General features: G+C 44.5%; 4 protein-coding genes and 1 pseudogene across 8 annotated transcripts; 2 read left to right on the top strand and 3 right to left on the bottom strand.

The window, feature by feature from the left end:
* The first annotated feature begins 31,416 nt into the window (after window positions 1-31,416).
* LOC112227622 (tissue factor) lies at window positions 31,417-40,443 on the top strand. The gene is made up of 6 exons (XM_024392414.2): window positions 31,417-31,744; window positions 35,326-35,434; window positions 36,824-37,017; window positions 37,229-37,413; window positions 38,173-38,347; window positions 39,983-40,443. The coding sequence occupies exons 1-6, from the start codon at window positions 31,672-31,674 to the stop codon at window positions 40,126-40,128; spliced, it is 882 nt and encodes a 293-aa protein (XP_024248182.2). The 5' UTR covers window positions 31,417-31,671; the 3' UTR covers window positions 40,129-40,443.
* Window positions 40,444-42,546: 2,103 nt separating this feature from the next.
* LOC112227623 (tartrate-resistant acid phosphatase type 5) lies at window positions 42,547-46,760 on the bottom strand. Its single transcript, XM_024392416.2, has 6 exons — window positions 46,464-46,760; window positions 45,803-45,993; window positions 44,585-44,712; window positions 44,145-44,336; window positions 43,338-43,485; window positions 42,547-43,189 (listed from the first exon to the last, which is right to left on the bottom strand). The coding sequence occupies exons 1-6, from the start codon at window positions 46,531-46,533 to the stop codon at window positions 42,950-42,952; spliced, it is 969 nt and encodes a 322-aa protein (XP_024248184.1). The 5' UTR covers window positions 46,534-46,760; the 3' UTR covers window positions 42,547-42,949.
* A 4,353-nt stretch (window positions 46,761-51,113) lies between these two features.
* abcd3a (ATP-binding cassette, sub-family D (ALD), member 3a) lies at window positions 51,114-72,092 on the bottom strand. Its single transcript, XM_024392417.2, has 20 exons — window positions 71,931-72,092; window positions 70,180-70,216; window positions 69,983-70,084; window positions 68,470-68,558; window positions 67,707-67,776; window positions 67,065-67,162; window positions 58,109-58,232; window positions 57,678-57,734; window positions 57,439-57,581; window positions 57,228-57,297; window positions 57,022-57,091; window positions 56,606-56,795; window positions 56,213-56,377; window positions 56,008-56,071; window positions 55,605-55,682; window positions 55,403-55,468; window positions 53,339-53,548; window positions 51,663-51,767; window positions 51,425-51,481; window positions 51,114-51,192 (listed from the first exon to the last, which is right to left on the bottom strand). Exons 1-20 carry the CDS (start codon window positions 72,041-72,043, stop codon window positions 51,115-51,117), a joined length of 1,986 nt encoding a protein of 661 aa, XP_024248185.1. The 5' UTR covers window positions 72,044-72,092; the 3' UTR covers window position 51,114.
* Window positions 72,093-75,034: 2,942 nt separating this feature from the next.
* On the top strand, window positions 75,035-93,857 carry LOC112227458 (annotated as a pseudogene).
* Window positions 93,858-116,657: 22,800 nt separating this feature from the next.
* LOC112227459 (very-long-chain enoyl-CoA reductase-like) lies at window positions 116,658-131,620 on the bottom strand. 5 transcript variants are annotated; one of them, XM_042308876.1, is made up of 14 exons: window positions 131,513-131,620; window positions 127,990-128,007; window positions 127,528-127,548; window positions 124,767-124,817; window positions 124,589-124,640; window positions 124,146-124,190; window positions 121,334-121,437; window positions 121,036-121,151; window positions 119,979-120,084; window positions 118,561-118,633; window positions 118,390-118,406; window positions 118,107-118,256; window positions 117,933-117,978; window positions 116,658-117,752 (listed from the first exon to the last, which is right to left on the bottom strand). In XM_042308876.1, exons 1-14 carry the CDS (start codon window positions 131,534-131,536, stop codon window positions 117,625-117,627), a joined length of 951 nt encoding a protein of 316 aa, XP_042164810.1. In that variant the 5' UTR covers window positions 131,537-131,620; the 3' UTR covers window positions 116,658-117,624. The 5 variants fall into 5 exon arrangements, with proteins under 5 accessions (XP_042164810.1, XP_042164806.1, XP_042164809.1 ...); XM_042308872.1 differs by having other exon boundaries at window positions 118,363-118,406; window positions 131,513-131,617; XM_042308875.1 differs by lacking the exons at window positions 127,528-127,548; window positions 127,990-128,007; window positions 131,513-131,620 and adding exons at window positions 125,134-125,237; window positions 125,695-125,831 and having other exon boundaries at window positions 116,659-117,752; window positions 118,363-118,406.
* Between the last annotated feature and the right edge of the window lie 12,160 nt (window positions 131,621-143,780).

The following is a 143,780-nucleotide window of genomic DNA, read 5'->3' as shown; positions in this document are numbered from 1 at the left end:
TATATAGCCTAGTTGTCATTACTCAGTACTGGTACCCCCGTGTATATAGCCTAGTTATCATTACTCAGTACTGGTACCCTGTGTATATAGCCTAGTTGTCATTACTCAGTACTGGTACCCTGTGTATATAGCCTAGTTGTCATTAACTCAGTACTGGTACCCTGTGTATATAGCCTAGTTGTCATTACTCAGTACTGGTACCCTGTGTATATAGCCTAGTTGTCATTAACTCAGTACTGGTACCCTGTGTATACATGCAAAACATTTGAGTAATATTCCTATTTAAGGCTAAAGAGGATTTTTGTGCACAACTGGTGAAATGCCTTGGCTGAGATTTAATCAGATCGTGGATTATGGGCATTGCGGTTTTTAAAGGCAATGTTTGTGGAGATCCCATTTACGGTAAATGCTCCATAGTCCATGTCCATCCATGTTATTACCTCATACCCCTGCACATTGATTCACTACTGGAACCCTGGTTATATAGCCTAGTTATCATTGACTCAGTGCTGGTACCCTGGTTATATAGCCTAGTTGTCATTGACTCAGTACTGGTACCCTGGTTATATAGCCTAGTTATCATTGACTCAGTACTGGTACCCTGTGTATATAGCCTAGTTATCATTGATTCACTACTGGAACCCTGGTTATATAGCCTAGTTATCATTGACTCAGTGCTGGTACCCTGGTTATATAGCCTAGTTGTCATTGACTCAGTACTGGTACCCTGGTTATATAGCCTAGTTATCATTGACTCAGTACTAGTACCCTGTGTATATAGCCTAGTTATCATTACTCAGTACTGGTACCCTGTGTATATAGTCTAGTTATCATTACTCAGTACTGGTACCCTGTGTACATAGCCTAGTTATCATTACTCAGTACTGGTACCCTGTGTATATAGCCTAGTTATCATTACTCAGTACTGGTACCCTGTGTATATAGCCTAGTTATCATTACTCAGTACTGGTACCCTGTGTACATAGCCTAGTTATCATTACTCAGTACTGGTACCCTGTGTATATAGCCTAGTTATCATTACTCAGTACTGGTACCCTGTGTATATAGCCTAGTTATCATTACTCAGTACTGGTACCCTGTGTATATAGCCTAGTTATCATTACTCAGTACTGGTACCCTGTGTACATAGCCTAGTTATCATTACTCAGTACTGGTACCCTGTGTATATAGCCTAGTTATCATTACTCAGTACTGGTACCCTGTGTACATAGCCTAGTTATCATTACTCAGTACTGGTACCCTGTGTATATAGCCTAGTTGTCATTGACTCAGTACTGGTACCCTGTGTATATAGCCTAGTTATCATTACTCAGTACTGGTACCCTGTGTATATAGCCTAGTTATCATTACTCAGTACTGGTACCCTGTGTATATAGCCTAGTTATCATTACTCAGTACTGGTACCCTGTGTATATAACCTAGTTGTCATTGACTCAGTACTGGTACACTGTGTATATAACCTAGTTATCATTACTCAGTACTGGTACCCTGTGTATATAGCCTAGTTATCATTACTCAGTACTGGTACACTGTGTATATAACCTAGTTATCATTACTCAGTACTGGTACCCTGTGTATATAGCCTAGTTATCATTACTCAGTACTGGTACCCCGTGTATATAACCTAGTTGTCATTGACTCAGTACTGGTACACTGTGTATATAACCTAGTTATCATTACTCAGTACTGGTACACTGTGTATATAGCCTAGTTATCATTACTCAGTACTGGTACCCTGTGTATATAGCCTAGTTATCATTACTCAGTACTGGTACCCTGTGTATATAGCCTAGTTATCATTACTCAGTACTGGTACCCTGTGTATACAGCCAAGGCATTGTTACTCATTCTGTATTTATTGTTACTTTTATTATTACAGTTTCACACTTTGTGACCAAAGACATTGGGAATGTGGGAAACTCTGATTTGTTTATACATTTATTTCTTCTGTGTTGGGGGATGGGTGGCATTACTATGGTCACCATTAATGGCTTGTTTCCTGTTTAAAAATGACGTCCTGATTGGACTGATTGCGTAGTTTAAATTACCCACAAATCCTGTCCATGGAAAGATGGGTCCAATTAACAGCCTGTCTGTTTGTCTCCTACTTCCTCTTCCACATCCACCCTCTTGAAAATAGCACACACACACTTATGATGCTGCTCTCTGTTCAGACCCCAGTCTTACCTAGCTACCTACTGGTAGGGAGGGGGCATTATATTCTGGTAGGGAGGGGGCATTATATTATAGTATGGAGGGGCCATTATAGTTGTCACTCAGTACTGGTATCTGGTATGGAGGGGGCCTATTATATTCTGGTATGGAGGGGGCATTACATTATAGTATGGAGGGGGCATTATATTATAGTATGGAGGGGGCATTATATTATAGTATGGAGGGGGCATTATATTATAGTATGGAGGGGGCATTATATTATAGTATGGAGGGGGCATTATATTATAGTATGGAGGGGGCATTATATTATATTATGGAGGGGGCATTATATTATAGTATGGAGGGGTTATTATATTATAGTATGGAGGGGGCATTATATTATAGTATGGAGGGGGCATTATATTATAGTATGGAGGGGGCATTACATTATAGTATGGAGGGGGCATTATATTATAGTATGGAGGGGGCATTATATTATAGTATGGAGGGGGCATTATATTATAGTATGGAGGGGGCATTATATTATAGTATGGAGGGGGCATTATATTATAGTATGGAGGGGGCATTATATTATATTATGGAGGGGGCATTATATTATAGTATGGAGGGGTTATTATATTATAGTATGGAGGGGGCATTATATTATAGTATGGAGGGGGCATTATATTATAGTATGGAGGGGGCATTATATTATAGTATGGAGGGGGGGGCATTATATTATAGTATGGAGGGGGCATTATATTATAGTATGGAGGGGGCATTATATTATAGTATGGAGGGGGCATTATATTATAGTATGGAGGGGGCATTATATTATAGTATGGAGGGGGCATTATATTATAGTATGGAGGGGGCATTATATTATAGTATGGAGGGGGCATTATTATATTCTGGTATGTAGGGGGCATTATATTATAGAATGGAGGGGGCATTATATTATAGAATGGAGGGGGCATTATATTATAGTATGGAGGGGGCATTATATTATAGTATGGAGGGGGCATTATATTATAGTATGGAGGGGGCATTATATTATAGTATGGAGGGGGCATTATATTCTGGTATGGAGGGGGCATTATATTCTGGTATGGAGGGGGCATTATATTATAGTATGGAGGGGGCATTATATTCTAGTATGGAGGGGGCATTATATTATAGTATGGAGGGGGCATTATATTCTGGTATGGAGGGGGCATTATATTATAGTATGGAGGGGGCATTATATTATAGTATGGAGGAGGCATTATATTATAGTATGGAGGGGGCATTATATTCTGGTATGGAGGGGGCATTATATTATAGTATGGAGGGGGCATTATATTCTGGTATGGAGGGGGCATTATATTCTGGTATGGAGGGGGCATTATATTCTGGCATGGAGGGGGCATTATATTATAGTATGGAGGGGGCATTATATTATAGTATGGAGGGGAATATGGAGGGGGCATTATATTATAGTATGGAGGGGGCATTATGTTATAGTATGGAGGGGGCATTATATTCTGGTATGGAGGGGGCATTATATTCTGGTATGGAGGGGGCATTATATTATAGTATGGAGGGGGCATTATATTCTGGTATGGAGGGGGCATTATATTCTGGTATGGAGGGGGCATTATATTATAGTATGGAGGGGGCATTATATTATAGTATGGAGGGAACATTATATTCTGGTATGGAGGGGCCATTATATTATAGTATGGAGGGGGCATTATATTCTGGTATGGAGGGGGCATTATATTCTGGTATGGATGGGGGCATTATATTTTGGTATGGAAGGGGCATTATATTATGGTATGGAGGGGGCATTATATTCTGGTATGGAGGGGGCATTATATTCTGGTATGAGGGGGGCATTATATTCTGGTATGAGGGGGCATTATATTCTGGTATGGAGGGGGCATTATATTATAGTATGGAGGGGGCATTATATTATAGTATGGAGGGGGCATTATATTCTGGTATGGAGGGGGCATTATATTCTGGTATGGAGGGGGCATTATATTATAGTATGGAGGGGGCATTATATTATAGTATGGAGGGGACATTATATTATGGTATGGAGGGGGCATTATATTTTATGTATGGAGGGGGCATTATTCTGGTATGGAGGGGGAATTATTATAGTATGGAGGAGACATTATATTATGGTATGGAGGGGGCATTATATTATAGTATGGAGGGGGCATTATATTCTGGTATGGAGGGGGCATTATATTCTGGTATGGAGGGGGCATTATATTATAGTATGGAGGGGGCATTATATTATAGTATGGAGGGGGCATTATATTATAGTATGGGGGCATTATATTCTGGTATGGAGGGGCATTATATTCTGGTATGAGGGGGCATTATATTTTGGTAGGGAGGGGCATTATATTATAGTATGGAGGGGGAATTATATTATAGTATGGAGGGGGCATTATATTCTGGTATGGAGGGGGCATTATATTATGGTATGGAGGGGCCATTATATTATAGTATGGAGGGGCATTATATTCTGGTATGGAGGGGGCATTATAATCTAGTATGGAGGGGGAATTATAATCTAGTATGGGGGGCATTATATTCTGGTATGGAGGGGGCATTATATTCTGGTATGGAGGGGCATTATATTATAGTATGGAGGGGGCATTATATTATAGTATGGAGGGGGCATTATATTATAGTATGGAGGGGCCATTAAATTATAGTATGGAGGGGGCATTATATTCTGGTATGGAGGGGGCATTATATTCTGGTATGGAGGGGGCATTATATTATAGTATGGAGGGGGCATTATATTCTGGTATGGAGGGGGCATTATATTATAGTATGGAGGGGGCATTATATTCTGGTATGGAGGGGGTATTATATTCTGGTATGGAGGGGGAATTATATTATAGTATAGAGGGGGCATTATATTATAGCATGGAGGGGGCATTATATTATGGTATGGAGGGGGCATTATAATATGGTATGGAGGGGGCATTATATTATAGTATGGAGGGGGCATTATATTATAGTATGGAGGGGGAAATTATATTCTAGTATGGAGGGGGCATTATATTATAGTATGGAGGGGGCATTATATTATAGATGGAGGGGGCATTATATTACAGTATGGAGGGGGCATTATATTCTGGTATGGAGGGCCATTATATTATAGTATGGAGGGGGCATTATATTCTGGTATGGAGGGAGAATTATATTATAGTATGGAGGGGGCATTATATTATGGTATGGAGGGGGCATTATAATCTAGTATGGAGGGGGCATTATAATCTAGTATGGAGGGGGCATTATATTCTGGTATGGAGGGGGCATTATATTCTGGTATGGAGGGGGCATTATATTCTGGTATGGAGGGGGCATTATATTCTGGTATGGAGGGGGCATTATATTATAGTATGGAGGGGGCATTATATTCTGGAATGGAGGGGGCATTATATTCTGGTATGGAGAGGGGCATTATATTCTGGTATGGAGGGGCATTATATTCTGGTATGGAGGGGGCATTATATTATAGTATTGAGGGGGCATTATATTCTGGAATGGAGGGGGCATTATATTCTGGTATGGAGGGGGCATTATATTCTGGTATGGAGGGGGCATTATATTCTGGTATGGAGGGGACATTATATTCTGGTAGGGAGGGGGCATTATATTATAGTATGGAGGGGGCATTATTCTGGTATGAAGGGGGCATTATATTATGGAGGGGGCATTATATTCTGGTATGGAGGGCGCATTATATTCTGGTATGGAGGGGGCATTATATTCTGGTATGGAGGGGGCATTATATTATAGTATGGAGGGGGCATTATATTATGGTATGGAGGGGGCATTATATTATAGTATGGAGGGGGCATTATATTCTGGTATGGGGGGGCATTATATTATAGTATGGAGGGGGCATTATATTCTGGTATGGAGGGGCATTATATTATAGTATGGAGGGGGCATTATATTCTGGTATGGAGGGGGCATTATATTATAGTATGGAGGGGGCATTATTCTGGTATGGAGGGGGCATTATATTCTGGTATGGAGGGGGCATTATATTCTGGTATGGAGGGGCCATTATATTATAGTATGGAGGGGGCATTATATTATAGTATGGAGTGGGCATTATATTCTGGAATGGAGGGGGCATTATATTCTGGTATGGAGGGGGCATTATATTCTGGTATGGAGGGGCATTATTTCCTGGTAGGGAGGGGGCATTATATTCTGGTATGGAGGGAGAATTATATTATAGTATGGAGGGGGCATTATATTATGGTATGGAGGGGGCATTATAATCTAGTATGGAGGGGGCATTATAATCTAGTATGTAGGGGGCATTGTATTCTGGTATGGAGGGGGCATTATAATCTAGTATGGAGGGGGCATTATATTATAGTATGGAGGGGCATTATTCTGGTATGAAGGGGGCATTATATAATGGAGGGGGCATTATATTCTGGTATGGAGGGGCATTATATTATAGTATGGAGGGGCATTATATTATAGTATGGAGGGGGCATTATATTCTGGTATGGAGGGGCATTATATTATAGTATGGAGGGGCATTATATTCTGGTATGGAGGGGGCATTATATTATAGTATGGAGGGGGCATTATTCTGGTATGGAGGGGCATTATATTCTGGTATGGAGGGGGCATTATATTCTGGTATGGAGGCGGCATTATATTATAGTATGGAGGGGGCATTATATTCTGGTATGGAGGGGGCATTATATTCTGGGATGGAGGGGCATTATATTATAGTATGGAGGGACATTATACTCTGGTATGGAGGGGGCATTATTTCCAGGTAGGGAGGGGGCATTATTTCCTGGTAGGGAGGGGGCATTATTTCCTGGTAGGGAGGGGGCATTATTTCCTGGTAGGGAGGGGGCATTATTTTCTGGTAGGGTGGGGGCATTATATTCTGCTAGGGAGGGGTGTTATTTAACACAGTTCTTTTTGTTAATCCATAGTTTCTGCCAAATATCTGACAGCCAGCAGATTGTGTAACCACATCAGTTTCAGTTATCACACTAAGGATCACATTGATTTACTGTTTGATATCTGACGGCCGTGAGAAAAACTAAAAACTGCTGTGACAGAACTGACTCATCTCAAATGGATTCTTCATCATAGTGTCCCTCCCATTACAATTTTTTTCAGTTCCATTAATCAGACATGTTTGGACAGAGATGTGTTTAATAGGTGTTTATTTTATTGTGCTCTATTGCATCATGGGTTTTAGACTGGCTCTGTGGTTTATATCATGGGTTTCAGACTGGCTCTGTGGTGTATATTATGGGTTTTAGACTGGCTCTGTGGTTTATATCATGGGTTTTAGACTGGCTCTGTGGTTTATATCATGGGTTTTAGACTGGCTCTGTGGTTTATATCATGGGTTTTGGACTGGCTCTGTGGTTTATATCATGGGTTTTGGACTGGCTCTGTGGTTTATATCATGGGTTTTAGACTGGCTTTGTGGTTTATATCATGGGTTTTGGACTTAGACTGGCTTTGTGGTTTATATCATGGGTTTTAGACTGGCTCTGTGGTGTATATCATGGGTTTTAGACTGGCTCTGTGGTGTATATCATGGGTTTTAGACTGGCTTTGTGGTTTATATCATGGGTTTTAGACTGGCTCTGTGGTGTATATCATGGGTTTTAGACTGGCTCTGTGGTTTATATCATGGGTAAAGACTCCAGTTAACTGGGTCCTCATCAAGTGGACATGTGAAGTTCTTGTCCTGGAAGTCCAGCAGCGTTCATGTGACAAGAAGATCCAAGCTGTTCCCAAGCCGGCCACAAGGGGGCAGATGACTGGTGTTTCAATGTAGGAGACAAGGGTGGAAATTGAGAAAGAAAACAATTGAATGTCCTCGGATGACTTCAGTTTGTTATATCCTCTGATCTCATCATCGAAGTTTCACTTGTCAGCTTCGGGGGATTGTCTTATTCTGGCTGTCATTCCAATTTTTTTTTTTTTTAACCTTTATTTAACTAGGCAAGTCAGTTAAGAACAATTTCTTATTTTCAGTGACGGCCTGTGAAGAGTGGGTTAACTGCCTTGTTCAGGGGGCAGAAGAGATTTTTATCTTGTCAGCTCAGGGATTCGAGCTTGCAACCTCTCAGTTACTGGCCCAACGCTCTAACAACTAGGCTACCTGCCTCCCCAAAGCTACTGTCCAGTGTTTCCAGATTTCTATGAAATATTACCTATAATGAATTACTTAATAACCATTTCACTTTTATTGTATGTTAAAAAGCAGATTTTATGTGTTGGAATATTGTGGGCGTATACCAGTCATGAAAAATATTCATGAGAGTAGACAGCTGATTGGCCAGATCATCCTCCTCTAGACCCGGGTCTCCCAGGGTGTTTCTGGTCACCTGATCAAGTTTTATTATCAGCGGTGTGACAACTGCTCATCAATATCTGCCCCTACATTCTTAATAACCCTTTCCTGGTCAACAAGCACATCTGCGTGCTCGTCTTCCTCACCAGGGTCTTGACCTGACTGCCGTTCGGCGTCGTAAACCGACTTCGGTAGGAAAATGTTTACCTACGATGGCCACTGGCACGACGGAGAAGTGTGTTCTTCACGGATGAATCCCAGTTTCAACTGTACCGGGCGGATAGCAGACAGTGTCTGAATGAACTCAGTCCCTCTCCTTTCTACAGTGTCTAAATGAACTCAGTCCCTCTCCTTTCTCCAGTGTGTTGTGAATGAACTCAGTCCCTCTGCTTTCTACAGTGTGTTGTGAATGAACTCAGTCCCTCTGCTTTCTACAGGTTTTCAAATGTGACTATGTGACTGGTGATTGTTACCAAAACCAACTTTGAATTTTAAACAATAACCCTGTGTTCGGGGCAGTCGTATCAAGTTGCTTAAAACACAATTCAACTGCATGTTAATGACAGGAACGTGTTCCTGTTGAGAGTGAACATTTACAATAGCTTGCTCCCCGATCTGTTTGTGCTGTTTTGTCAACTCCCGTGGTCGTTGTATAGGAGCTGGGCAAGACAGCACAAACAGATCTGAGACCAGGCTAGAAGCACCAGGTTGGCTACTTCCTGGGAAGGTGGTGACCACAGGAACAAAGCCCCGTATTGTTCTACAGTCTTGGCAAAGCAGACACAGCCGTGTGGCATGCCAGGTACCCAATCTCATTGGGACAAACTAAAACCTTGTCCCAGATCTGTTTGTGTTGTAAAGACAAATCCTATGACTACGACCGTAAGAACTTGCCTAACAGATCTGGGACCAGATTAAAATAAAATAAACAATTGGAATCATAAATGTGGTGAAATATTGGAATTTACATACCAGCAGGTTAATCATCTGTTAGATTATTACATCTGTTACTGACTGAGTGACAGTATGAGTGATATTATAGGTTGGAGCCAGGGCCCTGACAGCATGGAGCCCTGGCAGCATGGAGCCCTGACAGGATGGGGCCCTGACAGCATGGGGCCCTGACAGCATGGAGCCCTGGCAGCATGGAGCCCTGACAGGATGGGGCCCTGACAGCATGGGGCCCTGACAGCATGGGGCCCTGACAGCATGGAGCCCTGACAGCATGGAGCCCTGACAGCATGGGGCCCTGACAGCATGGGGCCCTGACAGCATGGGGCCCTGACAGCATGGAGCCCTGACAGCATGGAGCCCTGACAGCATGGGGCCCTGACAGCATGGGGCCCTGACAGCATGGGGCCCTGACAGCATGGAGCCCTGACAGCATGGGGCCCTGACAGCATGGGGCCCTGACAGCATGGAGCCCTGACAGCATGGAGCCCTGGCTGTTACTGACTGAGTGACAGTATGAGTGATATTATAGGTTGGAGCCAGGGCCCTGACAGCATGGAGCCCTGGCAGCATGGAGCCCTGACAGGATGGGGCCCTGACAGCATGGGGCCCTGACAGCATGGGGCCCTGACAGCATGGGGCCCTGACAGCATGGAGCCCTGACAGCATGGAGCCCTGGCTGTTACTGACTGAGTGACAGTATGAGTGATATTATAGGTTGGAGCCAGAGCCCTGACAGCATGGAGCCCTGGCAGCATGGGGCCCTGACAGGATGGAGCCCTGGCAGCATGGGGCCCTGACAGCATGGGGCCCTGACAGGATGGAGCCCTGACAGCATGGAGCCCTGACAGCATGGGGCCCTGACAGCATGGAGCCCTGACAGCATGGAGCCCTGGCTGTTACTGACTGAGTGACAGTATGAGTGATATTATAGGTTGGAGCCAGAGCCCTGACAGCATGGAGCCCTGGCAGCATGGAGCCCTGACAGGATGTGGCCCTGACAGCATGGGGCCCTGGCAGCATGGGGCCCTGACAGGATGGGGCCCTGGCAGGATGGGGCCCTGGCAGCATGGGGCCCTGACAGCATGGGGCCCTGACAGCATGGGGCCCTGGCAGAATGGGGCCCTGGCAGAATGGGGCCCTGACAGCATGGAGTCCTGACAGCATGGAGCCCTGGCTGTTACTGACTGAGTGACAGTATGAGTGATATTATAGGTTGGAGTATCTGTCATGACCTTACCTTTAAAAGAAATGTCCCTGTCACAATGCAGGCAGACTTAACGCACTTTAACATTTACAAAATATTTACAAATAATAAAATACACCTGTCCCAGCGGGAAAGAAGCCTGTCCGTCCTGCATTCAGTGAAACCTGCCTGACACACCCAGGGCCCTGGCAGCATGGAGCCCTGGCGGGATGGGGCCTTGGCAGGATGGAGCCCTGGCAGCATGGGGCCCCGGCAGGATGGGGCCCTGGCACCATGGAGCCCTGGCAGAATGGGGCCCTGGCAGGATGGAGCCCTGGCAGGATGGGGCCCTGGCAGCATGGGGCCCTGGCAGGATGGGGCCCTGGCAGAATGGGGCCCTGGCAGGATGGGGCCCTGGCAGGATGGGGCCCTGGCAGGATGGGGCCCTGGCAGGGGGCATTGTTTCCTGGGTGTATCATCGAGGTAAGGAGGGGGCTCACCTTCACCTCCCTCAGAGATTCACATATGCATAAAAGGAAGTCACACTGCAGTGACGATGAAAAGAAAAGGAGGGGTGTCTCCCCACGGCGTGTCCCATTCAGAGAATCAGAGAATCAATGTAGAGATAAGAAGGTTTAACTTACAGTTGAAGTCGGAAGTTTACATACACCTTAGCCAAATACATTTAAACTCAGTTTGTAACAATTCCTGACATTTAATCCTGTAAAAATTCCCTGCCTTATGTCAGTTAGGATCACCACTTGATTTTAACAATGTGAAATGTCAGAATAATAGTAGAGAGAATGATTTATTTCAGCTTTTATTTCTTTTATCACATTCCCAGTGGGTCAGAAGTTTACATACACTCAATTAGTATTTGGTAGCATTGCCTTTAAATTGTTTAACTTGAGTCAAACGTGTCGGGTAGCCTTCCACAAGCTTCCCACAATAAATTGGGTGAATGTTGGCCCATTCCTCATGACAGAGCTGGTGTAACTGAGTCAGGTTTATAGGCCTCCTTGCTCTCACACGCTTTTTCAGTTCTGCCCACATATTTTCTATAGGATTGAGGTCAGGGCTTTGTGATGGCGACTCCAATACCTTGACTTTGTTGTCCTTAAGCCATTTTGCCACAATTTTGGAAGTATGCTTGGGGTCATTGTCCATTTGGAAGATCCATTTGCGACCAAGCTTTAACTTCCTGACTGAGATGTTGCTTCAAGATGTCCTAACCGACTTGGCAAAACGATTTTTGTGGAGTGGTTGAAAAACAAGTTTTAATGACTCCAACCTAAGTGTATGTAAACTTCCAACTTAAACTGTATATGGTTTCAGTCACAACACAGAGGGTACAGAGCAGTCAACACAGAGGATACACAGCAGTCACACAGAGGGTCTACAGCAGTCAACACAGAGGGTACACAGCAGTCAACACAGAGGATACACAGCAGTCACAACACAGAGGGTCTACAGCAGTCAACACAGAGGGTACACAGCAGTCAACACAGAGGATACACAGCAGTCACAACACAGAGGGTACAGAGCAGTCAACACAGAGGGTACAGAGCAGTCAACACACAGTCAACACAGAGGGTACACAGCAGTCAACACAGAGGGTACACAGCAGTCAACACAGAGGATACACAGCAGTCAACACAGAGGGCACACAGCAGTCAACACAGAGGATACACAGCAGTCACAACACAGAGGGTACACAGCAGTCACAACACAGAGGATACACAGCAGTCACAACACAGAGGGTCTACAGCAGTCAACACAGAGGGTACACAGCAGTCAACACAGAGGATACACAGCAGTCACACAGAGGGTCTACAAAGCAGTCAACACAGAGGGTACACAGCAGTCAACACAGAGGATACAAAGCAGTCAACACAGAGGGCACACAGCAGTCAGCACAGAGGATACACAGCAGTCACAACACAGAGGGTACACAGCAGTCACAACACAGAGGGTACACAGCAGTCTCAACACAGAGGGTACACAGCAGTCACAACACAGAGGGTACACAGTAGTCTCAACACAGAGGATACACAGCAGTCACAACACAGAGGGTACACAGCAGTCATAACACAGAGGATACACAGCATTCACAACACAGAGGGTATACAGAAGTCACAACACAGAGTGTCTTGACTGAACTATTTGAGCATAATGTGTGTGTACCAACAAAACCAATTGAGCAAATCCCATAACATTTTCATGTGGAAATAGCTTTTGGTTTCTACGATAGAGCCTACAGTAGCCTATACAGTTTGTGGTGTTGAAAACGGGCAGTATTCGGAAGGATGACTGACGTGCCCAAAGTAAACTGCCTTCTACTCAGGCCCAGAAGCTAGGATATGCATATAATTGGTAGTATTGGATGGTAAACACAGTTCCTAGGGTTTCCACACAATGTCAACAGTCTTTAGAAAGGGTTTCAGGCTTGTTTTTTTGAAAAATGAGCTGGAATTTGTAGTTTCTCAAGGTGGCTCTCATTTGGATTGTAGTCTCGTGGCGGGCGTGGATGAGGGCGAACACTTCGTTATTTATCTCCGGTAATGAACATACTATTCTCCATCTTACATTTTATAGTTTATTTACATATTAGGGTATCTGAGGATTGATTAGAAACGTTGTTTGACTTGTTTGGACAAAGTTTACCAGTAACTTTTGGGATCCCATTGTCTACCTGTAGAACAAGTGGAACAGGTGGATTACTGAATCAAGTGTGCCAACTAAACTTTGTTTTTTGAGGATATAAAGAAGGACTTTATCGAACAAAACTACCATTTTTGGAAAAGGGAGGACAGACGCTCGCTGGCTTTCCTTGCCTTCAATGCTACAGGCGGCAACAATGTCATCCTCGTCTGGACCAGACAGCATCAGATAGATGTGCTACACATAGAGAGACAGACAGAGGGCGCTGTTTCTCTCACTCGGATGCTTTCTCCTGTGAGATACATTGCGAATTGAACGAGAATCATGAAACACAGAAATATGAAAGATAAATTATGTTTAATATATTTATTTTCTCTGTACATTTTTTTTGGTAAGCCTGACTTCCCTTGGCATTCACCACTGGATGCAAGATACCACTTTCCAAAATAAAAGTCATTATTATTACCATTCAGTGAATTAGACAATGTAGACGACCCCTCTGCCTATTGGCTTATTTGCATATTCAACCCTGTCTCATGGGCTACCCCCTCCAATAGAATTCACCCTGGCTCTACCTACAACAAATAATAGATTCAATCTTGCCAAATTTTGATTTGTTGCATTGGAAAGGGGCTGATATAATGTTTATTCGATCACAGAGAAAACATTGATCTATATAGTGCAAACTGTTGGTTCAATCTCTTGCATGGCAGTCCTGGTGGAGGTGTGTGGCCACACATTTTTTATTTATTTAAAACAGGCAAGTCAGTTAAGAACAAATTCTTATTTTCAGTGAGAGCATAGAATAGTGGGTTAACTGCTTTGTTCATACTACATATTTTTACCTTGACTGCTGGGGGATTCGATCTTGCAACCTTTCGGTTACTAGTCCAACACTCTAACCACTAGTCTACCTGCCACCCCATGCTCTCAGCTTAGAGGGAACACTGGTAGAGAGGCCAAGTATCATATGTATATTTACAGTGTACAATCCCGGTAGTCAAGGTTGGAGACGTATCTGTTTTGGGGAATTGCTTTATAATAGAACTAACTGCCTTACTTTGGTTTATGTGCCGTGTCTTTAAAACCCAATTTAATACAGTCATTCAGTATTTAGTATTTTTTTAATTTGACCTTTTTACCTTTATTTATACAGGTTTTTTCTCATTGAGATAACATCTCTTTTCCAAGAGAGACCTGGTCCAATAGCAGCAGGGGGAACAACGTTTCAGACAAAACAACTTACTTACGTACACTAACAAAATTAAACAAAACTATAAACACACATACAGGCCAACAAAAACATTTCATGAAAGTCTTGACTAAAAACAGTTGTCCCAAAGACAATTACACTCTTCTATGATATAAACATCTATCAAGTGTTTAAACTCCACCAACTAAACTAGATCATCACATTTTAAAATGTTCAGGAGAGAATTCCAGGGCCATGGAGCTAAGTAACTAAAACTATTTCTACCATGACCTGTTCTAATTTTTGGTACTGTTAGAAGCAAATCAGAATGGGACCGTAATTGATATTTATTTACTGACCTGACTAAAAAAGAATGGCCTTATAAATCAGTGTATACCCGTGTTTAAGCCTTCGCAAGGTCAATGACGACCAGCCAACAGCGCTGTAGAGATCACAATGATGTGTTAGACGTTTCTGATTTGTAATGAACCTGAGGGCTGCATGATACACTGAATCAAGTGCTCTCAGGGTAGTGGCTGAGGCCTGCATATATATAATATCACTCAAATCTAAAACCGACAGTAATGTACACCAGTAATGTACCAGCTCCTTCCTGGCCTCCAGAGAAAAACAAGCATTATGCCTTTAAGAAAAAAACGTATTCTCAGCTTGAGCTTCCTTATCAAGTTCTCTACATGCACAGTGAAGCTCGGCTTATCATCAACCCACACACCCAAATATTTGTACAATTTAACTTGCTCTATAGTATGTCCAGCCAATGTAGCAATGACATGATTAGTAACACTCCTGACATTTGAAAATATCATGCATTTAGTTTAACCTGAATTTAGAACCAGCTTTAAATCATACAGATTCTGTTGTATGATGTTAAATGCTCTTTGGGCATTTTCAAAAGCTAAAGATAAACTACTACCACTTGAATAAAGAACAGTATCATCTGCATAAAAATGAACATCCGCTGTTTCAATAAGATCCCCAATGTTGTTGATATGCAAAATGAACAACAGTGGGCCCAAAATAGAACCTTGCGGAACACCTGAGCACACCTCTATGGACTCAGATTTACAACCATCCGCCATTACACATTGTGTACGATTTGATAGGTAATTCATAAACCAATCTAGAGCATGACCAGTAATTCCACAACATTTTAACCTTTGCACTAACACAGCATGGTCAAAATACTTTGATAAATCAATAAAGACAGACACACAATGTAACTTCTTATCAAGAGCACAGTGGATGTCAATTAAAACCTTCAATGTTGCTGAAACAGTGCTGTGGCCTGACCTAAAACCTGATTGCATTCCGTTTAAGATGTTGTTTTCTTGGAAGTAGGTCTTTAGCTGCCCACTAACTAAGGACTCCAGTACCTTTGACAGTACAGACAATTTTGAAATGGGTCGATAGTTGTCAAGTAGCGAGGGATCTCCACCTTTCAGGAGAGTTAGTACAAAAGCAGATTTCCATAACTTGGGGATTTCCTTAACATCAAGCATGAGGTTAAAAATACATGTTAAGGGGGAGCAATGATGTCTGCAGCTACAGTAGGTGTAGGAGGAGGGGGTCTAGTTCATCAGGACCAGGGGATTTTTCTGCATCAATTTCTTTCAGGGCTTTACACACTTCTGAAACAGAGAAGGGTGAAAATGAGAACCTGGTGAACCTGCACTATCACCACAGCCACCTAATTAAAACAGCTTTCAGAGTTCCCAGAATGCTTGTGTAAAAGCCCAGTTGAAGATCCTTGTTTTAATTTAAGCCAATCTCCCTAAACTCTTTTGGCCAGAGTGGCTGTGGAATGCAGAGCAGAGCAGGGCTAAAGCCAAGTAACACTACAGCCCGATCCATCTTCATCACCCTCCAGACCAGACCCTTTCTCAGCTGGTGAAGTCAGCACGTGCATCCCACATGGTACACTACTCCCTACTCACTGCACTATATCACATCAGACCATAGGGATCTGGTCAATAGTAGTGCACTACATAGGGAATAATGTGACATTTGGGACATACACAGGATCTTGTGTACATCACGTCTTCCTGTTGCACAAAACAAACACAGGACGTTCACTCACTGGAACTTTGAATTTGATTGTAATGTAAAGATAAATGTGAACTGTAATTTAGTTGTAGCGCCTAAGTTGAATCAAATTAAGAACAAACTAATGATGATAATCACTGAACTACTACAAGGTGCAGGTCTGCGGTCTAAGTCTAGTGATAGCCTGGTTCATGTATCGTTATTGGCTGATACATTCTTTACGCGTCTATACAAAGTGCATGGAGTCAATCACTACGAGCCTCCTTACGTGTCTTTCAGTAAACTATTTAGATATAATGTGAGCGAAAACTGTGAGAAAGTCAAGACTACATTCTTAGAAAAAAAAAGGTTCCTAAAGGGTTCTTGTTCGGCTGTCCCCATAGGAGAACCCATTTTGGTTTCAGGTAGAACCCTTTTTGGTTCCAGGTAGAACTCTTTTGGGTTCCTTGTAGAACCCTCTGTGGAAAGGGAACCACAAGGGTTCTACCAGGAACCAAAAAGGATTCTTCAAATGGTCCTCCTATGGCGACAGCCGTTTAACCATTTTAGGTTCTAGATAGAACCTTTTTTTCGAACAGTGTATAATCTATGTGTCTGGAGAAGGCTTCCTCTTCAGGTTTTCTTTAAACCTCCAAAGGAGCTTTAGAATGAAATCTCTCAGAGGCAGATCCCAGTGTACTGTTGTCTTGTGGTAGAAGAACAAGTGGTCGATGAGTCCATGAGATATAAAACATTCTATGAGCCACAGACACGTTCAGAATGATTTACAGCAGGATTAGTATGTGTCTGTTGTCTTGTTGTCACAACACAAGGAGAGGATCAGGACAATGGCCGTGCTGCTGCTCCAGTTTCAACTGTTCTGCCTTATTATTATTGACCATGCTGGTCATTTATGAACATTTGAACATCTTGGCCATGTTCTGTTATGATCTCCACCCGGCACAGCCAGAAGAGGACTGGCCACCCCACATAGCCTGGTTCCTCTCTAGGTTTCTTCCTAGGTTTTGTCCTTTCTAGGGAGTTTTTCCTAGCCACCGTGCTTCTACACCTGCATTGCTTGCTGTTTGGGGTTTTAGGCTGGGTTTCTGTACAGCACTTTGAGATATCAGCTGATGTACGAAGGGCTATATAAATAATTTTGATTTGATTTGATTTGAGACATCCCTCAAGGAGTGCGTTTCTTTCACACAACATTGTTGTTCACAAACACACCCACAGTCTAACACACACACAATTCAGTCCCATTCAAAATCCTATTTTCCCTAAACCTAACCCTAACCCTAACCCTTACCGTAAGTCTAACCTAAACCCCCTAGAAATAGCATTTGACCTCTTGGGGACCAACAATATGTCCCCAGTTAGTCAAACTTTCGTTCATTTACGATTCTTTTGGGGACTTCTGGTCCCCACAAGAATAGTTAAACACGTCCACACACACACACACACGCACACGCACATACACACACGCACACCCACACACACACACACACACACACACAGACGCAGTGGTTGGGGAAACTCCTGGTCCCGATCAGACTGGATAGTGTGTCAGATTACAGACGAGCAGTCAGTGTAAGCTGGGGTGTGGATGTCTGTGTGAATTCCCAATTGGTGAACATGATAGTTGCAACAATAGTGTTGTATGTTTTACCACACCCAGTTGTTACTCTTGTGACATTATTCATCAGTCATGCTTTTTAATCATAACATGAATTTGGCTCTGGATGTTAACGGTATCCTTGAGTGGAAGGAGAGGCGGACCAAAACGCAGCGTGGTTATTATTCATGGTTCTTTAATAAAGACTATACATGAATAGACTAACAAAACAAGAAATGTGAAAAAAAAAAAAAAAAAAACAGCCCTATCTGGTGCAAACACAGAGACAGGAACAATCACCCACAAAACCCAACACCAAACAGGCTACCTAAATATGGTTCCCAATCAGAGACAATGACTAACACCTGCCTCTGATTGAGAACCATATCAGGCCAAACATAGAAATAGACAAACTAGACATGTAACATAGAATGCCCACTCAGATCACACCCTGACCAAACAAAATATAGAAACATACAAAGCAAACTATGGTCAGGGTGTGACACTGGAACAATGTTATCAAAGTTGAGATCGGTAAGATAGCCGTGTTTGCTTGATTTGGCAGGATGTACAGTTACCATGTGTCTTGTTGCTGTAACAGCATAGTGTGTACATATCAGTCAAGACCTGTAACTTTAGATATTAGTCATTGGGCCATTTAAACTATGTTCCAGGAGTCTAGTGGGCTACATCGAGATATCCGATATCATCTTCTAGACACGTTGTACAGCCACAGGATTGTAGGGGGGGAAAAAAGAACTATGTCTGTATATAAACACAATTATAAACTGGGTGGTTTGAGCCCTGAATGTTGATTGGCTGAAAGCCGTGTTATATCAGACCTTATAACACAGGTATGACAAAACAGTTATTTTTACTGCTCTAATTATCTTGGTAACCAGTTTCTAATAGCAATAAGGCACCTCAGGGGTTTGTGATATATGGCCAATATACCATGGCTAGGGGCTGTGTCCGGGCACTCCGCGTTGTGTTGTGCGTAACAACAGCCTTTAACCGTGATATACTGGCCATACAGTGCATTCGGAAAGTATTCAGATCCCTTGACTTTTTCCACATTTTGTTACGTGACAGCCTTATTCTAAAATGGATTAATTATTTGTTGTTTTTTCTCATTAGTCTACACACAATACCCCATAATGAAGAATGGCGCCGAAGGAGAAGGCTGCCGTTTAACAGGCTCCTAACCAATTGTGCTATTGTGTGTGTGTGTGTTTTTTTTGTTTGCGTTATTTGTAACTTATTTCGTACATAATGTTGCTGCTACCGTCTCTTATGACCGAAAAGAGCTTCTGGACATCAGAACAGAGATTACTCACCTCGAACTGGATGAAGGTTTTTAATTTAATGAGTCGGACGCAATGGATTTACTTCAGACATCGGACAAGGCCCAAATCCCCGTCATTCACAGTAAGAAGAGACACGAAGAAGAGACATGAAGAAGAGACACGAAGAAGAGACACGAAGAAGAGACACAAAGAAGAGACATGAAGAAGAGACATGAAGAAGAGACATGAAGAACACTGAACACACGAAGAAGAGACATGAAGAAGAGACATGAAGAAGAGACACGAAGAAGAGACACGAAGAAGAGACACGAAGAAGAGACACGAAGAAGAGACATGAAGAAGAGACACGAAGAAGAGACATGAAGAAGAGACACGAAGAAGAGACACGAAGAAGAGACACGAAGAAGAGACACGAAGAAGAGACACGAAGAAGAGACACGAAGAAGAGACATGAAGAAGAGACACGAAGAAGAGACATGAAGAACACTGAACACACGAAGAAGAGACACGAAGAACACTGAACACACGAAGAAGAGACATGAAGAAGAGACACAAAGAAGAGACATGAAGAAGAGACATGAAGAACACTGAACACACGAAGAAGAGACACGAAGAACACTGAACACACGAAGAAGAGACACGAAGAACACTGAACACACGAAGAAGAGACACGAAGAAGAGACACGAAGAAGAGACACGAAGAAGAGACATGAAGAAGAGACACGAAGAAGAGACATGATGAAGAGACACGAAGAAGAGACATGATGAAGAGACATGAAGAACACTGAACACACGAAGAAGAGACACGAAGAACACTGAACACACGAAGAAGAGACATGAAGAAGAGACACGAAGAAGAGACACGAAGAAGAGACATGAAGAAGAGACACGAAGAAGAGACACGAAGAAGAGACACGAAGAAGAGACATGAAGAAGAGACACGAAGAAGAGACATGAAGAACACTGAACACACGAAGAAGAGACACGAAGAAGAGACATGAAGAAGAGACACGAAGAACACTGAACACACGAAGAAGAGACATGAAGAACACTGAACACATGAAGAGGAGACATGAAGAACACTGAACACATGAAGAGAGACATGAAGAACACTGAACACATGAAGAGGAGACATGAAGAACACTGAACACATGAAGAAGAGACATGAAGAACACTGAACACATGAAGAGGAGACATGAAGAACACTGAACACATGAAGAAGAGACATGAAGAACACTGAACACATGAAGAAGAGACATGAAGAACACTGAACACATGAAGAGGAGACATGAAGAACACTGAACACATGAAGAAGAGACATGAAGAACACTGAACACATGAAGAAGAGACATGAAGAACACTGAACACATGAAGAAGAGACATGAAGAACACTGAACACATGAAGAAGAGACATGAAGAACACTGAACACATGAAGAAGAGACATGAAGAACACTGAACACATGAAGAAGAGACATGAAGAACACTGAACACATGAAGAGGAGACATGAAGAACACTGAACACATGAAGAAGAGACATGAAGAACACTGAACACACGAAGAAGAGACATGAAGAACACTGAACACATGAAGAAGAGACATGAAGAAGAGACACAAAGAAGAGACATGAAGAAGAGACACGAAGAAGAGACATAGGGGACGTACACTACCAGTCAACAGTTTGGACACACCTACTCATTCAAGGGGTTTTCTTTATTTTTTAAAACTATTTTCTTCATTGTAGAATAATAGTGAAGATATTAAAACGATGAAATAACACATATGGAATCATGTACTAACCAAAAAAAAGGGTTAAACAAAGCAAAATATATTTTAGATTTGAGATTCTGTCACGCCCTGGTCAAAGTATTTTGTGTTTATCTTTATGTATTTGGTCAGGCCAGGGTGTGGCATGGGGTTTTTGTAATTGTGGTGTGTTTGTCTTGGGGTTTTGGTGGTGGTATTGGGATTGTAGCTTAGTGGGTTGTCTAGCAAAGTCTATGGCTGTCTGGAATGGTTCTCAATCAGAGGCAGGTGCTTATCGTTGTCTCTGATTGGGAACCATATTTAGGCAGCCATATTCTTTGAGTTTGTCGTGGGTGATTGTCCTTAGTGTCCTATGTGTACTCTCGGTTAGTTTGCACTAGATAGGCTGTTTCGGTTTTGATTACGTTTATTGTTTTGTGTAGTGTTCGTGTTTCTTTATTTGATTAAACATGAATCTCAATCGACACGCTGCAGTTTGGTCCGACTCTCCTTCATCACCACTAGAAAACCGTAACAGAATCACCCACCACCAACGGACCAAGCAGCGTGTTAACAGGCAGCAGCAGCAGGAGCAGCAGCAGCTGCAGTGGGAGAGGCTGCACCACCTGGAGAAATGGACATGGGAGGAAGAACTGGACGGTAAAGGACCCTGGGCTCAGCCTGGAGAATATCGCCGCCCCAAGGAAGAACTGGAGGCGGCGAAAGCTGAGAGGCGCAGATATGAGGAGGCAGCACGGCGTAGCGGATGGAAGCCTGAGAATCAGCCCCAAAAATTTCTTGGGGGGGGCTCAGGGAGAGTGTGGCAGAGTCAGGAGTCAGACCTGAGCCAACTCTCCCTGTTTATCGTGAGGAGACCAGAACCAGAGCCGGTGTTGGAGGTGAGCGAAACAGAGACTGTGAAGGAGTTAATGGGGAAATTGGAGGAGAGAGAAATGAGGGAGTTGCTGTGTTGGTGCTTTTTGCATGGAATTCGCCAGACGGAACGTGTTGGGGATTTGATGGCACCTGGGTTAGCGCTCCATACTCGTCCTGAGGTGCGTGTTAGTCGGCTGATGAAGTTGGTGCCAGCCTCACGCACCAGGCCTCCTGTGCACATCCCTAGCCTTGCACGTCCTGTGCCAACACTGCTCTCAAGATCTCCAGTACGCCTTCACGGTCTAGCCCATCCTGTGCCACCTCCACACTCCAGTCCTCCGGTAGCAGCTCCCCGCACCAGGCTTCCTGTGCGTGTCCTCGATCCAGTACCACCAGTTCCAGCACCACGCACCAGGCCTTCAGTGTGCCTCGCCTGTTCAGCGCAGCCAGCGCTTTTCTCCTCTCCTGCGCTGCTGGAGTCTCCCACCTGTTTAGCGCAGCCAGAGCCTTTCTCCTCTACAGCGCTGCCGGAGCCTCCCGCCTGTTTAGCGCAGCCAGAGCCTTTCTCCTCTACAGCGCTGCCGGAGTCTCCCGCCTGTTCAGCGCAGCCAGAGCTGCCAGTCCGCATGGAGCAGCCAGAGCTGTCAGTCTGCATGGAGCAGCCAGAGCTGTCAGTCTGCATGGAGCAGCCAGAGCTGTCAGTCTGCATGGAGCAGCCAGAGCTGTCAGTCTGCATGGAGCAGCCAGTCTGCTGTCAGTCTGCATGGAGCAGCCAGAGCTGTCAGTCTGCATGGAGCAGCCAGTCTCTGCATGGAGCAGCCAGTCTGCATGGAGCAGCCAGAGCTGTCAGTCTGCATGGAGCAGCCAGAGCTGCCAGTCTGCAAGGAGCTGCCAGTCTGTAAGGAGCTGCCAGTCTGCACGGAGCCGCCAGAGCTGTCAGTCTGTAAGAAGCCGCCAGAGCTGTCAGCCTACATGGAGCAGCCAGAGCTGTCAGTCTGCATGGAGCAGCCAGAGCTGTCAGTCTGCATAGAGCAGCCAGTCTGCAAGGAGCTGTCAGTCTGCAAGGAGCTGTCAGTCTGCAAGGAGCTGTCAGTCTGCAAGGAGCTGTCAGTCTGCAAGGAGCTGCCAGGCTGCAAGGAGCAGCCAGTCAGCACGGAGCCGCCAGAGCTGTCAGTCTGTAAGAAGCCGCCAGAGCTGTCAGCCTATATGGAGCAGCCAGTGCCCCCAGTCTGCCCAGCGCCAGTGCCCCCAGTCTGCCCAGCGTCACCAGTCTGCCCAGCGCCGCCAGTCTGCCCAGCACCGCCAGTCTGCCCAGCGTCGCCAGTCTGCCCAGCGTCGCCAGTCTGCCCAGCGCCGCCAGTCTGCCCAGCGTCGCCAGTCTGCCCAGCGTCGCCAGTCTGCCCAGCGTCGCCAGGCTGCCCAGCGCCGCCAGATCTGCCAGTCAGCCAGACTCTTCCAGATCTGCCAGTCAACCAGACTCTTCCAGATCTGCCAGTCAACCAGACTCTTCCAGATCTGCCAGTCAACCAGACTCTTCCAGATCTGCCAGTCAACCAGACTCTTCCAGATCTGCCAGTCAACCAGACTCTTCCAGATCTGCCAGTCAACCAGACTCTTCCAGATCTGCCAGTCAACCAGACTCTTCCAGATCTGCCAGTCAATCAGACTCTTCCAGATCCGCCAGTCAGCCGGGATCTGCCAGAACTGCCAGTCAACCAGGATCCGCCAGTCGACCAGGATCCGCCAGTCGGCCAGGATCCGCCAGTCGGCCAGGATCCGCCAGAACTGCCAGTCGGCCAGGATCTGCCAGAACTGCCAGTCGGCCAGGATCCGCCAGTCTGCCAGGATCCGCCAGTCTGCCAGGATCCGCCAGAACTGCCAGTCGGCCAGGATCTGCCAGTCGGCCAGGATTCGCCAGTCTGCCAGGATCAGTTAGATCCGCCATTCAACCAGGATCCGCCAGTCGACCAGGATCCGCCAGTCGGCCAGGATCCGCCAGTCTGCCAGGATCCGCCAGATCTGCCAGTCGGCCAGGATCTGCCAGTCGGCCAGGATCTGCCAGTCGGCCAGGATCTGCCAGTCGGCCAGGATTCGCCAGTCTGCCAGGATCAGTTAGATCCGCCATTCAGCCAGAATCCGCCAGTCTGCCAGGATCCGCCAGTCTGCCAGGATCCGCCAGTCAGCCAGGATCCGCCAGTCTGCCAGGATCCACCAGTCAGCCAGGATCCGCCAGTGCCAGTCAGCCAGGATCCGCCAGTCAGCCAGGATCCGCCAGTCTGCCAGGATCCGCCAGTCTGCCAGGATCCACCAGTCAGCCAGGATCCGCCAGAACTGCCAGTCGGCCAGGATCCGCCAGTCTGCCAGGATCCGCCAGTCTGCCAGGATCAGTTAGATCCGCCATTCAGCCAGGATCCGCCAGTCTGCCAGGATCCGCCAGATCTGCCAGTCGGCCAGGATCTGCCAGTCAGCCAGGATCCGCCAGTCTGCCAGGATCAGTTAGATCCGCCAGTCTGCCAGGATCCGCCAGTCTGCCAGGATCCGCCAGTCTGCCAGGATCCGCCAGTCAGCCAGGATCCACCAGTCAGCCAGGATCCGCCAGTCTGCCAGGATCCACCAGTCAGCCAGGATCCGCCAGAAGTGCCAGTCAGCCAGGATCTGCCGGAACCACCAGCCAGCCAGGATCTGGTAGATCCATCAACCTGCCTGAGCTTCCTCTCACTCCTGAGCTTCCTCTCACTCCTGAGCTTCCTCTCACTCCCGAGCTTCCCCTCGGTCCCGAGCTTCCCCTCGGTCCCGAGCTTCCCCTCGGTCCCGAGCTTCCCCTCGGTCCCGAGCTACCTCAGTCCAGTGGGGCCCGTTGTTAGGTTTCCTAGGCCAAGGTTAGCGGCGAGGGTCGCCACTCAAGGGACACTAAGGAGGTGGACTAAGACAATTATGGAGTGGGGTCCACGTCCAGCACCAGAGCCGCCACCGCGGACTGATGCCCACCCAGACCCTCCCCTACAGGTTTAGGTTGTGCGTTCGGGAGTCCGCACCTTAGGGGGGGGGGGTTCTGTCACGCCCTGGTCAAAGTATTTTGTGTTTATCTTTATGTATTTGGTCAGGCCAGGGTGTGGCATGGGGTTTTTGTAATTGTGGTGTGTTTGTCTTGGGGTTTTGGTGGTGGTATTGGGATTGTAGCTTAGTGGGTTGTCTAGCAAAGTCTATGGCTGTCTGGAATGGTTCTCAATCAGAGGCAGGTGCTTATCGTTGTCTCTGATTGGGAACCATATTTAGGCAGCCATATTCTTTGAGTTTGTCGTGGGTGATTGTCCTTAGTGTCCTATGTGTACTCTCGGTTAGTTTGCACTAGATAGGCTGTTTCGGTTTGATTACGTTTATTGTTTTGTGTAGTGTTCGTGTTTCTTTATTTGATTAAACATGAATCTCAATCGACACGCTGCAGTTTGGTCCGACTCTCCTTCATCACCACTAGAAAACCGTAACAGATTCTTCAAAGTAGTAGGGTACCATCTGTCCTATTAGCCAACATGAATCCGATGGTGAATGGGTAATCTGCCTCTACCATCCGTCCTATTAGCCAACGTGGATCCGACGGGGAGTGGTTAATCTGCCTCTACCATCCGTCCTATTAGCCAACGTGAATCCGACGGGGAGTGGTTAATCTGCCTCTACCATCCGTCCTATTAGCCAACGTGAATCCGACGGGGAGTGGTTAATCTGCCTCTACCATCCGTCCTATTAGCCAACGTGGATCCGATGGGGAGTGGTTAATCTGCCTCTACCATCCATCCTATTAGCCAACGTGGATCCGACAGCGAGTGGGTAATCTGCCTCTACCATGCGTCCTATTAGCCAACGTGGATCCGACAGCAAGTGGGTAACCTGCCTCTACCATCCGTCCTATTAGCCAACGTGGATCCGACAGCGAGTGGGTAATCTGCCTCTACCATCCGTCCAATTAGCCAACGTGGATCCGACGGGGAGTGGGTAACCTGCCTCTACCATCCGTCCTATTAACCAACGTGCAATCATTGGATAATAAACTGGATGAGGTCCGATCAAGACTATCCTACCAACGGGGCATTAAAAACTGTAATATCTTATGTTTCACCGAGCCGTGGCTGAACGACGACATGGATAACATACAGATGGTGGGTTTTTAGTCCATCGGGAAGATAGAACAGCTGTCTCCGGTAAGACAAGTGGTGGAGGTCTGTGTCTATTTGTAAATAACAGCTGGTACACAAAATCTAATATTAAGGAAGTCCCGAGTTTAGGACTCTGGGTCTGAACACCTCACTCTGCATCTGGATCCTGGACTTCCTGACGTGCCGACCACAGGTGGTGAGGGTAGGCAACATCACCTCCTCTGAACTGACCCTGTATATAGTATGGTATTAACTGACCCTGTATATAGTATGGTATTAACTGACCCTGTATATAGTATGGTATTAACTGACCCTGTATATAGTATGGTATTAACTGACCCTGTATATAGTATGGTATTAACTGACCCTGTATATAGTATGGTATTAACTGACCCTGTATATAGTATGGTATTAACTGACCCTGTATATAGTATGGTATTTAACTGACCCTGTATATAGTATGGTATTATAACTGACCCTGTATATAGTATGGTATTAACTGACCCTGTATATAGTATGGTATTAACTGACCCTGTATATAGTATGGTATTAACTGACCCTGTATATAGTATGGTATTAACTGACCCTGTATATAGTATGGTATTAACTGACCCTGTATATAGTATGGTATTAACTGACCCTGTATAAAGTATGGTATTAACTGACCCTGTATATAGTATGGTATTATAACTGACCCTGTATATAGTATGGTATTAACTGACCCTGTATATAGTATGGTATTAACTGACCCTGTATATAGTATGGTATTAACTGACCCTGTATATAGTATGGTATTAACTGACCCTGTATATAGTATGGTATTAACTGACCCTGTATATAGTATGGTATTAACTGACCCTGTATATAGTATGGTATTAACTGACCCTGTATATAGTATGGTATTAACTGACCCTGTATAAAGTATGGTATTAACTGACCCTGTATATAGTATGGTATTAACTGACCCTGTATATAGTATGGTATTAACTGACCCTGTATATAGTATGGTATTAACTGACCCTGTATAAAGTATGGTATTAACTGACCCTGTATCTAGTATGGTATTAACTGACCCTGTATATAGTATGGTATTAACTGACCCTGTATATAGTATGGTATTAACTGACCCTGTATATAGTATGGTATTTAACTGACCCTGTATATAGTATGGTATTATAACTGACCCTGTATATAGTATGGTATTAACTGACCCTGTATATAGTATGGTATTATAACTGACCCTGTATATAGTATGGTATTAACTGACCCTGTATATAGTATGGTATTAACTGACCCTGTATATAGTATGGTATTAACTGACCCTGTATATAGTATGGTATTAACTGACCCTGTATATAGTATGGTATTAACTGACCCTGTATATAGTATGGTATTAACTGACCCTGTATAAAGTATGGTATTAACTGACCCTGTATATAGTATGGTATTATAACTGACCCTGTATATAGTATGGTATTAACTGACCCTGTATATAGTATGGTATTAACTGACCCTGTATATAGTATGGTATTAACTGACCCTGTATATAGTATGGTATTAACTGACCCTGTATATAGTATGGTATTAACTGACCCTGTATATAGTATGGTATTAACTGACCCTGTATATAGTATGGTATTAACTGACCCTGTATAAAGTATGGTATTAACTGACCCTGTATATAGTATGGTATTAACTGACCCTGTATATAGTATGGTATTAACTGACCCTGTATATAGTATGGTATTAACTGACCCTGTATATAGTATGGTATTTAACTGACCCTGTATATAGTATGGTATTATAACTGACCCTGTATATAGTATGGTATTAACTGACCCTGTATATAGTATGGTATTAACTGACCCTGTATATAGTATGGTATTAACTGACCCTGTATATAGTATGGTATTAACTGACCCTGTATATAGTATGGTATTAACTGACCCTGTATATAGTATGGTATTAACTGACCCTGTATAAAGTATGGTATTAACTGACCCTGTATATAGTATGGTATTATAACTGACCCTGTATATAGTATGGTATTAACTGACCCTGTATATAGTATGGTATTAACTGACCCTGTATATAGTATGGTATTAACTGACCCTGTATATAGTATGGTATTAACTGACCCTGTATATAGTATGGTATTAACTGACCCTGTATATAGTATGGTATTAACTGACCCTGTATATAGTATGGTATTAACTGACCCTGTATAAAGTATGGTATTAACTGACCCTGTATATAGTATGGTATTAACTGACCCTGTATATAGTATGGTATTAACTGACCCTGTATATAGTATGGTATTAACTGACCCTGTATAAAGTATGGTATTAACTGACCCTGTATCTAGTATGGTATTAACTGACCCTGTATATAGTATGGTATTAACTGACCCTGTATATAGTATGGTATTAACTGACCCTGTATATAGTATGGTATTAACTGACCCTGTATATAGTATGGTATTAACTGACCCTGTATATAGTATGGTATTAACTGACCCTGTATATAGTATGGTATTAACTGACCCTGTATATAGTATGGTATTAACTGACCCTGTATATAGTATGGTATTAACCGACCCTGTATATAGTATGGTATTAACCGACCCTGTATATAGTATGGTATTAACCGACCCTGTATAAAGTATGGTATTAACCGACCCTGTATATAGTATGGTATTAACTGACCCTGTATATAGTATGGTATTAACTGACCCTGTATATAGTATGGTATTAACTGACCCTGTATATAGTATGGTATTAACTGACCCTGTATATAGTATGGTATTAACTGACCCTGTATATAGTATGGTATTAACTGACCCTGTATAAAGTATGGTATTAACTGACCCTGTATATAGTATGGTATTATAACTGACCCTGTATATAGTATGGTATTAACTGACCCTGTATATAGTATGGTATTAACTGACCCTGTATATAGTATGGTATTAACTGACCCTGTATATAGTATGGTATTAACTGACCCTGTATATAGTATGGTATTAACTGACCCTGTATATAGTATGGTATTAACTGACCCTGTATATAGTATGGTATTAACTGACCCTGTATAAAGTATGGTATTAACTGACCCTGTATATAGTATGGTATTAACTGACCCTGTATATAGTATGGTATTAACTGACCCTGTATATAGTATGGTATTAACTGACCCTGTATAAAGTATGGTATTAACTGACCCTGTATCTAGTATGGTATTAACTGACCCTGTATATAGTATGGTATTAACTGACCCTGTATAAAGTATGGTATTAACTGACCCTGTATATAGTATGGTATTAACTGACCCTGTATATAGTATGGTATTAACTGACCCTGTATATAGTATGGTATTAACTGACCCTGTATATAGTATGGTATTAACTGACCCTGTATATAGTATGGTATTAACTGACCCTGTATATAGTATGGTATTAACTGACCCTGTATATAGTATGGTATTAACTGACCCTGTATATAGTATGGTATTAACTGACCCTGTATAAAGTATGGTATTAACTGACCCTGTATATAGTATGGTATTATAACTGACCCTGTATATAGTATGGTATTAACTGACCCTGTATATAGTATGGTATTAACTGACCCTGTATATAGTATGGTATTAACTGACCCTGTATATAGTATGGTATTAACTGACCCTGTATATAGTATGGTATTAACTGACCCTGTATATAGTATGGTATTAACTGACCCTGTATATAGTATGGTATTAACTGACCCTGTATATAGTATGGTAGTAACTGACCCTGTATATAGTATGGTATTAACTGACCCTGTATATAGTATGGTATTAACTGACCCTGTATATAGTATGGTATTAACTGACCCTGTATATAGTATGTTATTAACTGACCCTGTATAAAGTATGGTATTAACTGACCCTGTATATAGTATGGTATTAACTGACCCTGTATATAGTATGGTATTAACTGACCCTGTATATAGTATGGTATTAACTGACCCTGTATAAAGTATGGTATTAACTGACCCTGTATCTAGTATGGTATTAACTGACCCTGTATCTAGTATGGTATTAACCGACCCTGTATATAGTATGGTATTAACTGACCCTGTATATAGTATGGTATTAACTGACCCTGTATATAGTATGGTATTAACCGACCCTGTATAAAGTATGGTATTAACCGACCCTGTATATAGTATGGTATTAACTGACCCTGTATATAGTATGGTATTAACTGACCCTGTATATAGTATGGTATTAACTGACCCTGTATCTGTGACAGATTCATATCTGTATTCCCAGTCATGTGAAATCCATTGATTAGGCCTTAAATCATGTATTTAAATTGACTGATTTCATTGTATGAACTATAACTCAGTAATATCTTTGAAATTGTTGCATTGTTGCATTTATATTTTTGTTCAGTGGAACTAGAAACGATCAACACAATAGAATGGCCGGCCCTGTTCTTCATTCACAATGATTACATAATTATGCATCCTTCGCTTCCCCTCACTCATCAACTCACACATTCACCTCCTTTCTCCCCATCACACGTTACCTAATTTATCTCATCTGTTGTTATATGTGTGAAATTAGTTTCGGTATGAGCCAATTATCTGGGTGATTATCCGCTAGGGTCGCTGCACTTTCAACTGTCGGGAGAAGAAGAGGCGACGGGGGAAACCATTCAAAAAATGGTTATAAAATCCAGTTCTGTATGTGATATTAAGATTCTAACACTGACAGTGTGTTGTATAGACTTATTTAAGAATAGTCAAGGACGGAAGTCGGGGGGCATGATAAAACAAATGGCAGATTAATTCATTCATGAGCAGCCGAAATGTCTTCTATCGCGGTTCTAGTGTTAAAACTACATTTTCTCTACACCCCATTTGTTTTGGAATTGCAGGAAACTAACTTAAAACATAACATATACTCACCGCAGTCAACAGGGGGGCCACCAAAATGTTTGTTTTTTTCTCGCATGATGTCATATGCTTGTGCGCTAATGTAATGTATTTGCATATGTCCATAAAACGCATTTGCAATGAATGACACATTTTACGAGGCTACTTACAGGACTATACACCAGCTGTTCGTTGAACAGTAGGCTACGATGCTTTTGTCATCACAAAACAAGTTAAGCAAGTTGCATACACTAGTATCAGAAGCCCATCCCACCCGGCAATAAACCACAACGCGTCTTTTTCGTGTTTTAGACAGCGCGTTTAAACACGGACTAACAGTAGCTGGACAAGACAAGGGAGCGGATTTCAATCAGAGGTGCATCGCTGCCGACTCGTTTCAGTGGCGCCCAGAGACCCGAGTCACTTTTCACTTCTACCTCCACTGGATTGCGGTTTTCACACGGACCTGTTGGAATATAACATGTTGAAAATGGAAAGGAAAACGTTTTGTATGAGATTGTGTACTGTACTATTTTTTACAAACTGTGTTTCAGGTGAGTCAAAAACTCCACGGGCAATTAAAATATAAAACTAGCCTCTACAATCCTAAAAGCTGTACACTAGACAAATAGTCCAGACGGGTTTAGCTGACAACATCACGAAAACGATGCACACGCTTCAGTGGGGCAGAAGTCCACGTGTCGTTGTGATTCTGGATGTTCAGATAGTTAGGAACAATGAGCATGTTTACATGCGCACAGTATCCGGAATAGTAGCTCATAACCCGCTTAATAGCTAATATCCCGTTTAAGATTTTATTCGGCGTAAACTGTTTACATTGACTTTTAATATCCCGCTCACGAGTATCCCTGTACCATAAATAAAGACAATTCCTCATTTAAATTCATATAGGTTACATGGAATAGTAATCTGGACAATGACTGTAGGCCTATAATATAATATTAACTCCTAGTAAAATGGTACAATAAAGTTTAATTTTGTCTCGGGAACAGCAACGGATAAATATTTTTTGTTTGTTTACATTTGAGTCATTTAGAAAACGCTCTTTTCCAGAGCTACTTATGATTTCTTTCTTTCAGCATCTCTTGAGGAAATACGAATGTGAGTGTAACACTGTTATGCAAGGAGACATTATTTCGACCACATCAAATATGCAACTCAAGATGAACTGAAGTCTAATCAGAAACGTGTTTCATCGTTTTCTCAGCTTTTAAATGTCCTTAAAACCGGTCAAACCGATGACATTTTGGACCATGTTGCACAGGACACATTTTTTCACTGTTTTGGAGTTCTTGCATATTTTTCTCCCCGGTCCCTAAATGAAACACAACTTTAGCAGTGCTAAATAGATTACTAATGCATTCATTCTATCAATGTAAGAAATTATTCTGGTGAGAACTACTTTATTTAGTCTTCTGGGGGCAACAAGTTACGACAGAAGAGAAGCTGCATGTATCTAACTATAGTTGACACACAGTGGCCTAACAAATGTAGGAAATTATAATAGGGCCTAACAAATGTCGGAAATTATAATAGGGCCTAACAAATTTCGGAAATTATAATAGGGCCTGACACATGTAGGAAATTATAAGTAGAAACGTGTCTAAATTATGGTCAAGTAACGTTAGGCTACAATGTCCAGTACAGAGTATCAGCAAAAAAAGAAAGATTACTATGGAATTATTACGGAGGTTTGAAATGCTCAGGTAGCCTACTTTTTGAAGTAATTTGTTTGACAATCGGACAGAGTCATCACACAACACACATGACATGCGAAACTGTATCCTGAATAATAACGGGATATTGGTGTGCATGTAAACGGGTCAATGACAAGACGCTGTCTTGTGGAGAATCAGGTGTCTCAATTCAGATCGTTTAATCTTGTTGTTGTTCTTGATACCATGTCTTGTTTTGAGGCGTATTGACTGATGTCATGTCTATGCTAATATGTCAAAAACAATTGCTCGCTGGCTAACCAACAACTGTAACAAGGTATTTGAGAGACAACAAGTGCTCATTGTGAAAATGTATTTATGTTTTCAATAAACATAGGAGACTAAATATGGTTTACATGTTGTCAACAACCAAAGCCAATCCCGTCTGTTTTGCACACCTGTTGGTTTTGTTGCTAAACATCACACAATATGGATAAATCACATACTGCATTTAAAAGCCACAGTGTCCTAACTTTTTGTTGGCAACTTCTTAGATCAGGCTTATTACAGGGAATGTCCCATGTGATGCTCTTATGCAAAGGCACACGGTCCTAATTATTTCACTTTCACTCATTGTCATTGTCTAACATTACATGTAGGTAACTGATCTTGTCCTTCATGTAGGTAACTGATCTTGTTATTCATGTAGGTAACTGATCTTGTCCTTCATGTAGGTAACTGATCTTGTTATTCATGTAGGTAACTGATCTTGTTATTCATGTAGGTAACTGATCTTGTTATTCATGTAGGTAACTGATCTTGTTAATCATGTAGGCAACTGATCTTGTTCTTCTTGTAGGTAACTGATCTTGTCCTTCATGTAGGTAACTGATCTTGTTATTCATGTAGGTAACTGATCTTGTCCTTCATGTAGGTAACTGATCTTGTTATTCATGTAGGTAACTGATCTTGTTATTCATGTAGGTAACTGATCTTGTTATTCATGTAGGTAACTGATCTTGTCCTTCATGTAGGTAACTGATCTTGTTATTCATGTAGGTAACTGATCTTGTTATTCATGTAGGTAACTGATCTTGTTATTCATGTAGGTAACTGATCTTGTTCTTCGTGTAGGTAACTGATCTTGTCCTCCATGTAGGTAACTGATCTTGTTGTTCATGTAGGTAACTGATCTTGTTATTCATGTAGGTAACTGATCTTGTTATTCATGTAGGTAACTGATCTTGTTCTTCGTGTAGGTAACTGATCTTGTCCTCCATGTAGATAACTGATCTTGTTCTTCATGTAGATAACTGATCTTGTTATTCATGTAGGAAACTGATCTTGTTAATCATGTAGGTAACTGATCTTGTTATTCATGTAGGAAACTGATCTTGTTAATCATGTAGGTAACTGATCTTGTTATTCATGTAGGTAACTGATCTTGTTATTCATGTAGGTAACTGATCTTGTTATTCATGTAGGTAACTGATCTTGTCCTTCATGTAGGTAACTGATCTTGTTCTTCATGTAGGTAACTGATCTTGTTATTCATGTAGGTAACTGATCTTGTTCTTCATGTAGATAACTGATCTTGTTCTTCATGTAGGAAACTGATCTTGTTAATCATGTAGGTAACTGATCTTGTTATTCATGTAGGTAACTGATCTTGTTAATCATGTAGGCAACTGATCTTGTTCTTCTTGTAGGTAACTGATCTTGTCCTTCATGTAGGTAACTGATCTTGTTATTCATGTAGGTAACTGATCTTGTTATTCATGTAGGTACCTGATCTTGTTATTCATGTAGGTAACTGATCTTGTCCTTCATGTAGGTAACTGATCTTGTTCTTCATGTAGGTAACTGATCTTGTTTTTCATGTAGATAACTGATCTTGTTCTTCATGTAGGAAACTGATCTTGTTAATCATGTAGGTAACTGATCTTGTTCTTCATGTAGGTAACTGATCTTGTTAATCATGTAGGCAACTGATCTTGTTCTTCTTGTAGGTAACTGATCTTGTCCTTCATGTAGGTAACTGATCTTGTTATTCATGTAGGTAACTGATCTTGTTATTCATGTAGGTAACTGATCTTGTTATTCATGTAGGTAACTGATCTTGTCCTTCATGTAGGTAACTGATCTTGTTATTCATGTAGGTAACTGATCTTGTTCTTCATGTAGGTAACTGATCTTGTCCTTCATGTAGGTAACTGATCTTGTTATTCATGTAGGTAACTGATCTTGTTATTCATGTAGGTAACTGATCTTGTTATTCGTGTAGGTAACTGATCTTGTTCTTCATGTAGGTAACTGATCTTGTTCTTCATGTAGGTAACTGATCTTGTTCTTCGTGTAGGTAACTGATCTTGTTCTTCATGTAGGTAACTGATCTTGTTCTTCATGTAGGTAACTGATCTTGTCCTTCGTGTAGGTAACTGATCTTGTTCTTCGTGTAGGTAACTATCCCAAGGCACAGAACGTTTCCTGGTCGTCTATCAACTTCAAAACACTGCTTATGTGGGATCCTAAACCTTTCAACTATTCATACACTGTTGAATATTCTGTGTAAGTAAATCATTTACATGCTGATATTACAGTGTTGTGAACTTATATGAAGACCGAACAATTCCAAAAAATAGTGTATTTAACTGCCACTTCAATTATTATTAACTAAACATTGAAAAAGCTCCAGTTTCCTACATATCAGGAGCCAAATGCTTTTATTACTTCCTAATACTATTCAAGAAATGAAATGTCTCCATGAAACATAAAAAAAGATGGTGCCTATAATCCCATGACCATGGGAGGCCTGCACTAATCTATTCTTCCCAGACTCAGTCTCTGAAGGGTCAGGTCGATGTGTTGGAGACTCAGTCTCTGAAGGGTCAGGTCGATGTGTTGGAGACTCAGTCTCTGACCTTGAAGAGTCAGGTCGATGTGTTGGAGACTCAGTCTCTGAAGGGTCAGGTCGATGTGTTGGAGACTCAGTCTCTGACCTTGAAGAGTCAGGTCGATGTGTTGGAGACTCAGTCTCTGACCTTGAAGAGTCAGGTCGATGTGTTGGAGACTCAGTCTCTGACCTTGAAGAGTCAGGTCGATGTGTTGGAGACTCAGTCTCTGATCTTGAAGAGTCAGGTCGATGTGTTGGAGACTCAGTCTCTGATCTTGAAGAGTCAGGTCGATGTGTTGGAGACTCAGTCTCTGATCTTGAAGAGTCAGGTCGATGTGTTGGAGACTCAGTCTCTGATCTTGAAGAGAGGTCGATGTGTCAGGTCGATGTGTTGGAGACTCAGTCTCTGACCTTGAAGAGTCAGGTCGATGTGTTGGAGACTCAGTCTCTGATCTTGAAGAGTCAGGTCGATGTGTTGGAGACTCAGTCTCTGATCTTGAAGAGTCAGGTCGATGTGTTGGAGACTCAGTCTCTGATCTTGAAGAGTCAGGTCGATGTGTTGGAGACTCAGTCTCTGACCTTGAAGAGTCAGGTCGATGTGTTGGAGACTCAGTCTCTGATCTTGAAGAGTCAGGTCGATGTGTTGGAGACTCAGTCTCTGATCTTGAAGAGTCAGGTCGATGTGTTGGAGACTCAGTCTCTGACCTTGAAGAGTCAGGTCGATGTGTTGGAGACTCAGTCTCTGACCTTGAAGAGTCAGGTCGATGTGTTGGAGGGCAGTAGGAGGAAGAAGGAATACTAGTCTCTGTTTAATTGAAGTACATTGTGTGTGACGTGGTGCAATGAGTTCAAGATTATAACTCAAGTTCAAAGATTGCAATTTGTACTTTTCTTAGTGTTCAACCAAGCATTTAACTATTAGTTTACACCTGTTGTCTACAAAGCATGTGACAAATACAACCTGATTTGATTTGAGATGTTAATTCAGACCCAATGAATGACCTAATGCAAAAAAAAAAACATGTTTGAAGATAACGATAACCCTACCATTACATCTATTTAAGTGTTGGTCAGATAAGAGAGTGGAACCAACAATGTATTCGGACCATGGAGACTGAGTGTGACCTGTCCAACGTTCTGACTGACCTGAAGGCCACATACTCAGCTGACGTCTTCTCAGAACCCCTACACAGAGTGAACTCTGACCTCACAGAGTTCCCCCACACCAGTTCGGAAGGGTTCACCCCTTACCAAGACAGTAGGTACTCCAGCTGTAACAACCACCTGACTCCTGTCATATGGTGACATCCACATGCCAGTGTCAAAATGTTGATTATTCTTTAAAATCACTGGGAAAAGAGGGTTCTTCTATAAATCACTGGGATAGTTCAACAGCATGCTAGTGTCACCAAGTGGGCGCCAGGTGTGACAAGGAAGCATGTCAACGTCTCGTGGTATTTCCCTTCCAGCTCTTATAGGCAGACCTGAGTTCAAGATTGAGGTGAGCAAAGATAAGAGGAAGATCACCCTGTATGTGGAAGACCCTCCCATAGCCCTGTTCAACGAGCAGAACAAACTAAAGACCATGCGGGATGTCTTCGCTGATGAGCTGCAGTACAAAGTCACCTTTGGGAAAGCAACGAGCACGGGCAAGGTAAGCTCAAAAGGGAGGATAGCCCTACACTAGAGTAATATTTACAGTTCCTCAGAGTACTCTAGGGCCTGGGGCTAGAGTACTCTAGGGCCTGGGGCTAGAGTACTCTAGGGCCTACACTAGAGTAATATTTACAGTTCCTCAGAGTACTCTAGGGCCTGGGGCTAGAGTACTCTAGGGCCTACAGTAGAGTAATATTTACAGTTCCTCAGAGTACTCTAGGGCCTGGGGCTAGAGTACTCTAGGGCCTACAGTAGAGTAATATTTACAGTTCCTCAGAGTACTCTAGGGCCTGGGGCTAGAGTACTCTAGGGCCTACACTAGAGTAATATTTACAGTTCCTCAGAGTACTCTAGGGCCTGGGGCTAGAGTACTCTAGGGCCTACACTAGAGTAATATTTACAGTTCCTCAGAGTACTCTAGGGCCTGGGGCTAGAGTACTCTAGGGCCTACACTAGAGTAATATTTACAGTTCCTCAGAGTACTCTGGGGCCTGGGGCTGAACCCGGTGAGATAGAGGACATTTCTCAATGGTGTAGGAGGAGCAAGTCAAGGAATATAATTGAATAAACTGCAGTGGATGATATGAGTTTGGCCAACGTGAAACTTCTGATTATATTGCATGGGAAATCTCTCCATGTGTGTCATTAATATATACTGTTTTAATGACGTTATACAACAGTATTGAACAAGCAATAGAAATTGAACTACAGAAGGAGACGTAATTACAAGCCCTTCTTTTTGTAATCGTCCCTCTAGAAAACCAAGATGTCTGCCAGCAGTGAGATAGAGCTAGACAGGAGGGATATAGATCCTGGGGTGAGCTACTGCTTCAACGTCCAGGCCTACATCCCCTCCCGCAGCACAGACAAACAGCTGGGAGAGCTCAGTCAAACACAGTGTTCACCGGGTGCCAATAAGTCCTTCTTTGAAGGTAAGGATACTAGCAATGCCAAGGTTATCGGTTCAAGTCCCACAGGGATCACATGCTAATAATATAACGGATGCTGTCACTCACAGGTGGCTGGCGAGGGGAGGACGGCTCCTAATAATGTCTGGAACGGAGCAAATGGAATGATACCATTCCACTTAAACTGCTCCAGTCATTGGACGAGCCCGTCCTCCCCAATTAAGGTTCCACCAACCTCCTGTGCTGTCACTGTACCGTGGGCGGCTGTGCATCTGTTAAGTGGCATGTTACTGCATTCATTAAGGAAATCTGTCCCTGTTTTAATATATAACTCCATAATTCATGTTGGACATTATAATGAAGGGAGTTGATATTCATATGTTCTACTGAGAATATTGAACACTTAGCTAATGCCAAGACCTGGTATTACAAATATAGAATTACTCACTGTGAGTGATGAGGAGAAGAGGGTTTTAGGTGCTTATCATTTACTCACTGTGAGTGATGAGGAGAAGAGGGTTTTCGGTGCTTATCATTTACTCACTGTGAGTGATGAGGAGAAGAGGGTTTTAGGTGCTTATCATTTACTCACTGTGAGTGATGAGGAGAAGAGGGTTTTCGGTGCTTATTATTACTCACTGTGAGTGATGAGGAGAAGAGGGTTTTCGGTGCTTATTATTTACTCACCGTGAGTGCTGAGGAGAAGAGGGTTTTAGGTGCTTATCATTTACTCACTGTGAGTGATGAGGAGAAGAGGGTTTTCGGTGCTTATCATTTACTCACTGTGAGTGATGAGGAGAAGAGGGTTTTAGGTGCTTATCATTTACTCACTGTGAGTGATGAGGAGAAGAGGGTTTTCGGTGCTTATCATTTACTCACTGTGAGTGATGAGGAGAAGAGGGTTTTAGGTGCTTATCATTTACTCACTGTGAGTGATGAGGAGAAGAGGGTTTTCGGTGCTTATTATTACTCACCGTGAGTGCTGAGGAGAAGAGGGTTTTCGGTGCTTATCATGTGTCATAGTGGGTCGATGTGTATGGGATGCAAAGGGTGAAATAAATATTATTGACTCATGTTTAGACTCATGTGAAGTGCAACACTGCAAAAATTCCTGTGTGTGTGTGTGCGCTCGTGTGTGTGTGTGCGTGCGCTCATGTGTGTGTGTGTGTGTGTGTGTGTGTGTGTGCACTCGTGTGTGTTTGTGTGCGTGCGCTCATGTGTGTGTGTGTGTGTGCGTGCACTCGTGTGTGTTTGTGTGCGTGCACTCGTGTGTGTGTGTGTGCGTGCGCTCGTGTGTGTGTGCGTGCCTGCGCTCGTGTGTGTGTGTGTGTGTGCGTGCACTCGTGTGTGTTTGTGTGCGTGCGCTCGTGTGTGTGTGTGTGTGCGCTCGTGTGTGTATGTGCGTGCGCTCGTGTGTGTGTGTGTGTGCGCTGTGTGTGTGTGTGTGTGTGTGCGTGCGCTCGTGTGTGTTTGTGTGCGTGCGTGCGCTCGTGTGTGTATGTGCGTGCGCTGTGTGTTTGTGTGCGTGCGCTGTGTGTGTGTGTGTGTGTGCGTGCGCTCGTGTGTGTGTGTGTGCGTGCGCTCGTGTGTGTGTGTGTGTGTGTATATGTGAATCATCATGCAGCCCAATAACAGTCCACCATCCCGTTTCCTCTCCAGAGTTTGGAATCGGTGTGATCGCTGGGTTCCTCCTCCTCGTCATTACGATCATAGTAGTGGCTATCGTAGTCACAGTGGTGTGCTGCCAACGCACAAGGAAAGCCAACACAAGTGGGAAAGAAGGAGTGCCACTAAGAAGTGTGTAATTTTTTTTTATCGTCGACACACAATTGGGAACACAATGTACAGCTAAACTGGACTTTGAAATGGAGGCTGCAGGTCAACATTCTTCTGTGAAGTCGCACAGTGAATATGTTACACATAACTGTAGTGTAGATTTTGTTTCCGTGCACACGGTGCAAATATTTCCTTTTTATTTGTTGAAGTGACACTTCTACTGCTGTGAATATTAGCTTTCAGAAACACTACCACTACCACTACCACTACCACTACCACTACCACTACCACTACCATTACCATTACCATTACCATTACCACTACCATTACCACTACCACTACCACTACCACTACCACTACCACTACCACTACCACTACCACTACCACTACCACTACCACTACCACCATTACCATTACCACTACCACTACCACTACCACTACCACTACCACTACCACTACCACTACCACTACCACTACCATTACCATTACCACTACCACTACCACTACCACTACCACTACCATTACCACTACCACTACCACTACCACTACCACTACCACTACCACTACCACTACCACTACCACTACCACTACCACTACCACTACCACTACCACTACCACTACCACTACCACTACCACTACCACTACCACTACCACTACCACTACCACTACCACTACCACTACCACTACCACTACCACTACCACTACCTCTACCACTACCATTACCACTACCACTACCACTACCACTACCACTACCACTACCACCACTACCACTACCACTACCACTACCACTACCACTACCATTACCACTACCATTACCACTACCACTACCACTACCATTACCACTACCACTACCACTACCACTACCACTACCACTACCACTACCACTACCACTACCACCATTACCACTACCACTACCACTACCATTACCACTACCACTACCACTACCATTACCACTACCACTACCACTACCACTACCACTACCATTACCATTACCACTACCACTACCACTACCATTACCACTACCACTACCACTACCACTACCATTACCACTACCATTACCACTACCACTACCACTACCACTACCACTACCACTACCACTACCACTACCACTACCACTACCACTACCACTACCATTACCACTACCATTACCACTACCATTACCACTACCATTACCATTACCACTACCACTACCACTACCATTACCATTACCACTACCACTACCACTACCACTACCAACGTGTTTTATATATATATTTTTTTTAACTTGATATCGTCTTTGGGAAAATATATTTTGATTTTGGGAGACGGCTGAAAAATAAATGATCTGGGAAATGATGATTAGTAGGATATATCATTTTTTTTACGAAGATCCCTACTGTATTATGTGTAGTCATTCTGGAAGTACTATTTGTTCATTTGGTTATTTGAAGATATAATTATGTTGTAGAGCAGGGATCAACAACTACATTCAGCCGCAGGGCTGATTTTCTTCTTGAGCGGATGGTCGGGCCGGAACATCATTACAAATCATTTGTAGACTGTAAATTGACCACAAGAAGGCCAAACAGATAGTCATTTCAAATCTTCACTACATTTGTATAAGATCACGTTTGTCTCCATTATGCGTGGGAATACTTAGGAACAGACTTCTTCAAATTAAAATCACTAGGAGGCTGATTTCCTGGTGTTTTTACAGTCTATTGTGTCCACAAAATAAAAATATTTTTTATTTGTTATTTTGCTCAGAAAACACCCGCAGGCCAAATTCGGCCCGCGTGCCGCCAGTTGAGGACCCCTGGTTTAGAGGTTTGAGTGATCAGTAAATAGTATTGTCTTGAGATTTAATATATATTTATACCAAACAGTTAGGCAAATACGTAAGAGTAAAAACCATAAATCATACACTATGGTCAAATTCATAGAGTATGCAATGTAGGTCAAGTCTCCAAAATTGCAAACAGGTAGTATGCTTGGAAAAAGGGTACACCCTGATGGTCATTGTAAAACAATGCATTTTACTTCCAAATTACCTTGAATGCTCCATTTAGATAGCTCACTCGTTTACATTTGAAGTTTCCTCATCTGTCTGTGTTTTACTTCAATAAATAAACTATATAACGTGAAAGGACTGATTGCTACGTTCATTAAGATGTCAGGCTTGAAAATACGTTCAACCATTTTGGTACCCAAACCAGACGCAACTGGTTTCCAAGTGGCCAAGAGACGTTATGTGATCTCTTACTGCCATCTAGGGGATAAACTGGGTATCAGACAGGGGAATATATACATTTAAATCAATGGATAGATAGAGACTTCAGCTTGGCAAGTTGCAAAAACAGCTGCGCTTTTAAAATGGCTGTGATCCAATGGGTATTCGCAAATGTGTAGAGGGCCACCATTAGGTCAAATATCTACTAATAAAAAAACGTGTTATCCTTCTAGAACAGTAATTGGTGACGTATTTTATTTGAAACTTTAAAATCTCTTATGTACCAACATGGGGACAATTGGGGGACACCCCCCAAAAAAAAAAAAAAAAAATTAATACAAATATGAATTTCAGTTGTTTTGGCTGTACCTCAGGCTCTGTTGGTGTCACAGTTTCTGACACCTTTATCAGTTCCTACCTTTCTAACAGTACTACGCATGTGTTTATTGGACTTACAGTTCTGTAACTGAAATGTACTTTATGAACGTAGTATACAATATTATGCCTTGTTTGGTCAACAATGTCAGGGTTTAAGAGGTTAAAAACAGACAGCATATTAGACCTATAGCAGCTCATTGTTGACTATCTGATGATGCCTCTCTGTGTGTGTGTGTGTGTGTGTGTGTGTGTGTGTGTGTGTGTCAGACCTTGCGTTTTGCCACTGCTGTTTGGTAAACACATTTCCCATCAGTCTGAATGTAGCTGATGGTCATACTGTTCTCTGTGACTACAAAGTAAGCGAATCCTCCGGACGTAAGGTTGACAGCGTTGGAGAACCGTTGCCATGCCGACGGGAAGGTCTTGACGTGTTTGGTGGATAGGTCTACAAAGTTTCCGCTCCCGCTGACCACGTAGGAACTCCCATCATCCTCTCTGATAAACTGGTGAGAGTACAGAGAGTCAGGTCAACGACAGTTGTTCAAATAAGTGACTGTAAAACGGAAACATTTGTCTTTCAAAACTTATCACTTCAAACTGTCACTTTATTATTGTATGTATATGTATGGTCATAATATGTATGATAACCACCTGTATGCTGTGGTCATGGCCACTCAGGTAGACTGTGACATTATACTTCTTCAGCAGAGGCCGTAGTCTACGCACAAGACACTTTGTAGGGCCGTGATGACCAATGGACCACACAGGATAGTGACCAGCCACCACAAGGAACTCTGACCTGGGAGAGAATGACAGATAAAAGACTGTGTTAGCCCCCTGAGCTAAAACAGAGGTATTATCTTCTGGAAGCTAGCACAAGTCTTCATGTGTCAGGAAAGGTTACTCATCATGCGCGTGTGGTTCAACAAACCAACTCTTGTTACAGGAGTTTTCTATTCCACATTCAGTAACAGTTGAGGAATGTGTGTGTAGCAGTGTGAAGGTATTTCTTGATTCAAATAGTGATGAGAGTGGAGGAGTCTAAAAGAGGGGTGTGGTCAGTCAGGGATCTCTAAAAGAGGGGTGTGGTCAGTCAGGGATCTCAAAAAGAGGGGTGTGGTCAGTCAGGGATCTCTAAAAGAGGGGTGTGGCCAGTCAGGGATCTCTTCATGGTTCGAAATCTTCACATTCTTTTCTCAAGGCTCAAACAACAACTTATTAAATCAAATACTTTTATTTTCCTCCACCTTGAAAAACATTTAATCCATCCAAGCCATTATTTACTCACAGAACAAGTTGTCTGCTGTTTCACCGATGTGCTTGAACAGTGTATACTTAATGAGAGGCTGTGTTTGACCTGTTGCCTTTCAGGGCCAGTTTCTCAAACCTAGATTAAGCATAGTCCTAGACTATCTATGCTTAATCTGGTTCCAGGAAACTGGACCATATGGACCTTACTTGCTGTTTGCCAGTCTGGAGTTGATCCAGTCCAACTGCTTGGCAGAAGCCCCCAGGTCTTCCTTTCCTTTGGGCTGGGTCCCCTTATAGGTTTTCCCACATAGCACCACTGTGTCAATCATCAGGATGGTCACTGACACGTTACTCTGGGGAACCTTGAACTGGAGCTCATAGTACAACTCCGGGAACCTCCTGAGGCAACAAGAGGAGAGAACAACACAGAATGTCCTGTTTTGTGTGGCTCAGTTGGTAAGAGAGTGTCGCTAGCAAACAACAAGAAGGTTGTGGGTTGAATTCCCAACAGGGATCACATACTCTAAATGTATACACTATTTGAATGAAAGCATCTGCTAATTGGCATGTGAATGTTGTTTTCAGGATGCTTGGCGTTAACGGTTTAAAACACACAGTTTTTAAAGATCTTTACTTAAGCTGCTCACCATCTCTTCGATCTGCTCGAGTAAGCGATCTGAGCGGAGACGTTGTTAATGTGGTCATGGTTCCCTGCCACCAAGTACCAAGGGATGTCAACCAGCGAGGAATGGGAGAAGACACCCTCAAAGGTACACTGCAGGAGAAATAAAAAAGACCAAACAAATGGATAATTACCAACCCAGGAAAATGACTGAAGGATGAAAAACTAGAGTGATATGATATATAACGGATATATATATATATAACATATCAATAGTCATGTTATAATGAATAAAATTTCTGTGTGCTGCAACACTAATACAATCTGAATGCTCTGAAGACATAGTTGATGTACAATATTTTACCACAAGAGGGCATGACGCTTCACTTTATTTCAGGGGGAAAAAAAGGAGAATCAAGTGCTCTAGGAGTGAGAAAAGAAAGTGTCCTCTTCGCTATACAAGAACACGGTGATCTGAACACAGCGCCGCCTTGTCAGTTTGTGTTACGTCCTTGTGTTCTTCAACTAACAAGAGGATTCACTACAGACCCTGGTTTCGATTCCGGGCTGTATCACAACCGGCCGTGATTGGGAGTCCCATAGGGCGGCATACAATTGGCCCAGAGTCTTCTGGGTTAGGGTTTGGCCGGGGTAGGCCGTCATTGTAAATAAGAATTTGTTCTTAACTGACTTGCCTAGTTAATAAAAGGTCACATTTTTAAAAATAGTTTTTAAAACACATTCTCTCTCTCACAAAGTTGGCTAGCTGCTTAGAAACAGGGAACAACTGTGACGCAACACTTCTTATCGCAATGCATATTTCACAATCTGTTACACAGCATGGAGCATTAGATATTTCGTTTGCTCTCTTGCCATTTTCAAAGTCCTTCCGTATGTCTGTTGTATGTGTGTTCCGTGTTCACATTCTTCACAATGCCACACACGACAGATAAGTTAGATATGTTGAGATGTTAAGTTACAATCTAACTGCCTATGGTAAGATATGTTTACTAGGAGTTGTCACAACAGTTGATGAGTTTTTCATCACAATAATGTTTGCTGTCGTGTGGCGTTTCAACCCAAGCCTATGGCTGCGTTTACACAGGTCGAACATTTCTGATTTTTTTTTGTTGCCAATAATTGGTATTTTGAACAAACAGATCAGATCTGGGCTGCCTGTGTAAACGCAGCCTATGTGTTGCAGTGTGAACAGTGCTGCAGAGCGACTGTAGTGTGAAGTGACCTTGAAGCGGTGATCATTCACGTCCTCCACTCCTTTGTAGTAGAAATGATCTCCCAGACTGAGGACAAAGTCCAATCCCAGAGTCTTTGCCGTCCGGGCGAGCTCTGCAGCGATGGCCTGCTCGTGAGGGGTGTAGTAGGGAAATAACGGGATGCCTCCCCAGTCCCCCAGCCCAACAAACCGCAGCGATGCTAAAGGACAGGTGACACATACAGTGGGGAGAACAAGTATTTGATACACTGCTGATTTTGCAGGTGTTCCTACTTACAAAGCATGTAGAGGTCTGTAATATTTAGGTACACTTCAACTGTGAGAGACGGAATCTAAAACAAAAATCCAGAAAATCACATTGAATGATTTTTAAGTAATTCATTTGCATTTTATTGCATGACATAAGTATTTGATCACCTACCAACCAGTAAGAATTCCGGCTCTCACAGACCTGTTAGTTTTTCTTTTAGAAGCCCTCCTGTATACACAGCAGACCAAAATCTCATTCTTATATTATTTCCTATTTCATACCATCTCATGTGCTCGAACCAAAGACACTCTTTGGTATAATTACATTACAGTCTGAATATAAATGGATATTAGGAAACAACGACACAGTAATTTAAGTAATGAAGTTGATTTGGTAGATCTGGTAGATAGAAAAGTGTACCTTGTTCCAGTGGCTGGCAGCGTGGCCAGAATGCCAAGCACAGCATTAGCAGCAGATGAAGATGATACATTCCACCAGTATGGAGAGGTGCAGACCTACCAACAAAGACAATGATCGATTTAGCAGTTTTCCCAAAGTGTCACACGCTGGAAACAGAAAAACAAAATGCTTATGGTTCTTCTTTTAGAACTGTTTATAAAGAGGAAGAAGTATTGTGGTTTCAGAATAACTTCCTGCATTGAGCAATCTGAGAAGAAAAGACTCAGAACAACAGCTAATTGGCTAAGCAATGTCTATCTACTCTGCAAACAGGAACTTTGAGTTACCTTTAAAAAATAGATGTGATCACACTAGAAACCAATGCCGATCAGTCTAGACAATCAATTTAATTGATCAAACTAGCATACAATGGGGGTGTATAAGATTGCAATAGTATATTTGGAATGTAAATAAATGAGCTACATACAAGATATCAGCATAGGTTGGAAAAGCATTCCAGGTGTAGCTGGTTGAGAGAATGCCAAGAGTGTGCAAAGCTGTCATCAAGCAAAGGGTGGCTACTTTCAAGAATAAAAAATAGAACATATATTTCAATTTATTTAACACTATTTTTGGTTACTACATGATTCCATATGCATTATTTCATAGTTTTGATGTCTTCACTATTATTCTACAATGTAGAAAATAGTAAAAAATAAAGGAAAACCCTGGAATGAGTAGGTGTGTCCAAACTTTCGACAGGTACTGTACGGTATATGAATACAATTACATGAAAACAAGACATTTAGCACATAAATAAAAACAGAACTTTAAACACCTGACTTAATCTATAGCCTGGCTATAAAGTCACTCAGTATGTCTCTTGATCTAATGATTTTGATGGGAAAGAATGGTCAGGCCACATCATGTGTGTACTTTAGTTCTACGCCCCAAAAGCCTGTAGTTGGATATCAATGACCTTTCACCCAGTAAGACCGAGAAAGGGCGTGTTCAAGGCAAAAATATATATATATATATGACTCTGAGCCAAGGTTCAAATTTGGAATTGGAAAAGTCCTTAGCTACATTACATTATGCCCCTGTATGAAACATATCTATGAGCTACTCAAGTGTCCTCATGAAGCAAATACATACTGTGAGGTCACAGCGCTCATCAAGCTAAATCTATGAAGGATAACAGATACAGTCTATGGAGTTCATTCAGAACGATGACATGTCACAGAGGACAGAACACAGGTATTGTTTGAAGAGGTGCATTTTTAACCGTTACCCTGCAGGGATGAGTCATCCTCAATACCCAATCATTATTCAGGGAGGAGTCATCCTCAATATCTAATCATTATTCAGGGAGGAGTCATCCTCAATATCTAATCATTATTCAGGGAGGAGTCATCCTCAAGATCTAATCATTATTCAGGGAGGAGTCATCCTCAATACCCAATCATTATTCAGGGAGAAGTCATCCTCAAGATCTAATCATTATTCAGGGAGGAGTCATGCTCAGTATCCAATCATTATTCAGGGAGCTTCATGCTCAATATCCAATCATTCTTCAGGGAGGTGTGTTTCTGTCCATCATGTGTCCCAAGCTCAGGGTTCAATTACAACTACATATACTTACCACAGTGTTACCTACCTACAGTTGAAGTCAGAAGTTTACATACACCATATCCAAATACATTTAAACTCAGTTTTTCACAATTCCTGACATTTAATCCTAGTAAAAACTCAGTCTTAGGTCAGTTAGGATCACCACTTTATTTTAACAATGTGAAATGTCAGAATAATAGTAGAGAGAAGGGTTTATTTCAGCTTTTATTTCTTTCATCACATTCCCAGTGGGTCAGAAGTTTACATACCCTCAATTAGTATTTGGTAGCATTGCCTTTAAATTGTTTAACTTGGGTCAAACGTGTCGGGTAGCCTTCCACAAGCTTCCCACAATAAGTTGGGTGACTTTGTCCCATTCCTCCTGACAGAGCTGGTGTAACTGAGTCAGGTTTGTAGGCCTCCTTGCTCACACACCCTTTTTCAGTTCTGCCCACACATTTTCCTACCTCATGATGCCATCTATTTTGTAAAGTGTACCAGTACCTCCTGCACCAAAGCACCCCCACAACATGGTGCTGCCACCCCCGTGCTTCACGGTTGGGATGGTGTTCTTCAGCTTGCAAGCCTCCCCCTTTTTCCTTCAAACATAACAATGGTCATTATGGCAAAACAGTTCTATTTTTTGTTTCATCAGACCAGAGGACATTCCTCCAAAAAGTACAATCTTGTCCCCATGTGCAGTTGTAAACTGTAGTCTGGCTTGTTTATTGCAGTTTTAGAGCAGTGGCTTCCTGCTTGCTGAGTGGCCTTTCAGGTTATGTCGATATAGGACTCAAGCTGTTTAATAAAGGCACAGTCAACTTAGTGTATGTAAACTTCTGGCCCTCTGGAATTGTAATAGTGAAATAATTTGTCTGTAAACAATTGTTGGAAAAAAATGACTTGTGTCCTGCACCAAGTAGATGTCCTAACAGACTTGCCAAAACTATAAATAGTAATAATTTGTTTGTGGAGTAGTTGAAAAACAAGTTAATGACTCAAACCTAAGTGTATGTAAACTTCCGACTTCAACTGTACCCACCACAGTGTTACCTACTTACCTACCTCCCGCCCACAGTGTTACCTATCACCCACAGTGTTACCTACCTACCAGTGTTACCTACCACAGTGTTAGTGTGTTACTTTCTCCTTAATACTGAATCCTTTACAGATTTAAAAAAGGACATAAAACAGATGCCCACTAAACACTGTCAGCAGGATATAACAGTTTGGAACTTTCCAGAAATATGTCATGTACAACAAACATGCCTATCTGACAACTAGAACAAGGAATAATGTTGGCTCAATTTAAAGCAGTTCCATCTGCAACGTTCAACTACATTTGGCAACTGAAAGAGTCCCTGTTCCTGTGATAACAACACACTCCAGTCCAGTCTCTCCGTTTTAATGAAAATGCATTGTTGATACAGTTTATTGCAGGTGCATGCACTTTTTTTAAAAGAGTCAAATCACTATATTACACAGGCTCTCTCCCATATAACCATGAGTTCTACAGAGCCTGTTTCTTTACAGTTCACAAAAAAAACAATAAGACTAACACCATTGCTACAGTCAGTATATTATAGTAGTAGTTACTGTTGTGGTCGGGGAGGAAGCCTTCTGGGTTTCTGCAGATCAACTGCACCACTCTGATCCAAGGAAGAACAACACGTCACACAATTCTCATAGATCAGTCGATTTGTCATCTAGTGCCAAGTCCACATACTGCTACAAGCAGCTGGAAAGAATGACTGATTATGTACGTAATGCTTAAGACAGGAGACAGAAAACCTGGTCCAGGGGATTCAACCGAGCGCTGTGCAGAAACGTATTTGTGATAGATGATTTGTAAATGTGAGTGATTCAGAGCCTTGCTCGGTCCCTTCCTCGAACACACACCGGGCTCCTCTCGTCGGCCCTTTCCTCATCTCTTTCTCAAACTACATTGGAGACAACCCAAGGCTCCTCTCCTCAGACCTTCTCTTTCAATGCGTTTTCAGAGGGAGGTGAGAACACGCTGAAAGACAAAACTGAGAAAAAGCCACAGAGGAAGCACCTGGGGACAGGGATTCTCCAGCTTCAGGCAACACTTCCTCTTTACTCTACAGTAGGTCAGGCTTCATAACCCAAGGCCTAGGAGGACTAGCCTGGTCCTAGACAGTACAAACATATCATGGGACCAGGCTACAAAAGGCATAGTACTAGCCTGGTCCCAGACAGTACCAACATATCATGGGACCAGAATACAAAAGATGGACTAGATCCCAGACAGTACAAACATCAGGGACCACTATACGAAAAGGCATAGGGTCCCAGACAGTACAAACATCAGGGACTAGGAAAGGCACTAGCCGGGTCCTAGACAGAAAACATATCAGCACCAGGCTAGGAAAGGCCTAGATGGACTAGCCAGGTCCTAGACAGTACAAACATATCAGCGACCAGGCTAGGAAAGGCCTAGATGGACTAGCCAGGTCCTAGACAGTACAAACATATCAGCGACCAGGCTAGGAAAGGCCTAGATGGACTAGCCAGGTCCTAGACAGTACAAACATATCAGCGACCAGGCTAGGAAAGCACATGGAAGGATTTCACCCCAGCGGAGGAAACAAGCAGCTTCATTTGCATATTATACATATACCTTAAAAAAAAAAAAAGACAAGATAGCAGTTTATACTGTTACCTGCCCTCAGTGACTTGTCTAAAAGACCACTAAACAATCACCTGGGTCTCCACCTCCCTGTGTTAATTCATCAGATTAGAGTCCTCTGTAGGGGCTAACTCATCTTAATCATTATGAAGCATGATTCAGTTCACAGTTGTATAACACAAACATAATTCATCTGGATTGGATTAGCCCATTCCGTAATCTGCATGAGTTTGGACCAATTTGGACCATAAATGACAAGTTATATACAATCACGTGACTAACAAGATGCTTTTAAATACAGATTTGTCAAAAAGAAAAGAAAAACAGGGTTACTTCAAAAACTTGTTTTAAGAGCAGAATTAGTGAGCAACTTTTTCTAGGCCAAATTATGGTGTGTGTTGTGTTGTTTGTCTAGGAGCCAAACTCAATGGTCTCCTCAGTGATGGGTTTGAAGTCATAGTTCCCTCTCCCATCCATGTGAAGGTAGTACTGGAAAAAACAAAGCTCAGTCTCAGTTCACCCAAACAGGATTTGGGGTTACACCAGAGCAACTTAAATAAACCCTTTGCTTACATGACACAAATTCAACAAAATATACATATTTTAAAAACTGCCAGAAGTAGTCCCCCACAGTATTATCCCAGAGCATTCCCAACAGTATATGGACACATCAGTAGCCACAAACTCCTCCCAGTGTTTCCAGAAAAGGTTGCGATCTTACCTCGTGATGTTTCCACAAAGACTTCCTGTGAGAGACGGTGAACAGACTGATGCCAACCTATTGAAAACAGACCAGGCATAAGCAGCTAGACAACTAGATGAACCACGCTGCAGACAACTTGTACGTAACGTATATTATTAATTATTAAAAACTGGAGAATTATAAAAAGAGAGATTTAGAAGTAAAACACTTAGACATATAGCAGTACATGCTACGAGTCCGGGCTAAAAGGCCGTACCGTTCTGCAGTGGCTGTAGATGAAGTCCTCCACATCAACGCTCACAGCACTGGTGCACTCATCCAGGATTGCAAACTGGGGCTTGTGGTAGAACAACCGAGCCATCTACAGACACACGTGAAGCAGACCAAACCAAGTCAAAAATGGCTATGTCCGAAATCTGTCTTGCATACTACATTACTAAAACTACACTGAACAAAAATAAAAAGCAACAACTTCAAAGATTTTACTGAGTTACAGTTCATATGAGGAAATCGTTCAATTGAAATAAACAAATAAGGCCCTAATCTATGGATTTCACATGACTGGGAATACAGATATGCATCTGTCTGTCACAGATACATAAAAAAATATATAATAATGGGCCTCAGGATCTCATCACGGTACCTCTGTGCATTCAAATTGCTATCGATAAAATGCAATTGTGTTCGTTGTCCATAGCTTATGCCTGCCCATACCATAACCCCGCCATGGGGCTCTCTGTTCACAACAATGACATCAGCAAACCGTTCGCCCACACAATGCTACACACGTGGTCTGTGGTTGTGAGGCCGGTTGGATGTACTGCCAAATTCTCTAAAATGCCGTTGGAGGCGGCATATGGTAGAGAAATGAACATTCAATTATATGGCAACAGCTCTGATGGACATTCTTGCAGTCAGTGTGCCAATTGCATGCACCCTCAAAACTTGTGGCATCTGTGGCATTGTGCAACAAAACTGCACTTTTTTTTGTATATAAAATTTTACCCCCCTCTTCTCCCCAATTTCGTGGTATCCAATTGTTAGTAATTACTATCTTGTGTCATCGCTACAACTCCTGTATGGGCTCGGGAGAGACGAAGGTTGAAAGCCATGCGTCCTCCGAAACACAACACAACCAAGCTGCACTGCTTCTTAACACAGCGCGCCTCCAACCCGGAAGCCAGCCGCACCAATGTGTCAGAGGAAACACCGTGCACCTGGCTACCTTGGTTAGCGTGCACTGCGCCCGGCCCACCACAGGAGTCGCGATGAGACAAGGATATCCATACTGGCCAAACCCTCCCTGCCGCTAGGTCAATTGTGCGTCGTCCCACTGACCTCCCGGTCGCGGCCGGCTGCGACAGAGCCTGGGCCAAAACTGCACATTTTAAAGTGGCCTTTTATTGTCCCCCCCAGCGCAAGGTGAACCTGTGTAATGATCATGCGGTTTAATCAGCTTCTTGATATGCCACACCTGTCAGGTGGATGGATTATCTTGGCAAAGGAGAAATGCTCACTAACAGGGATGTAAACAAATTTGTGTCCACATTTTGCAAAAAATAAGCTTTTTTTGTGGAAAATTTAATGGGATATTTTATGTCAGGTCATACGTTTATATTTTTGTTTAGTGTACATACCGAGTACTAAATGGTAGTATTTAGTTTAATCTAATGCAATAAGCAACACGTTAGGCTCCGCCTACATTTTCAGTATGTCACATCCTATAAAACATTGTTCATATACCCTAAATACCTAGTTTTTAGAAGGCCAGTATGGTGTCACTCGGTGATAACCTGACGATAGGAGTGTGTGAACTAATAGATGATGAAGTATCTCCAATGAGGTATGAGAAACCATTTTGATTGTATTATAATTTTTTTTTTTCGAATAAAAACTATTCCATTCAGGAAGTATTCCTCTCATCAGTCTTACCGCCATCCTTTGCTTCTCTCCTCCACTGAGGACATCCATCCAGTCCTGTACGGTGTCCCAGGTCCCCTCCCTGTCCAGGATGTGACCCAGCTGGACATTGTCCAGGTACTCCTTCAACACCTGGTCAGAGATTCCTTTTCTCTTCTGTTCCTCATAGGTGTCAGGGTAAATCACCTGATCCCTCAGGGTGCCAAGGGTCATATACGGTCTCTATAATAGGATTCAATAAGTCAAAGGTAATGTTGGGTCTGTACAATAAGATGGAAGAGGTCAGGGGTCATGGAGGATCTCTACAATGAGATGTAAACAGACAGACTAGAGTTGGCTGTCAATTTACAATTTGCCAAAACAAGGGATAGAATACGGTAATAGGGGTGTAATGGTTCACCAAACCCATGGTTCAGCATGCATTAAGTTTTTGGGGCGACGTTTCGGTTTCAGTGCAGCGTGAAATGCCAGCGTTTCTTCCATTGTCTGTTGTGACAGGATTGTTACTTTGGGCTTCTCAAGTTTTCACTCTGATGCCGCGTTCGTAACTATGTGGGAGGTGGGAATTGACCAGTTGTGAAGTCGTAAATACTAGTTGGATGCATTCATGCGATTGAACTAGTTGAGGAACGGCGATTGGCTAAGGGCCAACAAGTTGTGTCAACCATAAACTAAAAGAACAGTTGTCAGGCTCGAAAAAACAAACGATAGAGTTCAAAATTGTATTTAATAGATTGCTTTTTAAAAAATAAATAATGTGTTGTTGCATTTAACTGCCCGAAAATGCTGTTATTATAGGGACCATTTCCTTAGTAGGTGATGTCAGAGGTCACCATGTGTGGAGAAGTGCGTGCTCAGGATGACTGACGAGTTTCCCCACTAGTAGGAGGACCATTCAAGTGGATTTTTCCCAGTAGCATGTGGTAAATTCCCACTTCCCACTTGGTTACGAACGCACCATGACACTGCCTTCTTCAGTGCCAGATTCACACTTCCCACTTGGTTACGAACGCAGCATGACACTGCCTTCTTCAGTGCCAGATTCACACTTTCCACTTGGTTACGAACGCACCATGACACTGCCTTCTTCAGTGCCAGATTCACACTTCCCACTTGGTTACGAACGCACCATGACACCGCCTTCTTCAGTGCCAGATTCCCACTTCCCACTTGGTTACGAACGCACCATGACACCGCCTTCTTCCGTGCCAGATTCACACTTGTGACTCTCATAAACGGGGGGCCGTGTCTGTAGCACGGAACATCTCCCACTCCGGGGTCATGTGACGGGCTGTCACTGGTTAAGTAAGAGTAACACAAGGTGCATTAGCCAATTCATTGAAAACTTTGGCTCGCTTATATAGAGTGGGTACTACCCGTTTACTGAAATGAGTGAGTCTCTTTCACGAGGTGCTGAACAATCCCGTATTCTCAACCACTGAGAATGGCCGCATATCCGCGGCTATAAACCCAAAGACCGTAAAAAATATAAAACATAGATGAGCTATCATTCTTGTCATTTCTTTGGCCCGGTTAGAAAGGGCTGCTTGAACGCAGAGGGAGACGTCGTAGTGTTGTTGTTTATTTGTGTTTACGTCTTGCTCTGGTATACTGGGCTGATGTCGGTGTAAAATCTGGCAACATATTGGTGTTGGCAGCTGCATTGGCTTTTCTTTTAGAGCGTTTGAGACGTACTGTTAACGTTTAACACACAACTCTCTTTCCCATCGCGGTTGTAACCTACTGGGAAGACAAAAAATGTTCCTAAAAATGTCCCACCACTCACCATAGTACAGAGGTACTTCCCGGCTGCTCCTCACAAAAAGGACAGTTTGAACTGTGCCAGCTAATATTTGATCATGGGTGCACATAGGCTCTACTTGTTTTAACGGTAAAGCTTGAAAATGTTTCTCCCGGCTCGGTTTTACTCAACAGGCATAGGCCTACAACGCAGTTGGGTTTACAGTGCGGACCAAACCCGAGGTTCCATACCAAATGGTTTGGTACGAATACGTTAATTGATTAATTAATAGCCTAATTGGTCATATAAAATACTCAAGGTGTCCATTTAGTTACCTGAGGAACATAGAAGAGCTTCCCTCTCTCAGGCTTGGTCAGCTGTCCTCCAAACAGAGGCCAGAGCTATGGAGAAACACACCGAATGTTATCTCCAGGGCTTATCACTCTTAAGTTACGTCAACACAAATAATTGATTTTGTTGCGGCACTTCCATCCCCCACAGGCATATCAATAGAACATAAAATGGAACATTCATCACCTCTCCCAGGACTCTGAAGAGTGAACTCTTGCCACAGCCATTGGGCCCACACACTAACACGTTGGTACCAGACCTCACCTGGGGGGGGTTGGTAAAGAGAGAGAGAAAGAATAACCTCATTGTAACATCCAGCGTGACCCTTCAAACTTTGAACGTCAAAAATACTTCAACATCACTCATTAAAATCAAAGTGGTTTGAACATTCGACTTTAAAATACAATTTTTTTTTATTTATTTATGTCAAACTGACTGAATGACTAAACGAGTGACACACATTCACTAGAGAGGCACTCCACTGTCCTGTTAGTTTTAACTTGATCTTGATAACACACAGGTCTTATTGTCCTAACCAGATGTTCTCAGTGAGACTTATCCAGCATAGAGAAAAGAAAGAGATGCCTACTTCAAAGGTCAGGTCCTTGATCAGGATATCTCCATTGGGTGTTGCCAGTGGTGTGTGTTCAAACCTGCAGCACCAAAACAGTCAAAGACACTGCTCCTCAGAAAACCCCTTGGCCGTGGACAACTTCAGTGAGGGTAACATATTAAAAGAGATTTTATGCAGGCAATCTCATGTACAGAAATACAGAGAGGCTTGTCACACATACTTGATGATGTGGTCAACGTTGATGATCTGTCCGCTGCCCGGGACAAGAGGGACTCTTTCTACAGCTTCTGATTCCTTGTCCTGATGAGAGACCATGGTGCGTTCGTACGTCCCCGAGTTCAGTTCCTTCAGGACCTTCATGAGCTCAGTGATACGCATGGTGAACCTGGGAGAAGGAGGGAGACCAGCCTAGCTCAGAACACCTCCTACCCAAGCACTACGAAGGGAAAGCTTGGAAAGCACCGACAGAAGAATGAAGTGGTCATGGAAAGATAAGGCAGTTTAGTGGTCTATGTCTAGAACAGGCTACTACTTTGAATTAGAAATGGAATTGAATCAAATTCAATTGAATATGTGATTGGATCATAGTGTATTGGGAAGAGAGAAGTCTCACCCAGAGAGCCTGGTCATCTCTCTACCAGCTAGTACGATCCTTCCCAGAGCCTGGGACATCCTCAGTAGCATCCTGCCACTCTGGTAATAGTCCTCCAGCAACTCAGGTTGGCTGCTGTTCATGTGGCGGGGGTCGGCGAGGTTGAGGAAGGGCCGACTCACCACCAGGTAGCCCACCACAGTGGCTATGTCTGAGGGAAGGAAGAGACCCAAGCACTGGTTTAGTATAGGAGGTGATGCAATGAACAATGTTATTTTATGTTCGCCTGGCCAAGCAACGATAACATGTGGCGGCTGGACAGCGGCAAGTCGGAGAAGTGCAGAAATCATCTGGCCGCCATTTACAGATCTCTCTCTAGCTATGTAACTGACGATATCACCATATTAATATGCAGGGTTTAAAACATCAGATCTTACACTTTGCGATCAGGCTGTCCACAAAGCCCATGGAGAAACGGAAGAAGATAAACTTGTGCAAATGGTCGACCTGAGAAGATAGAAGGCATCACAGCATTATCAAAACACTTTTAAACTCACAAATCAGCAGTTTGTCCGTTTAGACAGAAGTGATGACAGATCTTTAATGTACCTTGGACTGACACACAGGACTAACGGTAACTCACCAGTTTCTTAAATGTTGAGTGAATGGTCTGTTTCTCTCTCATGTTCCCATTGTAGAAGGCAATCTCCTCACTAAGACAAAACACGTTAAACATCATTTAGTTCTCTTTTTTAAAACACCACGACAGGGGTGATTTAACAAGTTAACAAAAAAACACAAAAAAAAGCACTCTATTGCCAACCCATGATGTACTCAGATCCAGGCCTTCACACCTGTTGGTGATGAGTCGCGAGTTGACATATCGGTACTCTCCCTCGTAGCGCTGCTCTGTCACCGTCATCTTACCGATGGGCCGTCGTAGTCTGGTCAGGAACAGGCCTGAGACCAGCAGGTAGGTCATCATACTCGCTGGGCCCTGACGGTGACATCACATACAGAATATACTTCAGTACATTCTAAAAAACCTGAATGGAATCTATTGGTTGCTTCTGGAATCTGAATTCGTATTCACCTGGGCACCGATGGCAGACGTCAGCTTGAAGATGTACAGTCCAATGTCCAAGAGAGGCTAAAGGGGATATGCAGTAGTGTTAACATGTAGACCTCCCTGGTGGAGTAGGGAGCCCGAGGGCACACAGTGTGTTGCGAAATCTGTCAATGTATTATTAAATTATATAAACTGCCTTCATTTTTGCTGGACCCCAGGAAGAGTAGCTGCTACCGTGGCAGGAACCAATGGGGGACCAATAATAAATACAAACAACAGCTTTCAGCAATATCACGATTTACACAACAAGTTAATGATAAACTAAGGTGTACTACAACAACCATAGAAATTCCTAAACATACACCATGGAACCACACACAAGAAGATATAGACAAGAATGTATACTTCGGTCTTAAACAAACAGTAGTCAGCACGATAGGTGTAGACTACAGTACCTTGCTGAGGTTGGAGTAGAGGTCCACCACGCTGTTACAGAACCTCTCTACATCCTGAGTCAGCAGCTGGTCAGCGTTAGCGATACGGTTATCCAGGTTGCCCATTTTGTAGTACGTGTATCCTCTGGGGATGGCACATTTTGAGTGAGTTCAATTACAGACAGACTGACTATGGGAATGCACAGTAGACTGACTATGGGAATGTAAGGTTATGAGAAAAGACAGTAGACAGAAGATAGTGCCATAAACAGACAGCGCGGTAGACAGTAGGGTATACAGACAGTAGACAGCGCGGTAGGCTTGTACACAGCGCGGTAGACAGTAGGGTATACAGACAGTAGACAGTAGGGTATACAGACAGTAGACAGCGCGGTAGGCTTGTACACAGCGCGGTAGACAGTAGGGTATACAGACAGCAGACAGCACAGCGCGGTAGACAGGCAGCGCGGTAGACAGCGCAGCGCGGTAGACAGCGAGGTAGACAGCGTGGTAGACAGTAGGGTATACAGACAGTAGACAGCGTGGTAGACAGTAGGGTATACAGACAGTAGACAGCGCGGTAGACAGTAGGGCAGTAGAAGCGCGGTAGACAGTAGGGTATACAGACAGTAGACAGCGCGGTAGACAGTAGGGTATACAGACAGTAGAAGCGCGGTAGACAGTAGGGTATACAGACAGTAGACAGCGCGGTAGACAGTAGGGTTTACAGACAGTAGACAGCGCGGTAGACAGTAGAGAGTGCGGTAGACAGCGCGGTAGGCTTGTACACAGCGCGGTAGACAGTAGGGTATACAGACAGCACAGCGCAGTAGACAGACAGTGCAGCGCGGCAGACAGGCAGCGCGGTGGACAGCGCAGCGCGGTAGACAGCAAGGTAGACAGTAGACAGCGTGGTAGGATTGTACACAGCGCGGTAGACAGTAGACAGCGCGGTAGGATTGTACACAGCGCGGTAGACAGTAGGGTATACAGACAGCAGACAGTAGGGTATACAGACAGCAGACAGCACAGCGCGGTAGACAGGCAGCGCGGTAGACGGTAGACAGCGCAGCGCAGTAGACAGCGAGGTAGACAGTAGACAGCGTGGTAGACAGTAGGGTATGTAGACAGTGCGGTAGACAGCGCAGCGCGGTAGACAGTAGGGTATACAGACAGACAGTGCGGTAGACAGCGCAGCGCGGTAGACAGTAGACAGCGCGGTAGGATTGTACACAGTGCGGTAGACAGTAGGGTATACAGACAGCAGACAGTAGGGTATACAGCGCAGCGCGGTAGACAGTAGACAGCGCGGTAGGATTGTACACAGCGCGGTAGACAGTAGGGTATACATACAGTAGGGTATACAGACAGTAGACAGCGAGGTAGACAGTAGGGTATACAGACAGTAGACAGCTCAGTAGACAGTAGACAGTGCGGTAGACAGTAGGGTATACACAGACAGTGCGGTAGACAGTAGACAGCGCGGTAGACAGCGCGGTAGGCTTGTACACAGCACGGTAGACAGTAGGGTATACAGACAGCAGACAGCGCGGTAGACAGCGCAGCGCAGCAGACGGTAGACAGCACAGCGCGGTAGACGGTAGACAGCGCGGTAGACAGCGCGGTATACAGACAGTAGACAGCGCGGTAGACAGTAGGGTTTACAGACAGTAGACAGCGCGGTAGACAGTAGACAGCGCGGTAGGATTGTACACAGTTCGGTAGACAGGGTATACAGACAGCAGACAGTAGGGTATACAGACAGTAGGGTATACAGACAGTAGACAGCGAGGTAGACTGTAGGGCATACAGACAACAGACAGTAGGGTATACAGACAGTAGGGTATACAGACAGTAGACAGCGCGGTACACAGTAGGGTATACAGACAGCAGACAGCGCGGTAGACAGACAACAGACGCGCGGTAGACAGACAGCAGACGCGCGGTAGACAGACAGCAGACGCGCGGTAGACAGTGCAGCGCGGTAGAGAGCGTGGTAGACAGTAGACAGCGTGGTAGACAGTAGGGTATACAGACAGACAGCGCGGTAGGATTGTACACAGAGCGGTAGACAGTAGGGTATACAGACAGCAGACAGTAGGGTATACAGAGTAGGGTATACAGACAGTAGACAGCGCGGTAGACAGTAGGGTACAGTAGGGTATACAGTAGGGTATACAGACAGACAGCGCGGTAGACAGTAGGGTATACAGACAGACAGCGCGGTAGACAGTAGGGTATACAGACAGACAGTGCGGTAGACAGTAGGCTATACAGACAGACAGTGCGGTAGACAGTAGGGTATACAGACAGACAGCGCGGTAGACAGTAGGGTATACAGACAGACAGCGCGGTAGACAGTAGGGTATACAGACAGACAGCGCGGTAGACAGTAGGGTATACAGACAGACAGCGCGGTAGACAGTAGGGTATACAGACAGACAGCGCGGTAGACAGTAGGGTATACAGACAGACAGCGCGGTAGACAGTAGGTTAGACAGACAGTGCGGTAGACAGTAGACTTGTACACAGCGCGGTAGACAGTAGGGTAGACAGACAGTAGACAGCGCGGTAGACAGACGGTGCGGTAGACCGTAGACAGACTGCGCGGTAGACCGTAGACGGCGCGGCGCGGTAGACCGTAGGCAGACGGCGCGGCGCGGTAGACCGTAGACAGACGGCGCGGTAGACCGTAGACAGACGGCGCGGTAGACCGTAGACAGACGGCGCGGTAGACCGTAGACAGACGGGGCGGCGCGGTAGACCGTAGACAGACGGGGCGGCCCGGTAGACCGTAGACAGACGGCGCGGCGCGGTAGACCGTAGACAGACGGGCGCGGCGCGGTAGACCGTAGACAGACGGCGCGGCGCGGTAGACCGTAGACGGCGCGGCGCGGTAGACCGTAGACAGACGGCGCGGCGCGGTAGACCGTAGACAGACGGCGCGGCGCGGTAGACCGTAGACAGACGGCGCGGTAGACCGTAGACAGACGGGGCGGCGCGGTAGACCGTAGACAGACGGGCGCGGCGCGGTAGACCGTAGACAGACGGCGCGGCGCGGTAGACCGTAGACAGACGGCGCGGCGCGGTAGACCGTAGACAGACGGCGCGGCGCGGTAGACCGTAGACAGACGGCGCGGCGCGGTAGACCGTAGACAGGCGGCGCGGTAGACCGTAGACAGACGGCGCGGCGCGGTAGACCGTAGACAGACGGCGCGGCGCGGTAGACCGTAGACAGACGGCGCGGCGCGGTAGACCGTAGACAGACGGCGCGGCGCGGTAGACCGTAGACAGACGGCGCGGTAGACCGTAGACAGACGGGGCGGCGTGGTAGACCGTAGACAGACGGCGCGGCGCGGTAGACCGTAGACAGACGGCGCGGTAGACCGTAGACAGACGGCGCGGCAGACCGTAGACAGACGGCGCGGCAGACCGTAGACAGACGGCGCGGCGCGGTAGACCGTAGACAGCGCGGCGCGGTAGACCGTAGACAGCGCGGCGCGGTAGACCGTAAGACAGCGCGGCGCGGTAGACCGTAGACAGCGCGGCGCGGTAGACCGTAGACAGCGTGGCGCGGTAGACAGCGCAGCGCAGCAGACGGTAGACAGCACAGCGCGGTAGACGGTAGACAGCACAGCGCGGTAGACGGTAGACAGCACAGCGCGGTAGACGGTAGACAGCACAGCGCTGTAGACAGCGCGGTATACAGACAGTAGACAGCGCGGTAGACAGTAGGGTTTACAGACAGTAGACAGCGCGGTAGACAGTAGACAGCGCGGTAGGATTGTACACAGTTCGGTAGACAGGGTATACAGACAGCAGACAGTAGGGTATACAGACAGTAGGGTATACAGACAGTAGACAGCGAAGTAGACTGTAGGGCATACAGACAGCAGACAGTAGGGTATACAGACAGTAGACAGCGCGGTACACAGTAGGGTATAGACAGCAGACGCGCGGTAGACAGACAGCAGACAGCGCGGTAGACAGACAGCAGACAGCGCGGTAGACAGACAGCAGACAGCGCGGTAGACAGACAGCAGACAGCGCGGTAGACAGACAGCAGACAGCGCGGTAGATAGCGCGGTAGACAGTGCAGCGCGGTAGAGAGCGAGGTAGGCAGTAGACAGCGTGGTAGACAGTAGGGTATACAGACAGACAGCGCGGTAGGATTGTACACAGAGCGGTAGACAGTAGGGTATACAGACAGCAGACAGTAGGGTATACAGAGTAGGGTATACAGACAGTAGACAGCGCGGTAGACAGTAGGGTATACAGACAGTAGACAGCGCGGTAGACAGTAGGGTATACAGACAGACAGCGCGGTAGACAGTAGGGTATACAGACAGACAGCGCGGTAGACAGTAGGGTATACAGACAGACAGCGCGGTAGACAGTAGGGTATACAGACAGACAGCGCGGTAGACATTAGGGTATACAGACAGACAGTGCGGTAGACAGTAGGGTATACAGACAGACAGTGCGGTAGACAGTAGACTTGTACACAGCGCGGTAGACAGTAGGGTAGACAGACAGTAGACAGCGCGGTAGACCGTAGACAGGCAGCGCAGCGCGGCAGACCGTAGACAGGCAGCGCAGCGCGGCAGACCGTAGACAGGCAGCGCAGCGCGGTAGACCGTAGACAGACGGCGCGACGCGGTAGACCCTAGACAGACGGCGCGGTAGACCGTAGACAGACGGCGCGGCGCGGTAGACCGTAGACAGACGGCGCGGCGCGGTAGACCGTAGACAGACGGCGCGGCGCGGTAGACCGTAGACAGACGGCGCGGCGCGGTAGACCGTAGACAGACGGCGCGGCGCGGTAGACCGTAGACAGACGGCGCGGCAGACCGTAGACAGACGGGGCGGCGCGGCAGACCGTAGACAGACGGCGCGGCGCGGTAGACCGTAGACAGACGGCGCGGTAGACCGTAGACAGACGGCGCGGCGCGGTAGACCGTAGACAGACGGCGCGGCGCGGTAGACCGTAGACAGACGGCGCGGCGCGGTAGACCGTAGACAGACGGCGCGGCGCGGTAGACCGTAGACAGACGGCGCGGCGCGGTAGACCGTAGACAGCGCGGCGCGGTAGACCGTAGACAGCGCGGCGCGGTAGACCGTAGACAGCGCGGCGCCGTAGACAGCGCGGCGCGGTAGACCGTAGACAGCGCGGCGCGGTAGACCGTAGACAGCGCGGCGCGGTAGACCGTAGACAGCGCGGCGCGGTAGACCGTAGACAGCGCGGCGCGGTAGACCGTAGACAGCGCGGCGCGGTAGACAGCGCAGCGCGGTAGACGGTAGACAGCACAGCGCGGTAGACGGTAGACAGCACAGCGCGGTAGACGGTAGACAGCACAGCGCGGTAGACAGCGAGGTAGACAGTAGACAGCGTGGTAGACAGTAGGGTATACAGAAAGTAGACAGTGCGGTAGACAGCGCAGCGCGGTAGACAGTAGGGTATACAGACAGTAGACAGTGCGGTAGACAGCGCAGCGCGGTAGACAGCGAGGTAGACAGTAGACAGCGCGGTAGGATTGTACACAGCGCGGTAGACAGTAGGGTATACAGACAACAGACAGCACAGCGCGGTAGACAGGCAGCGTGGTAGACAGCGCAGCGCGGTAGACAGCACGGTAGACAGTAGGGTATACAGACAGCAGACAGTAGACCGCGCGGTAGGCTTGTACACAGCGCGGTAGACAGTAGGGTATACATACAGTAGACAGCGCAGTAGACAGTAGACAGTGCGGTAGACAGTAGGGTATACAGACAGTAGACAGCGTGGTAGACAGTAGGGTATACAGACAGTAGACAGTGCGGTAGACAGCGCAGCGCGGTAGACAGCGCGGTAGACAGTAGGGTATACAGACAGTAGACAGTGCGGTAGACAGCGCAGCGCGGTAGACAGTAGACAGCGCGGTAGGCTTGTACACAGCGCGGTAGACAGTAGGGTATACAGACAGTAGGGTATACAGACAGTAGACAGCGCGGTAGGATTGTACACAGCGCGGTAGACAGTAGGGTATACAGACAGCAGACAGTAGGGTATACAGACAGTAGACAGCGCGGTAGGCTTGTACACAGCGCGGTAGACAGTAGGGTATACAGACAGTAGAAGCACGGTAGACAGTAGGGTATACAGACAGTAGACAGTGCGGTAGACAGCGCAGCGCGGTAGACAGTAGGGTATACAGACAGTAGACAGTGCGGTAGACAGCGCAGCGCGGTAGACAGCGAGGTAGACAGTAGACAGCGTGGTAGACAGTAGGGTATACAGACAGCGCAGCGCGGTAGACAGTAGACAGCGCGGTAGGATTGTACACAGCGCGGTAGACAGTAGGGTATACATACAGTAGGGTATACAGACAGTAGACAGCGAGGTAGACAGTAGGGTATACAGACAGTAGACAGCGCAGTAGACAGTAGACAGTGCGGTAGACAGTAGGGTATACAGACAGTAGACAGCGCAGTAGACAGTAGCCAGTGCGGTAGACAGTAGGGTATACACAGACAGTACGGTAGACGGTAGACAGCGCGGTAGACAGCGCGGTAGGCTTGTACACAGCGCGGTAGACAGTAGGGTATACAGACAATAGACAGCGCGGTAGGCTTGTACACAGCGCGGTAGACAGTAGGGTATACAGACAACAGACAGCGCAGCGCGGTAGACAGCGCAGCGCACAGCGCAGCGCGGTAGACGGTAGACAGCACAGCACGGTAGACAGCACAGCGCGGTAGACAGCACAGCGCGGTAGACAGCACAGCGCGGTAGACAGTAGACAGCGCGGTAGACAGTAGACAGTGCAGTAGACAGCGCGGTAGACAGACAGTAGACAGCGCGGTAGACAGTAGGGTTTACAGACAGTAGACAGCGCGGTAGACAGTAGACAGCGCGGTAGGATTGTACACAGTTCGGTAGACAGTAGGGTATACAGACAGCAGACAGTAGGGTATACAGACAGTAGGGTATACAGACAGTAGACAGCGAGGTAGACTGTAGGGCATACAGACAACAGACAGTAGGGTATACAGACAGTAGGGTATACAGACAGTAGACAGCGCGGTACACAGCGCGGTAGACAGACAGCAGACGCGCGGTAGACGGTAGACAGCGTGGTAGACAGTAGGGTATACAGACAGCAGACAGTACACCGCGCGGTAGGCTTGTACACCGCGCGGTAGGCTTGTACACCGCGCGGTAGGCTTGTACACCGCGCGGTACACCGCGGGTAGGCTTGTACACCGCGCGGTAGGCTTGTACACCGCGCGGTAGGGCTTGTACACCGCGCGGTAGGCTTGTACACCGCGCGGTAGGCTTGTACACCGCGCGGTAGGCTTGTACACCGCGCGGTAGGCTTGTACACCGCGCGGTAGGCTTGTACACCGCGCGGTAGGCTTGTACACCGCGCGGTAGGCTTGTACACCGCACCGCGCGGTAGGCGCGCGGTAGGCTTGTACACCGCGCGGTAGGCTTGTACACCGCGCGGTAGGCTTGTACACCGCGCGGTAGGCTTGTACACCGCGCGGTAGGCTTGTACACCGGCTTGTACACCGCGCGGTAGGCTTGTACACCGCGCGGTAGGCTTGTACACCGCGCGGTAGGCTTGGCGCGGTAGGCTTGTACACGCGCGCGGCGCGGTAGGCTTGTACACCGCGGTAGGCTTGTACACCGCGCGGTAGGCTTGTACACCGCGCGGTAGGCTTGTACACCGCGCGGTAGGCGGTAGTTTGTACACCGCGCGGTAGGCTTGTACACCGCGCGGTAGGCTTGTACACCGCGCGGTAGGCTTGTACACCGCGCGGTAGGCTTGTACACCGCGCGGTAGGCTTGTACACCGCGCGGTAGGCTTGTACACCGCGCGGTAGACAGTAGGGTATACAGACAGTAGACAGCGCGGTAGGCTTGTACACCGCGCGGTAGACAGTAGGGTATACAGACAGTAGACAGCGCGGTAGGCTTGTACACCGCGCGGTAGACAGTAGGGTATACAGACAGTAGACAGCGCGGTAGGCTTGTACACAGCGCGGTAGACAGTAGGGTATACAGACAGTAGGGTATACAGACAGTAGACAGCGCGGTAGACAGTAGGGTATACAGACAGACAGCGCGGTAGACAGTAGGGTATACAGACAGACAGCGCGGTAGACAGTAGGGTATACAGACAGACAGCGCGGTAGACAGTAGACTTGTAGACAGCGCGGTAGACAGTAGGGTAGACAGACCGTAGACAGACAGCGCGGCAGACCGTAGACAGACAGCGCGGCAGACCGTAGACAGACAGCGCGGCAGACCGTAGACAGACAGCGCGGCGCGGTAGACCGTAGACAGACAGCGCGGTAGACCGTAGACAGGCAGCGCGGCAGACCGTAGACAGGCAGCGCAGCGCGGTAGACCGTAGACAGGCAGCGCAGCGCGGTAGACCGTAGACAGGCAGCGCAGCGCGGTAGACCGTAGACAGGCAGCGCAGCGCGGTAGACCGTAGACAGGCAGCGCAGCGCGGTAGACCGTAGACAGGCAGCGCAGCGCGGTAGACCGTAGACAGGCAGCGCGGTAGACAGGCAGCGCGGCAGACCGTAGGGTATACAGACAGTAGACAGCACGGTAGACAGATAGCACGGCGCGGTAGACAGACAGCGCAGCGCGGTAGACCGTAGACAGACAGCGCAGCGCGGTAGACCGTAGACAGACAGCGCAGCGCGGTAGACCGTAGACAGACAGCGCAGCGCGGTAGACCGTAGACAGACAGCGCAGCGCGGTAGACCGTAGACAGCGTGGTAGACAGTAGGGTATACAGACAGTAGGGTATACAGACAGTAGACAGCGAGGTAGACAGTAGGGTATACAGACAGTAGACAGCGAGGTAGACAGTAGGGTATACAGACAGTATGCAGCGCGGTAGACAGACAGCGAGCGCTGCGCGGTAGACAGACAGCGAGTGCAGTGCGGTAGACAGACAGCGCGGCAGACAGTGCTTACTTGAGGTACTCGTCGTAGAGGTGTTTGGTTAGCCTCACTCTGAACCTCAGCTTCAGCTCATTCAGACCCAGCTTCAAGAAGTTATTCACCAATGCAATCTGTCAGTCAACAAAACATACAGTTTAACATCAGCTCTTCATCAAAACACAACCTTAGTATACTGTCCAAACACAGATGAAATCTGGATTTGTTCAATCCACAGGCAAAGAGACAGTTGAATACAAAGGCATGCAGAGAAAATTAAACACCCATTGTCTAGAGGACAAGATACATTCTGTAAAAACGTACATATAACAAACAGAATATTCTCCAGTTTTCCAGGCAATGTATGATCGATGCTATTATCTGGTTATTGCTAAATGATAATAGGAAGTGATGAGTTACAGTATTAAGGGAGGATACGAATAATACAGTCAATGTTATTATGCTAATAATTATTATGCTAATAATAATAATAATAAATATCAGACGACCTCTGATAATTTATAACAAAATAAGAAAGTCGACGGGAGTCGTCGCTGTACAACTAACCAACTACTGTAATATGACATTTATATATCAGAGGCAAATCAAATCCACAGACATCTAGAAAAATCGAGTCAATTGTTGGATGCAATGAAATACCAAAAAAACAACACTTACAAGTGGCATGACTTTGCAAAAGTTGAACAAGTAGTTCTTGAAATCGGTGTTGGAACGACCGATAATTGCGCTGCAGACCCAAAACATGCACAAGAACGAACCAACTGGGTCAGTGACATGGGACACACAGCTAGGCAAGACATTGGCAGATGAATGAATTTCACCTGTAACGGTAGTGCCTAGGTTCTAGCCTCAGTAAAATCTGTTTATGCTTCAGCCAACTCCTCTGCCATGATGGTCATGGGAAGAAGAAAAACAAGTTAAACTCAAGCACATACAGTACCAGTCAAAAGTTTAGACAAACCTACTCATTCCAGGGTTTTTCTTTAGTTTTACTATTTTCTACATTGTAAAATAATAGTGAAGACATCACAACTATGAAATAACACATATAGAGTCATGTAGTACATTGATATCTCTGCTAATGATACCACTGTGGGAGATTGAAAGGCATGTATTTTCCTGTGCAGGAATTCATTGATATGATCTGGGGCTGGTTTCCCAGACCTGGAATAAAGCCTCATCCTGGACTGAAAAAGCACACTTTGAAATGATTATCTCCATTGAACATGCGTCTTAGTCCAGTATCAGGCTGAATCTGTGTATGGGGAACCAGACCATCATATTTTAACCCCCTTCAACACGATCACATCCACCAAACTCATTGGTCATCTAGCTATAGTGAAGAATCACAGGTCACATGGCAAGTCAGTGTTCTAACCATAGAATTAGAACGCTTTCATTCTACCTCAGTGATTCTCACCTTTCAATCATGGTTCCATTCTGGATCATCCAGACATCACAATATGTCCTGGCCACCAACATGGCAGCTATGAGGACAAGGTATCCTGTCTGTGATGACAACGGAGGGAACAGAGAAGTGGAAGGGAACAGCCCAGATGAGCAAACCCATCAGATGATTAAATACACAGATTAAACAATGCAATGGACAGTTCTTTAAGGAAATCAATGTCATGTTTGTATTGTAAATAATATGAGCAAACTAGATGAATGACTAATACACGGCAGTTCAAATGTAGAATAGACCTGTCCTCATCTAACAACATGACTGGTAGAATAGACCTGTCCTCATCTAACAACATGACTGGTAGAATAGACCTGTCCTCATCTAACAACATGACTGGTAGAATAGACCTGTCCTTATCTAACAACTAGTCATTTTAGAGTTTCATTCAGTAGAGGATGAACTCTGATACACCCAACAGACTTCATATCATCGTGACCTTGGCTTATCAAACAAACTGATCAGTATGACAGGTCTGTTTGGGCTCTGTGGGTGTTTTCTTAAATTTTATACAACACACAAGATTATAAAACGTTTGCAAATTGTCAATGATCACACTTAATGAACTAAAATGTCTGTTGAGACAAACGTGCACAGAGGAAGAGATAAGTTGTGGCCGTAAAAGTGACGCAATGAAGGAGCACAGATGTGTCTGTACAAGACAAGGCCGATTACCACAGAGACGAATTACTTCAAGGTTTAATGCTTATCATGTGGTGCTACAGAACACAACTTATCGGCCTAGACATCTACTTACCGTGGAAGTTCATCCATTTTTACAAGTGGCCTTATTTTCACTCTGTGCATGTAGTTGATCCCCAAACCATTATTATATATATATATATATATATATATACACATATATATATATTTTGTTTCGTTACAGAGTCCTGACTTGCCATTGACTACAATGCATTATGAAAATGTGTCTAAGCAGGTTGTAAAGCTCTCCAAAAACACTCCAAACCAATTCAAATTCCATCAGAATCTCATTCTGTATAATGTCTCTGCACTCAATTCTTGAAAAAAATAAATCCTCTGTCTCATAAATCCATATTTTTTGTCGTTGTTGTTGTAAACCACATCATTCAAAACATGAATTTATGGCACAGTGAAGAAGAAAACAAAAAGTCTAACATTTTGTACAGAGACATCCAGAATGAGATTGTGATGTAATAGGAGTGTCGTGGAGAACTTGTCATAATGCATTGTAGTCAATCACAAGTGATGACTCGGCAAAACGTGACAAACAATTTTCTGCTACAACCACAGAATGAAAATAAGGCCACATGTATAAAAATAAAAAAAAAATTTTTTAAATAGTAGAACTTCCCCTTTAATAATATTATACACATGACATAATAACTGACTTATAAAATGCCACTGGGAACTCCTCTGAGCTTGTTTTTTTTTTGTTGCTCAGTATGTGACCATATTGGTCTGTAACAACAACAACAACCACAAGGCCCACCTCTTTGCAGAACCATCGAGGCACCATGATCCGGATGATCTTACTGATTCTGAGGAAGAAGACATAGTCCACCGCAGCACGGTCTTTCTTGGCTGCTTTGTCCTTCACAAATCACAGAGCCCAAATGCAGGTGTCAGGGGACAAATGTGGCATGTAGTTGAGCATTTTATACATTTGTTGGATGCATGTGTACTTACGTCATTGCTCAACACCAGTTCTGAGCGTCCTTTTTTACTGTAAATGATAGATATGGCACATAGTCAGATACAAATGTTCCAACTAGACACGTGCAACATCACGCAATGGACACAATACTAAGGGTAAAATTGATTTAGTTTCATCATCGTCATAAATCGAGTGTAATGGTGTGAAGGTTGAATGTAAAAAAATAAATCACATGGGAGTCTTGACACAGCATTTAACTTCTAACGAATGTGCTATTTTTAACTGTCTAATAACATGTTTAAAAATTACATCAAAAGGCAGCAAGCTGCTAATAAGCAACAGTGACTTCTGTTACATTGTTGAAATATTAGCCGTGATTAGCCAATGATATATCAAGATTTTAACCCTAGATGACAGTCTGGGGGGGTATTGAAACCACCGCACAGCCATTTTGGTACTCCTCCCGCCGTTTCAAAAAAAAAAAAAAAAAAAAAAAAGATGCTGAAAGTTATAGAAATGCATTTATTAACATCTATATTCGTTTTTGAAAAGTATATTATATTACAGACATCTTTTTACCTACTTAAGTTATATTATGTGAACTGAACATTAAAAATAGAAAGATACAAACATTTGTTAAAGTAGTATGTTACCATCCCCACGACAACAAAGGCATACTTCAAAGCACATAATTTTGTCCTTAAATCATTTTATTGAAATACTGTATAAGTCCATTTTTTTCCAATGGAGGACCAGCCAGGTCACCTGTCATACAAGACAGTATTCAATATGGGGATGGCAGTAAGCATCAGCCTCTGACTCCAAAGATTGCAAGTTCGAATCCTGTGATAGAAAGTTGTTTTGGAGATTTTTGTTTTAATCCTATCCCAAACCTTAACCAGTCAGAGTTAATGACTAACCTTAACCAGTCAGAGTTAATGACTAACCTTAACCAGTCAGAGTTAATGACTAACCTTAACCAGTCAGAGTTAATGACTAACCTTAACCAGTCAGAGTTAATGACTAACCTTAACCAGTCAGAGTTAATGACTAACCTTAACCAGTCAGAGTTAATGACTAACTGTAAGATTTCCGAGTTAAATGTCTAAACTTACCCTTAAACACTTTGACATTTGAGAAAGATGGATGAACGTCTAATTCGGATGTAAGACAGAGCTAAGTTTCTTCCTAGGTTTTGGCCTTTCTAGGGAGTTTTTCCTAGCCACCGTGCTTCTACACCTGCATTACTTGCTGTTTGGGATTTTAGGCTGGGTTTCTGTACAGCACTTTGAGATATCAGCTGATGAAAGAAGGGCTTTATAGATAGATTTGATTGGAAGGACCACTCCTTCTGAGGAGTACCAATATGGATGCCGGTGGCGTCAATGCCTCATTAAAATGAAAAAAAAAAAATGAAAAAACATTTGCAAATCAAGGTTTATACACATCATTGCGACTATTCCAGCTGCACCGGGGTATAAAGACCTATTGTTTGCTAATGAGAATGGAGATTTACATTGACAGAGATATAATAACACAAATGTAATGTTACAACATGCGATATGCACGGCCATCAACTCCTGTTTCTTATAGATACCTGCGATATTATACAACTACAACATCTCACGGACTTTCAGACTTTACACCCGTCAAATGGGACAACGTTTCTTGGCTTGCTGGCCACAAGTTCTGTGACACAATAACCCCTTGCATGGGCAGTCTAGCTACGCACAATTAAAGTACAACAGAGATTCGATTATACTTTTTTTCCCCAGCAACATACCCGCTTGACTTGCCTCCTCTTCTCCTTCTTTGCTTCAGGATGTATAAAACGAGTAGGACTCCGCCAGCTATCGAAGAGTTTTTAGCTGTCAGGTACTTACTGACGGCCGCCATATTACCGACAGTATCAGTGGATCAGTGCGCACCGACTGGCATGCTGGGTAGTGGGCAGGGAACAAATGAGAGTAGTCCGTCACCGCGGACGAGTGAGAGCATAGGTCAGTAGGGTCGAGGGAATGGTTCAAATAACTGACCATGCTATGGCTTAGAAAAAGCAGAACACCTCAGAATAATCCGTTTATCCCGGCTATGTAGTTTATTCTAAAGCCCATGGATAATTATATGACATGAGGATATTAAAATGAACAAGCTGTGCATTGCAAGTGTGAGTGCAGCTTTTATATAGGCTCGGTTATAGCAAGGACATGGAAATAAACAGTGGCATGATATCATATCACCGAATATCATCTACAGAAAACACTTTTTTTCTGAATAGGTTGGGGTATTGGTCTCTCCAGCCTACCGTTTGGAGAATGAAAGAGCCACTTTCATGGAGAAACCTTTTTTTTTTTTTAATCGTAAACCATACATTTTACGCTTAGTTATAGTGAAACACGTCAAGTCTCGTCTTCATTTTGACAGCTCGTTGCAATAGTGATTTTGGTCTTTCAGTAGTAAAAATCGAGCTATTTTGCCCCAAGTGGTTCAACTCTACCATTGAAATCGTGATGCCGCTACGTCATCTCAAGGGCGGGGTTCGGTATGCAATACACTCACTTGTCGATGTGCTGGTGTGTGGTCCCACCTCAAAGATGACTGTAAAAGCAGGTGACTGTACGGTTTATTTGACAATGGTTTTGGTTAGTGGAATGTGACTGTACGGTTTATTTGACAATGGTTTTGGTTAGTGGAATGTGCCTATATAAACTGAGTGTACAAAACATTAGGAACACATGCTCTTTCCATGACAGACTGACCAGGTGAAAACTATTATCCCTTATTGATGTCACTTGTTAATAAATCCACTTTATTCCGTGTAGATGAAAGGGTTAAATAAGGATTTTTTAAAAGCCTCCTTAGTGACCCTGACATTCAGTAGGCTACCCAATACCAATCTGTGAGTTCATTTGATCATTGGAAGAAAAAAAATACCTAAACACTGCAAATGAGGGTTGGATGGATTTGAGCCTCTAATCTTAATTTAAGGTGACGATTGCGTTTTTCTTCCCAACCAGAATACCGCAATAAATGTGAGTCCACATTTCAAAGATTTGGTTAGCGCTCCATCGGCGACTCGAACTGAAACCGCAAGTGGCAATAGAAGTAAGTATGCTTTAGTGAGTACGTTTACATGAACACAAATAATTAAAATATGATTAAATATTAAACTGATTTATGGCAGTAGGCAGCGTATGGAAATAGTCATTTAAACACCGTATCTTAATCGGTGTAAAGTCAAAAATCGAAGTAAGCATATGCTGATTAAAACACCTAGTTTTCTGAGCAATTTGTCTAATTATTAGGATATGTAAACAAACTCGGTCCTGGAGCCCCGCACGTTTTGCCCTAGAACTACACAGCTGAATCAAATCATCCAAGTTTGATAATGAGTTGGTTATTTGAATCCGCTGTGTAATGCTGCACGTTTTGATATTTTTTTGCCCTAACAATAATACACAGCTGATTTAGACTTTAAAAACAATCATCTAAATAGCCAATAACTGACGATACAATGGGATCCTAACTTTGAACAATTCACACAGTTTACTTCATTATAGAGAGCTCTGGGAGACATGTAATGCTACGTTCGTAACCAAGTGTGAATTTAACACATATATGACTGGGAAAAACTTGAACGTCCTTCCGACTGATAATTACTAGTTGGTAAACCCGCCACATTGCCCTAAAAAAGGAAATTGGACCGCTGAATTCAATGGTCACCGACTTGACAAAAGTGATCCGCTCCAACGCGCCCTCATGCTTTTGTTGTTCCGTTAAAAAAAGGAGTGAACTGTCTGAGGTGATGGGCGCTCTTCAACACACATGTCACACAGGCCTACAGCCGACTGACAGATCTACCAAGAACCTTGCATCATAAATAACTGCTCATTCTTATTTGTAGATCAGTCGGTCACAATTTACACATGATACATTACCGTTTTGATCCTCTCTACACAGTAGGCTATCATTGTAAATAAGAATTTGTTCTTAACTGACTTGCCCAGTTAAATGAAGGTTAAATAAATACAATTATCTTTTTAAACACAGCCATTTTTATGAGTTTAGTGTTGTCAGCACACGTCTGCCACCTGGTGGATTAAAAGGCTACTATGAACCAGGAAAAACTCAACCAATATTTCAACCGTTTTATTCTGCTCACTAGGTGTCATTCTCAGCCAATGCTGGCTAGACCAAGACCACGCTGTTATACAGCACATACTGTGGCTTCTTCTCCAATTCTTCTTCTTTTAGCTGAATGAAATGGGCATTAGACCTAAAGCATTGAGATCAGATCTACCACACCAATAAAAGTTCATTTTTCTTTCAATGTAGCCAATTCATACAACACTAATTTATTGTAGCCCTGCACAATGTAACTGAATAAAACAAATAATTTTGCATAATACATTTGAAATATATAGTTATATACCAGATAACAATGTTTTCTGAATCATTCACCATATAGGTCTGTATCAGGGTCTCCCATACTCGGTCCAGACCCCCCTCAAATAAGCAAAGCTTGATGATGAGTTGGATATATGAATGAGCTGTGTAGTGCTAGGGCAAAAACCAAAATGTACACCCAGGGGTTGCCCCAGGATCGTGTGTGGGAAATCCTGGGCTATTCGAGTGTAGGTTATATAGGCTACAATAATGTTTTTTGTTGTGGGGAAAATTCAACTATGCCTCTTTCACCGTCCATCCATATTGTTCAGTTTAAATAGACACTTAATGATACACCAGTTAGACGAGACCAATTGAGTCACGACACACCAAAACATAAGACACCTGATGTTAGGGGAGGGGATGGGACCCAAAACCTCTTCCTTCACAAGTCGCATAGACCAACCAATCACAAGTTGCCAACTGGGTCACGTGAGAAGAGGAGGAGGATATTCGTGCCCGGAGAGTGAACCGAGAGGCGGACGTTGGACAAAAATCACAATTTTGGGGAAGTTTAAGTAGCGGCTCAGACAGAGGCTTTAGGAAAGACGCATTGATTCTGTTGTGCATTTCAAGAGTAATCTACGATAGCGGGGATTTTACGAGGTGTATAATGTTTCAGGACCGCACAGCAGGTGAGTGGGCTAGGCTGCTCTAGCCTATTTGATGAAATAGTAACTGGCGGCGACTCTTAGATTGATTGAACCATCGCTCGTATATAGGCACCTAGAGAGGTGAAGAAGTGGATATTTCTATATAAAACGATGTGATTTTTGGTTAAATATTGGGGGGGGGGGAAAAATACAAAGGAAATGCATTTTATCTCCGCAATGGAATTACTTTTTGGCTGCATGATTCAGACGTTTCTGTACAGTTAGGTCAGATCTTTTGGATGAGGAGATCCAGGAGAATTGGAGTAAAATGTTGTCCGCATATAACCACAAAAGTGTTTATAATACATTGACGTGTTCATATTACCGTAATAACTCATACAAATAGATATAATGTTCCCTTTAACTACTGTAGCCTATCAACACATTGTAATCCTCCTACTGTTGTCATTTGTAAGGTGCTAGCTACAGCGTTAGAGTAATGTCAACAAAAATACGTTTTAAAAAAACGTTTAACATGCGTATTGAATAATAATAATTATAACTTTATTTGATTGTCAAAGATAATGTGGCTCACGAGTGGCACAGCGGTCTAAGGCTGTGCTAGAGGCGTCACTGCAGCCCCTGGTTCGAGTCCAGGCTGTATCACAACCGGCCGTGATTGGCCCAGCGTCGTCCGGGTTAGTGTTTTGCCGGGGTAGGCCGTCATTGTAAATAAGAATTTGTTCTTAACTGACTTTCCTAGTTAAATAAAGGTTGAATAAATACATTTTAATTGTGTTATGAACAAAACACTTTCCTTAGTTATATGATCATCTTTATGCGTTTTTTAAAATGTATTTTTATCTCAATACTGGACAGCTCGAAAATTACTTGGAGGGGCTAGTCCAATTTACTGGGGGGGGGGGGCTGGTCCAACTCAAAGTGTCATACAAATATTCACCCCCTCTCCTCAACTTTAAAAATATTTTCACATGACCCTCTTGTACTGTCAAATAAATCGAACACCCTCCCCCTCATAGAGTTAACTGAAAATGTTTATGACCACAAATAATAACTATCGACCCTGTGTTTGTAAACGTGGATAACAACTTTGCCACTTCAGCATTCTTTTGTGGCACAGTCGGTCCCACGTAGGGCTACGGGCCAGAATGTTGAGGCTTCGCTAACCACCACGGGCGAGCACATTCTCAGATGTAACATTTTGATGCCATATTTATAATTACAGTGTATTCTTAAAGTATTCAGACCCCTGACCTTTTTCCAGATTTTGCAACATTACAGCCTTATTCTCTAAAATGTATTAAATTATATTTTTTCCTCATCAATCATATGACCCACTGAAGAGATGAGTCTTCAGTAAAGACTTAAAGGTTGAGACCGAGTCTGCGTCTCTGACATGGGTAGGCAGACCATTCCATAAAAATGGAGCTCTATAGGAGAAAGCCCTGCCTCCAGCTGTTTGCTTAGAAATTCTAGGGACAATTAGGAGGCCTGCATCTTGTGACCGTAGCGTACGTGTAGGTATGTACAGCAGGACCAAATCAGAAAGATGGGTAGGAGCAAGCCCATGTAATGCTTTGTAGGTTAGCAGTAACACCTTGAAATCAGCCCTTGCCTTAACAGGAAGCCAGTGTAGGGAGGCTAGCACTGGAGTAATACGATCACATTTATTTTATTTTTTTTAGCACTAACTGAAGTTTAATTAGTGCTTTATCCGGGTAGCCGGAAAGTAGAGCATTGCAGTAGTCTAACCTAGAAGTAACAAAAGCATGGATACATTTTTCTGCATCATTTTAGGGCAGAAAGTTTCTGATTTTTGCAATGTTACGTACATGGGGAAAAAAGCAGTAGCGTGATGTTAAGACGATGCTAAGGAGAGCTGCTAGCTAGGCCTGCATTGGTTTGTATTCCCTTCTTCTTCCACCCAAATTAAACAGGGCCACTCTCAAAAACGTATTATGCCTCCATACCCCAGACAGACAGACAGACAGACACAGGGCCTAGACATCTCCATTGTTAGGCAGAGAGGCGAGAGACCTCCTGGTCTCTAGACATCTCCATTGTTAGGCAGAGAGGCGAGAGACCTCCTGGTCTCTAGACATCTCCATTGTTAGGCAGAGAGGAGAGAGACCTCCTGGTCTCTAGACATCTCCATTGTTAGGCAGAGAGGAAGGAGAGGAGAGAGACCTCCTGGTCTCTAGACATCTCCATTGTTAGGCAGAGAGGAGAGAGACCTCCTGGTCTCTAGACATCTCCATTGTTAGGCAGAGAGGAGAGAGACCTCCTGGTCTCTAGACATCTCCATTGTTAGGCAGAGAGGAGAGAGACCTCCTGGTCTCTAGACATCTCCATTGTTAGGCAGAGAGGAGAGAGACCTCCTGGTCTCTAGACATCTCCATTGTTAGGCAGAGAGGAGAGAGACCTCCTGGTCTCTAGACATCTCCATTGTTAGGCAGAGAGGAGAGAGACCTCCTGGTCTCTAGACATCTCCATTGTTAGGCAGAGAGGAGAGAGACCTCCTGGTCTCTAGACATCTCCATTGTTAGGCAGAGAGGAGAGAGACCTCCTGGTCTCTAGACATCTCCATTGTTAGGCAGAGAGGAGAGAGACCTCCTGGTCTCTAGACATCTCCATTGTTAGGCAGAGAGGAGAGAGACCTCCTGGTCTCTAGACATCTCCATTGTTAGGCAGAGAGGAAGGAGACCTCCTGGTCTCTAGACATCTCCATTGTTAGGCAGAGAGGAGAGAGACCTTCTGGTCTCTAGACATCTCCATTGTTAGGCAGAGAGGAGAGAGGACGTCGACAGCCTGGGGGAATGGCGTCACTGGGATTACATACCAAGGGCCCTTAGGGAGCTCCAATAGAACTTTGTTCAAAAGTAGTCTACTATATAGGGAATAGGGTGCCATAGGGTTCTGGTCTAAAGTAGTGCACTATAAAGGGAATAGGGTGCCATAGGGCTCTGGTCTAAAGTAGTCTACTATATAGGGAATAGGGTGCCATAGGGCTCTGGTCTAAAGTAGTGCACTATATAGGGAATAGGGTGCCATAGGGCTCTGGTCTAAAGTAGTGCACTATATAGGGAACAGGGTGCCGTTTCAGACCCGGCCCGTTTAGTTGGACAGCGCTGCCTGCTCTGATCCTGGTTTATTTTCTCTCCTCCCCAGTGTAACTGGGACAGGAAGTTTATTGTGGAGATTGATTATAGACCTATTTACATTGGACTTTTTCCCCTTCTCTTTTTCTGTCATCACAAGGCAGGACACTATGTGCCTTTCCAGATTACACTTCAGTCAAATCTCTACTCTTTTGGTAAAATCTCGTCTGTTTCAGTTAAATCTTTGCAGTTTCAGTCAAATATATACTGATTTAGTAAAATCTCTGCTTTTTCAGTCATTTCAGGCCTAACTACTCTGATGAAGTGTTTTAGGGATAAATGACCGTTGGTTTCTCCTGACTCATGTTATATAGACTCTCAATTTGTATTGCAACATATTTGGGTAATGATGACTTTCATGTTCGTGTTTGATATATACTGAACAAAAATATAAATGCAACTAAATGTAAAATCTTGGTCCCATGTTTCATGAGCTGAAATAAAATATTTTTTGTAAATAATTAGAAAAACCTTATTTCTCTCATGTTGTGCACGAATGGCTTTACTTCCCTGTTAGTGAGTATTTCTCCTTTGCCAAGATAATCCATCCACCTGACAGGTGTGGAATATCAAGAAGCTGATTAAGCAGCATGATCGTTACACAGGTGCACCTTGTGCTGGGGAAATTTAAATGCCCCTCTAAAATGTGCAGTTTTGTCACACAACGTAATGCCTCAGATGTCTCAAGTTTTGAGGGAGCGTGCAATTGGCATGCTGACTGCAGGAATGGCCACCAGAGCTGTTGCCAGAGAATTTAATGTTCATTTGTCTACCATAAGCTGCCTCCAACATAATTTTAGAGAATATGGCTGTACTAAAATAGAAATTGGTCCTGCCTCTCGCATCTCCTCATTGGTTTTTAGGAGCATACACCGACGTACCATCTCCTCATTGGTTTTTAGGAGCATACACCGACGTGCCATCTCCTCATTGGTTATACCCATGTGGGTGACTGAAAGGTGAACTTAGGTCCACGCTCGAGTCGGTTGTAGTAATGCTTTAAAGTTGGTTACCAACCGGCATATTAAGTCCAAATAAGAAAAAGAAGCCTGAAGGAAGGAGGAGAGATGATGAGAAACAAATCTGGTTTACCGTTTTATCTGTGGATTAATTGTCTGAGTAGAGGACCTTGTGCATTTCAGGTAAAATAACAACCCAATGTTTATATACCAGGACAAATTATCTAGCAACAGCAAGCTAGCTAGCTAAATTCCCATAAATGTTGAATGCTTTTTGACCTGCCCCCATATTGATATAATTGGTTCAGAGTTTTGATATTTCAACCCACGTGTCCTGATCGCTTCTGTTGTGGGTGAATAAAATCAACTTGCGTGCGATGGCCCACGCGGACGGATGCGTGCATTTTGGTCAGCATGTGAGACGAGAGCTGATGAAACTGATGAATCTTTCAGTCTGTAATAAATCCCTTTTGTGGGGTAAAACGGGTGTCTCCACTCATCGCTGCGCCCCTGCCCAGTCATATGAAATCCATAGATTAGGACCTAATTTATTTTAATTGACTGATTTACCCTATATGAACTGTAAAATCATTGAACTGTAAAATCATGTTGCGTTTTATTTTTGTTCAGTATAAATGCATTTTTTTAATGTACATTTAACATCCGGAACATTCTGTAGACAGAATTTCACAGTTATTTAGTTTCACAGCTAAAACGTTCTTTATCCCTTTTGACAGGTGTTTGTGACCTTTTGAAGTGTTGAAGTTCCACTCACCATTTTCTTTTAAAAGAAAATGGTGGGTGGACCTTCAACACGACAAAAGGTAAATTTAGTTTCTAATAGATTGACCATATGGTTCAAGTGAAAATAGCCTAATTAATGAAAGAAGCATCTAATCAACAATGGTATTATTTTCAATTAACTCCAACTCTTCCAGCTATTTACAGCCACCATTTTGACATCAAATATTGACAACAAATACACAAATTCACGTAATTAAATAAATATATAAAGGACATTTCATGCTGAAACCCTCATATTGAACTTGTCTACTAGACTGCAGCCAGACTTATTTGACATTCCTTTTGCCTCATCCCTCTCAGCCATAACATTTTTCAATTTCTCATCAATCCACAGGGATTTAACATTTTTTTTACAGTCATTTACATAATGGGTGCATCCTTATCAGTAACTGGGATAAGCCATGTCATAAATGTATCAAGTGCAATGTCTGTTTGCTCCTCATTACAAACCACAGACCAACAAATATTGTTTACATCAACAACATAGGAATCCCTACAAACTTCTTGTATGACCTCTTATACACTATATTAGGCCCAGTGTTTGGAACTTTGGTTCTCCAAGATATGGCTGCTATATTGTGATCACTACATCCAATGGATTTGGATACTGCTGTAAAGCTAATTTCTGCAGCATTAGTAAAGATGTTATCAATATATGTTGATGATTTAATTCCTGTGCTGTTTGTAACTACCCTGGTAGGTTGAGTGATAACCTGATCCAGGTTACAGGAACTGGTTACAGTTTGAAGCTTTTTCTTGAGTGGGACAGCTTGATGAAATCCAGTCAATATTTAAATCACCCACAAAATATACCTCTATTTTGATATCACATACATTATGAAGAATTTCACACGTTATCCAGATACTGACTGTTAGCACTTGGTGGTCTATAGCAGCTTCCCACAATAATGGGATTTAGGTGAGGCAGATGAACCTGTAGCCATATTACTTCAACTGTATTTAACCTTGAGATCCCCTCTAAGCTTTACATGAATGTGGTTCTGAATATAAACAGCAACACTTACACCACTGGCATTTGTCTTTTCTGTAGATGTTACAACCTTGTATTGCTACCACTATATCATCAAAGGTATTGTCTAGGTGAGTTTCAGAGAAAATACGAGTCATCTGTTACTAGCAAGTTATTCACGTCATGAACCTTGTTTCTTAAGCTACATATGTTAACGTAGGCTTTTTTTTGCATGCTTGCTTGTTTTCGTTGCTTTTCTGGGAAGCTTAGCTGAAGCGGATATTCTCATGTTATTTCTGTTAGTACCGTCCAGGAGAGCTGCACACAGTGTCATTGGTTTTGAGACTCTGATTGGTTAACGATGATCCAATCGCTGATGCCTTAGTTTTGTACAACACCCCTCATTTTGACTTCATCACAAACAACTTCAATGATGTCAGACTGAAGTATGTAGCTAACATAGAACAGCAGAAGAATTCAGTTTGAGTCGTCAGGCAAATATTAAACACCAATAGTATTCACTAAGTTGATGGTTTATATTTAGGATAATGTTTTACAGCTTTGTCATTCTATTTTGTATTTAAACAAATAATCTTCATATATTTTACACATGATAAAGCCACATAGAGGGCCAGAGATTATTTCAGACACCTGAGATAATCTGAAGTACTCAAAAGGTCCACTAGATGTTTTGTGAGAATTTACATAAAATCTTTGAATGATACCAACATTCTGGTAGTTTACTGGTAAACATAGAAGGTTTCCAGTAATATCCTTATCTGTGAGAGAGAGATCCAGTCAAAAGGACACACCTACACATACAAGGGTTTGTTGTTTATTTTTATACATTGTAGAATAATAGTGAAAACATCAAAACTATGGAATCATGTAGTAACCAAAAAAGTGTTTACATTTTTTTTTCTAAGTAGCCACCCTTTGCCTTGATGACAGCTTTGCACACTCATTCTCTCAACTAGCTTCATGAGGAAGGGTTTTTACAACACTCTTGAAGGAGTTTCCACATATGCTGAGCACGTGTTTGCTGCTTTTCCTTCACTCTGTGGTCCAACTCATCCCAAACCATCTCAATTGGGTTGAGGTCGGGTGATTTTGGAGGCCAGGTCATCTGATGCAGCACTCCATCACTCTCCTTCTTGGTCAAATAGCCCTTACACAGCCTGGAGGTGTGTTGGGTCATTGTCCTGTTGAAAATCAAATGATAGTCCCACTAAGCATAAACCAGATGGGATGGTGTATCGCTGCAGAATGATGCGGTAGCCATACTGGTTAAGTGTGCCTTAAATTCTAAAAAAAATCACTGACAGTGTCACCAGTAAAGCACCCCCACAACATTACACCTCCTCCTCCATGCTTCACGGTGGGAACCACATATACGGAGATCATCCGTTCACCTACTCTGCATCTCACAAAGACACGGTGGTTGGAACCAAAAATCTCCAATTTGGACTCATCAACCAAAGGACAGATTTCCACTGGTCCATTGCTCGTGTTTCTTAGCCCAATCAAGTCTCTTCTTCTTATTGGTGTACATTAGTAGTAGTTTCTTTGCACCAAGTCAACCATGAAGGCCTGATTCACACAGTCTCCTCTGAACAGTTGATGTTGAGATGTGTCTGTTACTTGAACTCTGAAGCATTTATTTTGCCTTTAATTTCTGAGGCGGGTAACGCTAATGAACTTATCCTCTGGAGCAGAAGCAACTCTGGGTCTTCCTTTCCAGTGGCGGTCCTCATGAGAGCCAGTTTCATCATCGTGTTTGATGGTTTTTGCGACTGCACTTGAAGAAACTTAAAGTACTTGACATTTTCCGGATTGACTAACCTTCATGCCTTAAGGTAATGATGGACTGTCGTTTATCTTTGCTTATTTGAGCTGTTTTTGCCATAATATGGACTTGGTCTTTTACCAAATAGGGCTATCTTCTGTATACCAGCCCTACCTTGTCACAGCACAACTGATTTTAAGAATGAAAGAAATTCCACAAGGCACACCTGTTAATTTAAATATATTCCAGATGACTACCTCATGAAGCTGGTTGAGAGAATGCCAAGAGTGCAAAGCTCTCTTGACTGAAACTCAAATCAAAGTTGTTTTTTGCTTTCTTTTGCTGATGCCACAGATATAAAAATAGGCCCAAGATGGATGTTCTTAACTCCACCTATTTTATCGCTTCCTTTCGTGAGTGGTTGTTCTAGACTCTGGTGTCATGGTGTAGTGTGACAAAGACAGTGGATGACAGAGATGCTTTGTTCTTGGTTGGTTTTACCTCCCAATCCTTCCCCCGGATCAGAAGCAGCGACAGGGAGGGGGAAGCAGAGGTTAAATATAGACCTATATCCTATAGACGGCTCATATGCCCATCCTTATAGCAGGGCCCATTGATTAGTATTACATCCTTTGATTATTAGTACGCCATTATCAATTTCCACATGAATGCGAATGGACATGTTGATTGGGCTGTTGATTTCATGTTAATGGGATTCATCAATTTGCTCTTTCAGCTATGGAATTGGGCAATCATGTATGTAAATGGTGTGGATCCATCCATGTGAGCTCATGTTTATTGATTACAGTACTCTCACCAGACACTAGATATCCTCTATGTTTAAAGTCTATGATGTGAGATGTCAGGTTAACTCTTCCCTATCTCTCCCTCCTTCCAGGATGCCTCTCGCCAAGCGGTCGTTGAGCAGCACCCACGGTTCCCACAGTAACCTGTGTCAGATGTCCGCCTCCTCTGGAGACTTCCTGGAGACCGACGAGGTGGACAGCCCGGTTCGCACACGGCCAGCCAACAGCAGCACCGACATCCAAGGTAGCCTAGTTTTGTGACGAGGGTGACCTGGTCGTTTACAGAGAAATACATAGAGGTTTCTGATGTCGTTGGATTCTGTGATTCAGGTTAAAAGGGAAAACCTCAGCAATCCTTTTAGATCACAATAGACTACAGCTAATTATCTCCTTTGATCACATTGAGTAAGCAACATGGCATTCTACTTTTCTTAAGCATGCAGATGGGGTTTTGGTCTGGCCTAGATGGTATCTGTTGATCTGACAAATGCTCGGTTCTCAGGGCCTGATGACTTTGTTTTCATAGAGGTGAAAAGGCTGCGTTGTGTGTGTGTGTGGAAGCATCCAGATTGATCAGGTGCTTTGAGATTTATCCCTGTCCTCATATGACTGTTTGTCATTCAGGGAAACAGACACACCATCACACTCATCCCAGCTCTGTCACATCAGCTCCTTCGGATATAAAGTAGGTTGTTTTTTTTTGGACAAAAATCAAAATATGTCCATTTGTAATTTTTCCCCAAGGTTGGCGTAATAACACGTTCAACTACTTAAGACATTGGCTCGTATCTAAGTTGTAGATTTAGAGAAAATGAACAACCTAAGGTATCATTTTTTCCCTTCTCTTTTTGATTTTCCAAACCCCAAAACCTGGCCTGTTTGATCTGTGTCTGTTAAAGGAATTTTTATCAATAATGACTAATTATGTATACATTTCAATCAGGACTGACTAATCACAATACTATTATGTTACTGTGTATGTACTAATCAGAATAATATTATGGTACTGTATATGTATGAATTTTCTTTTTAATCCTAGTACTGAATATAATGTGTGTAAATATAATCAAGAATTAGAACAATGACTGTCTGTTCCTTGGTAGAAATTAATGAACTATATCTCCAGACTGGCTAGAATGCTTATCTACACAGGATGACCTTGGCTTTAGGCGAGGAGGGAAGGGAAGGCTTGAGAACTATAGAGCCTTTCTACCAGTGTCAAGAAGAGACGGAACATTTAGAAAACGCTGACGTCATTTTCAGTTTATAACCTGTGGTAAAATGTGTAAGGAGCAGTGCTCTCGTGAATAAAGGCTGCTTTTTGACTTTAAGACTGAGCTCTGTCCATTTTATACGAATAAGGGTCATACATATCCTTATGAATTGAGTGTTTGATTTTAATTGGGTATTAAAACAGAGGAATTTAATTCCTGCAACAGTGTCCCAGAGGTTTTGCGATGTTGTGCCTCTGGGTTTAGAAACTCTCTAACTCGACAAGTCGTTTTTTTGTTTTTTTTTGTAGGTATAATTTCACCATGTGGAAGAGTTCAATTACTATCTCAGTTTGGTAATCTCTTGTCTATTTCATTATCCAGGTCGCCTAAAATGCATTGAAAAGAAAATCACAGTTTGAATGTTAAATTCATGCTTTCATAATCAACCGATTCATGATAAATCTTTGTATTCATTTGTAAAGAGATCTTTGGAATGGTATTGTTCTTTTGTGATTCTCAAGTGTTTCAATGTGAACCACTTGGAACTAAATGAATGTGCTCCTCTTTCCCACGTGACCCACTCATTATGCTATCTAGGAAACAATTAGCTATCTAGTCCAGTCTATGGTTACTTTAGTTGGTTACTGAATTTCAATGACAGAATTTGAATAAAATGAATTACTAGTCTATTATTGTTTTTTCAAATGTTTTTTTATTTAAATATAAAATAAACATGCATTTAAAAAAAAAAACTCAAACAAATCCAAGTTCAGTATTCTACCATTGGATCAGTACTTATACATGTGTAATTCTGCCTTCTGACAGTAACAAATTACATGACTATTCCCTTTTGTTTGTTCCAGCTCTGAGGTTCCAGGGCCCGTTCTGAGCCTGGGGAACGGGTAGTCAGGGCGGGGGGGGATGTGCAGTGACTCAGAGAGCACCGGAGGCAGCAGTGAGTCCCAATCCATGGCTTGCCCCACCGCCAGCCCAGGTAAGGCCTTGTCTTCCCACCCTTCCTACCCCAGATCCCTATCTCCACACAACCTACACTACACTAGCCTGTTAGTCAAGGCTAGTCAAGTTCTTCCACACAGATCTCGACAAATCATTTCCGTATGGACCTCACTTTGTGCACGGGGGGCATTGTCATGATGAAACAGGAAAGGGCCTTCTCCAAACTGTTGCCACAAAGTTGGAAGCACAGAATCATCTAGAATGCCTTTGTATGTTTTAGCGTTAAGATTTCCCTTCACTGGAATTAAGGGGCCTAGCCCAAACCATGAAAAACAGCCCCAGGCCATTATTCCTCCTCCACCAAACATACCTGGGGCAGGTAGCACCCTCCTAGACATGACACAGACAGACAGACAGACAGACAGACAGACAGACAGACAGACAGACAGACAGACAGACAGACAGACAGACAGACAGACAGACAGACAGACAGACAGACAGACAGACAGACAGACAGACAGACAGACAGACAGACAGACAGACAGACAGACGGATAACAGCCACCCTCCTAGACGTGACACAGGCATACAGACTCCTAGATGTGATACAGCAGACAGACAGCAGAATAACAGCCACCCTCTTAGACGTTACACAGACAGACAGCAGAATAACAGCCACCCTCTTAGACGTTACACAGACAGACAGACAGATGGACGGATAGCAGGATAGCAGCCACCCTTCTAGACGTGAGACAGACAGACAGACAGACAGAGACATTTGTAGGAGCATGCCTGACATTTTCTGGAGTGTTGTGTTATTCTGGTCGGTGTTCAACCATGTGTTGTATTCTGTGGATTATGTAACATGCTGATTTCTGTTTGGTTTTCATTACGTGTTATGATAGGTTTCCTTTAAATTACTTATAGTGTTACCATTACTCTCATGCTGTTATCATACACAACTAGAAATTCCTGAGTGAGGTGTTTTAATTAACTAGTTTACAATGAACTTAATTGGATTGATCCATCTGACTCGTTAGAACCTTTGTACGCATACAAATCAAGAATGCAAACACTCATTCCAATCAATCTAGCCAGTCGGTTCATTCCATTATTCCCAAAGTGCCCCAATGTCTCGAGAAATGTGCCCTGTCACTGAGATGGGCCTCTTGTCCAGGCCATTATCAGAACGATAAGGGAATCAAGCAGAGGGATTAATCAGTGAATGGAGGTATGAATTGCCCAGAACATCTTGTGAGTGGTCCCTTGCTGGACTCCGGACCACTTGCCATTGGTGGGCACAGGGGTGCCACGCCCCTCAATCTCAACCATGTCTTATAATAAGTGGACTCTTTGTCAGTCAGTCGGTTCATAATCAAGGCCTGAAGCTATGGCTAGAAAGTAGCAGACACTCTGAGATAACCTCCCAAACCAAGGATCTAGTACTATTACTAGACCAGGCCTCAGTTAGACAGGCGACAGTAGTAGTGAGTAGCTAGACCGTACTATTGACAAGATGCCATGAGGATCTTTTGTGTGTTCACTGCCTCCTGCTCAGGGGACTTCAACATGAGATTACGCAGAACCATTTCCACGGGGACCATGTCGTCAGCGGATGACCTGGATGAGAGAGAGCCACCCTCAGACAACGGTGAGTCAGATAGTTCATTCATTTGATAATGGCGCTAAACGTTTGCTTTGGAAAAGTATGTTGTCACACTTTTCATGTCAAAGTTTTGGGAATTTGAATTTGAGTTCAGAGAAGATGAGTGAGTGTGTGAGTGTGGTAAAACGGTTGGTCATACTTGAATTGTCCTAAGAGTATAGTGTAACAGTTCAGAATGTGTAATAACAGTCTGTTGGAGAGGTGATCTCTTCACCGGCAATGCAAAAGTAGCCTAGCGGCTAGAGCATTAGACCAGCAACCTAAATATTTCTATCTGGAATCTCAGAGCCGACAAGGTGACAGAGAACTGTCTATGTGCCCTTGAGCTGAGGCACTTAACCCTAATTGCTCCAGGGTTGCCATTGATAATGGCTGACACTGGCTGTGACCCCCAGTCCCAGGGGGGTGTTGGTATATGTAAAAAAAAAAAATGTAATTGGAAAAAAGACAAATATAAACACCCCAAAAAAGTATTATTAGAGGTACACTGACTGAGCAAAACAAGGTTTGGAATGACAGCAGAACATACACATGACCAAAAGTATGTGGACACCTGCACGTCAAACATCTCCTTCCAAAATCATGGGCATTAATATGGAGTTGGTCCTCCCCTTTACTGCTATAACAGCCTCCACTCTTCTGGAAAGGCTTTCCACTAGATTTTGGAACATTTTTGCAGGGACTTGCTTCCATTCAACCACAAGAACATTCGTGAGGTCGGGCACTGATGTTGGGCGATGAGGCCTGGCTCTCGGTCTGTGTTCCAATTCATCCCAAAAGAGTGTGATGGAGTTGAGGTCAGGGCTCTGTGCAGGCCAGTCAAGTTCTTCCACACACCGATCTCGACAAACCATTTCTATATGGACCTCGCTTTGTGCTCGGGGGAATTGTCAAGAAACAGGGAAGGGCCTTCCGCAAACTGTTGCCACAAAGTTGGAAGCACAGAATCATCTAGAATGTTATTGTATGCTGTATGGTTAAGATATCCCTTCACTGGAACTAAGGCGGCCGAGCTTTACACCACTCCAGCTGAAGCTTAGCATTGCGCATGGTGATCTTGGGCTTGTGTGCGGCTGTTCGGCCATGGAAACCCATTTCCTGAAGCTCCCGACAAACAGTTCTTGTGCTGACGTTGCTGCCAGAGGCAGTTTGGGACTTGGTAGTGAGTGTTGCAACCGAGGACAGACACATTTTTTTCTACGCGCTTCAACACTCGGCAGTCCTGTTCTGTGAGCTTGTGTGGCCTACCACTAAGCGGCTGAGCCGTTGTTGCTCCTAGACGTTTCCACTTCACGATAACAGCACTTACAGTTGATCGAGGCAGCCCTAGCAGGGAAGAAATTTGACAAACTGACTTCTTGGAAAGGTGGCATCCTATGATGGTGCCACGTTGAAAGTCACTCAGCTCTTCAGTAAGGCCAATTTACTGCCAGTGTTTGTCTATGGAGATTGCATGGCGGAGTGCTCGATTTTATACACCTGTCAGAAACTGGTGTGGCAGAAATGGAAAAATCCACTAATTTGAAGGGGTGTGTGTGTGTGTGTGTGTGTGTGTGTGTGTGTCTATGTTTCGCCTCCCCAGGTCTGGATGAGATGGTGAAAGAGACGGCCAGTTCCCCGGGTCCGTTCCATGACATCCAGATGTCCAAGGCAGCCCAGACACACAAGCTGAGGAAGCTAAGGGCCCTGTCCAAGTGCAGAGAGTGTGATAGTCTGGTGGTCTTCTATGGGGCTGAGTATGAGAAGGCGAGTGCTCTGTCCATATACTGGTTCTCAATCTGTGATTACCCCTGGAAGTACCTGGCCTAATCACAGTGGGGGATGGAAGTCTCTGGCGTATCCACAGTGGGGAGGTGGAAGTACCTGGCCTATCCACAGTGGGGGGTGGAAGTACCTGGCCTATCCACAGTGGGGGGGGGGTGGAAGTACCTGGCCTATCCACAGTGGGGGGATGGAAGGACCTGGCCTATCCACAGGGGGATGGAAGTACCTGGCCTATCCACAGGGGGATGGAAGTACCTGGCCTATCCACAGGGGGATGGAAGTACCTGGCCTATCCACAGGGGGATGGAAGTACCTGGCCTATCCACAGGGGGATGGAAGGACCTGGCCTATCCACAGGGGGATGGAAGGACCTGGCCTATCCACAGGGGGATGGAAGGACCTGGCCTATCCACAGGGGGATGGAAGGACCTGGCCTATCCACAGGGGGATGGAAGGACCTGGCCTATCCACAGGCGGGATGGAAGGACCTGGCCTATCAGCAGTGGGGAATTGGAAAGACTTGGGTGTACGGTAGGGAAAGTGATTGGGAGGACATTGGGGGGGGGCAGGCAATGGAAATAGTCTGGGAGGCCATTTGACTAGATGTTCAACAGTCTTATGGATTGGGGGTAGGATATGTTTGGAAGCCTTTTGAACCTAGACTTGGCGCTCCGGTATCACTTGCCGTGCGGTAGCAGAGAGAACAGTCTATGACTAGAGTGGCTGGAGTCTTTGACAATTTTTGACAATTTTTACGGCTTTCCTCCTTACCGATTCTGCGTTTGGTTCATGATTGTCTCTCATGAGACACTGTAGACACGGAAGTCTATTTCATTTCCTAGAAATCCCTAGAATAAATCTTAAGATTAATCTGTAATGAATTGTGATGTTGCTGCTGGGCAGGTCTGTCTGTTCATTTACCTGTTGTGACACACTGAGGTTCCAAACTCCATTTTTAGACGAGACTGAATTTATGACCAAAATGACGCTATTTACACTTTGTAGACAATGTTGACACTAGAATCAAATGTTTCTCACTCATATCGATGCCACAGGCCATTTTCAGAGGGTATTCGTTACCTTTTAAAGGCATTCGCTCTGTAAAACACACATCCCTTCAAAGTAACTACAAAAACCTGCAACAGTAGTAACAACGACCAGAAGTCCACCTCCTCATTTCATCCTTCCTCTCCCCTGTAGGGTGACCGAGCAGGCGGAGGAGAACAAGATGACAGCCAGCAACCTTGGCATCATCTTCGGCCCCACGCTCATCAAACCCAGACAGACGGACTCCGAGTTGTCCCTGTCCTCCCTGGTGGACTATCCCTACCAGGCACTCATCGTGGAGCTCCTCATCAGACACTATCAGATGATCTTTGATGCCCCCGTCAGCCCCCTGCCTCAGGGCCCCCCAGGCCCCTCTGAGGAGAGCTTCTCCCTAGAGGATCAGGACCCATACCCCCGCTTCACCACTCAAGAGAAGCAGCTCAGCAGACAGTCTCTTGTAGACATCAAGGAGGTGAGTGAGTGAGAAATATGATTAACTTGTGTTATGGATCTAGCTTCTACTGACTAGAACAGCAGTGATGATGACTCTTTTTTTTTTTTCTCTTGCTCTCTCTCTTTGTCTCTCTTTTTTTGTGTTTTTCTCTCTGTTCCTCTGTTTCCTTGTTCCATCGTTCATCGTAGCAGAGCTGTAAAGTCTTTAAGTGTCATTATTCTATAGTATCCTCCACCCATGCAATGAAGGGGATCAGAGATGGGAACCCCACGTCTGATAGGAGGGACTCTACCCCTGGTCAGTATTACTCCACTATAGCCGAACAATAGTACACTGTGTACACTGTTCACATCCTGCAATTTTATTCTGATTCATCCTCTCTGTCCTCTGTAGTAGTAGACGAAGTCCCTGAGGTCCAGAGATCAGGAGGAGAGAGGGGGGAAACGAGCTTGATCCAGGCACCACCTCCCGGGTCCATCTCTGCCACCCCCGCTCCAAGCTGGTCTCCTTGCCTGTCAGCATGCCCGCCGAACGCCTCCTGAACCCGGCCCGAGGCGTGGACGAGACGAACGCCAGGAACACCGCTGATCAAGACAACGGTACCGGGAGCGCCAGGATCGTTACGCAGGACCAGTCGATCGAGGAGGTGTCGGAAGATGAGAAGCCAAAGTCGAGGGTGACCAGCCACTACCGGAACATGGACACAGGAACGCTACGCAGGACCTGGGACAGGCAGTACAAACCTTATGACATCACCCCCAGGACAGCTAAGATCAACCTGCCTATAGCAGACAAGGAGGAGGCCTCGACCAGAAGCCTTTCCACCTTCCTTCGGGAGGGGTGGCTACACCATCGCAGTGTGGCCGGGCAGGACTCTGAGAAGGGAGAAGAACGTGTGGGAGTACATCCAAGTGCCCACTGTATTCAGACCCCCCCCGCACTCTTCTACAAACCCCCACGGGGAGCATGGCCAATACGCTAGGTGACGCAGGGCTAAAGAAGCACGCCACAGTAGCTAACAGCACTGAGGAGGAGGAGGAAGATGATGAGGAAGAGGAGATGGGTCTGGAGGTCACTGTGGATGAGGACACTGTGGATGAGTACTGTGAGGCTCCGCAGCAGGCTGTAGGCCCCTCTGTCCCAGTCCCCCAGCTCCAGTCCTGAAGACTTCAGTCAGCAGGCCAAGCCTGTGTACCAGAGACTACGGCCCAGAAGCTTACAGGACTTGGGGCACCGCAAGGCCCATTTTGTGTGACCGTCTTTATCTCCATCACTCACTGGACGTCGTTACAATTCATTAAGTCATCTTTCTTCTATGACTTGAATTGAAATGTTCATATCTGTATAATATGTGCCATATTGTATAAGAAAACAACACTAAATAATTTCATGATCTGTGAAATTAAATTCCCATGTAGGTGTAATATATTCCTTGTTGTCTGTTTTGGAGACCCTTGTTGTGTGTTTTGGAGACCCTTGTTGTATGTTTTGGAGACCCTTGTTGTATGTTTTGGAGACCCTTGTTGTCTGTTTTGGAGACCCTTGTTGTCTGTTTTGGAGACCCTTGTTGTCTGTTTTGGAGACCCTTGTTGTCTGTTTTGGAGACCCTTGTTGTCTGTTTTGGAGACCCTTGTTGTCTGTTTTGGAGACCCTTGTTGTCTGTTTTGGAGACCCTTGTTGTGTGTTTTGGAGACCCTTGTTGTGTGTTTTTAGAGACCCTTGTGTCTGTTTTTAGAGACCCTTGTGTCTGTTTTTAGAGACCCTTGTGTCTGTTTTTAGAGACCCTTGTCTGTTTTAGAGTTCCGCAGTTGGTGCTGGAAGAAACTGTTGTACTGCAGGTCTCCAAAATGAAGACCGGATGCACTTAGTTAACTACACAACAATGCATGTTTGTAAGTTACTGTTGTAGGTTTCTCTGCAAAATGTCTGTATAAAGAAAGCCATAGAATCAAAACATGCTTCTCGTAACAAATGTTTTATACATGCCATTTTTTTTACAATTCTTTTCTCTTTTTTAAACTGTGAAATTACTTTTACTCATAAAGACAGCTGTGTCGTTACAGAAAAAGAGTGTCCCTTTGAAATTGTGCACCAATGTGGAATTGTAAAAGCCTGTTATATTAAATTAAGTGTCATTTTAATATATGACCACATGGATAATTCAATCAATCTTAGACTTGCTAAAGTGAGAGAGAAAAATCTGAATTGTCCCTCCGTTCACCCTCTGGGACTTCTAGCAAGATGTTAACCCACTTAACCCCCCCCCCAAAATGTCTCCTCGTTTTCACCGTCCTTGTAAAGCCATAGTTATTTTTGTTGCTTTGAAGATCATTATTTACATTGAGCTCCAAAAGTATTGGGCCAGTGACAAGTATGTTGTTTTTGGCTCTGTACTTCAACACTTTGGATTTGAAATGATACAATGACGTTGAGGTTAAAGTGCCGGCTGTCAGCTTTAATTTGAGTTTATTTTCATCCATATCGGGTGAACCGTTTAGAAAGTACAGCACGTTTTGTACATAGTCCCTCCCCGTTTTAGGGGACTAAACATATTGGGACAAATTCACTTCTGTGTATTAAAGTAGTCAAAAGCGTAGTATTTGATCCCATAGTCCTAGTACACAATGATTACATCAAGCTTGCCACTCTACACACTTATTGGATACATTTTCTGTTTGTTTTGGTTGTGTTTCAGATTATTTTGTGCCCAATAGAAATTAATGGTAAATCATTTTTTTGTGTATAGAATATGTTTCCAAACAGTTCTACATTCATGTGGATGCTACCATTATTACGGATAGTCCCGAATGAAACATGAATAATGATGACTAAGACAGTGACAGACATTAATATCATACCCCCAAAGGTCATGCTAACCTCTCACTATTATAATAGCAGGGGAGGTTAGCATTTTTTGGGGGGGTGTATGATATTTATGCCTCTAACTTTCTCACAACAAGTGTGCCACTGCTTCTGGAGCTCACTGTATTTCATGTGATGAGCGATTCATTTACATCTGTCCCTCATTGGGTCGACCCTGTTACGTGAAATAAACACTCATTTGAATATGGTGAAACTATTCCTTTTAAAATATTGAACATGCTGATTAGACCGGGCACAAACATGTTGATTTTGTTTGTCAACACCATACGCGATCAGGACACACAGGTTGAAATATATCATATAAAATACAAATTTTAACCAACTATATTAATTTGGCGACAGGTCGAAACACATGAAACATTCATGGACATTTAGCTAGCTAGCTTGCTGTTGCTAGCTCATTTGTCCTGGGATATAAACATTGGGTTGTTATTTTACCTGAAATATACCAGGTACTTATTTTTCTGGATCTTTGTAGAGTTTTGGCCCATTTTGAGTCTCACAAAATGGCGTGTTCTCTACAACAATGAAACCACAGGTAAAAGGGGAAGCCTAGTTAGTTTCTAGTAACCTCTCCTCTCCTCCTTCAGTCTTCTAGTAACCCCTCTCCTCCTTCAGTCTTCTAGTAACCTCTCCTCTCCTCCTTCAGTCTTCTAGTAATCTCTCCTCCTTCAGTCTTCTAGTAACCTCTCCTCTCCTCCTTCAGTCTTCTTCTTCTGTGGACTTTATATGGCTGTTGGCAACCAACATTAAGGTGTATTACCACCACCAACTGGACTGGAGTGTGGACCTCAGTTTATCTTTCAATCACCCACATGGGTATATGCTCCTATAAACCAATGAGGAGATGGGAGAGGCGGGACTTGCAGAGCTAGAACCAAGTTCTATAATAGCTTGCAAAACTAGAACCAAGTTCTATAATAGCTTGCAAAACTAGAACCAAGTTCTATAATAGCGCCTGGCTACGCAGACGCTCGTTGACGACCCCTGAGCAGTGTGAGTGCAATGATTGAATAACACGTATGTGTGCATTTATTTTGCAACGTGAGCGGTGTGGTCAGCATGTAATACTAATACAACAGGTGTGGTCAGCATGTAATACTAATACAACAGGTGTGGTCAGCATGTAATACTAATACAACAGGTGTGGTCAGCATGTAATACTAATACAACAGGTGTGGTCAGCATGTAATACTAATACAACAGGTGTGGTCAGCATCTACTACTAATACAACAGGTGTGGTCAGCATGTAATACTAATACAACAGGTGTGGTCAGCATGTAATACTAATACAACAGGTGTGGTCAGCATGTAATACTAATACAACAGGTGTGGTCAGCATGTAATACTAATACAACAGATGTGGTCAGCATGTACTACTAATACAACAGGTGTGGTCAGCATGTAATACTAATACAACAGGTGTGGTCAGCATGTAATACTAATACAACAGGTGTGGTCAGCATGTAATAATAATACAACAGGTGTGGTCAGCATGTACTACTAATACAACAGGTGTGGTCAGCATGTAATACTAATACAACAGGTGTGGTCAGCATGTAATACTAATACAACCGGTGTGGTCAGCATGTAATACTAATACAACAGGTGTGGTCAGCATGTAATACTAATACAACAGGTGTGGTCAGCATGTAATACTAATACAACCGGTGTGGTCAGCATGTACTACTAATACAACAGGTGTGGTCAGCATGTAATACTAATACAACCGGTGTGGTCAGCATGTACTACTAATACAACAGGTGTGGTCAGCATGTAATACTAATACAACAGGTGTGGTCAGCATGTAATACTAATACAACAGGTGTGGTCAGCATGTAATACTAATACAACAGGTGTGGTCAGCATGTAATACTAATACAACAGGTGTGGTCAGCATGTAATACTAATACAACAGGTGTGGTCAGCATGTAATACTAAAATCATAGTGTGAAAGCAGGTGAGCTGGTTTTCCTCTTTATGGCCATTTTATGATGTTTTGTTGTGGAAAACTGTGTACCCTGTTACCCATACAGTTAGGCTAGACATGTTTTACATTTGTTTGTCTTTAGTGAAGCTTGCATTCAATTGCCACTCCTTGTTGCAAACAACAATCTTCCATTCCACCTGTCACAAAAGGGGATTTATGGCTGATTTAAGATTAAATAATCAACTCTGTTACTTTATTGGGCACTTTATAGTATTTTATTTATTTATTTAACCTCTTGGGATGTCTTTCATAAAGTTGAACATGTGGTCTTTAAATGGTACCTAAATGGTGGAACGACCCATATCATGTGGTGAAACGATCCATATCATGTGGTGGAACGACCCATATCATGTGGTGGAACAACTCATATGTGGTGAAACGACCCATATCATGTGGTGGAACGACCCATATCATGTGGTGGAACGACCCATATCATGTGGTGGAACGACCCATATCATGCGGTGAAACGACCCATATCATGCGGTGCAACGACACATATACGGTGGAACGACCCATATTATGTGGTGGAACGACCCCTATCATGTGGTGGAACGACCCATATCATGTAGTGGAACGACCCATATACGGTGGAACGACCCATATCATGTGGTGGAATGACCCCTATCATGTGGTGGAACGACCCATATCATACGGTGGAACGACCCATATCATGTGATGGAACGACCCACATGTGGTGGAACGACCCACATCATGTGGTGGAACGACCCATATCATGTGGTGAAACGATCCATATCATGTCGTGGAACGACCCATATCATACGGTGGAACGACCCATATCATGTGGTGGAACGACCCATATCATGTGATGGAACGACCCACATGTGGTGGAACGACCCACATCATGTGGTGGAACGACCCATATCATGTGGTGGAACGACCCACATCATGTGGTGGAATGACACATATCATGTGGTGGAACGACTCATATCATGTGGTGGAACGACCCACATCATGTGATGGAACGACCCACATCATGTGATGGAACGACCCACATCATGTGATGGAACGACCCATATCATGTGATGGAAAGACCCATATCATGTGATGGAAAGACCCATATAATGTGGTGGAACGACCCACATCATGTGGTGGAACGACCCATATCATGTGGTGGAACGACCCATATACGGTGGAACGACCCATATCATGTGGTGGAACGACCCCTATCATGTGATGGAACGACCCACATCATGTGGTGGAACGACCCATATCATGTGATGGAACGACCCATATCATGTGATGGAACGACCCACATCATGTGGTGGAACGACCCATATCATACAGTGGAACGACCCATATACGGTGGAACGACCCATATCATGCGGTGAAACGACCCATATCATGCGGTGCAACGACCCATATCATGCGGTGCAACGACCCATATGCGGTGCAACGACCCATATACGGTGGAACAACTCATATCTGTTCTATAAAGTTTTTGTAAGCTGTATTTGTATGTTTATTTGCCCAAAACAATCATTTCAACAAGTGTTACGGTAGAGTGCATCGCCACTTTATCAAACAAGTTATATGCACTTACCTATGCTTAATCCAGACTTCCACAGATTTTGTGCATTACACATTTCTACCTTTTGTAATGCAGTATTTTGTATACAGTATTACTATTTGAATATAGTCATTTGAAAGGTTACAATGAATAATTGTACAAGGTGCCTGGTTCCTCTCTAGGTTTCTTCCTAGGTTTTGGCCTTTCTAGGGAGTTTTTCCTAGCCACCGTGCTTCAACACCTGCATTGCTTGCTGTTTGGGGTTTTAGGCTGGGTTTCTGTTTCAGCTGATGTACGAAGGGCTATATAAATACATTTGATTTGATTTTGATTTGATTTTGACTTTATCAAACCTTTAACTGCTTGTGTTTTGCTCGTTTTAACGAGGATGAGTCCCTCGTCTTTATCTATTGCTTGATTGACACTTAGGCATTGTATTGCATAGGGACGTGTCTGGATGTAAGTCAATGGCGGTGTGCTACAAACCTACACTTCAACCTTACATCAACCTTCTTCTTCTATGCATTTATCTGGAAGGGCCTTGGTCAGGGAGGTGACCAAGAGCCTGATGGTCATTCTGACAGAGGTCCAGAGTTCCTCTGTGGAGATGGGAGAACCTTCTAGAAGGACAACCATCTCTGCAGCACTCCACCGATCAGGCCTTTATGGTAGAGTGGCCAGACGGAAGCCACTCCTCAGGAAAAGGCACATGACAGGCAAATTTGGATTTTGCAAAAATGCGCCGAATCGACTCTCAGACCACGAGAAACAAGATTCTCTGGTCTGATGAAACCAAGATTGAACTATTTGGCCTGAATGCCAAGCGTCACATCTGGAGGAAACCTGGCATGTATTTAATTGCTTTTAGAATAAGGCTGTAATGTAACAAAATGTGGAAAAAGTCAAGGGGTCTCAATACTTTCCAAATGCACTGTAGTTTAGAAATGATCACATCTAAATCTGAAATGGTGAAAGAAAGGACGTTAACAGAACATGTAATTGATACTATTAAACACAACTATGATTCAGCTAGGCAGATCGGATTCAACTATCAACGAGGCAGATCTGATTCAACTAGGCAGATCGGATTCAACTATCAACGAGGCAGATCTGATTCAACTAGGCAGATCGGATTCAACTATCAACGAGGCAGATCTGATTCAACTAGGCAGATCTGATTCAAGAGAGGCAGATCTGATTCAACTAGGCAGATCTGATTCAAGTGAGGCAGATCTGATTCAAGTGAGGCAGATCTGATTCAAGTGAGGCAGATCTGATTCAAGTGAGGCAGATCTGATTCAACTAGGCAGATCTGATTCAACTAGGCAGATCTGATTCAACTAGGCAGATCTGATTCAAGTAAGGACGTTCTTGCCTACTTCACCCATAATTCATTTCATTAAACACAAAAAAAGTAGTTTATAGTTCCAGTATTTAGCTTCAACACACACCATTTTTGGGGGGGGGGAATTAACCACTGAAAACACTACCAAGATTGGAATTTACACTGAAAAAAGGCAACATGTAAAGTGTTGGTCCCTTATTTCATGAGCAAAAGAAAATAATCCAAAACATTTTCCATTGGCACAAAAAGCTCATTGATCTAAAATGGCTTTGCATCCATGTTAGTGAGCTTGTATCCTTTGCCAATATAATCCTTCCACCTGACAGGTGTATTTCTGTCTTTAATAAATCCCTTTTGTGCTGAAAAACTCATTCTGATTGGCTGGGCCTGGCTCCCCAGTGGGTGGGCCTGTGAAATCAATAGGTAAGGTCCTAATGAATTTATTTCAATTGACTGATTTTCTTATATGAACTGTAACTCTGTCAAATCTTTTAAATTGTTGCATGTTGCGTTTATATTTTTTTTCCAGGATAGTTCCACTACCACCATGCTAACGCAACATTCAGTTTGAATTACATGTAGTTCACTACTCCCCAACACTGTAAGCTTGTTATTTTCACCACAGTATAACTCTTTATTTTGTGAGAAAGTAATTCACGTGTTTACCTTCCTAACAGAACTTATACTGTAAGCATGGTTCTATCTGGGACCCAATGCTAACATTCCCATGCTAATGGTTCTATCTGGGACCCAATGCTAACATTCCCATGCTAATGGTTCTATCTGGGACCCAATGCTAACATTCCCATGCTAATGGTTCTATCTGGGACCCAATGCTAACATTCCCATGCTAATGGTTCTATCTGGGACCCAATGCTAACATTCCCATGCTAATGGTTCTATCTGGGACCCAATGCTAACATTCCCATGCTAATGGTTCTATCTGGGACCCAATGCTAACATTCCCATGCTAATGGTTCTATCTGGGACCCAACGCTAACATTCCCATGCTAATGGTTCTATCTGGGATCCAACGCTAACATTCCCATGCTAATGGTTCTATCTGGGACCCAACGCTAACATTCCCATGCTAATGGACCTATCTGGGACCCAACGCTAACATTCCCATGCTAATGGTTCTATCTGGGTCCCAGCGCTAACATTCCCATGCTAATGGATCTATATGGGACCCAACGCTAACATTCCCATGCTAATGGTTCTATCTGGGACCCAACGCTAACATTCCCATGCTAATGGTTCTATCTGGGACCCAACGCTAACATTCCCATGCTAATGGTTCTATCTGGGATCCAACGCTAACATTCCCATGCTAATGGTTCTATCTGGGACCCAACGCTAACATTCCCATGCTAATGGTTCTATCTGGGACCCAACGCTAACATTCCCAACGCTAACATTCCCATGCTAATGGTTCTATCTGGGACCCAACGCTAACATTCCCATGCTAATGGTTCTATCTGGGACCCAACGCTAACATTCCCATGCTAATGGTTCTATCTGGGACCCAACGCTAACATTCCCATGCTAATGGTTCTATCTGGGACCCAACGCTAACATTCCCATGCTAATGGTTCTATCTGGGACCCAACGCTAACATTCCCATGCTAATGGTTCTATCTGGGACCCAACGCTAACATTCCCATGCTAATGGTTCTATCTGGGACCCAACGCTAACATTCCCATACTGTTTTTAGTTATTTTTAATTTAACCTCCATTTGACTAGGCAACTCAGTTAAGAACAAATTCGTATTTACAATGACGGCCTACCGGGGAACAGTGGGTTAACTATCTTGTTCAGTTGCAGAACAACAGATTTTTACTTTGTCAGTTTGTGGATTTGATCCAGCAAACGTTCAGTTATTGGCCGAACGCTCTAACCACTAGGCTACCTACTGCCCGTAATGATGCTTATGCATTCTCATTCTGATCTGACAACTCCTAAGACCACTCTGCTGGAAAAAAAAAGAACTCCCAAAATGATGGATCTTCTACCTAGAATGATGCTGAGTGCATTCCAGTCGGTGATTGATTGTGTAAGGTCTGCCCCTCCCTCGGCTTACCACCATACACACTGAGAACATTTCCCAGGGTTCAACCTTTTATCCCGTCATTCCTCAGTGAGATGGACACTTCTGTCTTCCTTCATGTCTGGATGTTTCACATGTCAACGTCTCCCTCTTATAGGTGTCAGTGTGTCCCCAAAGTTTCAAAGGACTATCTTGTTAGTCTTCAATGTAAAGGAATACCGCTTCAATTTTCACTGAGGATTTTTCAAGTTCCTATCACCATCTCCCTGATATTATCAACTCAATGGTGCATCCTTCTCCTATTATCTGAGGTTTAAACCATTATTTCCTCTCTCTCTCTCTCTCTCTCTGTTTCTCTCTGTCCATTTTCAAATAAAAAAATGTACTTTATTGGCATGACGCATCGATACATTTTGCCAAAAAAAGATTTGTCATGGGCCCTCAGATCCTCTAAGTTTTTCAGCTGCACCATTGAGAGCCTCTTGACTGGCTGCATCACCGCTTGGTATGACAACTGCTTGGCATCCGACTGCAAGGCGAGCTCCCTTGCCATCCAAGACCTCTATACCAGGCGGTGTCAGAGGAAGGCCCTAAAAAATTGTTCGAAGACTCCAGCCACCCAAGTCATAAACTGTTCTCTCTGCTACCACACGTCAAGCGGTACCGATGCACCAAGTCTGGAACCAACAGGACCCTGAACAGCTTCTAACCCCTAAGCCATAAGACTGATAATTAGTTAGTTAAATAGTTAACCAAATAGCTACCCAGACAATCTGTGTTGGCCCTTTATGCACAAACCTTTTAAAATGATGACATCTGCTGTTACTGTTAATTATCTGTCGCTTTATTCCTAGTTATACATACATGTCTACCTCAATTACCCCGTACCCCTGCACACAACTCAGTACTGGTACCATGTGTATATAGCCTAGTTATTACCTCGTACCCCTGCACACAACTCAGTGCTGGTACCATGTGTATATAGCCTAGTTATTACCTCGTACCCCTGCACACAACTCAGTACTTGTACCATGTGTATATAGCCTAGTTATTACCTCATACCCCTGCCCACAACTCAGTACTGGTACCATGTGTATATAGCCTAGTTATTACCTCGTACCCCTGCACACAACTCAGTACTGGTACCATGTGTATATAGCCTAGTTATTACCTCATACCCCTGCACACAACTCAGTACTGGTACCATGTGTATATAGCCTAGTTATTACCTCGTACCCCTGCCCACAACTCAGTACTGGTACCATGTGTATATAGCCTAGTTATTACCTCGTACCCCTGCACACAACTCAGTACTGGTACCATGTGTATAAAGCCTAGTTATTACCTCGTACCCCTGCACACAACTCAGTACTGGTACCATGTGTATATAGCCTAGTTATTACCTCGTACCCCTGCACACAACTCAGTACTGGTACCATGTGTATATAGCCTAGTTATTACCTCGTACCCCTGCCCACAACTCAGTACTGGTACCATGTGTATATAGCCTAGTTATTACCTCGTAACCCTGCACACAACTCAGTACTGGTACCATGTGTATATAGCCTAGTTATTACCTCATACCCCTGCCCACAAGTCAGTACTGGTACCATGTGTATATAGCCTAGTTATTACCTCGTACCCCTGCACACAACTCAGTACTGGTACCATGTGTATATAGCCTAGTTATTACCTCGTACCCCTGCACACAACTCAGTACTGGTACCATGTGTATATAGCCTAGTTATTACCTCATACCCCTGCCCACAACTCAGTACTGGTACCATGTGTATATAGCCTAGTTATTACCTCATAGCCCTGCACACAACTCAGTACTGGTACCATTTGTATATAGCCTAGTTATTACCTCGTACCCCTGCACACAACTCAGTACTGGTACCATGTGTATATAGCCTAGTTATTACCTCGTACCCCTGCACACAACTCAGTACTGGTACCATGTGTATATAGCCTAGTTATTACCTCGTACCCTTGCACACAACTCAGTACTGGTACCATGTGTATATAGCCTAGTTATTACCTCGTACCCCTGCACACAACTCAGTACTGGTACCATGTGTATATAGCCTAGTTATTACCTCGTACCCCTGCACACAACTCAGTGCTGGTACCATGTGTATATAGCCTAGTTATTACCTCGTACCCCTGCACACAACTCAGTACTGGTACCATGTGTATATAGCCTAGTTATTACCTCGTACCCCTGCACACAACTCAGTACTGGTACCATGTGTATATAGCCTAGTTATTACCTCGTACCCCTGCCCACAACTCAGTACTGGTACCATGTGTATATAGCCTAGTTATTACCTCATACCCCTGCACACAACTCAGTACTGGTACCCTGTGTATATAGCCTAGTTATCATTAGTACTGGTACCCTGTGTATATAGCCTAGTTATCATTAGTACTGGTACCCTGTGTATATAGCCTAGTTATTGAACACACATTGAGTAACAATCTTCATTATCTTTCTATTATAAAAAAAATGTATGGCCTTCTAATTTGCCCTCTGCTAAAGACAATTCTGCTCCGGAGGGGGAGTGGGAGAACAACAAGCAAAGCTGTCCGTCTCTTTTGTGTCCCTTCACTGTCTCTCCTAGGACCCTCCATCTGAGTGGGCCTTCACTGTCTCTCCTAGGACCCTCCATCTGAGTGGGCCTTCACTGTCTCTCCTAGGACCCTCCATCTGAGTGGGCCTTCACTGTCTCCCCTAGGACCCTCCACCTGAGTGGGCCTTCACTGTCTCTCCTAGGACCCTCCATCTGAGTGGGCCTTCACTGTCTCTCCTAGGACCCTCCATCTGAGTGGGCCTTCAATGTCTCTCCTAGGACCCTCCATCTGAGTGGGCCTTCACTGTCTCTCCTAGGACCCTCCATCTGACTGGGCCTTCACTGTCTCTCCTAGGACCCTCCACCTGACTCGGCCTTCACTGTCTCTCCTATGACCCTCCATCTGAGTGGGCCTTCACTATCTCTCCTAGGACCCTCCATCTGAGTGGGCCTTCACTGTCTCTCCTAGGACCCTCCATCTGACTGGGCCTTCACTGTCTCTCCTAGGACCCTCCATCTGAGTGGGCCTTCACTGTCTCTCCTAGGACCCTCCATCTGACTGGGCCTTCACTGTCTCTCCTAGGACCCTCCATCTGAGTGGGCCTTCACTGTCTCTCCTAGGACCCTAAATCTGAGTGGGCCTTCACTGTCTCTCCTAGGACCCTCCATCTGACTGGGCCTTCACTGTCTCTCCTAGGACCCTCCATCTGAGTGGGCCTTCACTATCTCTCCTAGGACCCTCCATCTGAGTGGGCCTTCACTGTCTCTCCTAGGACCCTCCATCTGAGTGGGCCTTCACAGTCTCTAATAGGACCCTCCATCTGAGTGGGCCTTCACTGTCTCTCCTAGGACCCTCCATCTGAGTGGGCTTTCACTGTCTCTCCTAGGTCCCTCCATCTGAGTGGGCCTTCACTGTCTCTCCTAGGACCCTCCATCTGAGTGGGCCTTCACTGTCTCTCCTAGGACCCTCCATTTGTCTGGGCCTTCACTGTGTCTCTTACGACCCTCTATCAGAGTGGGCCTTCACTGTGTCTCTTAGGAACCTCTATCAGAGTGGGCCTTCACTGTCTCTCCTAGGACACTCCATCTGACTGGGCCTTCACTGTCTCTCCTAGGACCCTCCATCTGAGTGGGCCTTCACTGTCTCTCCTAGGACCCTCCATCTGACTGGGCCGTCTCTTAGGACCCTCTATCAGAGTGGGCCTTCACTGTCTCTCCTAGGACCCTCCATCTGACTGGGCCTTCACTGTCTATGCTAGGACCCTCCATCTGAGTGGGCCTTCACTGTCTCTCCTAGGACCCTCCACCTGACTGGGCCTTCACTGTCTCTCCTAGGACCCTCCATCTGAGTGGGCCTTCACTGTCTCTCCTAGGACCCTCCATCTGACTGGGCCGTCTCTTAGGACCCTCTATCAGAGTGGGCCTTCACTGTCTCTCCTAGGACCCTCCATCTGACTGGGCCTTCACTGTCTCTCCTAGGACCCTCCATCTGAGTGGGCCTTCACTGTCTCTCCTAGGACCCTCCACCTGACTGGGCCTTCACTGTCTCTCCTAGGACCCTCCATCTGAGTGGGCCTTCACGGTCTCTCCTAGGAACCTCCATCTGAGTGTGCCTTCTGGGTAAGTGGGTGAGGCCTCGTGCCCTAGGGGGTAATAGAGAGGGGTAAAAAGAGGGCACCCTGTTCCTCTCTCTCTGTGTGGATCACATGCCCTCTCTGTCTTTGTCTCCTGTAAGACTAACTGCACTTCAGTGTGACAGAGTAAACTGGCCTGGTTGAGCCCAATTAGCTACAGGTGTCAGTCTGACTGACTGCTCTCCCTTTCAGCTCCACCACAGTGAACGCAGTCTACGGAATCCCATTGGCTGGTGTACACAGGAACAGGAATGGGAGAAGCTGATTGAAGAGCGTAGCACATTGTTTTGTCATTGGATGCTACAATGCACAGTAGGGACGATGGTTTGCCAACTAATTTGTGTGTGTCATATGTTATGCCATCTTATTGAGTGTGTGTGTGTGTGTGTTCATCTCAGTTGTTCCCCCCTGGGCCCATTCATGGCCTCCGCGGTGGTAATAGGCAGTGTTGAATGGCTCAATCAGACACGCTGTGGCTGCAATAGGAAGCCAGATGGCGAGGTGTCAGAGGAGATGAGACTGCCCCCCCCGGGCTGTTCCCATGGTCACATCCACACACACTTGGCTCCAAATAGGACGTGGTGGTGGTGGTGCTGGGGTGTGTGTATAGACCATCGGGTCTAAGCAGGGTTGGCTGGTGTACAGCTCAGCTCAGGATACTGACGGTCGGTGTATCTGCACAGTGGTGGCTCCTGAACAGAACCTCTGCTCCAGAGACGCCAAGGGAAGACAGCTCCGCCAGCTACTGGAGAAGGTCACACACAAAGCAATACAGACACATACAGTACATACTCTCTCTATCAGGGCCGGTTCCAGGGCCTTGTGTCTGCTAGGGGGCCCCCAACCAATGCATGAGTGTGTGTGTCTGTGTGTCTGTCTGTGTTCTAGGATCAGTGTGTTTCATATATTCACATGATACTCTTCCTCATAAAGAAACCAAAATGATATTGAAGTATACTGTTACTCCTTCCAGGTTCAAATATCTATTAATACCTACATGGCTTGTCTAGCTACAGACACTAAATACCAAGGGGTCTAGCTACAGACACTAAATACCAAGGGGTTTAGCTACAGACACTAAATACCAAGGGGTCTAGCCACTAAATACCAAGGGGTCTAGCTACAGACACTAAATACCAAGGGGTCTAGCTACAGACACGAAATACCAAGGGGTCTAGCTACAGACACGAAATACCAAGGGGTCTAGCCACTAAATACCAAGGGGTCTAGCTACAGACACTAAATACCAAGGGGTCTAGCTACAGACACTAAATACCGAGGGGTCTAGCTACAGACACTAAATACCGAGGGGTCTAGCTACAGACACTAAATACTGAGGGGTCTAGCTACAGACACTAAATACCAAGGGGTTTAGCCACAGAAACTAAATACCAAGGGGTCTAGCCACTAAATACTAAGGGGTCTAGCTACAGACACTAAATACCAAGGGGTCTAGCCAATAAATGCCAAGGGGTCTAGCTACAGACACTAAATACCAAGGGGTCAAGCTACAGACACTAAATACCAAGGGGTCTAGCTACAGACACTAAATACCAAGGGGTCTAGCCACTAAATACCAAGGGGTCTAGCTACAGACACTAAATACCAAGTGGTCTAGCTACAGACACGAAATACCAAGGGGTCTAGCTACAGACACTAAATACCAAGGGGTCTAGCCACTAAATACCAAGGGGTCTAGCTACAGACACTAAATACCAAGGGGTCTAGCTACAGACACTAAATACCGAGGGGTCTAGCTACAGACACTAAATACCGAGGGGTCTAGCTACAGACACTAAATACTGAGGGGTCTAGCTACAGACACTAAATACCGAGGGGTTTAGCCACAGAAACTAAATACCAAGGGGTCTAGCCACTAAATACTAAGGGGTCTAGCTACAGACACTAAATACCAAGGGGTCTAGCCAATAAATGCCAAGGGGTCTAGCTACAGACACTAAATACCAAGGGGTCTAGCTACAGACACTAAATACCAAGGGGTCAAGCTACAGACACTAAATACCAAGGGGTCTAGCTACAGACACTAAATACCAAGGGGTCTAGCCACTAAATACCAAGGGGTCTAGCTACAGACACTAAATACCAAGGGGTCTAGCTACAGACACTAAATACCAAGGGGTCTAGCTACAGACACTAAATACCAAGGGGTTTAGCTACAGACACTAAATACCAAGGGGTCTAGCCACTAAATACCAAGGGGTCTAGCTACAGACACTAAATACCAAGGGGTCTAGCTACAGACACTAAATACCAAGGGGTCTAGCCACTAAATACCAAGGGGTCTAGCTGCAGACACTAAATACCAAGGGGTCTAGCTACAGACAGTAAATACCAAGGGGTCTAGCTACAGACACTAAATACCGAGGGGTCTAGCTACAGACACTAAATACTGAGGGGTCTAGCTACAGACACTAAATACCGAGGGGTCTAGCTACAGACACTAAATACCAAGGGGTCTAGCTACAGACACTAAATACCAAGTGGTCTAGCCACTAAATACCGAGGGGTCTAGCTGCAGACACTAAATACCAAGGGGTCTAGCTACAGACAGTAAATACCAAGGGGTCTAGCTACAGACACTAAATACCGAGGGGTCTAGCTACAGACACTAAATACCGAGGGGTCTAGCCACTAAATACCAAGGGGTCTAGCTACAGACACTAAATACCAAGAAAATACCTGCTGTGGTTATTTTTTAGAGATGACAGTGTTTGATTGTCATTTCTCATTAATTTCACCCTCATTTTTCTCTCCTCTCTCTTTCCCACATTTCCTCTTCCCATATCCCCTCTCTCTCTTTCCCACATTTCCTCTTCCCATATCCCCTCTCTCTCTTTCCTACATTTCCTCTTCCCATCCCCTCTCTCTCTTTCCCACATTTCCTCTTCCCATATCCCCTCTCTCTCTTTCCCACATTTCCTCTTCCCATATCCCCTCTCTCTCTTTCCCACATTTCCTCTTCCCCATCCTCTCCATTTTCCACCAATCATCTTTCCATTTTTTTTCTCCTTCCTCTGTTTCCTCCTCTCCTCCCCTAGCTTCATGCTGGTGTTGAACTGTTGCTTCCTATCTTGATGGAGCAGGTGAGGGGTCTACTGTGTGTCTATGATGGTGAGGGGTCTACTGTGTGTCTATGATGGTGAGGGGTCTACTGTGTGTCTATGATGGTGAGGGGTCTACTGTGTGTCTATGATGGTGAGAGGTCTACTGTGTGTCTATGACGGTGAGGGGTCTACTGTGTGTCTATGACGGTGAGGGGTCTACTGTGTGTCTATGACGGTGAGGGGTCTACTGTGTGTCTATGATGGTGAGGGGTCTACTGTGTGTCTATGATGGTGAGGGGTCTACTGTGTGTCTATGATGGTGAGGGGTCTACTGTGTGTCTATGATGGTGAGGGGTCTACTGTGTGTCTATGATGGTGAGGGGTCTACTGTGTGTCTATGATGGTGAGGGGTCTACTGTGTGTCTGATGGTAAGGGGTCTACTGTGTGTCTATGATGGTGAGGGGTCTACTGTGTGTCTATGATGGTGAGGGGTCTACTGTGTGTCTATGATGGTGAGGGGTCTACTGTGTGTCTATGATGGTGAGAGGTCTACTGTGTGTCTATGACGGTGAGGGGTCTACTGTGTGTCTATGACGGTGAGGGGTCTACTGTGTGTCTATGATGGTGAGGGGTCAACTGTGTGTCTATGATGGTGAGGGGTCTACTGTGTGTCTATGATGGTGAGAGGTCTACTGTGTGTCTATGATGGTGAGGGTTCTACTGTGTGTCTATGACGGTGAGGGGTCTACTGTGTGTCTATGATGGTGAGGGGTCTACTGTGTGTCTATGATGGTGAGAGGTCTACTGTGTGTCTATGATGGTGAGGGGTCTACTGTGTGTCTATGATGGTGAGGGGTCTACTGTGTGTCTATGATGGTGAGGGGTCTACTGTGTGTCTATGATGGTGAAGAGAATCATCCTTGAGAAGGAGCTCAGGCTAAAAGAGACTCTGAAGTCCATGGGGTCACTAAAGGGCTCCCGGGGGTCACCAACAGGCTCTCGGGGGTCACCTGGTTCATAGACTTCTTCCTTGTGATGGCTTCCAGCACCTCCATGTCCACTGGGATCCTCATGGTGAGGAGAGATGGGAGGAGAGAGGGAGGAGAGATGGGAGGAGAGAGGGAGGAGAGATGGGAGGAGAGGAAGGGAGGGAGGGGTGGGGTGGGAGAGAGGGAGGTACACCACTGGGATCCTCATGGTGAGGAGAGATGGGAGGAGAGAGGGAGGAGAGAGGAAGGGAGGGAGGGGTGGGGTCGGAGAGAGGGAGGTACACCACTGGGATCCTCATGGTGAGGAGAGATGGGAGGAGAGAGGAAGGGAGGGTGGGGTGGGAGAGAGGGAGGTACACCACTGGGATCCTCATGGTGAGGAGAGATGGGAGGAGAGAGGAAGGGAGGGAGGGGTGGGGTGGGAGAGAGGTACACCACTGGGATCCTCATGGTGAGGAGAGATGGGAGGAGAGAGGAAGGGAGGGAGGGGTGGGAGAGAGGGAGGTACACCACTGGGATCCTCATGGTGAGGAGAGATGGGAGGAGAGATGGGAGGAGAGATGGGAGGAGAGAGGGAGGAGAGATGGGAGGAGAGATGGGAGGAGAGATGGGAGGAGAGATGGGAGGAGAGAGGGAGGAGAGAGGAAGGGAGGGACGGGTGGGAGAGAGGGAGGTACACCACTGGGATCCTCACGGTGAGGAGAGATGGGAGGAGAGAGGGAGGAGAGATGGGAGGAGAGAGAAAGGGAGGGAGGGGTGGGGTGGGAGAGAGGGAGGTACACCACTGGGATCCTCATGGTGAGGAGAGATGGGAGGAGAGAGGGAGGAGAGAGAGGGAGGGTGGGAGGGGTGGGGTGGGAGAGAGGGAGGTACACCACTGGGATTCTCACGGTGAGGAGAGATGGGAGGAGAGATGGGAGGATAGAGGAAGGGAGGGAGGGGTGGGGTCGGAGAGAGGGAGGTACACCACTGGGATCCTCATGGTGAGGAGAGAGGAAGGGAGGGTGGGGTGGGGTGGGAGAGAGGGAGGTACACCACTGGGATCCTCATGGTGAGGAGAGATGGGAGGAGAGATGGGAGGAGAGAGGAAGGGAGGGAAGGGTGGGGTGGGAGAGAGGTACACCACTGGGATCCTCATGGTGAGGAGAGATGGGAGGAGAGAGGAAGGGAGGGAGGGGTGGGAGAGAGGGAGGTACACCACTGGGATCCTCATGGTGAGGAGAGATGGGAGGAGAGAGGGAGGAGAGATGGGAGGAGAGATGGGAGGAGAGATGGGAGGAGAGATGGGAGGAGAGAGGGAGGAGAGATGGGAGGAGAGAGGGAGGAGAGAGGGAGGAGAGAGAAAGGGAGGGAGGGGTGGGAGAGAGGGAGGTACACCACTGGGATCCTCATGGTGAGGAGAGATGGGAGGAGAGAGGGAGGAGAGTGGGAGGAGAGAGGAAGGGAGGGAGGGGTGGGGTGGGAGAGAGGGAGGTACACCACTGGGATTCTCACGGTGAGGAGAGATGGGAGGAGAGATGGGAGGAGAGAGGAAGGGAGGGAGGGGTGGGGTGGGAGAGAGGGAGGTACACCACTGGGATCCTCATGGTGAGGAGAGATGGGAGGAGAGAGGGAGGAGAGAGGGAGGAGAGAGGAAGGGAGGGAGGGGTGGGGTCGGAGAGAGGGAGGTACACCACTGGGATCCTCATGGTGAGGAGAGATGGGAGGAGAGAGGAAGGGAGGGTGGGGTGGGGTGGGAGAGAGGGAGGTACACCACTGGGATCCTCATGGTGAGGAGAGATGGGAGGAGAGAGGAAGGGAGGGAGGGGTGGGGTGGGGTGGGAGAGAGGTACACCACTGGGATCCTCATGGTGAGGAGAGATGGGAGGAGAGAGGAAGGGAGGGAGGTGTGGGGTGGGAGAGAGGGAGGTACACCACTGGGATCCTCATGGTGAGGAGAGATGGGAGGAGAGAGGGAGGAGAGATGGGAGGCGAGATGGGAGGAGAGAGGGAGGAGAGATGGGAGGAGAGATGGGAGGAGAGATGGGAGGAGAGATGGGAGGAGAGATGGGAGGAGAGAGGAAGGGAGGGTGGGGTGGGGTGGGAGAGAGGGAGGTACACCACTGGGATCCTCATGGTGAGGAGAGATGGGAGGAGAGATGGGAGGAGAGAGGAAGAGAGGGAGGGGTGGGAGGTACACCACTGGGAGCCTCATGGTGAGGAGAGATGGGAGGAGAGAGGAAGGGAGGGAGGGGTGGGGTGGGAGAGAGGGAGGTACACCACTGGGATCCTCATGGTGAGGAGAGATGGGAGGAGAGAGGAAGGAGAGAGGGAGGAGAGAGGAAGGGAGGGAGGGGTGGGGTGGGAGAGAGGGAGGTACACCACCTTAATCCTCACGGTGAGGAGAGATGTGAGGAGAGAGGGAGGAGAGAGGAAGGGAGGGAGGGGTGGGGTGGGAGAGAGGGAGGTACACCACTGGGATCCTCACGGTGAGGAGAGATGGGAGGAGAGAGGGAGGAGAGAGGAAGGGAGGGAGGGGTGGGGTGGGAGAGAGGGAGGTACACCACTGGGATCCTCATGGTCAGGAGAGATGGGAGGAGAGAGGGAGGGAGGGGTGGGGTCGGGTGGGAGAGAGGGAGGTACACCTGCTTTCATAGCTTCCTTGTGATGTTTGCCAGCACCGCCCTGCTCGCTGGGATCATCCTGGTCAGTCCTAGTTGGCCCCACGTTGTAAATGACCAAAATGACTAGTTAGTCAATGAGTACCCCTTTCCTGCAGTCAAATGATCAAATTGCCCTCTAGTGGCCTCATGGATGGAATGTTATTTTTAATTACATAATTAATAAACTTTTTCTTTTTTTTTACCTGACAAAAATCTGGTGTTTCTATGTCAAACAGTTTAATCATTTTTCAATCTTCTGTTATGTGTGTAATATGTAATATTGGGATGAACACTCAAAATTGAATACATTTCAACTCTGTATCTGACACAGTACAGGTGTCTTGTTTTTGTAAGCCATGTGTGTGAGGTGTATACTTTTGTTTCAAGGTAGATTTGTTTAAGACTACCCAGAAACACTCTGTGTGACCCTGATTTAGCCCACTGAAGCAAAAGCTTGAACAGCAGTCTAAGGCACTGCAACTTAGTGCAAGAGGTTTCACTAAAGTCCCTGGTTCAAATCCAGGCTGTATCACATCCGGCCGTGATTGGGAGTCCCGTAGGGCGGTGCACAATTGGCCCAGCGTCGTCCGGGTTTCGCCGGGGCAGGCCGTCATTGTAAATGCACATTTTTTCTTAACTGCCTTGCCGAGTTAAATAAAGGTTAAATTAAAACATTTTTTTTAAACATTGCTTTACAGAGCAGAACCTTTTAGGTTGCAGTTTGGAGTGTACTGTTGTGACCTCTAGTGGAAGAGTAGGGGAATGAAATGTTCAACTTTTCCTGACATAAATTTGTGATAATAACTGAGGTGACGTCACCCTGTATATTCTTGTTTGTGAATCAAGTAAATAGTAAACTCTAAACACTAACAAAGCCAATGGATGCTTCATTCTGTCTTCCAGGGTGGTACAGGTGTTGAACTACAGCAATCGTCTGATCCTGTTCCTCTTCCTGCTGACAAAAACCACGGCAGCCATCTTGCAGGGTTCCCCGCTGAGGAGACTAAAGTACCAGCTGACGAGCTGCCATTATCAGGACCAACGAGAGGGGCTAGGGGAGGGGAAAACAGAGGAGGAGGAAAAGGTACATTTATGAAAAAGAGGGTAAATAACAACTTTCTTCAGGCAGTCAAAACACATTCAAATCATCCACTTGTCTTTTCAGAAAATAACTACGTGGAGTCAAAAAATAAATGTACTGGCATATCAGGGCCATAGGCTCTCTCTCTCTCTGTATCTCTGTCTCTCTCCCTCTCTGTCTCTCTCTCTGTCTCTCTCTCTCTCTCTCTGTGTCTCTGTGTCTCTGTGTCTCTGTGTCTCTGTCTCTCTCTGTCTGTCTGTCTCTCTCTCTCTCTCTCTCTCTCTCTCTCTCTCTCTCTTAGTGTGTCTCTCTCTCGCTCTCTCTCTCTGTCTGTCTGGCTCTCTCTCTGTGTCTCTGTGTCTCTCTCTCTCTCTCTCTGTCTGTCTGTCTGTCTCTCTCTCTCTGTCTGTCTGTCTCTCTCTCTCTCTGTCTCTCTCTCTCTCGCACTCTCTCGCAGCAGCGAGTGTAGTGACTACTCTTAGATAAAAACTCACCTTGTTTCTCTCTCTCTCTCTCTCTCGCAGCAGCACCAGCGAGTGTAGTGACTACTCTTAGATAAAAACTCACCTTGTTTCTCTCTCTCTCTCTCTCTCGCAGCAGCACCAGCGAGTGTAGTGACTACTCTTAGATAAAAACTCACCTTGTTTCTCTCTCTCTCTCTCTCTCGCAGCAGCACCAGCGAGTGTAGTGACTACTCTTAGATAAAAACTCACCTTGTTTCTCTCGCTCAACTTTGTTATTGAAAATCTAGCTAGCAAGCAAGAGAATTTGGCTGATGAGATAATTACTAACCAGAAATTAATGGACGTATATTTTATGTTCTTTAATGATTTATCTTTATTGACAAACACCTCAGAACTCTATAAACTTAAATAAATAATACAAATAAATATGAATAAACTATAAGCAATTCAGAAGGGGGACATTTGCACTGTGAAGAGCATGTGGTTAAGTATCTGATTATCCTTCCATTATTAACAAATACCCACTTAATTCCTAATAGTGTCATCTAGTATCATGGCACAGTAAATACAGCCAGAATTGAAGCTGTTGTATTCTGTCTCCTTAGCAAATTGACTCCTGCCTCACCCACATTCTTACACGTCAGCTGTGTATCCAGTGTCATTTCAAAGGTTCAAAACTGAACAAGCATTTTCGCTCTTACTTCTGTGAAGAACATAAGGTGTTTATTCTCTGGTGAAACAGAGCAGTACCTGCTTTTCCAAACAGCTAGGCTGCCCACGACAGATGAAACAGAGCAGTACCTGCTTTTACAAACAGCTAGGCTGCCCACGACAGATGAAACAGAGCAGTACCTGCTTTTACAAACAGCTAGGCTGCCCACGACAGCTGAAACAGAGCAGTACCTGCTTTTACAAACAGCTAGGCTGCCCACGACAGATGAAACAGAGCAGTACCTGCTTTTCCAAACAGCTAGGCTGCCCACGACAGCTGAAACAGAGCAGTACCTGCTTTTCCAAACAGCTAGGCTGCCCACGACAGCTGAAACAGAGCAGTACCTGCTTTTCCAAACAGCTAGGCTGCCCACGACAGCTGAAACAGAGCAGTACCTGCTTTTCCAAACAGCTAGGCTGCCCACGACAGCTGAAACAGAGCAGTACCTGCTTTTCCAAACAGCTAGGCTGCCCACGACAGCTGAAACAGAGCAGTACCTGCTTTTACAAACAGCTAGGCTGCCCACGACAGCTGAAACAGAGCAGTACCTGCTTTTCCAAACAGCTAGGCTGCCCACGACAGCTGAAACAGAGCAGTACCTGCTTTTCCAAACAGCTAGGCTGCCCACGACAGCTGAAACAGAGCAGTACCTGCTTTTCCAAACAGCTAGGCTGCCCACGACAGCTGAAACAGAGCAGTACCTGCTTTTCCAAACAGCTAGGCTGCCCACGACAGCTGAAACAGAGCAGTACCTGCTTTTCCAAACAGCTAGGCTGCCCACGACAGCTGCAACAGAGCAGTACCTGCTTTTACAAACAGCTTGGCTGCCCACGACAGCTGAAACAGAGCTGTACCTGCTCTTACAAACAGCTAGGCTGCCCACGACAGCTGAAACAGAGCAGTACCTGCTTTTCCAAACAGCTAGGCTGCCCACGACAGCTGAAACAGAGCAGTACCTGCTTTTACAAACAGCTAGGCTGCCCACGACAGTTGAAACAGAGCAGTACCTGCTTTTCCAAACAGCTAGGCTGCCCACGACAGCTGAAACAGAGCAGTACCTGCTTTTACAAACAGCTAGGCTGCCCACGACAGCTGAAACAGAGCAGTACCTGCTTTTACAAACAGCTAGGCTGCCCACGACAGCTGAAACAGAGCAGTACCTGCTTTTACAAACAGCTAGGCTGCCCACGACAGCTGAAACAGAGCAGTACCTGCTTTTCCAAACAGCTAGGCTGCCCACGACAGCTGAAACAGAGCAGTACCTGCTTTTCCAAACAGCTAGGCTGCCCACGACAGCTAAAACAGAGCAGTACCTGCTTTTCCAAACAGCTAGGCTGCCTACGACAGCTGAAACAGAGCAGTAGCTACTTTTCCAAACAGCTAGGCTGCCTACGACAGCTGAAACAGAGCAGTACCTGCTTTTACAAACAGCTAGGCTGCCCACGACAGCTGAAACAGAGCAGTACCTGCTTTTACAAACAGCTAGGCTGCCCACGACAGCTGAAACAGAGCAGTACCTACTTTTACAAACAGCTAGGCTGCCCACGACAGCTGAAACAGAGCAGTACCCCTGACTGGATGTGTTTTGTTTGTCGCACACCATTCCCAAGTAAACTCTACACCCCTCAAACTCAACTCTGGACCTGGAAACCAGTTCCACTGCTTTGTTTCATTATTCCCTCTCTAATCAGGGACTGATTTAGACCTGGGACATCAGTTCCACTGCATTGTTTCATTGTTCCCTCTCTAATCAGGGACTGATTTAGACCTGGGACATCAGTTCCACTGCATTGTTTCATTGTTCCCTCTCTAATCAGGGACTGATTTAGACCTGGGACACCAGTTCCACTGCTTTGTTTCATTGTTCCTCTCTAATCAGGGACTGATTTAGACCTGGGACATCAGTTCCACTGCATTGTTTCATTGTTCCCTCTCTAATCAGGGACTGATTTAGACCTGGGACATCAGTTCCACTGCATTGTTTCATTGTTCCCTCTCTAATCAGGGACTGATTTAGACCTGGGACATCAGTTCCACTGCATTGTTTCATTGTTCCCTCTCTAATCAGGGACTGATTTAGACCTGGGACATCAGTTCCACTGCATTGTTTCATTGTTCCCTCTCTAATCAGGGACTGATTTAGACCTGGGACATCAGTTCCACTGCATTGTTTCATTGTTCCCTCTCTAATCGGGGACTGATTTAGACCTGGGACATCAGTTCCACTGCATTGTTTCATTGTTCCCTCTCTAATCGGGGACTGATTTAGACCTGGGGACAATTCATTACCAGGTAGAACAGAAAACCAGCAGGCTCCGGATCTCGTAGGGTTGAGTACTCCTGCCCTGAACACTGTCATGTGTCAAAAGCCAAGGAGGCCGGACGTTTCTGAGGTACTGGAACCGGTCAGCCTGGCACCGACGATCACACCGGAACCGGTCAGCCTGGCACCGACGATCACACCGGAACCGGTCAGCCTGGCACCGACGATCATACCGCGCTCAAAGTCGCTTAGGTCACTCGTTTTGCCCATTCTAACGTTCAATCAAACAGTAACTGAATGCCTTGATGCCTGCTTTATATAGCAGGCCACGTGACTCAATGTCTGTAGGATCTAAATATTTGTTTGAACTGGGCGGTGCGCCTAATACACTGTCCAAAATGACTGTTAAAAGCTTTTGTTGCTTATTGAATTCATATTTAAATGATGATGCGATTTTGTAAGCCTATATGTACTGTTTAAACATGAAGCTTTCCTTCTCTGCATACAATTTAGCAGTTTTATGCATATGCCTGATAACTGATTTGTATGCAAATGAGAGATTCTTGAATTGTCTGAGATAATAATTTCCAATAAATATTTTCTGTAACAATGATTGATTCTTTGCGAAATATGCACGACTCTTCTTTAAGATAAAATACTTGTCTTTTTAAATGATCACAATTATTTATTTCATATGTACACTTTGTATACAAAACAACTTTGTCGAAAAAATGAGTTTGTCTATAATTTAGTTTGTCTAGAATTTGTACAGGATGCAATAGTTCCCCTTACATCTAGTAACACCTGAGAACTGGACGGATTGTAGTTAGTTTGAACAATAGATAAGTAATGCATAACTAAATCAGCCACAACTTTCTCCCAAAGTTAAAATCATCAGGTCGTTTTGTTACTTTCAAACATATGTAGAGGAGGAATATAATCTAATTTAGAACTTAGAACATCTGCTAAAGTTCCATTTCTTCATTGCTTCTAGATCACTTCTTAGTTAAACGATTCCATTTCCCCTTCTCTACTTACTCTGTAAACTGAAAATAGCCCTGATACACTTCAGCCATAACAAATGTTGTTACAAGACGACTTCCTAAACGGGTATATCGTAGCAAGTTACAAACTCTTTTCTTCTAGGAAATGCACAATAACTTATTACAAAATAATATGGTAGATTATATATACTGTAACTCCAATCGTATATTCATAACTTAATAATTTCAGGTGATTTCTACCGTCTGAAGACGAAGAATACCAACAGCACCTGATCTTTCAGTAGCTTCATTGTAACAGTCAATCAATCATCCTGATCGGTTAAATAAATCAATTAAATAACTTATCAATATAGCTGCGTCTCAAAGATTGAATTAAACATAATCAATACACAATCCACAACAGTGATGACACAACACTTTCTGTGAATTCTGTCCTTGATAGTTGTTGAAAAGATAACAGATCATTGCCATGACGCTAGATGAAGGAACAGCCAATGGGGTCTTCGTGCTTTGTGAGAAATACAGTAACCCACCAATCTCCAAAAGTGTTTCCGGCAGGTTGACGCCTCTAATACTCCCCAGGCAGAATGGTAAACGTTTTCCGTGTGGTCAGAGGAGGAGTGGGATAATTGGCATGCGCAGGTGTGGGTAGTCCTTAAACTCCCTGGTGTAGGCTTTATGCTTCCCATTGGCCCAGATGGTCATCTGGATCAAACCAAAGAAGGTGAACAAGGCCACTGTGAAGAGACGGATCCAAAACAGATTGTACCTTAGTGGCAGCACAGTGCAACACACACACACACACACAAGTAGTGGGAATATAAATGAGTGAGTAAAATTGCCAAAGTATTCATTAAATATGGGAAATAAACCTGAAATTCATAAAAATGTATAAAATAGGATCTGAGTCAACTGACCTGGAAGACACTGGGTCATGACAGAGAAACTTGCCCAGGCTCCTACCTAAATGAAAGAAATACCCATAACCTGTAACACCATTGATCATTTCAGAAACCATAACCATTAAGTCACAACATGTTGTAGCCATAGAAACAGGATCTATTTATATGGTTCATAGCCTTTATCCTTACCTCGTAGGTATAATTGGGGCAAGACACGAGGAAGAAGAGCCATGTGAATGGATTCTTCGTCGGGCGAGGGAACTTTCTGCACTTGGGCCCACCTTCTGACTTGAGGTTATTGAGGGCAACGTGAATGGAGAAATTACCAGCCTCACAAAGCTGCAGTCAAAACACAACATCCAGTTTAACACACCTCAAAGTCATCTGTAATAATTATTTCTCGTGTTCATCACCCTCATCGGGTGTTTTGTCAACCAATACACACCACAAATATAGCCAGTGCGTAGTTCACCTGCATGTCCCCATACGCTGTGGAGAGACATAAACCATTGGTTAGCTGGATGTCTGGTTGAGAGAAGTGATAGTGTTATTATTCAGATATACCTGCGTATAAAGAGTTGAGGTGGGGGCTGTATGTCTTGTTGAGGCACTGAGTGGTCGGTTTGAATGATAGAGGACTTACATGGAGGCGTGTACAGCGGATGGTTGATGTAGAAGGCCAACCACGCAGAGAAGGTCCAGTAATACACACAGCTCTGACAGAGAGAGAGAAACACCAGTAATACACACAGCTCTGACAGAGAGAGGGGAACACCAGTAATACACACAGCTCTGACAGAGAGAGAGAGAAACACCAGTAATACACACAGCTCTGACAGAGAGAGAGAAACACCAGTAATACACACAGCTCTGACAGAGAGAGAGAGAAACACCATTATTACACACAGCTCTGACAGAGAGAGAGAAACACCAGTAATACACACAGCTCTGACAGAGAGAGAGAGAAACACCAGTAATACACACAGCTCTGACAGAGAGAGAGAGAAACACCAGTAATACACACAGCTCTGACAGAGAGAGAGGGAAACACCAGTAATACACACAGCTCTGACAGAGAGAGAGAGAAACACCAGTAATACACACAGCTCTGACAGAGAGAGAGAAAACACCAGTAATACACACAGCTCTGACAGAGAGAGAGGGAAACACCAGTAATACACACAGCTCTGACAGAGAGAGGGAAACACCAGTAATACACACAGCTCTGACAGAGAGAGAGAAACACCAGTAATACACACAGCTCTGACAGAGAGAGAGAAACACCAGTAATACACACAGCTCTGACAGAGAGAGGGAAACACCAGTAATACACACAGCTCTGACAGAGAGAGAGAGAAACACCAGTAATACACACAGCTCTGACAGAGAGAGGGGAACACCAGTAATACACACAGCTCTGACAGAGAGAGAGGGAAACACCAGTAAATCACACAGTCAATTTGGTAGTGTTTCTAACCTTTGTTTAACTAGGCAAGTCAGTTAAGAACAAATTCTTATTTTACAATGACGGCCTACCCCGGGCCAAAACCCGGACGGTGCTGGGCCAATTGTGCAGCGTCCTATGGGACTCTCAATCAGATAATACTGCAGATAGTACTGCAGATAGTACTGCAGATAATACTGCAGATAATACTGCAGATAGTACTGCAGATAATACTGCAGTAGTAGCAGTGTATTAAAAACCTTCGCTAGGACAAAGACAAAAGGTGACTGTATGTTTTGAATTGAGAATGTGAGGAGCAGTGGTTGTCATTGTCCATATACAAAGTTTGAAATATCCAATAAATGTCATTCCACTTCATGATTGTGTCCCACTTGTTGTTGATTCTTCACAAAAAAATACAGTTTTATATCTTTATGTTTGAAGCCTGAAATGTGGCAAAAGGTCGCAAAGTTCAAGGGGGCCGAATACTTTCGCAAGGCACTGTACTGTAAATTATGACACAGATTTAAAGTAGCTCTGTAAAGTACGCTAGTGATACTGTAAAATACATGGCTTGGAAGTAAAGTAGCCCACGTTGGAGCAGAGGAAGTCCGTACCCTGACTGTAGTCCTGAGAGGCACGGTGCCATGGGAGAACCGGTGCACAAAGACGGTCTCAATCAATCTCTTGATGTAGTGGCAGGTGTGACAAGCACAGGCTAGTCTGAAGGAGAGAGAGAGAGAGAGAGAGAGAGAGAGAGAGAGAGAGAGAGAGAGAGAGAGAGAGAGAGAGAGAGGTGGGGAGAGAGATAGAGAGAGAGAGAGAGAGGTGGGGAGAGAGAGAGAGAGAGAGAGACGAGAGGGAGCGAGAAAGAGGTGGGGAGAGAGAGAGACGAGAGGGAGCGAGAGAGAGGTGGGGAGAGGGAGAGAGAGACAGCGAGATGGGGGAGAGAGAGAGTTGGGGGGAGAGAGAGAGGAGGGGGAGAGAGAGGTGGGGGAGAGAGAGAGAGAGCGACAAGAGAGAGGTGGGGAGAGAGAGAGGTGGGGAGTGAGAGAGAGAGGTGGGGAGAGGGAGAGAGAGACGGGTGGGGAGAGGGAGAGAGAGACAACGAGGTGGGGGAGAGAGAGAGGTGGGGGAGAGAGAGATGTATTGGGAGAGAGAGAGTGAGAGAGAGGTGGGGGAGAGAGAGAGAGGTGGGGGAGAGAGAGAGAGGTGGGGGAGAGAGAGAGGGTGGGGGAGAGAGAGAGGGTGGGGAGAGAGAGAAAGGTGGCGGGAGAGAGAGAGAGAGGGGGGAGAGAGACAGAGGTGGGGAGAGGGAGAGAGAGAGACAGCGAGGTGGGGGAGAGAGAGAGGTGGGGGAGAGAGAGAGATGTATTGGGAGAGAGAGAGAGAGAGGTGGGGGAGAGAGGTGGGGAGCGAGAGAGAGAGAGGTGGGGAGCGAGAGAGAGAGGTGGGGAGAGAGAGAGGTGGGGAGAGAGAGGGGGGGAGAGAGAGAGAGGTGGGGAGCGAGAGAGAGTGGGGAGAGAGAGAGAGTGGGGGGGAGAGATAGAAAAGTGAGGATGAGAGAAGGGGACATTGGATGGAGGCAAAGAAAGAGAGAGACAGATTAATGTTAGATTGGATCTCATCTGAAGCCAATCAGTATGTTATTGGGTGTATTAGAGACTGACTTACGTGACCACTGAGTTGGAGCTGGAGGTGAAGGCATCCTGCTGTGAGTAGATATAGGGAACTCGGAAATAGAACAGAAGGTAGATAAACAGGGGGCCAATGTACTCCGCCAAAAACACCTGCCAACAGCGGAAGAGGGTGTGTAAGATGTCCGATGTATTCATTACACATGTCAAATTAACATGAAACCTGAACTCGATACCTGAAAGAAGAGGCTCTTGTCAAATGTTAACGTCCACAAGAGTCCAAACGGGGGGGCCTGCAGTTTGAATCGATAGTACTGTATGTCATAGGCTCTTACCATTGTCCACCCGATCTGTGGACCCAGGTCCCTAAAATACATGGTTGTTGTGGTCCCAACTGGTAGGTTTTGTAATACATCGTCGTCCTTAAGTGATTTTCCTTCTGAAAAATATATTTAAAAAAAACAAGATGTGAAAATAAAATGCAGAGTTTGGTTTTCCTGTTCCTATTCAAACAGACCAATGAATTCATCTTCCATGTAAAATGTCATGAATTGTAAGAATACATGGATTTCTTTCTTAGAACCAATCAATGTTTCCTGTTCTCTTGTCCTATAAGCTCAAGGTGACCTTACTCCTAACCTGTTTCTGTGGAGGAATAATTGAAAGTTATTTTAGTGTAAGCTCAACGGGGTAGATATTGACCCATTTAGTTTCAGCTAAATGAGATTGCCTTTCCGCTTCAAGTAACAAGCTATATTAAAGAGATTCTCCGCTACTTTTGTATTCTTTTTAGCCAGTAGTTTCTGAAAGTAGCACTCAATAGCCAAGGTCCCTGAAAAATGCATACTATGTCACATATGTGCAGATAAGTTCACCATCTCTCTGTCTCTGCTGTGTGAGCCATTGGGCCTAAAGCTGCTCAGACCTCTTGCTAGCTGTCACTCAAATGCGGTGGCAGGTAGCCTAGCTGTTAAGAGCGTTGGGCCAATAACCGAAAGGTGAGAAATCTGTCGATGTGTCCTTGAGTAAGGCACTTCTCCTCAATTGCTTCTGTAGGTCTCTCTGGATAAGAGTGTCTCCTAAATGACTTAAATGGAAAAGCTCATTGGCTAGAACTCGAATTGCACTTTGAACTACACTTTGACACATTCAGCTCAAAGCGTAAGGTTTCAAAAATACTTTTCTTAGTCGCCAAAGTACTGGAGCATGTCTTCAAGAGTGCACATGCTGGGCCTCTCGAGTGGGGCAGCGGTGTTTGCTGTGTCACTAGATATTCTGGGTTCAAGTCCAGGCTCTGTCGCAGCCGGCCATGACTGGGAGACCCATGGGGCGGGCACACAATTGGCCCAGCGTCATCCGGGTTAGGGGAAGGTTTGGCCGACAGGGATGTCCTTGTCCCATCGCTCACTAGCGACTCCTGTGGCGGGCTGGGCGCAGTGCAAGCTGACATGGTCGCCAGGTGTACGGTGTTTCCTCTGACACATTGGTGCGGCTGGCTGCCGGGGTAAGTGGCCGTTGTGTCAAGAAGCAGTGCCGGCTTGGATGGGTTGTGTTTCGGAGGACGCACAGTTCTTGACCTTCACCTCTCCCGAGTCTGTATGGTAGTTGCAACGATGAGACAAGACTGTAACTACCAATTGGAAACCGTGAAATTGGGGAGAAAAAAAGGGGTAAAAACAACAACCCAATCAACTCACATTACGTTGTTTAGTTTGTGAAATACGTACATTATATTGTCTTAAATATTGAAAGTATTCCAATGCAATCAAACGATTCAAAATAAATGAGGATGTAAAGCTGATTAACTCAACACTCTAGCAATTTTTTTAAATTTTACCTTTATTTAACTAGGCAAGTCAGTTAAAGAACAAATTCTTATTTTCAATGACAGCCTAGGAACAGTGGGTTAACTGTCTTGTTCAGGGGCAGAATGACAGATTTGTACTTTGTCAGCTCAGGGGTTTGAACTTGCAACCTTCCAGTTCCTAGTCCAACACTCTAACCACTAGGTTACTCTGCCGCCCCAGCAAGTTGGGTGGCAGGTAGCCAGAGTTTAGAGCATCTGGCCAGTAACCATTTGGCCACTGGTTCGAATACCTGTGCCGACAAGGTGAAACACGTGTCAATGTGCCCTTGATCAAGGCACTTATCGGGACATTTTTTAAATGGATTATTATCCAGCACCACCCCAACATCAACAACCTGTGAACATTTCTATGTTCTGTTGTAAACAAAACAGAGGAAGAAAAGTGTTTCCAATGACATCATCGGTGTACATCGTGTGATTTTAGCCAATTATGAGAAGGCATTGCTTACTAATTGGTGAATGATGTTAGAAAACATGTTCTTTACTACAAAACATTCGCAGTATGTTCACGTTCACGTTAATGATGGAGATGATGAATATGGAGTTGATAGAGACAAATGATGCTCGTCGAACATCTCGTTCTAAAATCATGGGCATTAATATGGAGTTGGTCCCCTCCTTTTTACTGCTATAACAGCCTCCTCTCTTCTGGGAAGACATTCCACTACATGTTGGAACATTGCAGCGGGGATTAGGCCTGGCTCGCAATCAGCGTTCCAAATTATCCCAAAGGAGTTCGATGAGGTTGAGGTCAGTGCTCTGTGCAAGTCAAGTTCTTCCACACCAAACTAGACAAACTATTTCTGTATGGACCTCGCTTTGTGCACTGGTGCATTGTCATGCTGAAACAGGGAAGGGCCTTCCCCAAACTGTTGCCACAAAGTTGGAAGCACAGAATCGTCTAAATCAAATCAAATCAAAATCAAATCGCAGAATGTCTTTGTATGTTGTAAAGTTAAGATTCCCCTTCAATGGAACTAAGGGGCCTAGCCCGAACCATGAAAAACAGCCCCAGACCATTTCCTCCTCCACCAAAATGTGCAGTTGGCTCTATGCATTGGGGTAGGTAGCATTTTCCAGGCATTCGCCAAACCCAGTAAGGCCCATCTACTGCCAATGTTTGTCTATGGAGATTGCACGGCTGTGTGCTCGACTTTATACACCTGTCAGCAACGCGTGTGGCTGAAATAGGTGACAATAAACATCAACAACAACAAAAAACACACTTCAGAAACATTTAGACTAACAGTACCAGTAGTCTAAACACATTATTCACTTACTGGGGTCGAGCTTGAGGTCCTGTCTGGCTGGATACAACTGTTGATCTGACGCACACATGCAGACACACACACACACAGAGTTTAGTTTCAGGTCTATAGTAGTAGTTCCTCATAACGGAGTAGACTTCAGCTGTAGTCTCATTGCCACCAACAGTTCCAGGATCTCTAGACGTGTGCTCGGTCTGTGGCTGTATTTCATGGTTTCCTTGACTACACACACTGAACCGTTTAAAAAAAAATTGGATGTGATATTTTAGATTATGGCATTCGTCAAACTAGCTCTCATTTATAATTTCATTGATCAAGTTGATCCATACTGTACAGCCAATATATTTTAATTAAGCCATAGCTGTTACCTTTTATGAAGTTATTGTTACTAGACATTCTATCATGACCGGTTTATCAATTTATAGGATAATTACTAATGACAAATCAATACTTACATGACTTGTGAAAAAGTCTCTTGATGTCTCCTATTGTAACGTGGGGCTCCACCTGCAAATATAGAACACATACTTCAATACGCAAGAATATCGACTAGAGAAATGCAAGCTCAATCAGAATCATTTAACTTTGGAGTAAATCCATATTGTGATGGGGTTTGGATATACAATGCTGTACCTTATCTAGAAAACACAGCTGTTGCCTGGTCCTGCCATCTAGAACCTCCACCTGTAGGAGAAAGCACCTGGTTAGTTTCTGTATTGCAGCCGTAGTGACCGCCTCGAACCCTGCCAGCATGTTCTAGATTTCAGTTTGATTTCTGTCAGAGAGAGAGAGAGAGACAATACGCTCGTGGTAAAGCAGTGTGATAATTTGTTGATCGCATTATGCCCTGTCCGCTGACTCATCATCACGACACATTCCCATTCCAGCCTTAGTCAGTCTCACTCTCAAGGAGAACGTTCATCCCAGAATTCTCAGCGGCTTTTCTAAGCATTACACAACCTACACCAGGCTTTTGTCCACTCTTAGTGTTAAATCATACCTTCATCGTTGCCACGGAGGTTTTCAACCTTTTGATGCCCTCCATCCGTCTTCTGACCGCACAAGATATGTATTGTATAGCCTCGAGTCCTAGCCTGTCTTAACCTACAGTACATTGTCACATGACCACAAGAAATGAAAGCGAAGTGCAAAAAAAATGAAATAAAAACTTCATACTTCCTTTTAAGAAGGGTGACTTTTTAGTTTTTTGTTTTTGCGAACAGCTTCAAGTCATAAAGGAACATGTTGGTCTAGGGGAGGTTGCAGTGAAGGCAGATCATCCCCCCCTCCCCCCATCTTAATTAGCTTAATTAGCCATCTTAATTAGCCTTTTGTTGATTTACATCACAGAAGGAGCTGTCTTCGGCGGCTGCCCTGAGAAGCACTCGGTGGTCCGTCTGTAGTGCGGAGCTCAGCCGAGCTGGCGTTTCTAAATGCCTCTAACTCTATAGTGTAAAATAACCCTCTAATGGATACGCTGAATGCACAGCTAAAGAAAAGAACAGGGGGGAGAGAGAGAGAGGCTCACGAAGGATGGATAATGAGTCGATTCCTTCCTCACCACTGTTTGCCTGTGATATGATGCAGTGCTAGGATGTTGGTATTGCATTAGAGAGGCTAGGACATAACCACCTGGTGTGGCGACACTTCTCTGAATCACAGGCGCATGTCAGGAGTTTTTTTTTTCTGCCTACCCAAAATGCATTTTCAGGGGCGTTTGTTTATCCTGCTGACTGTGTGGTAGGAGAGGAGTGTCAGGGGTGTCACCATCTTGGTTTGTCCTGCTGACTGTGTGGTAGGAGAGAAGTGTCAGGGGTGTCATCATCTTTGTTTTGTCCTGCTGACTGTGTGGTAGGAGAGGAGTGTCAGGGGTGTCACCAGTGTGTTGTCATTTAAAACAGTGTCTCAGTGTCGTAGTGTCCTTGTAAATCTAATTATCAGAGATGTCTCTCTCCTCTCTAGGGGACACAAGGCTCTGCTTATGGATCACGGGGGAGGGGGAGAGGGAGAAGGAGAAGGAGGGAGAGTAACTGCTAATCTACAAACATACAAAGGATAGTTGTAATGTCAAAACCTATAATAACTGACCATACGGGAAGGGCATTTGACTTGAAGACAATAGTACGTGACATGCCGTCCGTCCGCTCCCCTGGCCAGACAACGGCTGTTGTTGTAAATCAGCTCTTTTTCCAATCAGGAGGAATAATCGATAAAACCACTCAGTTGATTTCCGTGCTCTCCCTATTGGCATCCTACCCTTAAATCTGCCCTAGCCTTCACAGGCATCCCATATAGCCACTCTAGCCTCTCCTCCACTGTCGTAAATACACAAAGTAACGATGAGTGATGGACAAGGCTTTCCCAGCAACACACACTAAATCGTGACTGACAGATCCACTGATGATTCTGAGTGCGAGTGTTTTAGCTAAAGATGCTTCAGCGTTCTAAGCTTAAACACTGGGAGTGATGAATTCAATTCATCAATATATTAATAATGTTTTATTTACGCATCAAATGACCCATCCCGTACATAATAATTTGTCACCTTAACCATGTTTCCATCCAACCATTTTTATACAAGTAAAATAGGCCTACATCTCGGATAAATAACTAATGACAGGTCTGATGGAAACCGCTAATTGTTGGTAAGCTTTCCTAAATGTCGACAAAATAAAATACATTCGAGAGTGGTGGATCATTTTTTGTTGTTGTCGGTTAATAGATCATTAGACAAAATGGCAGTGGCAAATATATATATTTTTTCATTTAATTGTTGATAAAAACAACTATCATGTCGCAGTAAATTTGCAGTCACGTGATGCCATTTTGTTTGATCCTCCCAGTACGTCTTGGAAAAGTAGGCTACAGAGGAAATAAATGATGGGTAAATTCACAGGGTGGTAAAAGTGCCCAGTGATGAGCTGAAAACACTCCTTTCCAATACATATTGAGGGTCTTAATATGCTAGTGACATAATCAGTGCTTAAACTAACAATTATCTCATCTCTTAGTCTCATATCCAGAATCTCATCATGCAGCCGACCCTCTGCCTACGGCAACAATTATGTCATCTCTTAGTCTCGTATCCAGAATCTCATCATGCAGCCGACCCTCTGTCTACGGCCTGCTATCTAAAGACATTGTGCCAAGACCAGAGTTTGCTGTTTATCGCAATACTTTTTTCTTTGCCCAAACAATAGACAAGAGTTAAGTATGGGAAGCAAAGGAAAGTTACATGACAAAAGTACTTTTTTATGTACTCTGCAAACAGCTCTTTCGGGTAAAATGTGCCTTTATTTTTTTAGGTGGCAATATTATAATATTTTTGGTGGAAAATCTTTAGATATAATGGATGGTAACGTAGCTATTGTGAAAGAAATGTAATATACATTACGGTGATTCTTCTGATGTTCCGCTGTGCCGCACAAAGAAAGAAAACGTATCAATGCACAGCAGCCGTAGTTCACCAAACAATAACATGTCAATAAAATAGATACATTTAAGTCAATAAGGTAGAAGACATGTCTAGACATGTTAGCATGGCTCATGATATTAGCCAATCAGTACAACACGAATGTGCCATAAAACAAAGTATGAATATAATGAATGCTAGTCTGATAGTCTAGGGGTTGCCTTCCACCTTGTGGTCCTTATTTTATGAATATCTCACGAGACAAATAGTTGAGCATGCCGGTGATAGTGTTTTAACTAAAGATGCTTTAGTGCATTTAAAAAAAAAAAGTATTTACGTGTCAAATTGTCTATTGCCTACCCTCCGTGCCGGAGATAGTGTTTTAACTAAAGATGCTTTAGTGTTCTAGTTTAAACACTGGGAGTGTTAAATAAAATTAATTACAGTTCTTCTGATGTTCCGCTGCACCACAGAAGGAAAGAAAGAAAGAAATATCAAATCATAATAATATACTTTACATTGGACTGGGCAGACTCAGCCCAACTACCAAACCAGTAGGTACAGTATAAAAGACTAAACAATTATCCTCAAACTAAAATAAATACATAATACCAAGAGTTTATATCTAACAATTTTTTTCACATTTGTGGGGTTTTTTCCCCACCAGCAATGAATGCTTATGGTACCCTTTTAAATTTGTATTTCAAATATTACTATTCTCAGATTTTTTTAATTCATAGATTTTTAGGTTTGTTTTATAATTGTTTTTGTTGCAAAACGCTATATATCCATTGTTTAGCTCAGAATGGTGTATTCACATCCTGTCTTTAACATATGCAATTCAACACATCATAAATCTAGCTTCATGCTGTAGTGTTTGGTTAGAGTTAGCCCTTGTCCCAAATGGCACCCTATTCCCTATATAGTGCACTACTATTGACCAGAGTCCACACCTCATATCACTGTATTGCTGTATCACTGTATTTTTAAAATGTATATATTTTTAAATATTGATGTCACGAATGTATCATTTGTACAGTTATTTATAGAATGTTTAATTGTTTGGCACATTTGATTTTGCAAAACTTTTTTTCGGAGAGTGAGGCGGATATATCTCGTTTTGCAAAAAAAAAAAATGTGATTGCAAGTCTCTCTGAAATGAAACCAAGTGATAGATATGTATTTGTTTGAAACCTATCATTGAACAACCCCATGCCATGATTAGATAGTGAAAAAACACACCATCTCTTTTTTTCTCAACAAAAATCTAATTGACCAACATTTATGAAAATGTATATACAGTGTTTTGAAATGAAATTCTTTATACAGATACATATAATTAAATGAAACAGAAGAGGTGTCTAGAAATATAAGCATGGCTAATGCTAATGTTAGCCTGTCACTAACATAGCACTAACATGACCTAAATAAGTATCAGGTAAACTAATGCTAATGTTAGCCTGTCACTAACATAGCACTAACATGACCTAAATAAGTATCAGGTAAACTAATGCTAATGTTAGCCTGTCACTAACATAGCACTAACATGACCTAAATAAGTATCAGGTAAACTAATGCTAATGTTAGCCTGTCACTAACATAGCACTAGCATGACCTGAATAATTATCAAGTAAACTAATGCTAATTTGCTGCCGTTAGGAGTTGCCTTTCACCCTGTGGTCTTTATTTTATGAATATCGGTGGAGGTTTCTCTTCCTAATGTTGTTTGGCTGTAGAGTAGACCACAGCAATGGGAATGTGTGCTAATTTGGCATGCCTTGAGCCTGCCTTGGGCATCCCTGAAACTCTGACTAGCGCTGAGAACAAGGGAATGTGGCTTCCCTGTAACTCTGGCTAGCCCAGAGAAATAGCATAAATGTCAACTGGAGGCCTATAAATTGGCCTTAGATGGCAGATATGTTGCTCTAGTATTCAATTACACATGCACTTGTTTGTGGTTAGAGCATAGAAAGAGATCTAGCTAGCCTAGCAGACATGCTAGCTATTAGAGTTAACACAGCTAGCCTGGCAGCAGCAAAATACTGTCCCACCAAGTCAATGGAAGCTAACGCTAATTACATTATTAATGACATTATACAGTAGGTGTGACTTGACCAGTCACCCCATATCTCAGGGGGTCCCTGCAGGCTGCTGGAGGAAACTGAGGAGTTGTTGGCTCAGGGGTTTCCTGCAAACTGCTGGAGGAAACTGAGGAGTTGTTGGCTCAGGGGTTTCCTGCAGGCTGCTGGAGGACACTGAGGAGTTGTTGGCTCAGTGGGTCCCTGCAGGCTGCTGGAGGAAACTGAGGAGTTGTCGAGCTTTCGGTTTCGCTGAGCCATAAAGGGGTTTCACAGTTATAATGAGACGACAGACTAAGGAGAATTTCTCAGAATGTTAAAGTCAGGTTGCCGTGCCGTCCATTTTATTGTCACAATATCTCTCGACATACATGGAGTCTCATAGATGGAGTCTCATAGATGGAGTCTCATAGATGGAGTCTCATAGATGGAGTCTCATAGATGGTGTCTCATAGATGGAGTCTCATAGATGGAGTCTCATAGATGGAGTCTCATAGATGGAGTCTCGTAGGTGGAGTCTCGTAGATGGAGTCTCATAGATGGAGTCTCATAGATGGAGTCTCGTAGATGGAGTCTCGTAGATGGAGTCTCGTAGATGGAGTCTCATAGATGGAGTCTCATAGATGGAGTCTCATAGATGGAGTCTCGTAGATGGAGTCTCGTAGATGGAGTCTCGTAGATGGAGTCTCGTAGATGGAGTCTCGTAGATGGAGTCGTAGATGGAGATGGAGTCTCGTAGATGGAGTCTCGTAGATGGAGTCTCGTAGATGGAGTCTCGTAGATGGAGTCTCGTAGATGGAGTCTCGTAGATGGAGTCTCGTAGATGGAGTCTCGTAGATGGAGTCTCGTAGATGGAGTCTCATAGATGGAGTCTCATAGATGGAGTCTCATAGATGGAGTCTCATAGATGGAGTCTCGTAGATGGAGTCTCGTAGATGGAGTCTCGTAGATGGAGTCTCGTAGATGGAGTCTCGTAGATGGAGTCTCGTAGATGGAGTCTCGTAGATGGAGTCTCGTAGATGGAGTCTCATAGATGGAGTCTCATAGATGGAGTATCATAGATGGAGTCTCATAGATGGAGTCTCGTAGATGGAGTCTCGTAGATGGAGTCTCGTAGATGGAGTCTCGTAGATGGAGTCTCGTAGATGGAGTCTCGTAGATGGAGTCTCGTAGATGGAGTCTCATAGATGGAGTCTCGTAGATGGAGTCTCATAGATGGAGTCTCATAGATGGAGTCTCGTAGATGGAGTCTCATAGATGGAGTCTCATAGATGGAGTCTCGTAGATGGAGTCTCGTGGGATTAGAATGGAGTCAAAAAGATTTGTGTTTTTTTCTTCTTTCTCCAGAGCAACAATTGGACAGCAAACTCTTGCTAAGTAAATTACCAAAGAAACACAATGTATACATTTGAGAAAAATCAAGGCAATCAATGGGCCATGCTTCACTCATCATAAAGACTTGTCACTAATAGATCACTCTGTTTGGTCTGATGTGACCCATTATCATTCTAATGATCTTTCCTGACACACTTCTTGACACACAGTAGACTTCCATTTCCTGTCATTAGCGTCAACAAAAAAATAATCCTTCATTCAACCGAGGCCTCTTCTAAAGAGGTTAAAATGTGTGTTGTCGAGTGTCTCAACGCTATGGTGTTGAAGGGGGCTCTCAAAAACACAAATACAATAACTGTCCTAATATGCCCAACGCGGACTTGGTGTAGTCATGATAATGGAAGAGCATATCTAACTGTATCAACGTTACGGTTTTCCACTTTTGACCACGACACTTATGTAAGAAATGTATATAAAACACATCGCTTAAAAATAACTTCGATCTGTTCATGACCCCTATTACGCTCAAGTATACGTCCAAACTCCAATCTTACCTCAAAGAAGGTGGTTCTGCTCATACTGTAGGTTTATACAGTATGTCCTCGCCTATGTTCCTTAGTTAAAGTACCCCTCACACACACACTACAAAGGAGCAGCTCCTTCCTCCCTGTGACAATCCCAGAACTGACCCCCCTGTCTCTCGCTCGCTCGCTCCCATCCCTCCCTCCCTCCCTCCCTCCCTCCCTCCCCTCCCTCCCTCCCTCCCTCCCTCCCTCCCTCCCTCCCTCCCTCCCCCTCCCCCTCCCTCCCTCCCTCCCTCTCTCTCTCTCTCTCTCTCTCCCCCTCCCTCCCTCCCTCCCTCCCTCCCTCCCTCCCTCCCTCCCTCCTCCCTCCCTCCCTCCCTCCCTCCCTCCCTCCCTCCCTCCCTCCCTCCCTCCCTCCCTCCCTCCCTCCCTCCCTCCCTTCCTCTCTCCCATCCTCCCTCCCTCCCTCCCTCCCTCCCTCCCTCCCTCCCTCTCTCTCTCGCTTCCATTCCTCCCTCCCATACTCCCTCCCATCCTCCCTCTCTCTCCCTCCCTCCCATCCTCCCTCCCTCTCTCTCTCTGCCCTCACTGCTCATCTGTTCATCCGAGAGTAGCACCATAGGCACTTCAAAAACCCAACTCCCTCCCTCCCTCCCTCCCTCCCTCCCTCCCTCCCTCCCCCTCCCTCCCCTCCCTCCCTCCCTCCCTCCCCCTCCCTCCTTCCCTCCCTCCCTCCCTCCCTCCCTCCCTCCCTTCCTTCCCCCCACTAGCTCCTTCCTTCTCCTACTTTATGCCAAGGAACTTGGGGAAGCCCATGGCGGGGTATAGGCTAGCAAAAATAGAAAAAGGCCTCTCCAAGCTATGGTCAGGAACGTATCTGGGCTGGATATTACTGCTGCTTGGCCAGCTGTTGGAAAGATAAAGAGATGGAGGGAGAGAGACAGACAGACGGGGAGGGGGGGTGTAGTGTGGGAGTGTAGTGTGTGTGTGTGTGTGTGTGTGTGTGTGTGTGTGTGTGTGTGTGTGTGTGTGTGTGTGTGTGTGTGTGGTCTAATATGGGTGTTACCTGATGACATGTACCTCCTGTGATGGATGTTATGTTTGTTTCCTGTTTAGTGACAAACCATTGGTTTAACTACTTTTACCAAACAGAAACTTCAGCTAGCAATATCAATGTGTGTAGCCATGCAAGGCATTCTCCCAACAACCTTGCCTGGGTGGCACATTGCCTCCTGGGTAATGTAGTCTTAATGTTATTAACACATAACACAATGGACAGATCCGAGCGGGTGTTATTTGACAGGGTTTGGGGTTAGATAAGGTTCACTCACAACAGACACACACATTTCCTAACCCTTAACCCTAAATATAATCCTAACCCTGACCCTATCCCTAACCCTATCGCTTAACCATTAACCATTAACCCTAATTCTAACCCTGACCTGTACCCTAACCCTATCGCATAACCCTTAACCCAAATCCTAACCCTGACCTGTACCCTAACCCTATCCTTAATCCCTAACCCAAATCCTAACCCTGACCTGTACCCTAACCCTATCCCTTAAACCTAATCCTAACCCTGACCTGTACCCTAACCCTATCCCTAACCCTTAACCCAAATCCTAACCCTGACCTGAACCCTAACCCTAACCCCAAACCTAACCTTAGCTCTTAACCCTAAAACTAACTGTAGCTCCTAACTCTAAACCCAGTGGTGTAAAAATTACCCAATTGTCATGCTTGAGTAAAGGTATAGATACCTTAAGAGAAAATTACTAAAAGTGAAAGTTAGCCAGTAAAATACTACTTGAGTAAAAGTCTAAAAGTATTTGGTTTTAAATATACTTAAGTATCAAAAGTAAAAGTATAAATAATTTAAAATTCCTTATATTAAGCAAACTAGACAGCACAATGTTTATTAAAAAAAAAATAATGGATAGCCAGGGGCATGCTCCAACACTCAGACATCCTTTACAAATGAAGGATTTGTGTTTAGTGAGTCTGCCAGATCTGAGGCTGAGGGATGACCAGGATGATCTCTTGATCAATGCTGAATTGGACCAAATTCCCTGTCAAAATGTAATGAGTACTTTTGGGTGTCAAGGATAATGTATTGGGTAAAAAAGTACATCATTTTCTTTAGGAATGTAGTGAAGTAAAAGTAAAAGTTGTCAACAATATAAAGTAAAGTACAGATACCCCCCCCCAAAAAAAAGTAGTACTTTAAAGTATTTGTTTACTGAAGTACTTTACACCACTGCCTAAAAACCTAACACTAATCCTGACCTTAACCCTAAACGCCCTAAACGACATAGCAGTTGACCTTGTGGGGACTAACCAAAAGGAGCTGTTCCAGAAGGAAACAGTTGACCTTGTGGGGACTAACCAAAAGGGAGCTGTTCCAGAAGGAAACAGTTGACCTTGTGGGGACTAACCAAAAGGAGCTGTTCCAGAAGGAAACAGTTGACCTTGTGGGGACTAACCAAAAGGGAGCTGTTCCAGAAGGAAACAGTTGACCTTGTGGGGACTAACCAAAAGGGAGCTGTTCCAGAAGGAAACAGTTGACCTTGTGGGGACTAACCAAAAGGAGATGTTCCAGAAGGAAACAGTTGACATTGTGGGGACTAACCAAAAGGAGCTGTTCCAGAAGGAAACAGTTGACCTTGTGGGGACTAACCAAAAGGAGATGTTCCAGAAGGAAACAGTTCACCTTGTGGGGACTAACCAAAGGGAGATGTTCCAGAAGAAAACAGTTGACCGTCGCCTGGCTCTGGATGGATGAGGTCGTTCACTTCATCCTGCATACGCAGTAGATGTAACCCATATAGTGCCTTGCAAAAGTATTCACTCCCCCTCTCATGGCGTTTTTGCTATTTTGTTGCATTACAACCTGTCATTTAAATAGATTTTTATTTGGATTCCAATTTCATGTAATGGACAGACACAAAATAGTCCAAATTGGTGAAGTGAAATGAAAAAATGTAAAAGTGAAAAATGGTGCGTGCATATGTATTCACCCCCTTTGCTATGAATCCTCTAAATAAGATCTGGTGCAAGCAATTACCTTCAGAAGTCACATAATTAGTTAAATAAAGTCCACCTGTGTGCAATCTAAGTGTCACATGATCTGTCACATGATCTCAGTATATATTCACCTGTTCTGAAAGGCCACACAGTCTTAACAAGGGGCACCACCAAGCAAGCGGCACTATGAAGATCAAGGAGCTCTCCAAACATGTCAGGGACAAAGTTGTGGAGAAGTACAGATCAGGGTTGGGTTATAAAAAAATATCAGAAACTTTGAACATCCCACTGAGCACCATTAAATCCACTATTAAAAAATTGAAAGAATATGGCACCACAACAAACCTGCCAAGAGAGGGCCGCCTACCAAAACTCACAGACCAGGCAAGGAGGGCATTCATCAGAGAGGACAAAGATAACCCTGAAAGAGCTGAAAAGCTCCACAGCCGGAGATTGGAGTCTGTCCATAGGACCACTTTAAGCCATACACTCCACAGAGCTGGGCTTTAAAGACACAGTCAACCTAGTGTATGTAAACTTCTGGCCCACTGGAATTGTGATACAGTGAAATAACTGTCTGTAAACAATTGTTGGAAAAATGACTTGTGTCCTGCACAAAGTAGATGTCCTAACCAACTTGCGAAAAAAAAATAGTTTGTTAACAAGAAATTTGTGGAGTGGTTGAAAAACGAGCTTTAATGACTCCAACCTACGTGTTTGCAATCTTCCGACTTCAACTGTATGTGTATGTTTTTATCCTCTGACAATACAACAGCTGTGGGATTGGACCCTTTCTTCAATTTTTGCCTAAAATGACATACCCAAATCTAACTGCCTGCAGCTCAGGCCCTGAAGCAAGGATATGCAAATTACTGATACCATTTGAAAGGAAACACTTTGAAGGTTGTGAAAATGTGAAATTAATGTAGGAGAATATAACACATTAGATCTGGTAAAAGATAATAACCCCCCCCCCCAAAAAAAACATGCATTTTAATTATTTTTTTGTTCCATCATATTTTAAATGCAAGAGAAAGTCCATTATATCACTTAGATGTCTTGGCACAATTTAGGATTTGGCCACTAGATGGCAGCAGTGTATGTGTAAAGTTTTAAACTGATCTAATGAACCATTGTATTACTGTTAAAAATGTTGCATCAAGTCTGCCCAAATGTGCCGAAGTGGTCAATTGATACATTTTCAAGTGCATACCTATAGAGAGCATACATTTTTTATTACCAGAATTATTATCAGAATGACAAATCAGAGCAAGATTACTGAATGTAAGTACATTATTTACCTTCAGAGGTGAATGTATGAAGCCAGTTGCCTTGATAAAAGTGTTTTGTTGTACACTCTCCTCAAACAATAGCATGGTATTTTTCCCACTGTAATAGCTACTGTAAATTGGACAGCGCAGTTAGATTAACAAGAATTTAAGCTTTCTGCCCATATAATATATGTCTATGTCCTGAGAAATGTTGTTGTTACTTACAATGTCATGCTAATCACATTAGTGCACGTTAGCTCAACAGTCCCACGGGGGGACACCGATCCTGTAGAGGTTAAAAGGGGACAGATATCAAAACTCTTCCGCGGTAGGATACACTTGTGCTTCCTCGCCAAAAGGAGGCTATTGAGGAGGGGAGCACCGTCTTCCGCTGGCCTACTAACAAACTGACACACCAAACGACCACTTATCTCTTTCCGGGTCACGGAGGAAAGAGTTTGGAGGAGAGAGGATGGAAGACTGACTTTTTGATGAGAAATGAGAAAAGGCCTTTGTCTCTGTCTGTCGGTTCCTCTCTCTCTCTCTTTCTCTCTCTGTCGGTCTCTTTCAATTCAATTCAATTCAATTCAAGGGGCTTTATTGGCATGGGAAACGTGTTAACATTGCCAAAGCAAGTGATGTAGATAATATACAAAAGTTAAATAAACAATAAAAATTGACAGTAAACATTATACATACAGAAGTTTCAAAACAATAAAGACATTACAAATGTCATATTACGTACTGTATATATACAGTGTTGTGTTGCAACGATGTACAAATGGTTAAGGGTACACAAGGGAAAATAAATAAGCATAAATATGGGTTGTATTTAAAATGGTGTTTGTTCTTCACTGGTTGGCCTTTTCTTGTGGCAACAGGTCACAAATCTTGCTGCTGTGATGGCACACTGTGGAATTTCACCCAGTAGATATGGGAGTTTATCAAAATTGGGTTTGTTTTCAAATTCTTTGTGGATCTGTGTAATCTGAGGGAAATATGTGTCTCTAATATGGTCATACATTGGGCAGGAGGTTAGGAAATGCAGCTCAGTTTCCACCTCATTTTGTGGGCAGTGTGCACATAGCCTGTCTTCTCTTGAGAGCCATGTCTGCCTACGGTGGCCTTTCTCAATGGCAAGGCTATGCTCACTGAGTCTGTACATTGTCAAAGCTTTCCTTAAATTTGGGTCAGTCACAGTGGTCAGGTATTCTGCCACTGTGTACTCTCTGTTTAGGGCCAAATAGCATTCTAGTTTGCTCTGTTTTTTTTGTTAATTCTTTCCAATGTGTCAAGTAATTATCTTTTTGTTTTCTCATGATTTGATTGGGTCTAATTGTGCTGCTGTCCTGGGGCTCTGTGGGGTCTGTTTGTGTTTGTGAACAGAGCCCCAGGACCAGCTTGCTTAGGGGACTCTTCTCCAGGTTCATCTCTCTGTAGGTGATGGCTTTGTTATGGAAGGTTTGGGAATCGCATTATTTGGTGTTCTACATTGTACACGGAGGATATTTTTGCATGCAGTCTCAATTTGGTGTTTGTCCCATTTTGTGAAGTCTTGGTTGGTGAGCGGACCACAGACCTCACAACCGTAAAGGGCAATGGGCTCTATGACTGATTCAAGTATTTGTAGCCAAATCCCAATTGGTATGTTGAATTTTATGTTCCTTTTGATGGCACATAATGCCCTTCTTGCGTTGTCACTAAGATCGTTCATAGCTTTGTGGAAGTTACCTGTGGTGCTGATGTTTAGGCCAAGGTATGTATAGTTTTTTGTGTGCTCTAGGGCAACGGTGTCTAGATGGTATTTGTATTTGTGGTCCTGGCAACTGGACCTTTTTTGGAACACCATTATTTTGGTCTTACTGAGATTTACTGTCAGGGCACAGGTCTGGCAGGATCTGACACGGCCTGCAACGGAAACATGCGGACTCTCCTTCACTGCAGCCGAGGTGAGTAAGACATTTAAACGTGTTAACCCTCGCAAGGCTGCAGGCCCAGACGGCATCCCCAGCCGCGCCCTCAGAGCATGCGCAGACCAGCTGGCCGGTGTGTTTACGGACATATTCAATCAATCCCTATACCAGTCTGCTGTTCCCACATGCTTCAAGAGGGCCACCATTGTTCCTGTTCCCAAGAAAGCTAAGGTAACTGAGCTAAACGACTACCGCCCCGTAGCCCTCACTTCCGTCATCATGAAGTGCTTTGAGAGACTAGTCAAGGCCCATATCACCTCCACCCTACCTGACACCCTAGACCCACTCCAATTTGCTTACCGCCCAAATAGGTCCACAGACGATGCAATCTCAACCACACTGCACACTGCCCTAACCCATCTGGACAAGAGGAATACCTATGTGAGAATGCTGTTCATCGACTACAGCTCGGCATTCAACACCATAGTACCCTCCAAGCTCGTCATCAAGCTCGAGACCCTGGGTCTCGACCCCGCCCTGTGCAACTGGGTACTGGACTTCCTGACGGGCCGCCCCCAGGTGGTGAGGGTAGGCAACAACATCTCCACCCCGCTGATCCTCAACACTGGGGCCCCACAAGGGTGCGTTCTGAGCCCTCTCCTGTACTCCCTGTTCACCCACGACTGCGTGGCCACGCACGCCTCCAACTCAATCATCAAGTTTGCGGACGACACAACAGTGGTAGGCTTGATCACCAACAACGACGAGATGGCCTACAGGGAGGAGGTGAGGGCCCTCGGAGTGTGGTGTCAGGAAAATAACCTCACACTCACACATCGATGGAACAGTAGTGGAGAGGGTAGCAAGTTTTAAGTTCCTCGGCATACACATCACAGACAAACTGAATTGGTCCACTCCCACAGACAGCATCGTGAAGAAGGCGCAGCAGCGCCTCTTCAACCTCAGGAGGCTGAAGAAATTTGGCTTGTCACCAAAAGCACTCACAAACTTCTACAGATGCACAATCGAGAGCATCCAGGCGGGCTGTATCACCGCCTGGTACGGCAACTGCTCCGCCCACAACCGTAAGGCTCTCCAGAGGGTAGTGAGGTCTGCACAACGCATCACCGGGGCAAACTACCTGCCCTCCAGGACACCTACACCACCCGATGTTACAGGAAGGCCATAAAGATCATCAAGGACAACAACCACCCGAGCCACTGCCTGTTCACCCCGCTATCATCCAGAAGGCGAGGTCAGTACAGGTGCATCAAAGCTGGGACCGAGAGACTGAAAAACAGCTTCTATCTCAAGGCCATCAGACTGTTAAACAGCCACCACTAACATTGAGTGGCTGCTGCCAACACACTGACTCTGACACTGACTCAACTCCAACCACTTTAATGATGTAAAATGATGTAAAATATATCACTATATATCACCCGTGAGGCCGGGTGCTGCAGACTTTTCTAGTGCCCGCGCCAGTTCGTTGATATATATATGTTGAAGAGGGTGGGGCTTAAGCTGCATCCCTGTCTCACCCCACGACCCTGTGTGAAGAAATGTGTGTGTTTTTTGCCAATTTTAACCGCACACTTGTTGTTGTGTACATGGATTTTATAATGTCGTATGTTTTACCCCCAACACCACTTTCCATCAATTTGTATAGCAGACCCTCATGCCAAATTGAGTCGAAGGCTTTTTTGAAATCAACAAAGCAGGAGAAGACTTTTCCTTTGTTTTGCTTTGTTTGTTTGGTTGTCAATTAGGGTGTGCAGGGTGAATACATGGTCTGTTGTACGGTAATTTGGTAAAAAGCCAATTTGACATTTGCTCAGTACATTGTTTTCATTGAGGAAATGTACAAGTCTGCTGTTAATGATAATGCAGAGGATTTTCCCAAGGTTACTGTTGACGCATATCCCACGGTAGTTATTGGGGTCAAATTTGTCTCCACTTTTGTGGATTGGGGTGATCAGTCCTTGGTTCCAAATATTGGGGAAGATGTTAGAGCTAAGGATGATGTTAAAGAGTTTTAGTATAGCCAATTGGAATTTGTTGTCTGTATATTTGATCATTTCATTAAGGATACCATCAACACCACAGGCCTTTTTGGGTTGGAGGGTTTTTATTTTGTCCTGTAGCTCATTCAAGGTAATTGGATAATCCAGTGGGTTCTGGTAGTCTTTAATAGTTGATTCGTAAGATTTGTATTTGATCATGTATATGTTTTTGCTCTTTATTCCTTGTTATAGAGCCAAAAATATTGGAGAAGTGTTTTACCCATACTCTCTCTCTCTCTCTCTCCCTGTCTCGTCCTCTCTCTCTCTGTCTCTCCCTCTCTCTCTGTCTCTCTGTCTCTCTCTCTCTCTCTGTCTCCTCCTCTCTCTCTCTCTCTGTCTCTTCTCTGTCTCTCTCTCTCTCTCTCTCTCTCTGTCTCTCTCTCTCTCTCTCTCTCTCTCTCTTCTCTCTCTCTCTCTCTCTCTCTCTGTCTCTGTCTCTCTCTGTGTGTGTTTCTCTCTCTCTCTCTGTGTCTCTCTCTCTCTCTCTCTCTCTGTGTTTCTGTCTCTCTCTGTCTGTCTCTCTCTCTCTCTGTCTCTCTCTCTCGGTGTCTCTGTCTCTCTCTCTGTGTGTTTCTCTCTCTCTCTCTGTCTCTCTCTCTCTCTCTGTCTCTCTCTCTCTCGGTGTCTCTGTCTCTCTCTCTGTCTCTCTCTCTGTCTCTCTCTCTCGGTGTCTCTGTCTCTCTCTCTGTGTGTTTCTCTCTCTCTCTCTTCAATCTGAAAGTGTTAGCCTTCAATAGAGAGCCCTTTTAGTTTAGCCGAAATTATAGGACCTTTTAATTTTAGCCCAATTAAATGGAATCTATTTGCATAATGAATGTGAATAGCATCAGAGGGGGCCAGGATAAAGCAATGGCTTCTAGAAGGTCGTCAGTCCTTAGGGAAGTTCCCTCTGGGGTAACATAGCGATCCGAGCCCCACACTGGCCGCTTCTCATGATCAGAAGTTTGAGAAGCGCTGGGTGCCATGGTAACAGACACGTCTCTCCAAGGTTGGCGAGGTCGTTATTGACTTTTCAGCCTGTGTATCATCCTCAGTCCTCTCCGGGTGTCAGGGACTAGCAGCTAGCGCCATCTCTGAGCTCTCCCTTTGTTGATGAACAGGAACAGGTCTGGAAGACCTGTTGAAGACGTGGTGAATTTAGATGAAGGGGATCTGAGGCTGCTCAATGCAGTTGCCACGCTGCACAGGGAACAGAATGTGACGATTGCCTGCAGGATGTTTTCTTTTGACTTAAGGTCAGAGCTTGGTGAAGGCTTGTAGAGGAGCAGTGGACTGGCATTGTGGTCATATGTTGGGGAAATGAAACCCGTTTCTACTGGGGGAGCACACAAGGGGCTTTATGATGTCAGTGTTCCGCTGAGACAGAAAATACAGTGTGACTGGGGAGGCTTATAAGTGAACAGCACTTCTCACGTGAGGATTAGTGTGTGTGTGTGTGTGAAACTAACAGAGATCTTCAATCATATATTGAATTTTGCCTGCAGGCAATTCTCCATTTACGGGTTGAAAGCCTCGGTTAAAACTCAAATGCAAATTTACCAGCATAGTAACAACATGAATCATGCCAATTTGCAAAGCTAAAATGAAAAGTGTTTCCACATACCATAATTAAATGCTTTTTTTTTTTTTATTGTCACTTTTGCAGCTCCATTCGGTATTTTTTATCTTCCAATAGAGTTTTATTTAACAACTTAACTTTAACAACTTAATTATAACTCATTATGTACAGTATTTAGTATGCTCTCTCACCAGCAGGAGGCGATATATACATTTTTTGCATAGCGTATCGACTGAAGTCATGCGGAGGAAGAAATCTACAGCATCAAGGGGTCAAATATATTGTCGTTGTTAACCTCAACAGTTGATTTCTTATGTTAATAATAATATAATAATATAATATATACAATATTATATATGCCATTTAGAAGGCACTTTTATCCAAAGAGACTTAGTCATGCTTACATACATTTTTTGTAAAGCATCAAGGTCAACACGGAGGAGGAAGATCGGTAGATAACAGGTCTGTAGATAACAGGTCTGGAGATAACAGGTCTATAAATACAGGTCTATAAATTACAGGTCTATAAATAACAGGTCTGTAAATAACAGGTCTGTAGATAACAGGGCTATAAATAACAGGTCTATAAATAACAGGTCTGTAGATAACAGGTCTATAAATAACATGTCTGTAGATAACAGAACAACCTAACAGGCTGAACAGAGGGTGGATAGACAGCAATGGGATGGAAAGGTGGGCCAAACATAAACCATCCTGGAGATGAACTCTTGGTTAGAATGTCTCAACTCTAACCCTAGCTTCATGTCCACATCCTGGTTCAACTCTAACCCTAACTTCATGTCCACATCCTGGTTCAACCCTAACCCTAGCATCATGTCCACATCCTGGTTCAACTCTAACCCTAGCTTCATGTCCCCATCCTGGTTCAACCCTAACCCTAGCATCATGTCCACATCCTGGCTCAACCCTAACCCTGGCATCATGTGGAGAGGAAGCCTCTTTTGCATTCCAGTTAGGCTAATATGTGAGTTTTTAAAATCTTTGATTTATTTTAGAGGCCATAGTAGACGTCAAATGTGGTTTGTTCTTATTCTGCACCAACTCCCTGTCATGACATAGCCCTTTCTGGGTATAGATCGTGGCTTCACCCTCTCTATCCTCTCCTACACCCAGGTTCTGTTATCTCAGGTTGTAAACTCCTGGTGGAGACTCTCTTCCCCTGGCCATGCAGAAAGAGAGACCGCAGAGTGAACAAAGGATTTCACGTGGCCGAACTCCTAAATCCCCAAAATGGGAAAATGAAACTATATGTCCACTTGTGAGAATGTGTGCAGTGTCTGTGGACACTTAAGGGACAGTTATGTTGAGTGTGTTTCATTTGGTGACCTCACGAGGGACAGGGAACACACATAACGATATCTCCAAATGTGTACATTTCTCAATTATGGTGTTTGCATCTATTTCTTGTATTAAATGAAAGAGTAAAGATGAAACTATTTGTGAAATTATGTAATGTCATTTTAACCTTTAATTTTGAGAGAATTGTTTTCCCTGTAAAGGTTAACAAGTCAGCGGCCACGCCCCCTTGAGCATAGACATGATCAGGCGTCATTCTACTGTTATGAATAAAAGCCCCTCCTAAAATAATCCTCTTCAGACTAAGCAAACCCACAGCGTGAGCTGTGATTGTGAATAGTTATTGAATTCCTAACCATACCACGTGGAGAATTGGCTACACGACTGGAAATGGTTCAACTCTGAGACTATCGATCCCTACAGAATGAGAGCAATTTTTTGTAATTTTTTGCTAGCGGGACACCTCGATAACATCCAGTGAAATTGCAGAGTGCCAAATTCAAATTAAATTATTATAAATATTTAACTTTCATAAAATCACAAGTGTAACATGCAAAATAAAGCATAACTTCTTGTTAATCCAGCCGCTGTGTTAGATTTCAAAAAGGCTTTAAGACGAAAGCAAACGATACGATTATCTGAGGACAGTGCCCAGCACACAAAACCATACAAACATTTTCCAGCCAAGTAGATTAGTCACGAAAGTCAGAAATAGCAATACAATTAATCACTTACCTTTGATGATCTTCATATGGTTGTACTCACAAGACTCCATGTTACACAATAAATGTTTGTTTTGTTCGATAAAGTCCCTCTTTATGTCCAAAATCCTCCATTTTGTTTGCGCGTTTTGTTCAGTAATCAATTGGCTCAACGGCGGTTACAACAGGCAGGCGAAAAATCCAAATAGTACCAGTAAAGTTTGTCGAAACATGTCAAACGTTGTTTATAGACAATCCTCAGGTTGTTTTTTGTCTAAATAATCAATAATATTTCAAACGGACAATAGCGTCGTCAATATAAAAGAAAAACAAGAAAGGCGGGCTATAGGTCGTGCGCACCAAACAGGTCTGGGGACTTTCCACTGTCCGCTCATTGAAACTGGTAATTATCCCTCATTTTTCAGAATAAAAGACTGAAACAATGTCTAAA

Source organism: Oncorhynchus tshawytscha, linkage group LG29, assembly GCF_018296145.1.
Source record: "Oncorhynchus tshawytscha isolate Ot180627B linkage group LG29, Otsh_v2.0, whole genome shotgun sequence".
NCBI lineage: Eukaryota > Metazoa > Chordata > Actinopteri > Salmoniformes > Salmonidae > Oncorhynchus > Oncorhynchus tshawytscha.
The sequence above is the reverse complement of the archived record's forward strand: the minus strand, read 5'-3'. Positions and strand labels throughout refer to the sequence as shown.

Excerpts from the sequence above, each read along its gene's own strand:
- LOC112227623 (XM_024392416.2), bottom strand. The coding sequence starts at position 46,533 with ATGTATCATCTTCATCTGCTGCTAATGCTGTGCTTGGCATTCTGGCCA. Across the intron at positions 45,994-46,463 it reads CTGCCAGCCACTGGAACAAG|CATCGCTGCGGTTTGTTGGG; the intron begins GTACACTTTTCT and ends CCTGTCCTTTAG. Across the intron at positions 43,190-43,337 it reads GCCATGACCACAGCATACAG|TTTATCAGAGAGGATGATGG; the intron begins GTGGTTATCATA and ends TACTCTCACCAG.
- LOC112227459 (XM_042308872.1), bottom strand. The coding sequence starts at position 131,536 with ATGAGCAGAACCACCTTCTTTGAG. Across the intron at positions 124,641-124,766 it reads AGCTGTGTTTTCTAGATAAG|GTGGAGCCCCACGTTACAAT; the intron begins GTACAGCATTGT and ends CTATATTTGCAG. Across the intron at positions 118,257-118,362 it reads ACGCACTGGCTATATTTGTG|CTTTGTGAGGCTGGTAATTT; the intron begins GTGTGTATTGGT and ends TTTTGACTGCAG.
- LOC112227622 (XM_024392414.2), top strand. The coding sequence starts at position 31,672 with ATGTTGAAAATGGAAAGGAAAACGTTTTGTATGAGATTGTGTACTGTA. Across the intron at positions 31,745-35,325 it reads TTTTACAAACTGTGTTTCAG|GTAACTATCCCAAGGCACAG; the intron begins GTGAGTCAAAAA and ends TTCTTCGTGTAG. Across the intron at positions 37,018-37,228 it reads GTTCACCCCTTACCAAGACA|CTCTTATAGGCAGACCTGAG; the intron begins GTAGGTACTCCA and ends TTTCCCTTCCAG.
- abcd3a (XM_024392417.2), bottom strand. The coding sequence starts at position 72,043 with ATGGCGGCCGTCAGTAAGTACCTGACAGCTAAAAACTCTTCGATAGCT. Across the intron at positions 70,085-70,179 it reads AACTGGTGTTGAGCAATGAC|GACAAAGCAGCCAAGAAAGA; the intron begins GTAAGTACACAT and ends TGATTTGTGAAG. Across the intron at positions 67,163-67,706 it reads TTTGCAAAGTCATGCCACTT|ATTGCATTGGTGAATAACTT; the intron begins GTAAGTGTTGTT and ends GTTGACTGACAG.